This window comes from Rutilus rutilus (assembly GCF_951802725.1).
Source record: "Rutilus rutilus genome assembly, chromosome: 19".
NCBI lineage: Eukaryota > Metazoa > Chordata > Actinopteri > Cypriniformes > Leuciscidae > Rutilus > Rutilus rutilus.
This window is the reverse complement of record NC_140232.1, coordinates 22579938-22719304: the sequence shown is the minus strand read 5'-3', so window position 1 is coordinate 22719304 and position 139367 is coordinate 22579938. Positions and strand designations below refer to the sequence as shown.

Here is a 139367-nt window from a genome sequence, read left to right as displayed (position 1 = left end):
ACCCAGCACGCTACCACCACCCAGCACGCTGCCTCCACCCAGCACGCTGCCACCACCCATACTTCCACCGCCTGTCTTCTTGTTTAGGAAGTTGCCTGACCAGAAAAGCCTGACCAAGATCATAGAAAGGCTGGTTTCCCCCGTCAAAGCCACACCTTGTAAGTAAACATTTATTTGTATAACACTTTTTTGGTTTGTTTAGTATTTATCGCTTTGTAGGATTTTAGGATTTATTGTTCTGTAGTCATGTCTATCTGTTTGTCCTGTGTTTTGTTTTGTAGCTTTGACCCAGGCACGTATGCGGCCCTCAGCCACCCTCACCCGCCCGATCGTGTCCATTGAAACAGCCACAGGGACCTCAGCCACCCTCACCCGCCCAACTGTGTCCATTGAGGCAGCCACAGGGACCTCAGCCACCTTCACCCGCCCGACTGTGTCCATTGAGATAGATGACAGCACACTGCTGGCAGAGGCAACTAAGTTTGAGAAGGCACATCTGGCATGTACGTTTATAATTATTTAAAACATACAACAAAATATTCAAGTTTCCATTCCAGGGATAAAAAAGTAAAGGGAAGCAATGTGAATTTGCATTTATTTTTTATGTATTTATGTCTGTTTTTGTTTTTTTCCCCAGCACAACGAGTCTGTCTTCCAGCTGGATGGATACACACTCTGCCTGAAGTGGATCAGTGGTGGATTTCCAAGGCTCTGTTCAGGTGGACAGCACAGGGACATCCTGAGCTGATCTTTAGCAGGGTGACCAAACTTTGGTGGTATCCTCCACAGGTTCCACTGAAGACCAGTAATTGTCCTCCCTTGGAGAATTACTTTGGCCATCCCCTGCTGCTCTGGATGCCACGAAAACTGTGGCAAGTGAACCTGACCTGTCCACATCCAGACTGTCAGAAAGAACTTCTGACCTCAGCTGGCTTGCATCAAAAGATCAGGCAGGTGTTTGCCTTAGGTAAGATATACTTTGTGGCATCTGAGTGAGTACCTGGCCTGCCGAAGATGTAAGAGGAAGGTCATCAGCTGGAGCCATGATATCGTCTCCCAGCTCGACATTGGCCACAGGGTGCAGTTCCCTTGCATTCTTACATCAAAACTTGCATGTGACGTCGAGGTAGTAAGTTTGATGCGTCAGCGAGGGCTGGGAAACAGCAGCAGCCAGATCCAGCGCAAGCTGCAGGAGCGTCATGCTGAGGTGTGGTTGCAAAAGACAGTCCAGTATCTGACAGATTGCAAGGGGATTGCCAGTGCTGTTACGTCGAGCCTGATCCGGCCTGTGACATTTGAACCTGCTCCTTCAATGCCTTCTGTCCGTAAGCACCGGTGGCTGATGCAGGTGTATGCCCAGGATGTCCTGCAAAGGCTGGATGAGATCAAGGCCACAATAACATCACAATATGGTCGGATCTTAAAAATGGATTCTACCAAAAAAGTGGCCAGAAAACTAGCAGGACGCAGCTATGGCACTGCTACCTGGGCAACCAATGTTGGCAATGAGCATGGACAGGTGATCATGTCTGTGCTCACAGCCAGTGAAGGTTTTGGTCTCGGGCCAATGATTGAAGGCCTCATCAGGCAGAGTGGCTGGGGTGGCTCCTCCCGAGGTACTGTATGTCGACCGAGACTGCTGTGGCAACACTCTTCTGAGGATGTTTGAAGAGTGGGAGCAAATGACCATCCGGTTAGATATATGGCACTTCATGCGGAGGTTTGCTGTGGGTTGCACCACCAACTCACACCAGTTGTATGCCACATTTATGAGTCGCCTCAGCCTCTGTATTTTCATGTGGGACCAGGTCGACCTGACGGCCCTGAAGAAGGCGAAACGTGCAGAGCTAGAAGCTGACTGGAAACCTTCATCCGAGGCTGATGTGCTGCGCTGTATCAGCCGTAGCGAGCTAGCCCTCCATTGCAGGAGAACCACTCGTGGGACCAAGGAGACCCTGGTGCAGATTGAGAGCCATATTCAGGCATTTGATGGAGATGCTGGTCGTGACACCATGGGAGTCCCACTTATAAACTCAGCCTGGATGAGAGAGATCTTGAAGTCCCAGCGGAAGCATGTGGCCTGCATCCAGGATCCTCTAGCTGTACAGCTCTACATGCAGATGGGCACTTTAGTTAAGGGAGGGCACCATCTGCCAACCTACCGCTGTGCCAGAGGTTCCACTTCGCTTGAGTCATTTCACCTGCACCTTAACAGATTCATCCCAGGTAAATAAGTGACTTCACTGAATTATTAAAATAAGATTTTATTTAATTGTATATTAAAATAAGTATGAGAATTGCAAGAAAAGCTATTTGTCTATCCATATGACATTTTTGTGTGGTCTTATTTTTCTTTTTTGAATTTACAGGTACGCTGGCAAGTGACACCTTCTTCCAGGCGTATCTTTTGGATGGACTTGCAAGGTGGAATGAGGACCGGGCTGTGGCAGCAACAACTGATGAGCAGCAGCCACATTCCTACAATCATCTTCTGCGTCATGCTGTCAGTACTCTTGCAGAGGAGGTTATGGGCAAGAAAATCATCCCTTATGTTGGGCCAAGAAAGTACACTGGTAGATAACTATTTGTTGTTTTTGGTGACAATTTCATTCAAGTGAACACATACCATTTAACCACTGAGTTATAATATAATATCCTGGCATATTATCTAATTGTCATTGTTTTAATATTTTAAAGGTGAGCTTATTGGAGTGGAATACCTTTACCAGCAAACTGGTAAAGTTCTGCAGGACTACAAGTTGGCCATTGAAGAGTCAGAGACCACTGAGGTTGGTATAGAAGTGGATGAAGGTTATGCTGAACTTGAGGAGTTTCAGGACATCACTGTCCCCACCTTTGATACAGAACGGACACCTGCTGCCTCTTCACAAGCATCAGTGTCTGCAGCATCATCTCCAACCCCTCCTGTCACCAGCTCCATGTCATCACTGTCTGTGATCCCTCCATCACCAGTGACATCTCCTGTCACCAGCTCCATGTCATCACTGTCTGTGGTCCCTCCATCACCAGTGACATCTCCTGTCACCAGCTCCATGTCATCACTGTCTGTGGTCCCTCCATCACCAGTGACATCTCCTGTCACCAGCTCACCGCACAGTCATTCAAAGCCAGGACTCTTTCCTGGAGCACATAGCTGTGAGTTTACCAAAGTATTCATAGAGGTTTCGGTAATTTTTGTCACACTAACTCTATATGTATATATGTCATACTGAAAGGCAAAAATACAAATTTAAACTAAATGTTTACCTTTTTCATGTAGTCCCAGTGGACCGATTATCGGCAGAAACTGGTCTTCCGACATCTGAAGAGAACACTTCACATGATGTAAGGGCCCAGTTTCGTTTTTAATGTACATTAACGTGTGTAAACAAAATATGGGTTATGATGGCTTTCATGTGAATATTTGTATTCATTGCTGCTATCAAAAGTTCCTAAAATATCTTTCATTTTAGGATTCTGTTGGACCTGATAATATTGAGGGGTATGGAGCCGTGCAGGACTTGGCAGAGTTTTTGGTTAGCCTCAGAAACCACCGCCTGGCCTTGACTGGAGAAGAGTGCGTCAAGATAATCACCCTATGGCAGGCATTGGGGGAGTATGACAAGAGGAAGACCATTTACTCACCACGTCACCAAACCTCCCTAAAACAGGGACGATTCAGGGCCACTAAGAAGATTGTGGCACCAGGTGTGGAGAGCACCAAAAGGTATGTTAAATTTAGCAAACACAGGTTCTTGACTGTCTTAAAAGTTTTGTATAAAATAAACAAGACAACATAACTATGCACAGATATTAAAAATTAACATCTAGACAACACAAAGCAAAACAGACAGAATAGAAAAGGGAAAAAAAGCAATACAAATAACAGAGTATGGATCACTAATTGAAATTAATAATATGTATTCTGCTGTAATTTGCAGGTGTTTCGTTGGGGCTCATAGTCCTGCACAGTGGCCTGACTGCAACCGAGTGGTGGAGGCCATCTTCACAAGGCTCTGTGCCCTCTACCCAAACGTGGTGCGGTGTGATGGAGTGATGGAGTGAGGGTGTCCCGCTTCACAATGGTGGTACGTGCTTACAAGTACAACCCGAGAGTGCATCCTCACCAATGCTAAGGTGATTAGCGAGACCACCATCCAGCTCCCAGAAGTTAAAGGTATAGCGGAGGATTTTCCCGAATTTTAGAAAAGAACCGCCCTCTCCACTTTTTGAAAAAATGCACATGCGCAACACTCTACCTGCTCCCGAAAGGGAACGCCTATTAAACGTGTGCACGGGAGAGAGCATGCACGAGCTAATCATAGCTTACATTAACTTTTACTAGCAGTGATTTTAAATGGATTTCTCCAAATAGCATGCCAAACTTTACCTGTCAAGTAGAAACTTCGTGACTGAGGCATCAATGGGAAGCCCAACCTGTGTTTTGACCGCACGCCATCGTGTGAATCGTGTGCATGAGCACGTAGGACGGCCTTACGTAAACATATCACCAGAATGATTGACACTTAGGAGGACCAATAGTCTTGATGATCCACCCGGAAAAAGAAAATCCTCCGCTATACCTTTAATGCTGCAACAATCACACAATGGTGAGTAAATTAGCATTGTTATAGCTAAACCTAAATTTAAAGCAGCTGAGGGCCACACAGAGGGTTCAAGTAATTGACGCGGTTGACTTAATGTAGCTATGGCTGCTTTGACGGGTCTAGAAACAAATCAACAAGAGTCCAACATCTGCTTTCTTCTCCATTATGAAAGATAAGATTTATTGCTCACGACATGGTCTTCAAAAGACTGCAAGAATCCATAATCAGTACAACGTTCCATCTCCATAAACAGCTTTCCAACACACATACAAACGAACAGCTACAGTACCAGCGGCGTTTTACAAAAGCAATGACACACGAGACGAGGGTGTGATCAATTGCTCTGTGATCTCAGCTGTGTCATGCTGTTGCATCATAGTCATGATCAAATAGTAGTTGATGACACCATCTTTTGTATTATTGCTTAAATGTTTATTAATATTGTTTGCTTTATGTTTTCCCAGGTTCAGCAGGCGTTGCAAGTCACAGGAACAGGATATTTTGAAGCAGGGTATCCAAGCCCCTGAAGCACCCATGGCAGGACCTGAGAACCTTCCTGCGGCTATGCAGAAAGGACCGACTCTCTATTCCGGCAATTTGGCTGCGCCTCACCTTTGTATCCTGCCACCAAACACTGCTGGGGAGGCAAAACTCAAGGGGAGGTCGCAACCTCAGGCCATTTTACAGGCTCCACCATCACATCAAGGACTTCCTGTCATTGCACCAGCACCACCTGTCTCTCTCCCTTTCATTGTACCACCTGTGCAGCTTCCTACAGTGCCTGGTACCTCACAGGTGATGTTCTTCAACCTCCCATTACCTTCAGCTATGCCATCATCAGCTCAGACACAGACATCCAGTCAAGCGGTTCCTTACTCCACTCAGCAATACAGAAAGAGAAGACAGGAGAGGGAGCAGACTGGAACTGTCACAAGAAAGTATGTGAGGAAGACAGACGTCATTCTTTGCAGAAAGTGCAACAAAGAGAGAAAGCCACCATCACATCTTCAGTACTTTGGCAACTGGTACTGCGAAGAGTCTGAGACTCAATCATATGGTGAATGGAGGGCTGTGCTGATGGAACGAGGTTATAGGGGAAAAAAGCCAGGAAATGAAACCCGCCAGCTTCTTAAAATTGCTCTTTCAGCACGTTATTTTTATTTATTTATTTGATTAATGTTTGATTATGCAATTCTCCAACAATGACAGCTGTCTCTAAAAACTGTGTGTGATGCCTTTTGGTTCTTTTTTAAACATGGTTTTTAGTTTACCTTGTTATTTATGTGTGCGTTTTCTGAGATGAAAGTTCAATATTACTGATGTTCACTGGGTTGGGTGATTAACAGCTCAGGGATTGATGGTTCTCCAGTTCTCACAACAGAAGGCATATCACTGTGCGGAGGTGTGTGTGTGTGTGTGTGTGTGTGTGTGTGTTTGTGTTTTGCGCGCACGCATGTGTGAGTATGATGGGGATAATGGGTGTTGTGTTTGTACCTTTATTTTTGTTTTGTTCATTTTATTTATCTTACACTTTATTTGATTACATTTGTTTACAGTTTTTAGAATACGAGAGAAAGACAGGTATATTGTATCAGGTAATTTAATTATTTTGGAGTTAAGTGAAATCTACTTGGCCTATAGGGAAAGAAACTATCCAGAGATTGGTGGTCCATTGTTTTAATGGTCCAGTTAGTAGCTGGCACAGGGCAACAGGTGGTTGCCTGGATGAGAAGAGTTTATTTTAGTTATTTTGTTACGTTAACTTATGCCTTATGACTTATTAAGTTATTTATGTACCTGATTATCATTACTATCACTATTACTATTATTATTAATAATAGTATATATTTTAAATAATAATAATAGATGAGAAGCATTTATTTTAGTTTTGTTTATGTTTAGTTGTGTCTTAAGTTATGTTATAGTTGTTTATGTTATTTATGATTATTATTACTACTTTTATTATTATTAATGCTACCACTATTAATAATTGTTGTGATTATATTAAAAATATATGATATGGATTTGGACGTTTCTGTGTTTTTTCTTCTTACTCTTATCATTATTATTATTGTTTACCTAAATTGCTACTATCATTATTACTATTATTATTAATAATAATATATATTTTAAATAATAATAATAGATGAGAAGCATTTATTTTAATTATGTTTAGTTATGCCTTAAGTTATTTATGTACCTGATTATTATTACTACTATTATTATTATTAATACTACCACTATTAATAATTGTTGTGATTATATAAAAAATATATAATAGGGGTTTGGACGTTTCTGTGTTTTTTCTTCTTCCTCTTATTATTATTATTATTGTTTACCTAAATAGCTACCATCATTATTACTATTATTATTAATAATAATATATATTTTAAATAATAATAATAGATGAGAAGCATTTATTTTAGTTTATTTATGTTTAGTTATGCCGTAAGTTATTTATGTACCTGATTATTATTACTACTATTACTATTATTAATACTAGCCTACCACTATTAATAATTGTTGTGATTAACAAATCTTGAAATTGTTTGGACGTTTATTGTTTACCTAAATTGCTACAACAACTACACTAAAATGATAAACATATTTTAATTTCTACACATGACAGAATTATCTGGACTTAAATGTGTAGATAAATAACATTAACCCTCATATTAAAAGTTTGGACGAGCGGGAATCGATCCGGCGATCTCCGGGTCCATTTCACGCATCTTGTGATAGCTTAGATAGGATGGATAACGCGTCTGACTACAGATCAGAAGATTCTAGGTTCGACTCCTGGCTGGCTCGCATCTTTTCTTCCTTCGATTAGTTTGTAGGTATGACGTCAAGCATTTTCTCACATTACTTTAATATTTGATTGTGGCAGCAAATAAGGGTTTACATAAGTGTGCATTAATCAGCAATCAATCATTTTTATCACATGCACATTGTAGCATTACTTGTTTACAGAAGTGAGCATTAATCACCATTCAATCCAATCCATATAACAAAAGCTAACAAAGCAAGTATTGTTTTCTGTTGGTAGCATATTTCACAATATTTAACTGCTGTGAACAGTTAGTGTGAACAGCGCCTCTTCCTCTTGTCTTCAACAGCTACTGGACTCTGTGCTCAGTCACCCTGATAAAAGTGAGAATGTCATTAAATTAAAATGTATTCAATTTAATTAGCTAAAATTAATATACATATGCTCTGAACATAATATTACAACCTCACCCTTGCACTCAGGGACATTTTGACATTGTCTTTCGTCTGTTCGATTTTCCACAGCCGTACAATTCATCTTTGGCTCCCCTGAGAATATATTGAGGTCTTGGATACTATGAGAGATAAAGAAAACCAAATAATATGTACACTGATTGTGAAACAATGCACAACCTATAGCATTTATGTAATGGAATTGCACCCTTATATGATTTATTATAGACAAAATCTTCTTTCATTTAGTAGCATGAGATGTTTCCCCCTACCGGTATGCAGAGATGTCAGGAACACAGTTTCTTTCTCTTGTTTGTGCAGAGCCTGGTCCACAGTTAGGTTTGCAATAACTCCACTTGCTCCACTCTGACAAGACACCTTTCACTGAACATAGTAAGAGTGAAGAGAGTGACACCCTGAGAGTGTTATTTGTTTGAAAAACTGACCTTCCACCTGTGATGTTTTGGAAAATCCTATTTTTGTCTGAAACTAGAAGAAACCATAATCTAATATCATCATTCACATTGTAATGAATGTCCATTTTGTTTAACATTAAGTTTGTAAATTTGTAAAATGTTAGACATATTGATACTAAACAATAAAAATGTAGCTTTCAATTGAAAAAAAAACATGCACTGTGTCCGAATATGCCTACTTCCGTACATTGTATTCTAAAAAATGTACGCCAAAAGTGTAGTAAGTCCTAATTCATAGTATAAGTATTTGTAAAACAGTAGGTGAAAAGTACTCGGATGACCAACTACTTCTGCCAAGATTCTTGAGTGCGCATCCAATGGACAGTTTACAATACCATGAAGCAACAGCTGCAGAGGAATTGTTAAATGCCAGTGAAGTGTCGCAACTGACACCATTAGGTCACGTGACTGACAACATGGCAGAAGCACTTCATCCGACATTTTATTCATACTATACAGAACATACTTTTTTAACGGTTGTGAAGTAAGGATCAAACCAAATGTAGTACCTACAAGAGAGAATGCAATTTCAGACAGAGCTATAAATTTTCTTTGCACTCACTATTACAGCCTTTAATGTCATAGCAGCTGCCGTGTTGAACAATATCTCCTTCACAGAAGTTTCCACCGTGTTGTCTACCAATACAGTCCCTGTCTCTCCTTCGGTTTCCATCCCTGACTCTACAATTGATTTCTTTAGGGGAAGGTTTCCTACATGGTCCCCACTCACTCCATTCGGACCACATTCCATCAACTGACAGAAAGAGAGAGAAAAATGTATTAAGTTAAAGGGTTAGTTCACCCAAAAATAAAAATTCTGTCATCAATTGCTCACCCTTATGTCACTCCAAACCCATAAGACTTTGGCTCATCTTTAAACCACAAATGAAGATATTTTTAATGAAATCTGAGAAATTTCTGTACCTCCATTGAAAGTCTACTCTGACTCTTCAAAACATTCATAAAGAGAATATAAAATAAATCCATTTGAATCGAAAGGTTTATCTTCTGAAGAGACATGATCACTTTATTTGATGAGTAGATTTCAGTTAGGCTTTGTTTTATTCACATGTAAACATTGATCAGTGAATATAAACTATATATATATATATATAATGTATACATACACTGTATATATAATGTATACATATGGATTTATTTTACGATTTTACAATCTCTTTATGAACATTTTAAAGTGTCTGAGTTTTGGGTGAATAAACTTTGAATAGAGGGACAAAAATCTCATCTTAATTTGTGTTTCAAAGATAAACGATAGTCTTATGGGTTTGGAACGACATGAAAGTGAGTAATAAATGATAGAATTTAGATTTTTGGGTGAACTATCCCTTTAAGAAATGAATTTGAATACCTGTATTATCACACATGCTTTTTTGTTCGTTTAGATCAATATTTCATTGTGTCACACCACTTACTTGGACAAGGGACAAGAATGGTGCAGAGATCTTGTTTTTGCTCTTCACCTTGACACGGTCTGCCACCACGTATGGGTTTAGGAGAATCACACAACCGTCTTTTTAACAGCTGTCCCACTCCGCACGTCACAGAGCAGGGTGAGGAAGCTGACCAAGGGCCCCAGTTTCCATCAACTGTGGAGTAGAGATATAAATCTCTGGTTTCTACAATTCTCATCATTTTGGCAGTTTTTTAGAAGAAAACAAAGTATATTACTTGGGCAGAAAGGTAGCCCGCTGCAAGGGCGGGTGTCTGTGTCAGCGCCCTCGCAGTCTCTGCCAAGTGGAACCGTGGATGGAGTGGGGTTGGTGCAAGTCCTTTTACGACGTTCTTTCTGGATGTTATTTCCTTCAACAATACAAGTAGCTGGACAGGGACCCCAGGCTCCCCAATCGGACCACCCGCCATGAGCTAGACATTAAATGGCAACATGTTCTTAATTTTTTGTATCTTCAGTAAGTAGAAAAAAGAAAACTATACTTACTCGGACAGATTATTTCAGTGTCGCAAGAGATGATTTGTTCCTCTTCACCGCTACAAGAGCCCCCACATTGTGGCAACGGGTTAGAGCATGTTCTTTGCCTTTTTGTTACTCCCTTTTTACACGTGACTGAACATGGCTGCCATTTCCCCCACTCTGACCAGCCACCTTCCACTGGACAACACAAATTTAAGGAAACATGAGAAAGCTCATAGAAGCCTTTATGTCTAAATGCAACAATTACTTGATGTTCTTTTTACCTGGGCAGCAGTCTTTTTCCTCACATGGTTCAGTTTGAACAGTTCCTAGATTCTCAGGGTCTGAGCAAATACCATTTCCGTAACAAGAGCGTCGCCTTTGCCTTACTCCCTCTGCACAACTCACCGAGCACTCGCTCCAGGAAGACCACTGAGTCCATACTGCATGCGGCCTGGAGGTCAAAATACAAGACTCTTCTAAAGGATATGGGCATCTTTGATCTAACTTGTTTCAGTTCAGCTGATTCAGTAGCTTGAAGTGTTAGACTAAAGTCCCCATTACATTTTATGGAATATTGCAGTACCCGCCAGTGGTTAAAAAAAAAAAAAGATGCCAGCCACTTGACTTTTTTTCTCACAATTGCGAGTTTACATCTCAGAGTCAATTCTGAAAGTCAGAATTGCGTGATATAAAGTCGCAATTGCGAGATATAAACTTTTAAAACGGACTTTTTTTCTCAGAATTGCATGTTTATATCTCGCAATTCTGACTTTATAACACGCAATTGTGAGTTTATTTATCGCAATTCTGAATTTATAACATGCAAAAGTCTCCAAAATTGTTCCGTAAAAAGTGCATACCGATTTAAAAAGGTTTCCTCAAAAAAGAATATCAACATTGCATTATTTTAAGTCGCGATGAAACAGAAGTAGTGACAGTCAGATGTATTGTGACGTACATTTTGTGACAGATTATCAAAAAACACTTGGTATGCATCGGGGTGTTGATTGGATTTTAAGATGCAAGCTTGCAGTTCATTGTGAACGGACTGGGATTAAGTCAATTTAATAATACAGAACTTAATGATTGGGATATGTCAACAGAGAGAAGTCTGTCATATTCTCTGGAAGATCGAGTTACCACATTATGATTAACATCCAAACAAATAATAATAATAAATTAAAACATAAATGAAACAGACTTGGATGAACCGTTAACAATACGAACTACATGCATTTACAAAATTGATAGGGTGAATTTCCATTTAATTTCAACTTTTATATTTATTTTGGCTAATATGAAAATGTATGCAACGTCACTTTCTTTGTGGAAACAAATGAACTAGTACATATGAACAATGAACAAATGTGTTAGGAAATAGTTCTCCCATCTTAAAATCGTCATCTGGGGTTTTTCACTCCATTGAAGCTCAATGTGACATTTATCATAATAGGATTTTGAACATGAACATCATAAGCATCAGATCAATGAAACTTACATACAGGACCTACAGACTCCATCTGATTCTGTGTAGCCGTAGTTAGGGTTCAAGCAACAGGTGTCTTTTTCAACCTGACCCAACAGACCACCACATTTCCCAGTGGATACCGAAAATGCTGAATAACAATCTATCTGTGAAACTTCAGAAAGACACCAAATTAATGAATGACACTTAGGGTATAATAAAACTTATTACACATATTGTCTGATATCTGTTATGGCACAGATTTGTATTATATTCAAAGAATTAGCATGATTCAGTTGTTTCAGTGATTAAATTTTGATTTTGAAGTTATACCCAGCTAACAATTTTTGGTTCCCATAACGTTAGTTTTTGGTACCCAGAACATTCTCAGAATGTTAGTTTATGGTTCCCAGAACGTTATTTTTTATGGTAACCACCCAGCAACGTTCTGGGAACGTTATTTTATTGTTACATAAAAATAAAACCAAAAAAGAACGTTCCCCTAACGTAAGTATTTGGTTCCCAAAAAAATAACCAAAAAATAACATTAGGGGAACGTTCTGTGTTAACTGGGTACCAGCTGTATTCGGTACAAAAAGTATTTGAGGGGAAAAAATTTGTCAGCAAGCCATATTATTTCTTAATATTCGTTTACATATTATTACAAATTTATATATTGTCACAAAATTCTCCAAACCTGATTGCTGGACATAAATCCCGAGGAGCACAATCCCCCACAAGATCAGATTCATGGCTGAATCTGTGTGACAGAAATTCTTGATTCTGAATGTGGAAAGTCTTGTCAGTTGGATTCAGTAAAATACACTGGCTAATATGACCAGTCAAAGAAACTGCAAACAAATGTGGTTGTGGGTTTTTGATTATTAGCGTTGATCAAACAAATCATTAAAGGTTCAAATTTTAAGTTCATACATGATAAATTCACTATTTTAACCAATTAAAATTTTAACCACTTACCTCACACACTTCCCTGTCTTGTGGCAGTTAAGAGGCAGTAAAAGCGAGTGGTTTGTTTCGCCTTGCCTCAAAAGTGACTTTCAAAAACCTTAGAAACAGGAATTATTAATTGTGAAACTGCTTAACGGCTTCCCTTATTCAAGTATGATTTTGCAGATTCATCAGCATTTACCTGCTGTAAAAGAATTAAAGTTGTTTCAGTTCCACTTCCACCACCCTTTCAGCATTTCAGCACAGCTATTGTGTAAAGTCACGTAGCCTATAGGGTCAAAACGTGTCTATGTTTCTTCAAATGTATCATAACCCTCACAAGGCCCATTTATGATTATTATGTAAATAGCAAATGTAAAAGATAATTAAAAAAACCAATTCAGTCATTTGCCAAAACATTCTTTTTTTTAGCTTAGGCTAGGCTATATGGGCCTTAAATCAATTTTTTCCACTCTAATAAAATATATATAATATATATATATAGCCTACACTTTAATGACATCAAGGAATCTTAGCCTATTTTGGGAAAGGCAGAAGTGCTACTTTTTCCTCAGTTTTCCTCTCGAAGTGCAGAGGAAGAAAGCACATTGTTTTTTTTAATGTTTGAATGAACCAAGAACAACAAACCATCACAGCCACACACAAAAAGAGAAGGGAAAAGGCTGCTACACCAAATGAAAGCTGAAATGTTTTTCTGAGCAGCAATTGCGCAAGCCGTTTTCTGTCATTTTTCTATGCATTGTGCAATCGTTTGTTGCATTGTGCAATCGCACTGCATGATATGGCGTTAAATATTTAAGCTAATTTGATTATGATTTATGTAACCAGTAGCCAATAGCATATACTGGATATATATATACACTCACCTAAAGGATTATTAGGAACACCTGTTCAATTTCTCATTAATGCAATTATCTAATCAACCAATCACATGGCAGTTGCTTCAATGCATTTAGGGGTGTGGTCCTGGTCAAGACAATCTCCTGAACTCCAAACTGAATGTCAGAATGGGAAAGAAAGGTGATTTAAGCAATTTTGAGCGTGGCATGGTTGTTGGTGCCAGACGGGCCGGTCTGAGTATTTCACAATCTGCTCAGTTACTGGGATTTTCACGCACAACCATTTCTAGGGTTTACAAAGAATGGTGTGAAAAGGGAAAAACATCCAGTATGCGGCAGTCCTGTGGGAGAAAATGCATTGTTGATGCTAGAGGTCAGAGGAGAATGGGCCGACTGATTCAAGCTGATAGAAGAGCAACTTTGACTGAAATAACCACTCGTTACAACCGAGGTATGCAGCAAAGCATTTGTGAAGCCACAACACGCACAACCTTGAGGCGGATGGGCTACAACAGCAGAAGACCCCACCGGGTACCACTCATCTCCACTACAAATAGGAAAAAGAGGCTACAATTTGCACGAGCTCACCAAAATTGGACAGTTGAAGACTGGAAAAATGTTGCCTGGTCTGATGAGTCTCGATTTCTGTTGAGACATTCAGATGGTAGAGTCAGAGCATCTTTGGGATGTGGTGGAACGGGAGCTTCGTGCCCTGGATGTGCATCCCACAAATCTCCATCAACTGCAAGATGCTATCCTATCAATATGGGCCAACATTTCTAAAGAATGCTTTCAGCACCTTGTTGAATCAATGCCACGTAGAATTAAGGCAGTTCTGAAGGCGAAAAGGGGTCAAACACAGTATTAGTATGGTCACGGTGTTCCTAATAATCCTTTAGGTGAGTGTATACTGTATATATACAGACCCATCATTGAAAAGTTTATTTATTTCCATAATTCCATTCAAAACGTTAAACTTCCACAGATTATAGATTCAGGGCCCACAACTTAAACGATTTCAAGTGTTTAGTTGTTTATTTGTACATAATTTGGGCTTCCAGCTCATAAAACCCACGAAACAGGATTTAATTTTTTTTTAATATTACATGAAATCACACAGTAATTACACAGTGATACCATGGTCATTGAACCAGGTTTTGGTTCTTTTGGCAGTGTGGGCAGGTGCAAATCCTGCTGGAAAATGAAGGAAGCATGAAGTGCTCTGAAAATGTCCTGGTAGACGGCTGCGTTGACTCTGGATTTAATAAAGCACAGTGGACCAAAGTCCTCTTTTCTGATGAGAGCAAATTTTGCATCTCATTTGGAAACCAAGGTCCCAGAGTCTGGAGGAAGAATGGAGAGGCACACAATCCAAGATGCTTGAAGTCCAGTGTGAAGTTTCCACAGTCTGTGTTGGTCATCGGCTGGTGTTGGTCCACTGTGTTGTCCACTCAACGCAGCCGTCTACCAGGACATTTTCAGAGCACTTCATGCTTCCTTCAGCAGACAAGCTTTATGGAGACGCTGACTTCATTTTCCAGCAGGATTTGCACCTGCCCACACTGCCAAAATAACCAAAACCTGGTTTAATGACCATGGTATCACTGTGTAATTACTGTGTGATTTCATGTAATATTCAAATTTTTTGAAATCCTGTTTTCGTGGGTTTTATGAGCTGGAAGCCCAAATTATGTACAAATAAACAACTAAATACTTGAAATCGTTTAAGTTGTGGGCCCTGAATCTATAATCTATGGAAGTTTAACGTTTTGAATGGAATTATGGAAATAAATAAACTTTTCCATGATATTCTAATTTTTTGGAAAGGGTCTGTATATATATATATATATATATATATATATATATATATATATATATATATGTATGTATATGTATGTATGTAGGCTATGTATGTATAGAACGAACAGCATGGACATTCAGCTAACACTTTTTGATGCACGATCATATCTTTAAGTTCATCTGTTTGGTCAAGTCCATCTGTTAGACTCCTGTCTAATGGCCCCATCTACAGGAGCACTTTGAAACTCCCAAAAGTTCATTAAATTACGATTAACAATAGTATTAATACATTGAATTGAACTTATTTGTTAACTCATTACTCATAAATACTGGCTACATTTAATTAATCTTCATTAACATTTAACAACTTTTATTACAAGGGATTTTCCAGTAGCCTAGTTGAGAGCACCATTTCAACCCTCGCAGTCGCAGGAAATAACATTTATGATTCATAGAGCGTCATTAATATTCATCTATCTGCTACTGGCTGAATCTAGCCACCTTGTATTACGTAACATTCACGCCATACTTTTTCGTTGCTGTCAACCACACAAACGCCTGTTATACCTAGAATGGAAAACAGATTCAGAAACCAAAGTCCCCTGACTAAACCCCTTAGAATCGAGCTGTCATTGGACAAACACATATCACGTGATTAGGTCATACGTCAAAGGAAAATTTGTTGCACTCAAGCTGAAAAATCGTTTATAGAGGTGGATCTTTCTACGCGTATTTAGTTAAATATATATAATTTTAAATTACATTGTGAATATGGTTGTACTAAATGTCAGTGGTCAAAAGAGTTCGATTATATGATTTGCTCTCGATTGGTTAGTGACCTCATGGACTACTCTAGGCCGAGGAGCGACCCCTGCAGTCAAATTCTATACACGCATCTTTTCTAGTTCCTTTATTTCTGTCATCCCTGACAACCGAGTAATATCAAAGTGAATGGAGTTACTAGACCAGATTGAGAAAAAGTGTAGGAATAACAGCGCGATGCTCATAGCTTTATCCGTATTCTGATTTGATTTTATAAGAATGGATAACAAAAATATGAAACGAAAACGCCTGTTACTTTAATCTTAACCCTATTTAATCGTAATTGCTTGACCAGGAAAAATTTGAAAGCGTGAACAAGAAAATAAAAAACTAAACAAAAACATGTTAGCGTTAAGCTAGCTAGTGCTAACCTCAGACTAGCATGTGTGGAATAAGAGACACGGGGACACAGTGTTGACAAAACTGATGTAAACCGACGGACTATGGGCTCATTTGAGTCTCAAAACAACTTAACTTCACGTAAGAAGAGTATATTTATATTTGATCGACCGTTGGGAAACTTCAAACCTGGCCCGTAAACACCAAGGTAAACCAAAACAGCTAACTGTTAGTTAGCCAAAACTCGCTGTTTTTCTTAAATAAAGTCTCGTGTGTACTTTATCTGATTAACGTTACTAGCAAACTATATGTGTCCATATCAGAATAAATGTATGTTGTAGTCTGTTAGCTAGTTGATGTCACGGTTTTGAAGTCATGATTTTGTCAGCTAACGTTAGGCAGATTTGGTGTGTGTCAGGCTGTATCTGGCTAACGTTATATGTTTGGCTATTTTGTATTATGTCAACACACATTTATTAAGGTTAATCAGCAGTGGGTTTCATGTAATTCACTGTTTCTTGATTATTTTGAATTTCACCACGTGTATTATACATGTAACGTTAAGCTTTGCTGCCTCGGCCAAGCATTGTTCATATTAACTTAAATTAGATTTAAACCGCTAACTATTAACATACAGTAAGCCCAGGAATGCATTAGTCAGCACATGCTACATAGAAACGTTTTTTTTTTTAAATGTATTTTACTAAAACGTTTTTGGTTGCAAATAAAAAAAAAATAAAAAAAAAAGGTTTTGACTGGCAAATTAAAGCTAGCATGTTATCATAGGAAAATTAGCAATTGCTTGCAAGAGTAACGTTACGTCGTCTGGATCAAACTGACACCATCACTTTTAAGAGATCAAAAGAAGTTTTGAGGAAGCTTGTTGCATTGCGAAATGTTTATTGTACTACTTAGAATAAGTGAAAAATGTTTTTTTTTTTTTTTTTTTCTATTTGAAAGGCTTTTTGTAGAAGTGTGACCTTGTGTACACACAACACGGACTGCATACTTTCACTCTGAATACAAAGTTAAAGTTTTAACAAAATAGGTAAATATCTACTGTCTGGTCACGGTCAGCAGTTGTTTTATATATCCTGTCATAATGCATTTGGTTGTGCCTTGAGTTTTTTTTTTTTTTTTTACTGTCCTTTTATAAAGGCAAGACTCCATAGGTGAATAGAGTAAAACATTTTATTAATCACAGTACAACACAATTGTTTTGTATTGTACGTTTTCTTGAAATGTTGTCTATGCAATCATTTCCATACATTTTCAGAACATAAGTGTCTGACATAAATGCGTTTCATTTTGTTCGAATAATAATGTTTTTTACATAGGGGACTTTAACTCTTTTTATCACACATAAAATCAGAAATAAAGTCAGGAGTAAGGAAAAAAAAATGTTCACCATGTTTTTAGGAATAAAGTGATGTATAAATCAGGCCAGTGATAAAAAACCTTCAGAATATAGATGGGAATAAAGCTGATGGTTTGTGCATGTAAGACAGTGCCATTGAAGTGGAGGCTAATGGCTCAGTGAATTGAAATCAACAGATGCAAATTGATTAAGTGTAATAAAATAAACTCTTAAATGTGTATTTTAAATATTTTCTTTCCACTAGTCTAAAGAAGGCATGCAAAATGGTCTCAAAATTGAGCAGTGCATGGAAAAAACACAACAATTTGGTTTTGCTTGTAGTGTCTTCCCTTAAAAACAAAGCTGTTGAGAGAACCAGAGGCTGGTATGCGTGTCTGTCATAACCTCTGCACACTGACTCATTTAGTTTCTCTGTGTGGGTCACCACTTGTTTGCAACCTTGGTACAATGCAGATAAGCTGAAAACCAGAATGACGGGTTGCTGACAAGTCTGAACACTGGCTCAAAGCATTTCTGATCGCTTCATGTACTGTGCATCTTTAGAAGTTAACGTAAAGCCTACTCGTATGTGGTGGTGCCGTTTTTCACATGTTATAGTGTCGTTCAATAACAACTGAGATATCTTATTAAATTGCTTTGTCTTTGTTTGGGGCTAGTCACATCGATGTGGCCACTGAGTAATCCTCTTGTCAGAATCCACGGATTACAGTCTGTTTGGTAGAGGTTTCCATCCTCCGTATGACCCTCACATCTGTTATCATTGTCTTCCTTGCTGAGTGCTAGACATGGACGTGACGTCATTCATCTGAAGTCGAATAGCTTTGTCCCTCATGTCATTCCAAACCTGTATGACTTACTTTCTTCTGTGGGGAGTTTCTTTTGTCCATACAATGAAAGTCAATGGGGTTCAATGTTATTTGGACTCCAATTTATTTTGTGTTCCCCAGAAGGTTTGGAAGGAGATGAGGGTTAGCAAATTATGACAGGGCTTTCATTTTTAGGTGTACTGTGCCTTTAAGACATTTTATTACTTGGTAAAGTACACTGTCAACCAGAAGCAACACAGTATATCTTGACCTTTGTATTGACTGTTTTTTTTTTTATTCTGTTTGCTCATGCAAATAGGTCTTTCTCCATTGATACACCATTCTCGTTTGGTCTCTTGATTATGTAAGATTTGAACAACCAACATTTTCTGCGAACTCTTTTTATATTTGTCTTAATATCTTTCCACAGAAGCTTTCTTTGCAAGGTTATCTTATCTTTTTAAGTAAACAACCTAGCAGAGTCTCATAATGGATTTATCACTTCTCACTCTATGTAGACTAAATATACCACAGACCTGTAATTGCTGACTGCACAGTTTGTGACTGCTTCAAAAAGATAAAGGTCATGTAATCGGAAGTGGTGAATGAATGAGAGGCCAAGTAGTTAAGACAAAAGCTACTTTCTTATTTTCTACGTTTATGGATTAACTTTTCCTGAAAAGGTTTGAGCAACAATGATTTTTTTCCACCATAGGCATTTAAAAAAGCTCAATGCCATGAACCAAACCAACCAACACTGAGATAACAGATTAAAACTTAGATTTGAAGCACAAAAGAAAATTAGCCTAAAGGTTATTACAAGTCTTTTATGAGGGTATGAACTACTCATTCCAGGAAGCACTGCACATTGTGTAGTTATAATCATATAAGCTACAATTCAAAAGTTTTGGGGTCAGTAAGAAACATTTTCCAAAAAATTATTGAATGGGTCTTATGCTCACCATGTATTTTGATCAAAAACACATTGAATTGTGATTTTAAACATTTCCAATGTAATTTATTCCTGTGATGGCAGATCTGAATTTTCAACATTATTACTCCAGTCTTCAGTGTCACATGATCCTTCGGAAATCATTCTAATATTCTAATTGGGTGCTTAGAACATTAGAACATTTCTTATTATTATCAATGTTAATAGGCCTATTTTATATTTCTGTTTAATATTTTTGTGTAGACTGACCCCAAACTTTGGAACGGTAGTGTGTCACCATATGACATCAGCTGATTGGTGGATCTCATGTATGTTTGTTTGTTTTGTTTATTGTTAAAAATCAATATCTCGGCGGCGAAAATTAATGAGATTTGTACTTCCAGGACCCTACTTTTGCAGTTTATGCTTTGAAATATCAGACCCTGCAATCGGATTTTAAGAAATAAATTAGGTTTCCCCTCCAATGTGAACAAAGCCTTGCTGTGCTTGATATTGATGCTGTCATTCATTTTTGTCTTTAATTTTATTTTTGAGTCAGCAGAGAGGTGATGGGGGTTGGGTGGAGTCAGGAAATGACACTAGCAGTATTGGATCTCAGGTCAAACTCAGATCACCTGCACAATCTCTGGAGCATGTGCACTACACACTAGGTCACTTCTCCAACTGTGATGGTCTTATTCTGATACGGTGTTGTTGTATTGAGGCACTGTTGCAATAATTGACCTCCCTTTTCCTGTCTTTTGTCTTTGCAGAGGCAATGCCACTTGATGGATGGTTATGAGATTTAGCAGCCAGACGGGAGAACCATGGAACAGGTTGAGCAACCTACCTCAGAAATGAAACGTGACGGCCCAGTAGATGGAGTCACGAAGGGCCAGTCGTCTCCACGGACAGACTTGAAGTCTGTCCCGATTCTTGAAGAGACAATATGGAAGGCAGTCCAGGAGGGTCAGTCTGCATCCTCGGACTGCGGAGGGATGTCAGACCTACAGGAGCCGGGCTCAGCTTCGGGCGAGGAGGTCGAAGGCAGCGAGACGTCAGATGCCACAGGATTAGCGGTCTCGCCCAGCAGCAAGGGATCATGGGGGGCGAATCTACAGAATGGAGACGGAACGCCGCAGGAGAGTCCTCAACAGAATAGTGACACTTCTGTTACAGGTAAAAACCCATCTTGCTGCAAATAGCTTTTTTGTTTTCTTTCATCTGACCATAGAACACAGTCCTGTTTGAAATTCCAGAAGTGTCTGACAACTGAATATGCTCGAGTTTGTTTTTGGATGAGAGCGGAGGATTTTTCTGGAAACCCTCCAAAACAACTTCCTCTTCCAGGCAGATCTGTAATATCTTAAGTTGATTGGAACTTCTTAATTATTGCCCTGATGGTGGAAATGAGAATTTTCAATGCTTTAACTATTTTCTTACTGCCACTGTCTTTGTTTTGTGAAGCTGTGTATCAGAACTATGTTCTTTAATTTTACTACAATGAAAGGTTCGTTTTTTTGTGAATTATTTGAATGTAAAATCAAAAGGATAAACAATGCAGATTTATTTCCATAGCCATCTTTGCTCATATTTACCAAGGGTGCCGATAATTCTGACCACGACTGTATATTCATGTATTAATTGTATATTTTAATATATATTTTTTAATACTTTTACATTATACACAATATATTTTTATGACTTAGATTTTTAACTTGGTTTCATCCTTGATTAAACAAAGGAAAATTAATAGGAGATTCAAATCAATAGAAGTAGCCTACTTCAAAAATTGTAAATGCATTGTTTTATCTATAAAATGGCATAATATCGTGATGTGTAAAATATGGTATAGAATTTTCTTTCTTTCTTGCATTTCAATAGACAATTTGACAGATTTATGGCAGTTTATACAATAATGAATAGTTCATGTTTTATAGTTCTATTTTCTTCATAAAACACACACTTTTGTAGTGCTCTCATAAGAGATGCTTTAAGTAATTTCTCTCTGTTTCTCTCTCACTTTTATAGATCCATTACAGGCACCGTCTCTCTCGTTGTCAGACCAGTTGCGGCTGGGTCGAGATGACCCCAGTAGTTTGGGCCTGAACGTTGAGTGCCGAATATGTGGAGATAAAGCCTCAGGATTTCATTATGGAGTTCATGCTTGTGAAGGCTGCAAGGTAATTTTTCTGAAATTTTGCAACTACTGCAGTCAAGGTTTTTCACAAACCGTGGGTGCATTTATGGCCTAAAATAGACCATCATCTATTATAAACCAACATTAAAGGTACCGTAAGCGATACTACCTGACATATATTACTGAAATAGATATCCTGAGAAATAACACCTGTCTCTGTTGACAGCCCAAGGTTATATAAACAGCCAATACAATTTTTTTTTTTAACCATTCAGAAATCCAGTCTGTATGATGTGAACTCACTGACATGACTTAGAGGGAGGCAGGGTGTGTGTTTGAAGGGATGAGCCATCTAATTGAAGTCTAAAATCTCTTTAGACTTCACCTTAAGTCACTGGGCTTCCTAATGATCAATAGCATTTCCATGGTGAAATAATTCAGCAATCCAAGCACATGTGTGCCTTGCTGTTTTTCAGTGAGTCATCTTTTTTTTTAAAGGGGTTTTTCAGACGCACCATTCGTATGAAGCTGGAGTATGAGCGTTGCGAGCGTGCCTGTAAAGTCCTGAAAAAGAGCCGGAACAAATGCCAGTACTGTCGCTTCCAGAAGTGCCTGGCATTGGGCATGTCCCACGATGGTGAGATCCCCTTCATTTTACCTTCACTTAAAAAGTACAAACTGCTTATTAATAGTCATGCTCAGCTATGACTATTTTGGTGTACATAAATTGCTTTTTGAATATATGCTGAGCTTGTTTTTGTTTCTTTGTCTCAGCAATCAGGTACGGACGTATGCCAGAGGCGGAGAAGAAGAAGCTAGTGGCAGGGCTCCTCGCAGGGGAGAACCTGAAAAGCTCTAGTGGGGCTGACCTCAAAACACTGGCTAAGCACGTGAACACAGCCTACCTGAAAAACCTCAACATGACCAAGAAGAAAGCTAGAAGCATCCTCACGGGAAAGACGAGCTGCACAGCGGTATGCGCTCAGCTTTTAGTAAGATGCCACCAACATTCTCAGTTTATTTTAGCAATGATGCCCTGATATTACAATTCTGACAATAAGCCAATATGTTATTGTTGTTTTTGAAGTGTTATTGTTTTTTTGTATTTGACACAAAAAGCATTTTTAGTTCTTTTTAATTGTGTTCTCATTTCATCTCCAGCCTTTTGTGATCCATGATATGGACTCACTGTGGCAGGCAGAAAACGGGCTGGTCTGGAATCAGCTTAACGGAGCACCACCCAACAAAGAGATCGGGGTCCATGTCTTCTACCGCTGCCAGTGCACCACAGTGGAAACTGTGCGAGAGCTAACCGAGTTTGCCAAAAACATCCCTGGCTTTGTGGATCTCTTCCTAAATGATCAGGTGAGAACCATCCATGTTACCTCTTTAACTTATAATTGGTTAAATCTTTTGTTTAAAGAGGACCTATTATGCAATGCTCACTTTTATTTGAACATAATTATGTCTGAATTGTGCACACATCCAGCCTATTGTAAAAATCCATCCACTCCGTTTGTTATTTTCCCCATAAATCTGAAACAGTGTCTCAAAATGAGCCGTTCAGGACTGTGCTCCATTTAACAGCAGCATTTGAGTAAGAAATGTATTCTTATTAAAGCTTCTGAAGATTTTTAATCAAGTGGAGTGAGGGATTTTCAGGTTTTCTTTAGTTGTTTGATTCATATTAACAGCACATACAGCAGTAGGTACTGTATATTACCCTGCTGTCACTTTAATACACAAATCTAAACCCTGCAATTTACGTTCACAGACATAGCTGACTGTGTTTGTTTTTGACATAACCTTGTCTGTTTAAGTGCTATAAGAGTGAAAGAAAACGTTGTTTAATACTCACGCGACACGCTGTTTGACAGCCAGCTTTCTGTGCGTGTGCTTTGGGTGTGTGTGCTCAGAAAACCATATGTCAGAAGTTTAAACTGATATAGCTTTAAAACGCATACAAATAATATATTTCATGATGATGAAGAACTGCAGTCTTACATGAGCGTGACCGTGATAGAGATGATAATCAAAACCAAATGTGCGCGCGCTGTAAACGCACAGCACTGTTCTGGATAGGGGCCAGGGAGCAACAGCTTAGTTGCATTTAAAGATACATGCATGAAAACAGCGTGTTTTGCTTCAAAAATGGGCATTTACAACATGGTTTAGTAAATTATCTGTGCGGTATTTTGAGCTCACATTCTGGGGACACCTGAGACTTATAGTACAACTTGTAAAAAGGGGCATAATAGGTCCCCTTTAAGGTTTATTGGTTTTGAGTAGTGACTAGTGATGTTTGTGGCTCCTTAAAACAATCACTTTTTTCCCCTTGTTTGTAGTTAAATGTAATAGTTAGTTATTTTAAAAAAAATCCAGCTAAATGAATAAATATAAACATTATATAATATATTGGATATTTATTAGTTGCTGATAATATGTCATACATGAATTAAAAGGATAGTTTACCCAAAAATGAAAATTATACACCCTTAAGCCATCCTAGGTGTACTGTATATGACTATCTTCTTTCAGATGAACACAATTGGAGATATACTTAAGAAATATCCTGGCTCTTCTAAGCTTTATAATCCATATTTAAAACTTTTATTAGCTATAATAACTATTTGCAGCACAAACAGACAGTCTTTTGCAATGTGATGAGGACACTAAGCCTTGATGCACTTTCGATTTTAGTTTGTTTGACAGCAATGACGCAAAACACAACATTAAAGACATTTTATGTTATTATGAGAAGTTTAAATATATTTTCGGGCCGCCACAGTCTAGTTAATGAATGGGAAGCACTGAAATCTATTTGTGGAGGTCAATGTTGATATTGTGGCGAGCCGCCACAAAAAAAACAATTTATGGGAAACACTGACTTATAATAGGCTTACTATAGTGAATCAGGGTAAGACAAATACACAGAAGAAGGATTGTTGTATTGACTCATTATTTAAATTTTGGTCATTTTGGTTACATATTGTACCTTTTAAGTATTAATGCATACTCTTCCACTAAATTCGTCTCACACCTTTTCAGGTAACATTGTTAAAATATGGAGTCCATGAGTCCATATTTGCGATGCTCCCATCTCTCATGAACAAAGACGGGCTGCTGGTGGCCAATGGGAAGGGCTTCGTGACGAGAGAGTTCCTGCGTAGTCTACGCAAACCTTTCAGTGAGATCATGGAGCCCAAGTTTGAGTTTGCGGTGAAGTTCAATGCCCTGGAGCTGGATGACAGTGACCTGGCTCTGTTTGTGGCAGCCATCATACTGTGCGGAGGTAAGGCCATGCTGTTTGATTGATGTCCTTTTGTTGTTATTTATACAATTTCCATCCACATCTGAATTTGTTATGGGGTAATGTCAGTGAAATGAAAACATAACAAAGAGATCGAGAGCTTGTTTATCATAACAGGAACACTAGCTAAAGGAGAAAATGGTAGCTAAAAAGGGTCTTTCTTTGCTCTAGATCGTCCTGGGCTGATGAACGTGAAGCAGGTGGAACAGATTCAGGATGGTATCCTGCAAGCTCTGGACCAACATCTTCAGGTGCACCACCCTGACTCTTCTCATCTCTTCCCCAAACTGCTCCAGAAGATGGCCGACCTCAGACAGCTGGTCACAGAGAACGCCCAGCTGGTTCAGATGATCAAAAAGACTGAATCTGAAACCTCCCTTCACCCGCTTTTACAGGAGATCTATAAAGACATGTACTGAGCTCACAGACTCAAGGACCTGACTAGAGAATGCTCTTCAACCTCCCTCCTGAACGGAGAGAGTGCACACACCTTTATGGCGCTGCGGTGCCATTGGGTTTTTTTAAATGAATTTTTGTAAAGGACTTTTACAAATATTGACTTTGAATACTGACATTTTCTCTGATTTTGTGGAGTGTTTTTTTATTTAAACTCAAATCTGTTCTTATAGGCCTATACAGGACGCAGAACATTTAGTCACCGTTTACTACTACTACTAGTGTCGTGTTATTCTTCATGTGCTTGATGAGGGCTAACACCTTTAGAAGTCGTCTCTTCCATTATGGTTTTGGTTTGCAAGTACATTTAAGTGATATCTAGAATGTTTCTTTAAGGAGATCAGAGCCCAATCAAGTTTTTGAAATGCCACTCACTGTATGTGTTTAACTTTGTAGGGCTTTTATTTTTGTGATTGTTCTTGTCCACCTGGTTTGATTAGGCGCTTTTACTAAAGTAAAAGGTACTCCACACAACTGTACAGCAGTCAGGTATATTATTTTGGAATTATGTTACTTTGTTGAGGATGTTGTTTTCAGCGTCAGCTGCTACAAATATATATTGGTATTGAAACTGAAGACAAATCTATGTTTAATAATTCACTTTAATTCTTTGGGATAAACGTACAACAGTGTGATCATTTCGGTTGTATGGAAGGAAATGTTTTTTTCACTTTGTTCTTTATATGCATATATATATATAATTATTAAGTGCTGATTCCTTTGTTAAGCACTGGTACCTTGATGGTACTTATATTTTTGCATACTGTCCAGTAATGGTTGTATTTCATTAGGTCATATTTACTGAATTGAGACACGACTTCAATTATCTTTAATTTCTCCTTGATACACAGTTGTATTAAATTAGGTCTTCCATTAGTATGTTGATTGAAAATGTTTTATGATTATATATTGTGTGATTGAAAACAAACAAGCAGTCTGTGGTTACATTAAGACTAGAACATTATGGTCGAATTGGTTTATAGTACTCATAAACTTAAATTTATTCTCTAAATCAGTTGCATTAACTAGTTAATGATCATGTCATGATAGTTATATGTACATTGCAAATGAATGGTTTTATTGAGTCAGCTTGAGGAAAACTTGTGTTGTATACTTTATTGAAGTAAGTTGGACGCTTATGAGTCTAAAAGTACAGTGTACATGTTAAAAAAGCAGTTTTAATGTTAAATTACATTAATTGGCAGTAATATGATGTGCAACACATCTGCCGTTTCACATCCAGAAGTATATCAGAAATATCTGAAATTTTCTCTTATGACTGAAATTTACTTTCCTGATCTGTTTATTCAAGATGGAACTTGATGTCAGAGATTTATGGTCATGTAGAAACCTGTTACTGTGAAACTAGAGCACAATAATATGAAACATTTTTTTTTCCCCTCTTCTTATTCTTAAAATACCATTGCCACCCAGTTTCACACCAGACATCGGCCAATATCTTTCTACTTTTCTGGTCTGATCTGTCTCAGAAATGTCTTGCTTCATTAATAAGATCAGACATAATGCACAAGTGTTATGGTTTGTGGAATATTATTTTGGATCAAAGTAAAACAATTCCAGACATCACTAAGTTTCTTGTAATTTATGAAAAGCTCGCGTTTTGCAGTCATAATCAAATATTAATGTTAGTTTAATCTTTAATTTATCGTTTACCAGACTATTTAAAATGTTTAAATCATTATTAAACATTTTAATAAGAAACAATTGGTGTCAATGAATAATCCTTTAATTAGAGACCAAATGTCCCATTTTATTCACTACTATCTTATATTTCACGATTTACTTTCTTTAGGCCTAGGCCTACTGCAAGGCATCGTAGCGAATCGTTCTTTTCGGAATTTTTATTTATTAATCGATTCAACCACTCTGAATGATTCGGACTGAATCGGTCCTTGCGGTACTCGAGTGATATTGAACTGAGAACCGACATATCAGAGCTGATATATGTATTATATACATTTTTTTATTATAGGCCTACCCATAATAAAAGTTCATAGAAAAAAGTATCTCGTGCGTGATGTCGCTGAATTGACTTTCTGAACCCTTACTGTTTAAAATAATCATTTACTGGAATTGATTCGGACCATCACTAAGCATCACGTTTGAGATGCGTCCCTGTCCATCACACGTCCAAATGGGAAGGCCCCGCCCAACAATTATAAAAGTGTGTATGTCATTAGCTATTCATCAGACAAAGAGGGACAAACGCAAGATGGAAAGGGACGCACAATCATCCAAGGGCTCAGGAAACAACAGTGCAGTTTGTAGGTGGGTATGTTCATCAGCTGCAAGTATGTGCAGATCAGTGGTATGGTTTGCTACAGTACCACCAAGCAAACAATTAGGATAAAAATTATAAAATATTTCAAGAAAATGTTTAATGCTAATTGGTAATTTAAATATAAATGAATTCTGAGATCAAGTCTCATTTGTTTAGATGTCAGCTGGCGAAGTGTTTTTTTGTTTTTTTTTCTATAGAAAAGACACGGACGTCCCTGGTTGGCCAGCGCGCGTTCTGCGTGACGTGGGTCTCCTGCGCTTCACTCTCGCCAACTCTTCTATCCGTTTACTCGCTCCTACAACTGAATAAATCAAGTTTTTGGAGGCTTTAAAAATGGATCGGTATCGCATACCTTATAGACATTCGAGAAAAGACAGCTCAAATGTGGAAAGAGAAGTTTGCAGGTAGTTATGTGGTTTAGACTGGGTGAAAAGTTCGTTTTTAGCTCCGATCATCTGTTTGAAAGAGTGACTTTTCCTGCTTTAACGTTTCTCGGCGCTGATGTTTACATCCGGTTAAGGCAGCGAGCGATTTAACTTCTAGTAGAAAGAGTAGTTCTGTTACAACAAACTACTACAAATATACTTTTGTACTGACACGTAGAAGGAAAAATACCGTTGTAAGATTTGTTACTGAACGTGTAAAGACCAACAGTTTTGAGTTCACGTTTAGTGCCGTAGTCAATAACAACACGAACGATCGAGGGCTCAACGACTCCATTGTTAACCCTTTTGCTTTTTTAATTAAATGCTGCGAGAATTTGTGAAACATGTGCTGCAGCTGTAAACAAATGTTGTGTTTTGCAGGCAGTTCATCAATGGATCTTGTCGATATGGTCCGAGCTGTTACTATCTCCACGAGTTTCCTGCTGTACCGTCGTTCCAGGTTCATTGTAGGTACTTCCAAAAAGGTGGCTGCTGGTTTGGTGATCGATGCAGGTAAGCAGCCAGCTGGCCTTTTTCAACATCATATACTGTATATAAGAACAGCAGGATACAAGTTTCATCCTTCGAATTGCAGGTATCTCCATGTTCTGCAAGGGGGTGAGGGCTCTTCAGGGAGCGGCAGACGTGGTTCAGCTCCTGCCGTTTTCCCCTCTTCTCTGGCTCACCGCCGGGGATCTGAGTCCTTTCTTCCTCCTCAAGGAGCCTACAGCCTGAGTCGGAGGGGTTCTGAGCCCCTGGTCACAAGTATGAGCGTGCTGCAGCAGAATTTTGAACGCATGACCACAGGAATCGCTGAGGAGGAAGAGTTCGGGGCTGTGGAGGATGTACCTCCCCGGCAGGGTATTACTGTTTATTCAGGTTTTTCTTTGAAACTGCACATCACGTTTTCTTTGTATGGTTTTAATTATGTTGTCCTCTTCAGGTGCATCGAGACCGCTGCAACAAAGTGGCGCTGCACACTCTGGTTCTTCACATAATAACAGCTCAGCCGGCTCTGTGCCTGGTGCAGCACCTGCTGAAGTCCAAAAAGTATGTATTTTTTATATATATATATATATATATATATATATATATATATATATATATATATATAAATAATTAATTAATTATGCGCTAAAACATCAGTCACAAAGCATTATGCATTTTCATCAGCCTGGGTTTAATGAAGTGTAATTGGATTATAGGTGACCAGTTCAACTTTGCCAGAGAGACCAGATCAGGGCGGTGCTGCAGTTTCGATGGAGCAGCGACATTCAGGAGATGTGGCTTGTGGCATCTGCATGGACAAGATTTCTGAGAAGACCACCGCTCAGGAACGGCGTTATGGCATCCTACCCAACTGCAATCATGCTTTCTGCATCAGCTGCATCGTTACCTGGAGAAAAACGAAGGACTTCCAGGAGGATGTCATCAAGTTAGTTTAGTCTCACTCCCATTCTCCCTTTTTCTTGTATGAATGGGTAGATTAAATGAATGTTTAATTTTCTTTCTTTTTCTTTTTTAACAGGGGCTGCCCACAATGCAGAGTGAAATCCTCCTTTTACGTTCCCAGCAAGCACTGGGTCTGTGATGGGGAGGAAAAGGCATCGTTGATAGCCTCTTTCAAAGAAAGAAGCAGGTTAGAATGATTCACATTCATGCTGTCAAGTCTTCTGTAATGGTTTATTTGACCCTTTACATTGATTCTGGAATTCTGTTTATCTCTAGCAAATTAAAGTGCACTTTCTTCATGCGTCACGGATGCTGCCCCTTTAAAACGGAGTGTATCTACAGTCATGACGTGCCGCCTAATCACATACACCGTCGCAGGCGCTCAACACCCAGGGTAATTGTGTTGTTTTTGTAGTTTTTTTAAATGGAATAATGTTTGCTATGCTGTCTTCCCGTGCTATATTGAACATCAGTTAGTCATTTTCGTCTGTTTTTAGGACACAGCTGATATGTTTGAGGATTTGGGGATTGACGGCCTCCAAATTTGGAGCTACATTTTTGCCCTAACTCTATTGGATGAAGACGATGATGACTTTCTGGATTTTCTTGATGACTAAGGACCTTCTAAAGTCATGTATATGTTGGCTCAGCCTTGAGTGAGCTTTGCTTATCTTCTGCACTGAAATGTAATTGTCCCTTTTTAGGGTTGGTTTCACTTTAGCTACCCCTACATGTTTGGCTAATTGTTTAGCTGTGTAGACTTGGTATGTGTGTGTTTCTGTATGAGTGTGAAAGTCTTTTGCCTTTAGTTTAAGGAGGTTGGTGAAAAAGTTTGAATGCTCAGATCTCACATTGAGTCTGTATCTTCAGGTTTAGTTGGGGAAGGGACTGTGGCAAAAAAGTTGTGGAAAAAAGTTAAAATTGAACGCATGGTCACTTATTTCAGCTAGCTTTTTCACTTGTTGATCTAACTTCGTCATCTGTGCTGCTTCCAGATTTTCACACCCTCTTTGTTTGATACCTTTTGTATGAAATCAGATTTTAATATTTTGTGTACTTCCTAGTTTATATTATTACCAGTATTCTTCCAAACACTACGTGTGCAACCTGTCAGCAGGCTTTCGATGTACTGTTCTCTTCAGCAGTGTTAACAGGTTATACCAAGACTTGATGTCGTATTTTATGACTTTTAGTACATGTTTGTATTCATTCAAAGAAAAGTGAAAATAAAAAATTGTTCCACTGTTTGCCTCGCTTGATCCGCACTTTTCTTTTCTTTTTTTGTGTGCTACCAGTCATGTAGCAACAAATGCTTTGAAGAAGGTGGGAGGACACATTAGACTGGTTTTAACCTGTATTCTAACAATTCCATTTTAAACGGTTGAGATTGTGCACCATGACAGATGGTATCAGTTTTGCTTTCAGAATGTCGCTAGAGGGCTGATTTATTGTAATTCACCTCCAAACCTGCAGGTGTCGCCAGTGTACGATAAGCGCTTGTTTAGAGCCACAGAAAGAACTCATTCGAAACATTTTACACATTAGTGCTTTGCATGAGCTTTCAGCAGTGTTTTGATCCACCATTGTTTAAAACTAGTTTGTACCATATGTTTCTGCTGTATCTGGAACCGCTACGACTTCAGTTTAAAAAATTATAACGTTAGTTAGTACAGAGCCCGTCTAACTAACGTTAGCAGGCTTCGTCGGTGATGTGTGATTAAGTCCAGTGATGGATCTGAAAGCTCTAATGCAGCGTTTTGACGGACGGTCCCGGTTGTTGGTTCACGCTCTGCATTTAGGAGTAACCGGGGCGAATAATGCGCAGACAGTTTTCAATAAACAGCGCAGATGTGATCCAGATTTCACACTTACTCCGTTTTTAGAGACTTTGTGCCAGCAGGAAGCATGTGTGTGCGAGGACGCACTCGTTCTGTAAGTAGACTGTCAAAAACTGTCAGCTCGACTTGTTATACTTTCATAAAAAAGATCAGAAAACAACGTGGTTTTCCACTTTCTGTAAATAAATGTCTATCAAAATATGTTCATTTATGAAAAATGTGCACATACATATACATGCATTTGCACTTGTCAACAAAAGAGTTGGTTATAGAATAGTTGTTTTCGTTTGTTTCACAGGAAACCTTTGGTGTGCTTGTTTTCTGAAGGCTTTCAGCGAAATCTGCTGTGCTTTCTGCATCTGATTCACCCCGGACTTCCTAAAGACAGTGTTCTCCATCTGCTTCACTGTCTGACTCAGGATGATAGGGAAAATCAGTGGGCTTGTGCCTTAATCAAGCAGCTCCAAAGAGACATTGAGGGCACTCGGAAAGGGACCCTCCTCACCTCAAACTGTATGGAGACACTAGATAGTCTCTGCGCGAGATTCAGGAATGCTAATGCGAAGGGAAGATGGGCCTCTTGTTTTGAGGGACTTAAAACACAGGGTGAAGAGACCGACGTGTCTGTTTTATATCAGAAAAAAAGGAAAAGTGACAACATGGATCATGATGGAGATGCCCAGGAAGATCATCAAAGTAAAAGGGTAAAGGTGGATTTCTCTCCAAGTAAAGAAGAGAGGTTGACTGAAGAGGAGGAACATAAAATGAGAACAACACAGCAGAACCAGAGTGCTGCCTCTGTATCACAGGCTCATTCTGATCTGTTGGGGTCTTCGAAAAACCTGCCAGACAACATGAAGGTAAAGTGGAATTCAGTGCAGTTAAACTGATTTTTCATTTAAAGTACATTAAAATACACCATTAAAAGTTAGGTTATTATTAAAATCTCGGTACCTCTTTGCAATAAGGTCTCCTCATTTGTTAACATTAGTTAATCCATCAGCTAACATGAACTAACAATGAGCAAAATGTTGTTACAGCATTTTTTTTTACTTTTATTAGTGTTAGTTAAACTGTTACCGTAATCTGCTCATGCATAAACCTCTGGAAAGTTGTTGCTCTTCAGGATCAAATTAGGATAATTATGGATTCATGTTGTTGTGTCAGAATTAATGGATGAATTTCTAACATTTTGCATTCCATTTTTTAGGCTGCCATTCCTGTGATTAAAGAATTACTGGATCCAGAGTCTGTGGTAAGAAATGTTTGTTTTATGCAAATGTAACTGCAATAAATCATCCCATTTATATCATTTCTATTTTTTTTCTTCACAGTGGGATGAGAGCTCTCTGTCCGCTCTGAAAGTATTTCATGAATGCGACCCCAATGAGGTTTGTGGTGTTTTAGTTGAAAATGAAATGCTTTTTGGATTAGTTACTCCATAAATGCTTCCATCAGTATAAATGAGTTGTATCTGATCACAGGTGGAGGTATTGTGTTCACTGCTGTGTTTGTCTGAAGCATCTGAACAGAGTTTACCTCAGTTCTGTAGCTGCCTGTTGGAGCTTTCTCCAGACCTCAGTCACAGCACTGCTTCTGCTGTGATCACACACCTGCTGTTCGACAAGGTCAGTGCCTTCATTTGTCATAGGTAAAAGATCTTACAATGATTATCATTTTCATCATAGTACTGAGACTATGACAGGTGAGTAATATATACACTAGGGGTGTCCCTGACTATGGATTTTCATAGTCCAATCAGAATCATCAAGTTTTGCCTATAGTCGACTAATAGTCGAATCATGTGTATGGGGGCGGGGCTTTAACATTTCAAAGCCGTGATGTACAGAAAATCACACAAAGATATAGAAGAAAATGTATAAAAACATTTTGGATCAATAAAACTAAGAAATAACATAAATAACTCCAGAAAGGCCACACTGCAGACAGGATTTGCATTTCACATGCAAATCAAATTAAATCGGCTAAATTACCTGTAAGTACAGCACAACATCGATGCACCGAAAAAATAAACAATTAATTTACTAAATTAAATTAGAACAGAATATACCTTTCTAATAAATAAAAATACAAAACGAAATAAATCAGAATCAAGTCACAAGATGAGCAAATGTGTGCAAAATGCCTAAAGTGCAGGGGAACATATATTCAAAACACAAGCCACAAATAGTTAGATTAGATAACCCTGACAGATCAATAAATAAAATAAATAAATTATTAAAATAACGATAGTAGCCAGAATTTTCACGGGGTGACACTGTCATGGGTGTTATTCACGCACGTTAAAAAATATTTATTAAAAGCTTCTTTCTTTACATATTTTTATTAGGGATGTCCCGATACCACTTTTTCACTTCCGATACCGATACCGAAGCTTTGGCTATTTGCCGATACCGATATCAATCCGATATTTTTATTTTATTCTTGAACTAATACTAATAATAATAAAATATAATGGAAGCACTTTGCTCAATTAGCCACATAAAAACATCTCACTCAAATGGAGAAAAATACTTCTCCAGTGTATAGTCCACAACAACAGCTGATAATGAAAGACTGCCAGGCTTTATTCAAAAGACCTTGAGATATGTTTGGTAATTGTACCTGAATGATTTTGAAAATAATTTGCTATATTTCAGATCAATATATTTGTTTCCTTAAAATTTTAATTAACTTTAACTTTATTCTCATCTGAATTATAAATAATTTATTTCTGTATAAAATAATACTACTTTTAAAAACACATTTGATTTTCTTTTTTATTCAATATAGAATGTGTAACTTAAAAATAAACAGATTAGTGCTCTGTTTTAGGACAAGAAATGAAAACCAATGCAATGATGAATGTCCAAAAGATGAGATCATTTTTGCTTTTAAACAGCGTGTGTGTGTGTGAGACAGTTACAGTTTGACAAGAGTTTACAGTTTGACAAAAGCACAATGTTGTGTTTTACACAAATATAAGTAGGCTAAACACTTTTTGCAGTTTTAATGATGTCCTGTATGAAAATGACGGAGTATGTTTTTATGTTTCCACTGTTCGATCGCGCCCGTGCCTCTCTCTCTCCGACACACACACACACACACACACACACACACACACCAGCATTGCAATCTTGACATCGCAGCCTGTTCATTTTGCTGCGTTCACGCCAAACGCGAATAGAGCGGCAAATTTGCGTCTATCGCGTCTAGTTCGATGCTTGAACAGTTTGAATCCATTCGCGCGTCCAAAGCGAATAGGACGCGCCGCGCGCGTATAATGATAAAGTGAGCGTTTGAAGCAATATAGACGCGCGTTCAGAGCTAAGGCGAGCTACAGATTAGGTGTCCCTAAAGAACCCGCATATGCGCGTATCTAACAGTAACGTTAGTTCCGTATTACATTAATTAATGTGCACGCGAGATTTATTTATTTTTATACCGTGTATTCTCTGTGTAAATCCATGCACCGAATGTACGTTCAGTACGAATACTTACCATTCCACCCCTAATGGGTATCGGATCATAGGTATCGGATCATTTTTTTTCTCCCCTCCGATATCCGATCTAGCGTTTTGGGCCAGTATCGGCACGATACCGATGCCGTGGATCGGATCGGGACATCCCTAATTTTTATATACAGCATTATCATAATAGGCTGAATATTAACGTATTGACAGAAAACCGGTAGTTCTATGTGAAATCAGACATTGAGCGCCCTCATATAGCCAAAGTGGCATGATCCTCGTTTCATAACAGCTCTGCGAAGATTTCGACCGTGAGATCGGTAGTCGAATCAGGCTCCTCCAATCGAAGCATTGAATCTTCGACTAATCGGGGTCACCCCTAATATACACATAAAAATATATCACAATATTCTTGTGATATCAGAAAATATATAAACTATATATGTGTGTGTGTGTGTGTGTGTGTGTGTGTGCGTACCGTTTGGGATTGGTAAAAAAATGTTTTAATGAATAAATGAAAATGAATACTTTTAGTCAGCAAGGATGCAATAAATTGATCATAAGTGATTGACAATTGTTACAAATGATTTTGATAGATTAAAAAAATCGTACCCCCGAAACTTTGGTTGTTTTGTTTCCTTTTATGGTTCGTACAGAAATATAATAATAATGATATAATTTGTATGTGTTATGATTGAAATAAATATATATATTTTCATATTGATACTTTAATATTTGATAATTTCTAGAATAAAAGCTCAGTCGCACTTATATATATATATGTATTTCTCTTTCTCAGATTGTGTCCCTTGCAGAAGCTGCCTCTCGTTGTTTGGTAACAGTCGTAACGTCTCTTTGCACTCGTTACCCCAGACCGACCTGCCAGGCGCTGATAGAGCCAATTTTACGGAAGGGACAAACTGGTATGAGAGTATGTTTTTTTGTTTTGTTTTTACCTGCATATCAAAGTTAGTATGCATTTTGTTTGTATTTATCATTTTTATTCATATATTTAATTTTTGTATGTTCTCTTTAGGAAGCGCCCAGGCAGAGTTACTCTGTAGACTGGTAGTGGACTGCCTTGAGGCACATCACAGACTTCTTGTATTTCGGTCAGTCTGAATCTTACAGTTTAACTGTCAGAATGAAATTGCTGGAATATACCATGTTTGAGTAACTTAACAGGCTGACAGAGTTTTACTGTCAGAATGAAATTGCTGGAATATACCATGTTTGAGTAACTTAACAGGCTGACAGAGTTTTACTAACCATAGAAATTTGCATTCAAATCTTAGGACAATACTTGGAGTGTCCTGGGATGAGGGTGTGTTATCAGTCATCCATGCATTGCTGGATTCAAAGGTACTTCAAAAAATATCCTTTGAATCTTAAAGGATGGTTTAGTCCTATGTTAATGGTTTCTGTTGTAATGCTCACAGCTTGATCTGAGTGTAGAGGATTTCTCTCTCTTCGCCGACCAGCTTTGCAAACAGTCTCTACATTTTAGCAAATCTATGAAGTTTGCCAAGATGTTGCTGAGTGTCTTGACCAAATATCAGTCACATGTGAGTATAACTGTAATATATGGAAATAACTAAATTTTTGAAAAACACCTGACCATAGCCTTCAACCACAATATTTTAAGTATAATTTGATGGTCCTCGGCATCATTAATACTAAGAAACCTAATTATTCTCCATAGTATACACAAATTACTGAGGCATAGTAACTAATAAGCATCACAACACTAAATATCTACATGTTAAAATGTTTTTTAAAAAGCAAGTGTAAAACTGCTAATTACGAAGGTTTTTATTTTATTTTTTTATTTCAGGTGAATCCTTCATGCCACCACATACTTTCCAGCTGTCTGTCTTTCAATGAAACCTTCCTCAAGAAATCATTGCAGGCTGCATTAAAACGGATTCCTCTTTGAAACATATTATTCCCATTTTAAATGACACTTGAGTTTCTGTTGATCTGATTGTATTATTTTGTAAATATATTTTGTAAATGTAATAAAAACGTATACATACTGTATAGTTGTATAGGGATAAAAATATAAATTTGCAATGGATTAACAATGTCATTGATAACAATATTTAATTATCAAATTATTTATTAAACTTCATATTTTCAGTTAAATCTGAATTTGTATTATTTAAATGCTTTGTACTGGAGACATTCGAATGATTAAAGATAAATTATTGTGATATATATACAGTAAGTCAACATTTGAAGTGGATCAAAACCTTTCATCTAAGTTATACATGAATTTTGAACAATACCCATTCTTGTCTAACTTTGATTAACTTTTTTTATTCACTACTGTAAATATATACATATATGAAAATATAAAAATATATTTGTTTCCGTCATACTAATTTTAGTACATTTATTGTTGTTGTAAATGGCGAACAAACTCATTTGACACATTACAAAATAATAGTTTGTGAAATGTGAAGTTTTCTCTAATGGTTACGTTTTGTGGCCACAACAATCATGGCGGCTCCGGAAGTCCGTTCTTCACATCCTGGCGCATATATTCAGCGCAACTTCCCTTCAACCTTCCTTTTCCGAGCTCCGTGTGAAAGGAGAGACACCACGGCAAAATGAGGCACGTTAGAAATATTCATATTCATTTATATATATTACGTGTTTAATTCCCGATTCATTTATATTTCACTGTTTAATGGGTACATGAGCAAATATATCATCAAGCAATGTCAGTCATGCATTGTAATGTTTCTTGACAACCTCGAACAGCCTTTGAGAGCTGCCACGCTGTTTAGCGGGCCATCTGCAATGCAATCCGGTTTAATCTGAGGATTATTTAACTTCATCTGAAATTATAATAATATAGACCGCTGTTATTCATTGGTAACATCATTTATATTGAAATATTGAAGTGTTAAAACACTGTTTGGAGGCATGTTAATGATATATTCACCGGTCAATCATCTTACGTAGTCATCGCGACATTTATGTGCTCTAGACACTCGTGAGTAAACTAGTCATGCAATTAATCATATTTTTGTATTTTTTTAACAGCAAGGTCTCAAGAGACACTTTGTACGAGGCTGTTCGGGAGGTCCAGTCTGGTTCCCGTCGTAAGAGGAGAAAGTAAGACAATTTTGTTTTTCCCAGTAACTTGTATAAAAGGTTGTATTGCAGGTCATATTAGCATTATACCTTTAACTACTATCGATTATTTATTTGTTACGTGTGTTCCAATACTTCCATTGTGGAGGAATTGAGGTTGATGCTAGTGTCCTGTTACGGTTTAAGCACTAGTGAAGCTTGAACATGAATTTATAGCTCTTGGTATAGTTGCAGGTAACTAAGCATGTACTACTACCTAATGAGTAGCTGCTACTGACTTTATGGTAGTAGCAACAATTGGAATTCCCTCATGTTGGAATTATGAAGTTTATCTTAACTTTTTATCCAGTAGTCATGTCACTTGTCACTATTAGGATAATGATTTGTTTCAAAGCAACTAGTCATTAGTACTTTTGAAAGTTAACTTCTAGTGAACAGATGTTGGATTACACTCTAGTTTAGATTATAATTAAATAGTTAAATGGAATAGTTAACCAGTTGCCATAATGTGTAAAAAATAAGCCTCTGCTTAAATAACAGCTGCGTTTTAGTTAACACCACTTAATGTGACCGTTACTTGCATATGGGATATTTATAGTGACTTTTATATTTAAGGTTTCTTGAGACTGTGGAACTGCAGATCAGCTTGAAGAACTACGATCCCCAGAAGGACAAGCGTTTCTCAGGCACCGTCAGGTTCGGACCTTTACTGTATCACCCAGCCTTCTCACTGCTTGCCCTTTGATTTGCCTTAATAAATCTCTGGATGTCTTGACATGGATTAATTATCCACTTGATTAAATTGCATGAATGGGCAAGTTTAAGGCAGGCATTGGAGAACAGCCTCGGGTAGTCTGTCTGAACCACCCATTCTTGGGGTTGGTGAAGCAGGCGGACCCCTACCCTGGGTCTTAAAACATGAGGGGAGGCTATAGGTGACTGTTTTCATGCAGTCATACCTAAGCCGACCATTTTGTTAAATGCCTGTGCAATCAACATCTGATGCCAGCTCAGGTGGTATGGGTAAGACTCTTCTGATCTACATCACATGGGTCGAAAGTGGTCTGATATGCTTCTGTTTGTCAGTCAGTCTAATCCGTCGCTCCTCTTAGGTTGAAGACCACCCCCCGCCCCAAGTTCTCCGTGTGTGTCCTTGGTGACCAGCAGCATTGTGATGAAGCCAAAGCCGCCGAGTTCCCACACATGGACATCGAGGCTCTTAAAAAGCTCAACAAGAACAAGAAAATGGTCAAGAAACTGGGTGAGTTTCCTCTAGAGATTCGTGGTCAACAGAACATTAGCTATAAATTAGAAGACATGCATGTGTTCAAGTGCTATAGCTCATTCTGTATTGAGTCTACATATTGATCTTGTGGTTCTCCTTTTAGCCAAAAAATATGATGCCTTCCTGGCCTCTGAGTCTCTGATCAAGCAGATTCCTCGTATCCTGGGACCTGGCCTCAACAAGGCAGGAAAGTTTCCTTCTCTGCTCACCCATAACGAGAACCTGATCACCAAGGTGGATGAAGTAAAATCCACTATCAAATTCCAGATGAAGAAGGTATGTTTATATTCATGAAATCGCATCACTTTTTCACTCCAGCATGCACTAGCGTTCAAAAGTTTGGGCTGCCTTTTTTTATTCGCTTTTTACCACATTGATCAACTGATAGTTAAGACATTTGTTAAATATTTAGCTGTTCTTTGGAACTTTCTATTCTCCAAAGAATCCTGTGGGAAAAGTGCAGTTTCCACGAAGCAGCACAACCATTTTCAACATTGATAAGAAAAGTTTCTTGAGCACCAAATCAGCATATTAGAATGATTTCTGATGGATAATGTGACACTGAAGACTGGGGTAATGATGCTGAAAATGTAACTTTGCCATCGCAGGGAATACATTACCTTTTAAAATGTTCAAATATAATAGGGATGCACCGATGTGAAAATTTGTCCGATACCGATAATTATTTACATTTGAAAGCCGCTAACCGATGTATTGGCAGCTAAATCTAAACTAAAATTGATATCCACCTTATTCCTGACGACCTTACTGCATTTTGAATTATGGGTGGCACTTCCGGTTTGGGGAACTTCCATTCAAAAAGGCTGAAACGAATCATTTAAAATTATAAGGTTGCCCTACAAATAAAGCTGATATGTCAATTTTCCTTCATGATTTATTTTCAGACATCATGAGAGTAACGTTATACTTGGTATTTTAACGTGACGTTATAACAAGAATATCTATGGCAAGAGCTCTTTTCAGTCGCTGCTTTCTTTTCCTCATGATCTTCTTTTTTCCCTTTGCAATCTGCTGTAAAAGTATGAAAAAGGACAACATACACTGCACATTTGTGGTCTGTTCTCCGTAATTTAATTTCTGATATATTCCATTAATAATTCACTGGAATGCACAAAGAATCTCTCGTTATTCTTCTCAAATCCTCACGTCTCTTTCCGGGTTTTTCACAGGTAAATGCAATTTATTATCAGTCAAAATGACGGAATCACTTTGAAATGGTATCACGTAATGCTGAAGTTAATGAACATTTTTGATTAAGGCAACATAAGTTACATAATACAGATATACAGTGTATTACTACAGTGATATTTAACCAAAGATTCGTGCTTTTGGGGTCATTTGATCTGTTGAAAGTACCTTGTTGATGCTTTACACTTTAAAATTTCCTTATGTTCGATGGTTGAAGGGTGAGTAGATTAATGTCATCTCATTGTGACACTTTTTTTGAACGAATTGCGTTCATAGAGCAAGCGTTTCACTGATTGTTTACAGCTTAACGGAAGTTAGACCCTTAATTCGCGCAAAGCGTCATGGGGCATAGGAATAAGGTGGATGATTTGATAGCCTGCTGTATACATAAAAGGCTCACCATTAAAAGCCATGTCCCAAACACTTCAACATAAATCATTTAACATAAACAATACAGTAGCCTAGTTTGAACCAGTGTAAGATTCCGTAACTTTTTTTTAATTTTACACTCCTATGGCCATTATAATGTACTGATGCTTTTCTGACGTCATTTGTCGCGTACGTGCTTTGTCGTGGTAGCATACAATGGCAGAGGGAGGTGAGAAGCGAGTGCGAGAAAATTAAAAATGCTCCAAATACTTTAAAAGCCTACATCTGGGCATGTTTCGGCTTTGAACAACCTGGTAAGCATGACCTGCAGAAGACACGCGCTGTGTGCGCTCATGTCACGCACAAATAGAACATGCAGGAGGTAATACCACAAACTTGATAAACCACATTAGCCGTTTTCACCCCGAGCTGTTAACGCCTGGCAGAGTCTGCTAGAGTAAGCGAATGAGCTCCAACATCACCCTAATCCGCAGCCAAAAACAAATCATCCATCCGCCCCAATAATTTTCTGATTTAAGAATCCGCATCCGATGGTCAAGTTACAATTATTCTGTTACGCGTGATTATAAATGGATGATCGACACCTTCAACAGCGGATTTGGCGACGGTTGATGCGCGCATCTTTAATGGTAACATAATACACTGATTAAGGAGCGCTGCTTTTAAATTAACATTTCTTTAAAACAAAATTTGACAGATTTTCCTTTTCTTAATGGCATAAACAAGCTTTACTCCCTTGAAACTTAAACTGGAATGTCACTGTTTCTGTCACTGCGACTTCCCGAACAGGCGAGCACACGCACACATGCGCACATCACTTTTGACGTAAAATTAAAAATTGAGGATGCAGTGCATCGTGAGAATTTAACTGAATCGATGACATGATGATCATAATTGAACCATGAGACCAGTGTCGGTTCACACCCCTACAATAGTGTATACAATTATAAAGATATGACAGTCCTAATCATAGCTTTTACTGTTTTGCATTGCTGTTTCATCGCGCCTGCTGAAGCTTTAAATCAATGAAACGCATCCTATGTGAGATTAATCGGATATTTTCTGACAAACTTAATATTACAACTTATATCTGCACATAATGATGTGACGTGGACGCGCTATTTCCACAACAACGCGCTGAAACGGCAACTAAACCCAGGGAATTCACAACGTTTTATTACAAGTCTTCTCAATATAATGGCATGTATATGACAGTCCCAATTATAGATATAAATGTTCATTGCTGTTTGAGCTGTGCATGTCGGCCTAATTTTCTTATCGGATCGATAACATCAAAAATGATATCAATATGTGGTCGATATTTCGTGCATCCCTAAAATATAAATTATTTTAAATTGTGGTAATATTCATAGTATTGTTTTTGCATCTTCGATCAAATGAATGCAGCCTTGATGAGCATAAAATACTTTTTCTTTCTTTTTTTTGTTAATATATCTGGCCCCAAATTTCTGAACAATAGTGTACATTACAAGTAATGTGTTCCTTTTAACTGCAAGATATGTTGTACATGCTGATTTGAAAGATTTAAGAACTGAATGTATTTATCCAATTGGGAAAATTGTGCTTGAGACCATTTGAGAAGTTTCTAACGGTCATCTGTCATGTTCAGGTTCTGTGTCTGGCTGTGGGAGTTGGTCATGTCAGGATGACTGAGGAAGAGCTGGTCTACAACATTCACCTGGCTGTGAACTTCCTGGTGTCTCTGCTGAAGAAGAACTGGCAGAACGTCAGAGCTCTCTACATCAAGAGTACCATGGGAAAGCCACAGCGCCTCTATTAGAGACTTTGTTCCATAATTTTTCCATAAATAAATGTGGAGTTGGTCCAAATCTTGTCTGTTTCTGTCTTTCTTAACGTGTCATTCATTATCTTTAAAATAAATGCTAAATTTGCTCATTTAATCTGTTATATCTGCACACAGTGCTCTTTTGCTAAACATGCCATCAAAGTATTTTGTCCCAGTTAAAAGAATAGTTTAACAAAGGTTTTTAGCTTTTTTTTTAGACTGATTTAGTGTGAAAAGCTGCATGTAGTTCATAGGAAAAGCTTGATTATTAAAGGCTCCATGCATCCCAAGTATGTTTTTGCATTTGTGTTTTGTAGTGATGAATTTGTTAATGGCTTTGTCATGCTAGTGCATGTGGCAGCCATGACATGTCTGAAATAGCCTTATTAATCTCTTAATGAGATTATGTAGTGCCTGTTAGGAGTAAGAAGAGAAGTAGAGAGCAAGAAATCACAGTAAATGTCATGGTAAGCAAGCGTTTTGTCTTTATTTACCATACTTTGATTTGTGGTGGTTACCTTAAAACCGAGCAGTAAATCTGTTGTCCAAATCCAATTATTGTGGTCCATAGTAATTTGTAATGTTAAAGGGCTTTTGTTCGTAGAGGATGAGAATATGTAGGCAGAATTTCATAGATCTTTATTTGTAGAGATCTTGGTGTTTACAGTGTGTATTCTCCATGGTGCTGGAGAAATAAGAATACATGTTAGTTGAGCTTCTACATTCTGAATATTTTGCAATTTATTTTGTTTTAACATTAATGGTCAGGCCTGTGAAGACCAGCAAGTGCTGACCAACATCCAAACAGAGAACAATGAGAATGACTCTGAGGAAGGTAACGCTTCAACAAAACCATTTAGGCTACTCACAATACATCCTGTTAATTCTTAAATGGTATATCTTTTCTAAGTGACTTTTCTTCTGAAGGGTCTAAACATGAGGACCAAATTTCTTTAGAAGAGTTGTCAGTTATTGAGAGGCTGGGTTCTAACAGGTGATTAAAACTAGCTTTCAAGTCCCCCAAGCCATTTCTATGGATATCCAAACATTTGATTCTTACTTTGTGGACATAAATTCCTATAATGACTTATTTTTCTCCATCATAGTGTTGATATGACAGAGGAGGAACTGGAGGTCAGTTCATTTTTTATTAAAATGTTACAATTATGCCCCGGTTTCACAGACAGGGCTTAGATTAAGCCAGGATTAGGCCTTAGTTCAATTAGAGCATTTAAGTAACTTTTAATAAACATGCCTTAGAAAAAACTTGCATGATGTGCATCTTGAGACAAAACAATGGCAGTGACATATCTTAAGAAATGTCAGTGCAAGTTGCTTTCAGTTAAGACAGCTCAAACATGCATTTTAGTCCAGGACTAGGTTTAAGCCTTGTCTGAAACCTTGGGTATATGCATACACACACACACACATATATATATATATATACACTGTATACAATATTCTTACCTCAACCTGATGTGATGAGTATCAGTTTTCTTTAAAGTGTGGCATAACTTTTTTTCCATGTAGATTCTCCCTTATCTAAATAAATGCATTTTTATGGCTGACCATATACAAATGAATGCAGTTTTGAAATAATTTTTTTGCTCACCCTTAAATCGGGGATTCTTTTTTTGTCGGCCTAAAATACCGAAAATGTAAGTACCCCCTGCGTTTTTTTTAGTTAATATTTTAATAATTTAACAACCCATTCACATGTTCACGATTCTCTGATGTCACGAGACATGCAGGTAAACAAATAAAATGTCATGGTTTTTTTTTTTTATTATTAATAAAAAAAAAAAAAAAACATTAATCACCTGTTTGGGAAACCCTACTTAAATATAATTCTAAGTATATTGAATATACTGATAATTTCTGAATACATTTTTCCCCTAATTTTTTCTTTTTGCTGCGATCACAGGCTGCTTTCTCTCGGCTGTCTCTGGCCTTTCACTGTGACCAGTTCACGCTGTGTCAAAGGCTGGAGACAGAGGAACACGCTCGGGACAATGCTGAGGACAGTCTCAAACTGGAAGTGGAAAGAAGCATGGAAGTAATTGAGGTATGACTACAGTCTGATAATAGATTATTTTATTATTGATTTTTTTTTATATTATTGATTCAGCCATATGCTGATTCTTGGAGTGTATTTTTGTCACAGACACTCAAGGGAATGTGTTTAGATATCAAACGGGCCAGGCTCCTTCAGCGTCTTGAGCTGTGTCTTAACATTATCGGGGGCACCATCGGACGAATCTCCAACACAGCAGAGGCTCTTGGGGCAGTGCATCAGGTATCGGTCCATACTTGATTTTACTCTGGTAGCAAAGCCAGAGAACAATACAGTTGGTCCTACTAAGTTGGTAGTTCAATAAATGTCCTTTTAATATGTTAAATCCCATTCTGTCTCTGTGAGTAGGAGGCTAAAGTGAGCCATGCAATGGAACTGATGGTGGCTCATGTGGAGAACCTGAAGAGCCGCCACGAGAGGAACAGTGTTGTATTGGAGGAAATGAAGAAACAGATGGAGAAAAACAGCAGAGAGCAACATTTCTGTGAGCAAAGGGGTAGGAGAACACCCATTCGGTTTTCTCATGATGTTAAAGTTGTGATCCATCCACTAGGATTTAAAATAAATGTTTATGTGTGTTACTGCAGAGGAAATTGACTCTATTGAAAAGCTGGAAAAAGACCCACAGAAGGTACTGATTGCAAACTTGTTCAGTTTTATCCTGATGTCTTTTTTGTTGTTTGTTTTCTGAATGTATGTAGATATTTAAATAATTAGTAGTTCAGATGTGAATTAAATAATTTGTTAGAGAAATCTGATTGATAATACCCGTCTCTTTCTCTTCTGTCTCCCTCTCAGCCACAGTTACGGCGTAGAATCAGTACAAATGTCATCGTAAAGCAAACCCAGGTAGGTGCACAATGAGTTTCATTCACTCAATTACATTTTAACCACAATAAACATCTGATGTTATCTGATTTACTTCGTTTCTCTTTTATTTGAAGAAACAAAAAGTAAAGGAGTCACAAGCTATATTATCTTCAGTGACCAATAAGGTCAGTGACAGAGACAAAGAATCAAACACAAAGAAACCAGACCACACAGAAGACTGCCTTCTAATGGACAGAGGGTAATTTGAATGCAGTTTCAGTTTACAATTTCTCTTCTGTATAGGATGCTGCAGGGATATACACTCACCTAAAGGATTATTAGGAACACCTGTTCAATTTCTCATTAATGCAATTATCTAATCAACCAATCACATGGCAGTTGCTTCAATGCATTTAGGAGTGTGGTCCTGGTCAAGACAATCTCCTGAACTCCAAACTGAATGTCAGAATGGGAAAGAAAGGTGATTTAAGCAATTTTGAGCGTGGCATGGTTGTTGGTGCCAGACGGGCCGGTCTGAGTATTTCACAATCTGCTCAGTTACTGGGATTTTCACGCACAACCATTTCTAGGGTTTACAAAGAATGGTGTGAAAAGGGAAAAACATTCAGTATGCGGCAGTCCTGTGGGCGAAAATGCCTTGTTGATGCTAGAGGTCAGAGGAGAATAGGCCGACTGATTCAAGCTGATAGAAGAGCAACTTTGACTGAAATAACCACTCGTTACAACCGAGGTATGCAGCAAAGCATTTGTGAAGCCACAACACGCACAACCTTGAGGCGGATGGGCTACAACAGCAGAAGACCCCACCGGGTACCACTCTTCTCCACTACAAATAGGAAAAAGAGGCTACAATTTGCACGAGCTCACCAAAATTGGACAGTTGAAGACTGGAAAAATGTTGCCTGGTCTGATGAGTCTCGATTTCTGTTGAGACATTCAGATGGTAGAGTCAGAATTTGGCGTAAACAGAATGAGAACATGGATCCATCATGCCTTGTTACCACGGTGCAGGCTGGTGGTGGGGGTGTAATGGTGTGGGGGATGTTTTCTTGGCACACTTTAGGCCCCTTAGTGCCAATTGGGCATTGTTTAAATGCCACGGCCTACCTGAGCATTGTTTCTGACCATGTCCATCCCTTTATGACCACCATGTACCCATCCTCTGATGGCTACTTCCAGCAGGATAATGCACCATGTCACAAAGCTCGAATCATTTCAAAGTGGTTTCTTGAACATGACAATGAGTTCACTGTACTAAAATGGCCCCCACAGTCACCAGATCTCAACCCAATAGAGCATCTTTGGGATGTGGTGGAACGGGAGCTTCGTGCCCCGGATGTGCATCCCACAAATCTCCATCAACTGCAAGATGCTATCCTATCAATATGGGCCAACATTTCTAAAGAATGCTTTCAGCACCTTGTTGAATCAATGCCACGTAGAATTAAGGCAGTTCTGAAGGCGAAAGGGGGTCAAACACAGTATTAGTATGGTGTTCCTAATAATCCTTTAGGTGAGTGTATGCTGCAGGGATGTATTTTTGAGCCCAGAAATGAGTTAGCATTTTAGCAGTTCAGATTCAAACTCTATGGGTTTTTGGTTAATGCCTGAAATAAGGTCTGTGGATAACATAAGCTTTATTCTACAACATAAAATACATCAAAAACCCCACTCATGCTTTAAAAAAATAATAAAAAGCTTTTACTTGGCATTTGCTAACAAGTGGCTAAATGGGAGTACAGATGTTGTCAGGGACATTAAACGTCATTACGCCGAACAGGAAAACTCATCTACTCTCTATTCTGCTTTCACAGCCTTGTTGTGTTTAGAATCACTCTCTAACTCAAACTTCCAGGGAAAATGACCGAAAGAGTTGTCGGAAGCTTAATGGTGGTGATGTTGAAGTCATGTGACTGTGGTACAGTTTTTAGGCAATTGTATTTAGGCTTCAACATTTTTTTAAATTTAACAAAACGTGCAAAAATCTAACTTTTGTTGGTCACAGAGCTTATTTTGAGAAATAATCCAAAAGCCAATGGAAAGATCCTATTGGGTTTTTGTTAAGGGAAGCAAGGTCATGCTAACTTCTGGGTTGGCCTTCCAAAATCATCACTACAGCACACTATTGTGATGTACATCTGATTGAAACAGATTATTGAAAAAGAAAAAAAAAGTAGGGTGGAGACTTGGTTTGTCTTTAAAAAAACGAAACATGCATTAATGAACAGTTCTCAATAAGATTAATCACGTGCATTTATAAAGTAGATGGGGTGAATTTTTGCCATTTTTTGGAGGTAAATTTAGTTTACTTTTATGGTCTGATACCATATCTAAAGTCTCACATTTCTTAAGGCAAGTAGTACCTCGAGAAGACAGTCCCTCACAAACTGCCATGGTGAATAGTCCTGAGGAGACATCCTCTGCCCAAATTCTTCCCAGCCTGACTCTGAGACTTCAGCCGGACCCTGACTATGTAAAAAAGTAGGTTACTTAAAACATGGGCACATTGCTATTAATCCTGGAGAAGAACTTTCAAGAATAAATTCAATTTAATGTAGCATTAGAGACATAAGGAAACCACATGTATTTGGTGGTAAGAGACTGTTGATTTTATATCTGCTACAGTCAAAAGAGAAACACAAGTTCACTGCCACTGTTACCTCATCAAAGACTGAAGAGGAAGGCGGCGCTGGAGCACAGTCCTGCCTGGCTCAAGAGATCCGAGCACTACCACAGAGACTGTGATAGATGTGTCATCAGCTTGTGAGTTACCTTTTATTTATTGAATTATTAATGCATTTATTTTTCTGAACTCACTTGTATGGTTTCAGACAGCGCCCCCTGATGCAATGGATGTATCACTGCCGCTGGATAATCCTGGTCATCTACCTCACTGTCCTTTGCTCAATCATAATATTAGCCATATTAGTGTGGCTGCTGCAGACACCTGTCTTATGGATGTGAAAAATTATAATAAATATCCATAGAAATGAAAATGGAATGATCTGTTAAAAGTAATGTTGATAATTTTTGGTTGCTGTTTTGTAGTTGTTTTAGGGGAAACTGTTTCATGTATAGTTTGTAAACTGTCTCAGAATAAAAACCTTGCACTAGCACTTATGTCAATATATACCATACAACTGTTTTCTATTTTATTCAACGTAAAATATCTGAATATGTGACAAACACAAAAAAGCACAAGACATACTAGTGAGGATCTGTGAGATTGTTTATTAAAGTGTATTATAAATAATATAAAATATATTTCATAATTAGGATACAAACATGAAGGAAAATATCTGCATTTGGTATTATTAAGACTCACAGATGGATTATTATTACAATGCATATTACAGTAGCAGAGCAACATTTAAAAAAAATGTGTTAGCAAAGGGACAATATTAATTCACAAATAAAAAACAATGTGGAAAAATTATATATTACTCATAATGTGTTAAATTAAATAAAATCATGGGGAAACTAAGACATTACGTAATACTTTAGTTATGAAGAAATGTGTACCAGACACAAATATATACTAAATTATGTCATTTCCATGAGGCCATTCATCAGTCATTTGCAAAAGTGAGCAACACTCTCTTGACATCAATAAAATGACCATTATATTATACATTCATCATAAATATCTGGCATGATGCCTTACGAGGAAGTCTTAGACTTGAAATTGAATCACAAATGTAGACATATATGGAATTGAGGCGTATATTTCACTGGCTCAGCTCCAACTTGGTCAAAAAGTCTCGGTGAGAATTAACATAATTTTCACTATCAGGCTACATCAATGAGTCCATTGGCTCAATAAATAAAACTAAAGAAGGTGTACAATGAGTTCACTTATTCTCAGTGTCATTTCCTCCAGGTTTCTTCTACCTGCTTACACCTGACTCACAATCTCGGAGTCTTCCTCTTCAAACCACTGCAGCGGCGTTCCATCGGAAGCCCTTTGCAGAATCACTTTTTGAGAAACCTGGAAAGAAACACAAGAATGTTCATTATTTAACAGCCAAGAACCGATTTTATTCATGATGCTCAGCTTATGAAATTGGTATTGATAAACGCACATACTGTACACGTCTTTACCTGTTTTTGAGAGGGAATCTGGTGGTAAGGTGGCGGCTCTGGGCGTTTAATTCGAATCGATCCTTGTCGTTCAAGTGAGCGATGTTTGGACACGGCTAAATTGTTTTTCTGATGCCAGGTTTTGAGCTCTCCTGATACCATTTCTCGAGGAAGCACCCGGCTGGTATGATTGGGGAATTCTCTTAGCGACGTCGTGCGGACTACCTTTGTGTACGGCGGGGGAGGCTTGAGCATCCGTTTGGGTGAAGTAACCTCCACTTGTTGGGGTTTATTATTAGTATGCATGGTCCCAGACTGTGAATTCGGTCCGAGTTGCAGCCTCCCCATGTCCACCTGAAGAGGTGTCCTGTTGTTAATCTTGACTTGACTGGGGCCGGGCATGAGGTGAGGTGGGTTGCTGTTGTTGTTTTTGAGTGTGCTGTTGGTGTTGAGCTGGCCTGGTGCTTTATTTGGAGCAGTGCGATGGTAGCCGTATGGAGGCGGACAGGGTTTAGGTGCCTCGGTGGTTGTCTCTCGGCTGGAGGAACTGCTATATGAGGAAATGGAAAGCTCGGAGCTGCTGTCTTCAGAGCTGCACTGATATAAACGCTGAACCGAGTAGGCTAACGCAAATTCGGTCACTCGCCGACGCGGCAACTTGGTCCGGCCCCGTCCCAGGTCTGAGCTGGCCTTGGTCAATTCTGGTTTGCTTCTGGGAAGTCTATTTGATAGGAGATAATATCAGATCAGTAAGGTAAAACAAATTTGCTATGATGAACTCAGTGAAAATGTCCAAGATGGCAGAATAGAAATGTTGATTATGTGTGTGTGTGTATATATATACAGTGCTATGCATAAGTGAATACACCCATGCTAAAGTTGACTAAAAAGAGGAATAAAAAATCATATTTTGGAAATTGAACTTAATGCCTTAATTAAAAAAATTAGGAAAAATCCAACCTTTAAGGACACCAATTTTCTTTGTGAATGAATAATGTATCGTAAATAAATAAATGTTCTTCCTTAAAATACATGGTGCATAAGTGTGTACACCCCTATGTTAAATTCCCATAGAGGCAGGCAGATTTTTATTTTTAAGTATTTTTTTTTTTTAAATTTAGGATACTATGCATCCTGATAAAGTTCCCTTGGCCTTTGGAATTAAAATAGCCCCACATCATCACATAGCATTCACCATACCTAGAGATTGGCATGGGGTACTTTCCATAAGATCATCTCTCAATGCAAATCAAACTAGCTATTAGGCTAACTGAAATAAAACCATGCCAATCTCTAGGTATGGTGAATGCTATGTGATGATGTGGGGCTATTTTAATTCCAAAGGCCAAGGGAACTTTATCAGGATGCATAGTATCCTAAAAAAATTTTTTTTTAAATACTTAAAAATAAAAATCTGCCTGCCTCTATGGGAATTTAACATAGGGGTAACATAATTTTTTTAATTAAGGCATTAAGTTCAATTTCCAAAATATGATTTTTTATTCCTCTTTTTAGTCAACTTTAGCATGGGTGTATTCACTTATGCATAGCACTGTATATATATATATATTTACTTGTCAGTGCCTTCTTGTCTAAGTAGTTGTACAACTGATAATTATGAGTATTTAATGGTATTCATTATGTCATTATGATTAACAGTATTCAGACAATTCTCAAATTCCAAGTCTGACTTATTTATATATTACTTACCTAAAGGACTGAGAGAACTGTCTGCGCAGTGGCAGCTCTGGGGTGGAGGGGGCGCTGTTTGGCTGATTGTTCCGCATTGGTAGACTTTTAAAAACAAACTGGGGTGCTGGAGGAAGTTCTGCCATTCTCATGTCTGTTGGTGAGCCTGTTGGACTGCTGCTGACACAGAGGAAGCAATTCATGAGATCATTATGAAGATTACACACTGATAATAAATGTATCTAAAATAGACACATAGTTCTTTGTTAGAATGTTTTAACCTCAAACCAGCTCACTGGATGAACAGTGTAACAACAAAAGTTCTCTGATTAGTAAAATCAAAGCTGATTTGTTCAGTAATGGTTGTGTAAAAGATATTTGACGTCATTTGTTTTTATTAAGAAGTTAATACTTATATTCAGCAAGGATGTATTAAACTGATCAAAAGTGACAGTAAAAACTATTTTCTATTTCAAATAAATGCTCATATTAAACTAAAAAGCTTTTTCTGTATTTTTGATCAATGATCAAAAAAATAAATAAATGCAGCCTTGGTGAGCATACGAGACTCCTTCCAAACACATTTTACCAACCCCAAATTTTTGAATGATGAAAGTATACGTTAACCAAATGCTCTATCAAGTCCCTATAAAACTGCTCTGACAACACAAAGTAAACGCTTGCATTATATACACTCCAACTAAAACATCTATCATTTGGCTCAAAACTAGAATATCCCATAATACCTTGAGCGGCTGCTGCAGGCAGAGTGAGACGGTTTTTGTTTTTGGTAGGGCTGGTCCAAGCTGGATTCCTTCCAAGGAGAGTTCTGGATGGGTGAGGCATCATAGTCCAGACTGGAGCTGGAGCTCGATTGCTTTGGGCCATTATTGTTTAAGAGAGTCAATCGTTGGAAGCCGCTGTCTGTGGAAGACCCCAATACGGTCGGAGAAAAGGGAACAGAGTCAGAATCTGTTGATAAAGAACAGTTTTTCCACATTAGCAAACTCACACAGTAAAGTAATCAAATGATCACATAAAGTGGGGTGTGAAAGTTTGAGTTTAAGTTTAAGTTAACCAGAAAATAAAGGGTCGCTCACTTACCATCATCCAAGGCAACAGCGTCAGACAGCGAGCTGTCATCAGACATACAAAGATCTGAAATGGACCAACAAATAAGAGTATTATTTAAATGATTTGATTTGAATGAACAAATAACAATCACTTGAGAAACAATGGCTTCTGATTGGCTGACCTCTCTGTCTGGATGAATAGCAGGTCTGCGGAGAGACACAGCCGTGGTTGATGCGGTGTTTCAGTATCGCATTCTGCAGCTCTTTCAGCTTGTTCTCTTCACGTTTACACTGCTGCAGTCGGCTTTTCCTCACCGGTTTGCTGATGTGCTCCTCGAGGGAGAGCTTTCGGGCCGCCTCATAAATCTGCCGCTGCAGGGCGAGATCAGCCTCGAGCGCGTGCAGCTCAGACTCCTGGAGACAAACATTTTAGGGGGTGACCGCACGATTACAAGCTGAAAATGCTGAAATAAACGCACCTCGTAAAAATATTTTCCATATAAGTGGAACGGACTCAGTTTAATAATAAAACCACTTAAAACTAGCCAGGTAGGTTCAAATAACAGCCAGTTGCAGCATAGCTATTAAAATAATCTCTGTGTAGGAACTGCGGCCTGTACCTCGCCATCTTGTGAAATAAAACCCTCATCCAGTTTAAAAGCGGCTCCGATGCGTCGCCGAACTTTCGGAGGCTTCTCGTCAGGCAGGAGAGGGTAATCGGAGGGCAGCTTTCCAGTCAGCTCCTGTTAAAGCAAAGCATTTTAACCATGGGAGGACTCAAAGAAAAGCAATGACAAAGAAAACGAACTTTATGTTTGTTAATCAATACAAAACAAAAAAATCTTTGAGCAAGCAGATGCTCGTCTTTATATTGTCGAGGTGTCCACAAAGGGTGATGATTAGGCCCTTAAATCTTCTCCCTGCTTGGCCAGTAGTGAATGACAGACATGTGGGCTAACATGCAAAGAAGCATCTGTTTCTTGGCCATTGGCTTTAGTGCTTCTATTGAAGGGCTGTATTCAGAACAAGAGAAAGCCCGGCTTAATCAGAGCAATCTGATTTACGCTTACGGGCCAGCTGACTTTCCTACTGAAACTTTCCTATACTATAATAATATTTGATGTCTTAAAAAGTGGTGAAGACTGTGGTGCTTCATCTGCTTTAAATATCAAAACCTAAAATTATTGTAACGCCATATATAATATTCAATTGATTTTATGAGCAGCAGTGAGCAGAGCAGCTCTTCGATCACACAATAAAAGAGTCAGTGTGCGCCGCTGCTCACATACTTACACCGTATATTGTATATAAATCCTGATAAGTGTCATAAGATCAGACCTGTCGGCTCGGTGCGTTTTACATGTATTAATAAAATTATGACGAAAGATGGATTGGACAAAATGTACTTTGGCAAAAAGTGTTTTTTACGCTTAATTAAATTTTCATGTAATTCACAGTAGTGTTCAAAAGTTTGAGCTTAGTAAGATTTTAATTGTTTTAAAGAATTAGCAAGGATGTTTACAAAAAGAACAGCATTTATTGGAAATAGAAATATTTTGTAACATTATGAGCATTCCATTTAATGCTGAAAACAGTTAAGAAATGTTTGTTGTGTATGTATCAGCATATTATAATGATTTCTAAAGGATCATGTGACACTGAAGACTGGAGTAATGATGCTGAAAATTCAGCTTAGTCATCACAGGAATAAATTACATTTTAAAATATATTAAAATAGAAAATTATTTTTTATTGTTATAATATTTCACAATATTACAGATTTTAATGTATTTTTAATCAAATAAATTCAGCCTTGGTGAATTCTTTCAAAAATATGAATTTCTTACTAAGCCCAAACATTTGAACGGTTGTGTAACTGTTTTGCCTGATTAGAAGTTATTATGCTTCATTAGTTAATTAGGCCAGTGTTAAACTTCTCTGAACCAAGGAGCCCTTTTATGATTATTATTTATTTATTGGCACACTCTGGTTAACTTTTCTTTTCACGGCTTAAAACTCTTTATTGAAGAAAAACTAGTTGCTTATTAGCATGCATATTACTAGGACATTTACTGTTTATTAGTACTTATAAAGCACATATTATGCCTTTTCTGCAAGACCATATTCTACATCCTTAATCCTACCCAGGCCCGGATTGGCTAATCGGGAGCACCGGGAGAATTCCCGGTGGGCCAGTCTGTTTTATTGGCCAGGAGGGCCGGTGTCCAGTCATAGCGCAGCCCCACTATTTTTTTTTATTATTATTTTCTCGCAGCCCAACAAAAAAAATGAAGTCACTTTGTTAGAGATGTGCTAACAAAAAATAAGAGATACAAAACGAGGATAATAGCCTATAGGCGCAAAGGCGGCGCTGAAAAGGCCAGAATAATAAAACATCTCTAGAAACTGAAGCGGCCAAATAGCCTACGAGTCAGGGCCGTACCGACCATTGAGGTCTCCGAGGTCCGCTGCAATGGTGCTGCAATGATTCGCATATCGCGACGATAACCGACCTCATCATCTGAGCTGCTTCAGCACTCAAACACCGCTCGTCGGCAATGTCAAAATGTTTGAGATGACCGATCAAAGCAAGCGGGATTTATGTTCACAGAAGCGCGAGCCGCGGCCGCGCGCGAATCCCAACGCGACGCTTCACGAGATGGTGCAAGTGGTTAAACTAAACAGCTGTTTTACAATAGAAATTTTAAACGACCGACATAAATAATCACTTTGCAAAGACTGTATCAATCTAAGCTCAGCTTCAGGAAGGGGAGATTTACAGGTAAAGATAAAGAGACTGAGAGAAGAAGAACGAGAGATGGAGATGAGAGAGGAGAGCAGGTAGAGCAATAGCCCATTACATACTGTGCCAATAATGAGAATAACTTTATTACAATGGATTCCTATTTAACACAGATGTTCTTTGCCAATGACAGTGGAAAAATAATATGCCCCCGAACCCCCTTGCAAGATCACTTTTGGGACCTCTGTATTTATAAAACCCTGTTTACTGATATTGCACTGAATAGAAAATTATATTTTTGAAAAATACAATGAATTACAAGGCTGTACAGAACAGTGCACTATTGCAGACTTAGGCTCAATCACAGTTCACCCCTTGCCCTTGCCCTTGCCCCTACCCCTTGTCCCTTAACCCCTCCGTTTTGCGCGTTCCCGTGAAGGGGTAGGGTTGTCTGGATTCTCTTTTGGTTGGAGGGGCAGCACTAGGGGTAGGGGGAAGGGCCAGATAGCCCTTGAAAGATTGGGCCTTATATACTGAGGGTTAAATTACATTATTTTAGTCAGTCGGGAACTAAAGTGGGCCGGTCTAAGGCATGAAACTCCAGGGCTGAAAATGAGTCCCAATCCGGCCCTGATCCTACCCAATACCTAAACTCAACAACTACCTTACTAACTATTAATAAGCAGTAATTAGGAGTTTATTGGGGCAAAATACATAGTTAATGGTTAGTTAATAGTGAGAATAGAGGGTAACCTAATCTAAAGTGTGACCGAAATTTCTATAGAGAAAATTAATGGGAAAACATAATGTTGCCTGCCAGGTTTTCAAGCAGATTTTTGGTCAATATTCAAGAATTTTCCACAGACCCTCTTACTTGTGATGGTTTGTGTAACCTTGAATTAGACTACTAAAAATAATTCCCAAATAAAGCCCCCATGTGGAGTATATTTACATTTTCTATGCTTAAACTAAAAAATATGGTTCATGATGGTAAGATGGCAGCACTGACGGCTTGTTTTCAGTGTCACTCACAGCCTCTCTAATGCAGAGTTTCTTGAGCTCGAGGACACACAACTCCAGTCTGTCCTCAAGGGCCTGTTGCTTCAGCCTCATGGCACGCGTGTGAGTGCTCAGGTCCTTCACCGGAGACGTGGGGCTGTCCGGGCCTGGACAACACAAGAGATTTCATTACACAAGAGCACACACACACACACATATAGGGCACATTTTGCATCCTCAAAATGAAAATGATCATTTCTTTGAGACATGGCCTAGCAGTTGGCCTGCTGAACTGTAGTGCTCATGTGGGAAACAAGTCACATCATCTGACTTTCCTCCACCATTTCCTGTGTTCTTTAGATTATCTATTGTTAAGATGAGCTGTAGGGATCATGTGGGAAACAAGAGTTTGAGTCGCATTATCTGACTTTCTTCCCTCTGTTCTTTAAATTACAAATCAAATAAACTGGAAAGCCTCACCAATATTCTGAAATAGGGCTGGATAAGGCGGATATAACCTTAATTGTTATACTAATAAAAATTTATTTTTGTGACTACACCACCTAATTTAGCTATATGCTTTCTGCTCCCTTCTAAATATTATTTATCATTAACACAGAAATGGAAGCACTCACCAGAGTTTAAAATGATCCCGCTATCAGAGTCACTGATCTCCTCCTTACAATCCATGTTTGTTTTTGTTGAAAAAAATAATAATATCCCAGTTCAGTCTGCAGATGTGACCTGTTGATGGGAAAGAGAAAAGATTCAAATCTGTTGTTTGATTTCAAGCGTTCTCCATTTACTCTACTGCTCTCCAGTCTAGCAACCACTAGGTAAATTTGCCTTCCAAATAGTGGCTTGTGGCTTGATTAAGTAAAAACAAACCTCCTGAGGAGAACCCTGCACAGGCACCTTAGCGTCTCCTTAACATTTGACAAAGCAACTGGTCATTCGCCTTATCCAGCCCTATTTCAGTCTGCACACACACGCACACACCCCTCCCCAAATCTTTGAATGTCTCAAAACACAATAGCCGCCTGCCCGGAGTTGAACACACACATGTGGGGGTCTTATTCTTCCCATACAGCACCATAGCAACCTGGATCACTATGACCAAGCAGGCGTGTGTGAATTGTGATGGAGTGTGTTTGGGGGGGGGGACTAGAAGTCAACAGATGGCAAAAGGGACTCTCCCCCTTCCAAAGGCTGCACCTGTTCTCTCCAAGAACCCCCTCTTTTTTCTTTCAGCGCACACTCGCCACAGCTTTGAAGTGGAACAATGTGTCCATGCTGATTCAGCTTCAGGCGGGAGATGCTGATAACTCAGATAACCGTGTCAGGGTTTCTCTTATTACCATGAAGAAAACTTACAGGCAAAGTTTTTCTAAAGGGTTGTTAGGAATAACATTTAGGGTTCTCAGACTGTGACGTCTCAGATTTCGCAGCCTCAGTAGGGAGAGAGTAAGATGAGGAGATGCATAAGTGATATTTACATAAAGCCTTGCTGCTGTTATTGTAGAGGAACATGTTAATGCACTGGGAAGAGTTTGAATGACAGATCAGATCCTCTTACAAATGTAAAACAAGTAATCAAAGATTCAGGAAACTTGTGTCTATTTTAATTGATCTTTATAAAGGGGAGGTTCATCCCAAAATGAGAGTGTTTTTTCGGGGGGGACAAAAAATACATTTTTCACATTTTTGTGTTTCACAGTAGAAGGAAATTCATACATGAGGGTGAGTAAATTATGACAGAATGATCACAAAGGATCCTTTCATATCCAGTGACAATATTTGAGGAAGACATTAGCGGATCTTATGACAGTATCTCCAACACTGCTTTATTAAGTTAAAGTAACCGTAATCAGACCTCATTTAGTAAGATGTGTGTAGAATGATCCTAAATGTAGAAGTTGTTTTTGAAATGTTCCTACGAACAATTTAGAATATGCATATAAAATGCTTTTAATTAATGACTTAATCTCAGTGATATAATTATCACAAAGCAGTTTAAATGTTTCCCATTTGTGCATTAAACAACAAATGCATACTGTGATTTCCTATTTATCTTTAGAATTCCATAATCAATGTTGGATTATTTTAATTAATGGTATATGAGTGCAAAACGTTTGGACGGATGCTTTTTATTTGGTGTACTCAAGAACATTTTCACATCAGTTTTTGTCTTTTAAATCTGTATTTGTTCCTCACTTTTGACGTAGGATGAAATCTGATTGTAGGCTATGTGTGTTTTATAAATGAGGCCCAAGGTTCCTTGTATCTAATGAGTGATGGTGTCATCCACAAAAAAAAAAATCTAGGACAGACATTGTATTTATATAAATGCTATTTTGGGGGAAATCTAGTTGCCCACCCACATCACACAAGGGACAACATCCTTGCTAATGAGTCAGTGTGGATCTTTATCATCCCTCTTCCTGAGCTCTGAGGAAGAAAATATGACAGGATGTGATAGTGGCACTACCAAAGGCTCTATCCTCATTCAGTTCTGTAACTCATGTGGATGGATGCAGCTCATCACAATAGAAACTAGCCTGCTCCATCAGACACCCCGACAACTAAAATACCAGCAAAGCTCTGTGTCAACAAGCCCGAGCAGCCAGTTGGCTGAGGACAGTCTCTGCTGATACAACAAGACTTAGTCGGGAAGAGAGGGCAAAAGAAACGCTGATGAAACTGCAGTGGGGATTAGGTCACTGTGACAAACTGTGCTTTATGAAAAGCAACTCCTAATTTTGCCATCATTTACTCACCCTCATGTGATGAAAAAATACTTTCTTCCATGGATCACAAAAAAAGAGATATTGAAAACTGTACTGGTTGCTCTTTTCAATACAATTTCAATTAAATCATGCAGGTATAACGTCTTAAATTTTGGTCTTTTACTCAAACAAAGCTATTGTATGAGTTCAGAAGACTTGCAATATAGCACATGGGTTGAAGTTTGACACATTTATGGTGCTTTTGAGTTATTGTTTACAATGAGTGGAGACTGAAGCTTTCCAGCTTCAACAAAGATTTAGGGTTAGGGTAGATGGTTCACTTGAATTACTATGAATGGGAGAAACTGCAATGGCGGAATAAGTCCCATCTTCAAAAGAAAAAGAGCCATAGAAGCTCCCATAGAAACTGTCATTGGGTCTCAAGGTGGAATTACTGTAGTTATGAGATTCCGACTAGTAAAAAGCATTGACATCCTCATAGAACTCAATTACAACTTGTAAACTCAAAATTTTCTGAGAGCTCCAACTCAAAATGGCAGTGGCTTCAGCAGTAAAATGTAATTATCTCGTAATAATTCTGTTTAATAATTGCATTAACTATTGTTAAGGTCGTAATAATGCAAGAATAATCTAAAAAATAAATTAAAGACAATACAGTTCAATGTCAAATTTAAATTGCTGTCTGAAGGCGTTGCAAATATGCCCTCTGAGTGATCTGACTTCCCTTGAAAAGGATTTTGTAACTGCGTAAAAAAATTAAAAAATAATCAGCACAATCTTCAGAACTTCTCCTTTTGTGTTCCACAGAAGAAAGGAACTCATACAGGTTTGGAATGAGTAAATGATGACAAATTATTTCATCATTTATGATAAATGACTTGATGACCTATTCCTTCAAACCCACAGACTGCACTCAAAGGAGCTCCACCCTGAAAGCACATTAGGCACATGATTACGAAGCACATTAAGCTCAGAAGAGCAGACAGGACGTAGACTTCTCGACAGCGATCTCGGCAGCAGAAGGATAACACAACAGATCCACCCATCCTCTCACGCAGTCAAGCGTAAAGATGAGACATCAGCGAATAAAGCCATATTCAGTAGTCTGCAATTCTCATGTGGTGTCTATTCCATCTCCACCAGATTCCCAACACCCTTTCCCATGAGCCTGTGGGGCTGTGATCTATTGGAATGCCTACCCAGCCAATTTCATTACCACTGCGGCCAGGTCTGGAATTCCCAGAGAGGGCCAGAGCTTGGAAAGTCTGACAGGAGACTTGAACACGACCCAGAGTGTATGCGGAGCCTGTTATTATAGAGATGCTGAATCGTGTGGACGCAGATGTTATAGGAGCGACAGAATTTAGTGATTTTTTTCCACAGTTGGTGCAAAGCCAAAAACCAGTTGAATGTTAATTTGCCATGCAAAACATGGCGGAGAGTGAGAGAGAGTGTGAGTGAGTGAAGAGACCTGAAAACAGTCTTTGTGATTCCACTTCTCTCCTTTCATCATGCCACTCAATGAATATTAAATGATTAATCAAAAAGCATGACAAAAAGCTTCTCACAGACGAGAAAAACACCTTCAGCTAATAAATTAAAGAAAGAAAAGTTTAAACAGTGTAAAAACAGACTCATTCTCCTTTATGAATAAAAAAAATTGTAAAAAATGAAATAAAAAATCCACTTTGCAATCTGTATTCCAGTACAAAGTCAATTAAGATTTACCATGGACCTCTAAAAAAAATTATACAAATAGCAATGTGACTGTAGGTAAAATGTTCCTTCTAATTAACTTTAACAGGCCACAAAATGGATGAACCAATATTAGTTTATCTAGAGATCAATGTTAAACAACACTTGCAAGCACTAAGAAGAAACAAAATAGGTTTTACAAATACAGCATTCAAAAGAAAGCATGGCTTTAGTCAGAATGCGTGGAGCTTGAAGACAAATGATACATCACTTGTTTACGTTGTAATAAGCATTCCATCTAATCATTCATAACGCAATCATGTCATCACAATCAACTCGAGGCCCATAAATATCACGCAGAATAGATTGAACTGACATTCAGTTATAATTGGCATGCTTTGAAGGGTTGGATGGCCTTACTAAGCAGAAACAAATCTGCACTAGTCCATGCAATTAAATCATCAGCCTTTATGTTTATTGAAAATGTACTTTCAGGTGACAAAAAAAGAAAGAGAAAAAAAGAAAACGAGTGCAATAAAAGCTTATCAAAATAATTTGCGCATGCCTTTAAATGAACGATTTCCCGGAGAGCAAAGAGCTTTAACACATTATAATTTTAATAGCCTACATATGGTAGCCTACATATTATGTGCACAAATAATATTATACAATTACAATGTCATATAAATACAAATATTTAGCATCTTAATCATACCTTCCTTTGCTGTATCCAGCCCAATACACACCCTCCCATTCACTCCATTCCCGCAGATGCGCGTGTGCCGGTGGACTCCACAGTGCGGCTGGATGTAGGCTCTAACTCAAGCTAGCCAAAAGCCACTGGACTGTACCAAACCGTATCTTCGCAGGGGGGGTGGCGGGGTAAGCCATGTAGCTGAACCATTCTCCAGTTCGTATTTATAAAGTAACATACGTGTTCAAATTAATAGACCCCTGCCTAAAATTCTATCGAGGAATATTTTCAAATTGTGCTTGTAAACAAGTTTAGAAGTAAAAACAGGGCGATACCATTGCAAATAGCCTACTCCGCCAATGTTTGTCTAGAATGCTTCGTTAGCGCGCGCGCGTGTGTGTGTGATCTTTTTGAAGGCAGCACACGCTTCTTCTGCTATAGGCGTGTCGCCAGCGGGAGAAAAACGAGACAATAGAGTTAAACAAGAGGACAGCTGGTGAATAGTCCTCTGGACTATATGAATAGTGTCTGAAATGGCACGCTGCCACAACTTTATTGTTTTCCTGCGTGGCAGCATGCATGATACTGCTCAAAGTAATTTGCTGAAAGAGTATTTGTCGTAAATGTCATCAGCCTTTAAAGATATACATTTTGAGGACACAACATGGATTGAGTTTCTTCATTTCTTTGTCGCGCTTTACGTGCCATTTGCCTCCTGTTGTTGCTTTCCTGATAAATGCAGGTTACGGCAGATGGTCAGGCTTTCTTTCCTCGAGCCTCTCAGTGAATTTAAAGATCAGCTAATTAAACGGGGACATTTCCATTTGAAAGGAAAAGTCCGTGGAGATTTCTCTCCCGGCTGGCAATGTGCAGAAGTGCTACCTGTAAATGCAAAGGCAGTAAGACACAAAATCGATTTGGGAATTCTAGTGGAAACAAAAAAATAAGTTCAGTCAATAATTATAATAATTTAAAAATGCTATGATGTTCTGGATTTGAGATATGGTTGGTTGTAACTGTTCCCTTTTCAATATTAAAGTTTATTCTTTTTTTAAAGTCAGTGGTACTTTTTTCCAGTTTGGTCACTTGTCAAACCTTGTATGCCTAATATGCCTAGTGTTATAACTCACAAGTAGGCCTATTCAGATATATGCTTTTCTTTTTTTTTAAAAGAAAAGAAGAAAAAAAAAAAAAAGGGGGGGGGGGGGGGGGGTCAAAGGACACCAGGTTATATTCTACATGACATCAATAGCTTTAATTTGACTCAAATTTACAGTAAATTGAGCTAAACTCTTAAATACAGTGCTTCATTACTAGATTACATTATAGCTGTACACCATTTCATAACATCAAAACCTCTTATTATATGAAAACATTAGTAAAAATTACATAGCGCATTTTCCCCACATATCCTTCAGTTTTGTTCAGTCAACTGTATGCGGCGCAGATTCCCCTTCACTCGTACAAATTCTGGAACATTTTTCTCATCCTCTATGCGTCTTTGTTCCTCCATTTCATACTGTAGAGACATTTAAAAGAGCAGTGAACTTTACAAAATGCTCAAATATTATATGAAACTTCTGTAATGGGAGTAAAACATGAGAGTACAACGGTCCATTCAAAAACACATTGCCACATGATTCAGTTCATCAAAGACAAATCAAATAATGTCATGCATCTGGCAAAACTATTGACCATTCCAGTGATGAAAAAAAAAAAAAAGGTCAGTACCTCCTGCAGTTTCTGCTGTCTCTTACGGAGCTCCTGTTCCAGGTCAGAAGGGCGTCGGAGGGCAAGTTCCTCCTCTCTGTGCAGGTCAAGTCTCCTCTGCTGTAACACACGCTGCAATTCTGGTTTCTCCTCCAACAACAGCCCTCTGAGAACAAAAAAAAAAAAAAAAAAAAAAAAAAAATTTAAAAACTTTAGGTCACTTTAGTTTAGCAAACCTTGTTCAGAGGAGTATATTTTAGGAAAAATACAGTTTACTGTAAGCTTAATGGGATTTAGATCTTGATTATATCTTTCAACTTTGTTTACTGTTCTTGGCAAATAAAGTACTCCAACGTAATCAAATACTTCACAATGTAAACCTCATGTTGACGTTTCTCTTCTTCACCTCTTATGGCCGAGCAGAAGCTCTTTATGGAGATTCTGGCGACTAGGACACTCGCCGGGTGAGCCATTCAGTTTCCTGAGGTGAATGAACTCATCTCCGCTGTCTGTGCTCTGCTGGGACGCAGGAGGATGACACGCATAGATCTCTAAAAGACAGAGAGGGGAAACTAAATGAAAGTTAAAAATGATTTTTAATACTTTAGCTTATATGAGAAGCAAACTGTAAGATGTATTAACCTGCCTACACGTTTGACACTGTTTATATGATGCAATGAAAATTCAAATCACAGCATAGTCAGTGCCTGTACCTTTTTTGTGATGTCTGAATCCTGACCGCTGAAGAGAAAAAAAAATAATAATAAAATGTGAATGCACTAATAAATAGTACACATGCAAAAAAATAAATACAGCCAAACGAATGGGTCGTTTCCTAATACATTTAGAATGCAATTTAAAATGGAGAAACTGAATGGCAACATGTCCATCCATCCACCTGCTGAGGAAAGCACAGAATCAAATCCACTCAATGGACTGAGATGACACATGCTCTGCCTCCTAATGTGCACTGGCTTGATAGATAGAGAGATATAGATATATGAAAACCTACAAATGGAAGTGTTAACAGTCATTGTTTAAATCAATAATATATTTAGGAAATGAATGATGACTTTTCAATACTAAACTACAGGAACATTTTAGAAACCTATTGAACTCCACCACTGAATGAGACATTAAGCTGGGCATCCAATTTATTGGCATCAGCCCACAGCAGGGTGTTTAGAATAAATAACCAGGATAAACCAGCTTACTCTGGTCCTACAGTGCCACACTCAGTGGCCATCTGTGTGTGTCAGCCACACACAAACATACCCATGTCCCACCTCCACTCTCCCGAACCAACATGAAAGACTACTGTCTGAAATACACAACTCATGCAAATCATGATCACCATATTATGTAATAGTTTGTGATAGGCTCATATAAAAACTAATTTACTGGGATTAATGCCATTAAATTGGAGCAAGATTTACTTTTCATGTGAAAAGTAACTGCGTTACGAATAACGTTACAGCACAATTAACTTCAGAAGCCTTTTGACTCATGATTGCATCAGGCAGAAAGCAAAGTCAAAGCAACTTCATAAAACTGCTGAATCCAAAAGTGTATATCAGTTTCCCTTTAAGATTCCCATTGATTCATGGAACAATTACCTGAATTAAAAAGTACTTCAAGTGTTGTTCCACTTGAAATAAACTATAGGAAAGTAACTGGACACCAAATACATTTAATTCCCACTCCTGCAACATATACAGATGCAAAAATACAGATACACTAAATTGCTATCTTTGTAGGAAAGACTGAGGGTTCACCAACTAAACTTAAATGATGTTACTACATTTCTAAGGAACGCTCACCTCAACACACACAGCTGATTGTTTTTTGGTTGTGTTCAAGAAGTCCAGCATTGTGCGGCTGGTGTCGAGACTGTGGCTTTCGCTCACTGTGTTGCTCTGTTTATGTTCAGTGATGCTTGTTGCAGACATTGCGTTCAAGCTCATTACGCCATTCCAGATTAACCTTTACCTAGGCCTATACGAGGCACGCAGGATGCCAGATTAACTAATTACCGTAGACAGACATCAGTGCTGTTTTTAACTCTCTTCGTTCCTTGGAAACATCGACTCTTGATCTCTTCATTAAGACTAAATGAAATTAACAGGTGTTTGTTTTTAAACCAACAATAACCAACAGGTTAATCTCGTCTAAATTGTGTAGGTTTAGTCTCAGTTTATTCCTGCACATTTAATTTACAAAATACACTTAATTAATAAATAATAATAAATCAAATCAAATCAAAATATATAACGCTGGAGGCTCCTCATATTTATAAAACGTTACCGACCACGAGAGGGCACTGTGAGTTTTGGTGTTGTTGAAAAATTTCCCATGATTCCAAAGTGCTACTTATATTGACGTCAACCAGGATGTGAGGTCATTGAGTGAATGTGTTTGCATGTGTGTGGAGTGAGCGTGAGAGAGTGGTTGTTTGTGTGCATGAATATTTGTGTTTTGTGAAAGTGTGTGAGAATGAGACCTTTTTTTTTTTTTTTACAAAAAAAAATCTACACCATGATCTTATTTGATCTTATTCGAGTTTTTGCCCTGCTCGGATACAGAGATGATAGTAACCGACTCGGGAGCTTCTGTAGCGATGATCGTGAGGCTTTTTCACTGAGGGCATCCACAGTTGAAACTGTGGTAAGAAATGATGATTCGATCAGATATACTAGAGCAAGCAGGGTGCTGGATTTAGTTCCAATACGCCCTGTTTGTTCACTGAGTATAATGGCGATTCTGATCTCACAATAACAGTCAGTGAGCCTCACGGAGCTGCACCCCAAACGTATTGTATCCATTTGAAGAAGAGACCACACCAGCATGTCTAAGTTTCTTTTATTTTTCGAGCCTTGGTACATGTATGTGGCGGTTCATTAGCTACTTAACCAACTGGAAACACAGGTGGTCATCTTTACTTGTTTAGGTTGTTTTTGTATTGCGCTACGTAGAATAAAAGCCGCCATCATGCTTCCGTGAGTAACCTCGGTTTGTAGAAGCGGTGTGATGAGACTCTAGAGAAAAAAAAAAATCTTGAATAAATGTTTTTTACACGTTATAATCAATTTCTTATGGGTTCAGTATTAATTCTCACCTATGGACCCTTTAATACTGTATATAGAAGCCTTCTGGATGTCGACCCACACTTTTATTCCTTTGTTGTCGGTCTCACAAACGGAGTCTTCTGATTCTCTGTATTTCAGTGTCCTGTGTAAGAAAAGCATTACAATGGCTGAGAGATTCAGACTTGCTAAGCCTTCAAATGAAATAAATGATTTTTCGTGAAATAAATAAATTCGTTTTGTTTTAAAGTAAAAAAAAAAAAGTGTACATACAGGAAACACACACGTGTATGTATATATACAGTAGTAAACATTTGAAGTGGATAAAAAAAAAAGTTGTCCTACGACCAGAACGGGTATTGTTCGAAATTCATGTATAACTGATTAAATGGTTTGATCCACTTAAAATGTTGATTACTGTATGTGTATGTATATGTGTGTAAATATATATGTGTATATACACATATGTATATATGTCGACCCACTCATCATTATTTATATATGTATGTATGTGTGTGTATATATATATATATAGAGAGAGAGAGAGAGAGAGAGAGAAGCCTTACGCATTATCCAATGCAAGAGTTTCCTTCTGCATCATTGTTTGACTTTTGTTTTGAAATAATCCTAGATGATGGTCGTAGGTCGATTTTAGATGAATGTCCAGACTGTCGTTTGGTACCTTGTAACAAAAGTTTTTGCATTTCAAAAACACAGTTGCTTTGAACCAGGACATATTTGCGTTCATTTACTTTAGTTACATACATACATACGTACGTTAATTTAAGTAATAATTCGTCAATTCAAATCCCCCCTCGAGGTTAAATAAACTTACTGTAGCATCATCATAATGAAAGACATTTCGATGAGAACTGGCCTGTGTTGTCGTGTTGTGGAGTCTCCTCCAGGGTTCATCATTTTGTGCGAGATGGGTTGGCTTGTCATATGGCAATTTCTAATTAACGAGATAATAAGTGAGAAGTTGAGAAATGTAAATAAAAGTGTTACTGTTGTAAGTTAGGCCTAACGTTTCAAACGCAGGCAACGTTAACCGAACTAACGTTAACTTATCTTTAACGTTAAACTGATACGGGGCCAGTTTTAAAGTTTGAAGTTAATATTTGTAATTACCTGAATTGCCTTATTCCCTGTGTATGTATAGTCGTTTTCATATCGCGGGAATGGAAACGGATCTCGTTCTTGTGGCATATTCCCACAGTATCCAGATGAGTTTTATGGAATGTAACAGCTCGATGGGTTTAATTTTCTGGGAACTTTGTTGTCCCTCCCACCGTTGCCTAGAAACCAACTGAGCTTTGTTTCTGTTGCACCACCACACACAGCGCGAGGCGTAAATAAATCATAATGCTTACATAATTACAGACAAGCACATTTGGGTGTAAAGTTTTATACTACGTAGTAGGGTGAAATCAGGTTGATTGGGACACTTTTCCAAGTCACCTCAATGGCAAAAAGTGTCCCGATGTGTTTCCCAATTGAAGATCAAAAGAGTCATCTTATTACTTATGCCATTGTCTCTTTGCGCGTTATAAACACAGGGACTAATAAGATTGTGTTCTTTTGTCGTTGAGTCTTAACGAATATCCATCTATTTAGATAGCCTACGGACACGTTTGCTGTTGGGACACCATCCCAGAGAGACTGACCAATAGGAGAGCTGAGCGCGTTACACGCTTAGTATATGCAAACAGTGTCGGGATAAAAGCGCAGCAATATTAACATCACGTCTGTTTTGTCACACGCCTTGCCTGAAGGGAACATATCTTTTGGAAACAGCTATGTTTTTAAGACACGTGCTTTTCGCTGTTCGAACGCAAAGCGTTTCTGTCATATTTTTGCTCCCCTTACTACTTTTAACGGTGACAGCGGAATTACCCAGCTGCAAAGAGGTAAGAGACTAGGCTACTTATTGTGCATTAACAGATTGTCTTGCAACGTAACAATAGTCTTTTAAAAAATAACGCAAAATTATGAGTTTTTTCCTGTATATTTATTATGAATTTGCTGTTTATTTCTGACAGCTGCTAGAACTACATCTACATCATTACTTATTGACTGGCAGACTGTACTGGATGAACTCACATTGACAGAATAACACATTTGTGAGCTAATGCTGTTGCTGATGGAATATTGATCATTATAAACACCAAACATTATCATACAGGACTGGAGGACTAGGCCAGTACTTTCTATATAAATAAACTGTTAGGTCCATAAATAGAAATACACTCAACATAGTTTCTTCCCAGATCAGAAATTGAAAGGCACCTGTTTTGCTCACGTGCCAAGACTCATCTTGTACACACATCATCACGCAGTGAAGCTTGTGTTTCGCATTATGTCACTTTACAAATAAGAAACCATGAAAACATGCAGGAACAAATGGGAAAAAAACTGGCATAGCATTAATCAGTTAAAAAAGCAAATAAGGGACATGAGCTGTATGTTTTCTTAGTTCATAAAAAAAACCTCACATGCATCCGTATCAACTTTCAGGATGCTTGTTTCCTTTCTGATCAGCATATATGTTGAATTTTAAAGACACTTTTGTTGTTGTTGCAGTCCACCTTTATGTTTCCGCTCTCTGTCCTCGGTTTTCTCAAGAAAATAATCATGTTTGAATAAGAGTGAGCATATGGAAATGGGTCGTGTCACACATTTACCTTATCATGTCCAGATAAGCTCGCCCGTTGCCTTAGAGAGCTGTGTGAAAAGGACATCTGCTGTTAGGGTCAGTTGACAAATGGCAGTATTGCTGTTGGTATACAGTACCTGCATTGATATACCTGTCTTTTTCTTTTTGTATTGGCAGTGAAACAAAAGTGTGTGCTATAGACACACAGAACATGGCCAGATGCAGATTTAACTACAACATGACAGAAATCAGGACTTTCAATCTCTTGATTATCTTGTTAATTATAAGTATATATATATGAAGAGTTCAGATGCAAAAGCCTCTAAGTGCCATCTGAAATTTTCTTCTAGAATGATCATTTTTATCAAGCTTGTATATTTAAGTTCAGTAATTTCACTTAAATTACCATAAATAGGTCATTTTCATTGCCATTTAAGTGAAATTACTGAATTTAAATATACGAGCTTGATAAAAATGATCATTCTAGAAGAAAATTTAAGATGGCACTTAGAGGCTTTTGCATCTGAACTCTTCATATTTTAGTATTCAGTCATGAAACTCTTCCGAGCAGCAGATTGGTTAACTTAAAGCCAATCGGTTTGGTCAATCACTCTGTTTACCTAACTAATTTATTTCAGTCCCAAACTGGATCAACTCATTGCAGCACACAACAGGGGTTTTCTTAGCCCTCCACCTTCTCCAGCACCACCTGCCTAGATCTGCTAGGTGGTTTTCCTCGCAGCAGCTTGATTCTATTCACTGTATTCATGTGCATTTTTCATCTGTACCCTCACTCATGCAGCAGAAGCAGCATAGCAGATCTAGTCCGCCAAGCCTACAGCCGGGGACACACTTAACGACTGTGTAATTTGGTACTTACAACTGATTATGACCAAACGCGCAGAGTCGCGTTCAGTCAGTGTTCACACACAGTCTGCGTTTAAAATTTGCTCCAGTCATTGGAAACAGTCTGTAAGTGTGTTCAGTTCTGTCTTAGAATGTTTCAGCTTCAGCTAGTCGTTAAGTGTGTCCCCGGCATAAGCCTATGCACATTCCATGCTTATCAATAAATGCTGTTTATATATATATATATATATATATATATATATATATATATACAGTGCAATGCATAAGTGAATACACCCATGCTAAAGTTGACTAAAAAGAGGAATAAAAAATCATATTTTGGAAATTGAACTTAATGCCTTAATTAAAAAAATTAGGAAAAATCCAACCTTTAAGGACACCAATTTTCTTTGTGAATGAATAATGTATCATAAATAAATGTTCTTCCTTAAAATACATGGTGCATAAGTGAGTACACACCTATGTTAAATTTCTTTTTTTTTTAGGATACAATGCATCCTGATAAAGTTCCCTTGGCCTTTGGAATTAAAATAGCCCCACATCATCACATAGCCTTCACCATACCTAGAGATTGGCATGGAGTACTTTCCATAAGATCATCTCTCAATGCAAATCAAACTAGCTTTTAGGCTAACTGAAATAAAACCATGCCAATCTCTAGGTATGGTGAAGGCTATGTGATGATGTGGGGCTATTTTAATTCCAAAGGCCAAGGGAACTTTATCAGGATGCATAGTATCCTAAAATAAAATAAAATAAAAATACTTAAAAATAAAAATCTGCCTGCCTCTATGGGAATTTAACATAGGGGTGTACTCACTTATGCACCATGTATTTTAAGGAAGAACATTTATTTATTTACGATACATTATTCATTCACAAAGAAAATTGGTGTCCTTAAAGGTTGGATTTTTCCTAATTTTTTAAATTAAGGCATTAAATTCAATTTCCAAAATATGATTTTTTATTCCTCTTTTTAGTCAACTTTAGCATGGGTGTATTCACTTATGCATAGCACTGTATATATATATGTGTGTGTGAGAGAGTGTGTGTTTGTGCTTGAGCAGAAATAACATTATTGTCAAATTTTATTATTATGATTGCAAATATAATTGAAAATGGGCCTTGCCAATGACCTTGTGAAAAATAAATAAAACACAGACAGCAAATGTTTTATGTGGGAGTAAGAGATTAATCAGGTAATCTGACTCCTACAAGACACCATAGAAACAAATGCCACTCCGTTCTGTTGCCTTGGTTTTTTGGTTTCATCATTTATATGGATGTGGAGATTATGATGTGGACTGCTTGTTCAGAACAACTTTTCTTTCTTTCTCCTCACTAAACATAACGTAGCTGAACTAACACAAAGCACATAGGAACCGCTACCACTTGTCACGTTAAGGTTTTGTTAACAATTAATCTGGTTTCATTCCACATGGGTTATTCTGATTTGCTCTGTGAAGTGTCTGCTGTTACCTCAGGTGCCATTTAGTCAGGTTCAATTAGGTTCGTGATTCTTTCCAGCTGCCTGTTCTTTGGGGGAGTTAGCTGTCAACATATACAAACCATTTGTTTCATTTAAACCACACCTTTAAGCATTTAAGTATCTCTTAGTAGATTTTTATGTTAAGTAAAATTAGAATAAATATAAACAAAATGTTTAGAGGTGTTAAAAGTTTATTTACTCAAGATTTTATTTCATCTGCTTCGCCCTCTTCGCACAATGGTGAGTAAATAATAGGCAACCTGTTTAAAGACAGGTTTGTTTAGACAAGGATACGAAGACATCCTTGAAGCTGATCACGGGTGGATCCGCCTACAGTGCAAATATTGATCCGACACAGTATTTTAAAAGGAGATAATGCAGAGGCATATTAATCGCAAGATGTTAGTAACTACAACATCAGAGGGTTGGTTTCCATATTTGTATTATGTCTGTGAAGCACAGTGAAAAGTTTAGCATCTCAGCTAATAATTGTACTGAAAATGACCTAAAAGTACTAGAGACAGACTTTGGAGAATGCTATAATACTGTAATAATGTTGCAGCGTTTGTCTTGTGGCTAGGTTGACTGTTTTGCACATTGTAATGGACTGTGTCTTTTTTTTTTTTGCTGAATCATTGGTACATTTTTTACTAATTCGAACTGAAATCAACATTCCATGTCCACATTTAATTTAAATATTTGTAGAGTAACGGCTTTCTCAAACACTGCATCGGCCTCTTTATCGTTTTATTAGTTTCTTTTTCCTGATAGTAACTGGATGACTGCACAATATAATTTTCTTACATAAATACTTCAGTCATTACTGACTAAGGTTGATGTGGTTGACATCTCTAAAGTTGTCCAAGTGTGCCAACAAATGTATTAACCTTGCAAAATATTGTCACTTTTTTCTATTGTCCTATTTTCAAAACTGAATGACACAGAAAGACATTTTAATTCAGTTGTTATTGTATGTTTCATTATTTTGCAGTCTGATTACCATTTTGAGTACACAGACTGTGACGTTTTGGGCTCTCGATGGAGAGTGGCGATACCCAACAAGCCAGAGACATGCACTGGCCTACCTGATCCAGTCAAAGGCACCCAATGCAGTGAGTCCCTACAATACACGCGTTTTGTTTTCATATTTTACCGGGACTTTCCATAGACATGATTTTTATACTGTACAAACTGTATATTCTATCCCCTTACACTAACCCATACCCCTAAACCTACCCATCACAGAAAACTTTCTGCATTTTTACATTTTCAAAAAAACATCACATAGTATGATTTATAAACTGTTTTCCTCATGGGGACCAAAAATGTCCATAAAAGGACAAGGAATTTGGATATTGCCATCTTTGTGGGGACGTTTTGTACCCATAATGTATAGGGTTTATCAGGCTACACACACACACTAACTACTAGATACAAATCATTAATGATACTGTCTATAACATGCTATGTTACAAGTTGTAGAGTTTTCGAATCTAGAAAGCCATTAAGATACTTTGTGTTGTGGTTTTTTCTATGTTGTCAGCGTTCACCTGTAATGAAGGCGAATTTCTGGACATGAGGACTCAAGAGTGTCAGAAATGCGTCGCAGGGACCTATTCTCTTGGGACGGGTGTTGCCTTCGATGAGTGGGACAGTTTTCCCACTGGCTTTATCAGCCATGGCATCAATATTAACTTTGGAGACACTTACACAAATTGCTCCAAGTGAGTGACTCATATGTATGTAAAATGAGAACTACTGCATTCATAAAATGCAAAAGGTGCTAGTGCTCAAAATTCAAGATCAAGTGGATGGTTGAACCATTCAACATTCACTTAACTGTAATTGCATGCACATAATGTTTAATAGAAAATGTAAAAGTGCTTGACGAGTCAGGACCTTGAGTTATTTGAATTTAAATTAAATTGAAGAACAGACATTTGTAGAAATTTGCTTTTATGGGAACCCATTGCATGTGTCTCTTGCATTTGTATAGCTCAACATGGATCCCGAAAGGTGACTATGTTGCCTCTAACACAGATGAATGCACTTCAACTCTTTCCTATGCTGTGAGTTTGAAGAAGCCTGGATCTGTGTCCTTCCAGTACTTCTATCCAGACAGCAACATATTTTTTGAGTTTTATGTAAGTAGACAAAGAATACACAGCTTTAAAGACATTATGGTCAGTTAAATTGCATATTTATATGTAATATTTAATTAACATAGTAGACAATATAAAGGTAATAAACTGAGTTTTATAATAACCAAATGTGTTTCTGGTGGTATATACCCTAATAATGTTGTCATGCATGATATGGGATATGACAACATAAGTGTGTTAACAGGTTCAGAATGACCAGTGTCAGTCTACAGACTCTCAACGTCGCTGGATGAAGATATCCGAAAGTGATTGGGATTATCATTATGTAAGTATGTGTGTATCTTTTAAGAGAATATGTGGAAGTGTCAGGCCTCATAACCTTTTCTTTTTGCTGTCTATCCAGGTAGAGCTGAGTAGCGGTAACAATGTCTTGTACTGGAAAACAACGGGTTTCACTTTGGCTGCCAACACCGCCAAACCGGTTCTGCTGAAGAACATTAGCATCTTAGGTATTTATCCATCACAATTATTTGTGTACTACTTCAAATAAAGATGGCATGTTGGGAATACTTTTTAAATGCATGAAAAAAACAATTATAAAATAACAATTGACCTTTTTTCTTCTCAGGGGTCTCGTATACATCGGAGTGTTTTCACTGTAAGCCTGGTACCTATAGTGATAAACCAGGGGCTTCCCGCTGCATCCCATGCGCTGCTAATTCATACTCTAATAAGGGAGCCACTGCGTGTCAACCCTGTGAGGCAGACAAATATTCAGGTGCGTCTCAGCATTTTTAAAGCAAAATGACCATGAATGTTAATTCAGGTCGGCCATCAGGGTCAGCAGCTGCTGTTGTTTGTGCTCCATGTCATTCCATCTTCATCTCTGCTCATAGTTTTGTTTTCCATTTGTACTTAGATGTGTATAGCCTATGTGAGGATGTTTTGTGTTAGTGGAATATTTACAGAATATGATCCTGAGGCTTGTCAGCCTGTATTTTATAATTGATAAAATGTTAGCTATTAAAAGGGCTTAATTGTTAAATATTTTGTTGTTAAATGGGCTATATGTAATCATCTTAATGGATTTTTGTATTGCAAATGAGTGAACAGCTTGTAACAAAACTGAAAAGAAGGAAAAAACACGACATTCCCACATTTCCTGACTTCCTAGCCTGTAGACTGGTTTTCACAGGAAAAATCCAAAGGATGTCATGGTTACGCGTGCTCCCGCTACTCTTCCATTCTCAACTATTATAAAAGTGTTATTTTAATTACCTCATCTGTCGGCATGATGCCGGTGAACTGCAGAATGACCAGATGCTTTCTAAACTGCCGCTTTCTCACCCCGTCATTTTTTTGAGGGTTTATTTTGTTATTGAGAGGAAAACGCGCAGCACAGATTTGCATATTCACCTAAACGTCGCTCTCAGCAGCGTGGATGGCGTCTGGATGTTCGCTGCAACGGTATTTCCAACATTTTACTTCTAAGCAAAGAACGAAAAATTATTTCGCAGTCAGTCTCTTCTCTTGTAGGCCTACGCGATGTTTGCACGAGTGCGAGGCTGTGAGCACGAGCAATAAGTTCCTGCCTGCAGTTCACAAACGGCCACCGATGTCGCTAACAAGGGTTTCTAAATTCTAAATATAGCCCCCTTAAACCTATGCTTTAAAGTTTAAACTATCAAATAGCCTTCTGTATAGCTTATAGCTATTTTTTTACAAAGCATTTAATCAAATGTTTTTTTTAATGCCTGGTGTGGTGGTCACCCAAAAAATGCCTTGTGAAGAGTTTTGACCGTTACATCTGCATAGATGTGATGAAGCATTCAAATGTAACCACATGCAAGTAAATGTTAAGTAAATTAAGCAAATGGATTTGCCTACTGTGTTTTATCACTTTATCTAAACGAGTGTGTGTGCGTGTGTTTTTCCTAATGCCACTGGCGTTTTCCTCTCCTGTGTGTGTGTAACTCTAGGGATTAGTTCTGGAACCTGTCTGCAGCGACCGCCCTGCAAAGCGACTGATTACTTCTATACTCACACACCATGTGACTCCAGTGGTCAGGTATCATGCTTTTTTATTTTATTTTATTTTAAGGTTGTGTTCACACTTGTAGTTCAGTTCTCTTGTTTTTTTTGTTTTGTTTTTTGGTCCAGACCAGAAAATGATACTTTTAACCGAACTTAATACAAAAAAACAGCTTTTATGGCATATATACCCAACATCCAAAACAATGCTGTGTGCTAGGCTAAATACGCTTGTTGTATGTGTGTACTGTACATGGTATTTTTACCAGCTGAGAACTCACAAAAAGCTTATGAAATGTGTAAAAGAGTCAAAACAGTGCCAGGAATTCGAAGATCTGCTGCAAGGAGACGGCAGTCCCGACATCTGTACTGAAATGTAATGGCCAACATAGCTATGATGAGAAAAAACAGATAAGCTTTAGCATTCTGTCTTTTTAGGGTCGCATCTTGTGACATCATGCCCTGTTTTTGATTTGTTTAGATGTATTTGGTCTGTGTTGCATTCACATTTCATTCAAACCGCATCAGAGTACCCTTGCGCAGCAGAGTTCAGATGGCAGTGTTCACACTAACAGAACAATCACACTAAATTTTGTTTTAATCTAATCAAAACTAGCATGCGTGAACACACCCTTAATGTCCATTTATACATTAAATCATCTCCATCTGACAACTGACTGTTTGTGTGTGTGTGTGTGTGTGTGTGTGTGTGTGTGTGTGTGTGTGTGTGTGTGTGTGTGTGTTTAGACGCAGCTGATGTATAAATGGATTGAGCCCAAGATCTGCAGTGAGAGTGTGGAGGAGGCAGTGCAGCTCCCGGCCTCAGGGGAGATGGTGGCCTGTACTCCATGCAATCCAGGATTCTTCTCCAGCAACACCTCTACCTGTGAACCCTGCCCACATGGCTTCTATTCAAATGGGACAGGTAGAGAGACACAGCCAACAGGACAGAGAAAAACAAGCATTAAACTAACCTGTGACAGCATATGCATCAGTGTTATATCTCTAGATGACAACACTACATTTGTATGCTTATGTGTATTATTTTAGTGCATCAATAACAGAATTCAGTATTAGAAATCACCAACTGTGTTACATGTGTTCAGAATGTTCTGAGTGTCCCGCTGGAACGGAACCAGTCGTGGGTTTTGAGTATAAATGGTGGAACAAGATGCCCGGCAACATGAGGAGTTCAGTCTTCAGCTCAGAATACAGTAGCACTGAGAGGAGCACAGGTACATTTTGAGTGAGCCACTGACTGGGAGATATAGTTTTTTTTGGGGGACATTTTTTGTTTTGTTTTGCCATAGTTGTTGATGTAAAGGGTTTTTGTTGTATCAGGCTGGGAGGTTGCGGGTGAGTACATCTACACCACACCAAGCGATCAGGACTCTGATTACATGCTGCTGACGCTCACAGTTCCTGGATACAGGTGAGCACACACTGCTCTCATATGTTAACAAACAGTAACTGCATCTTATTAATGATCTCAATATGTTAAATGAAGCATCAGCATTACTAATACCAGAGACATAAAACCTGGGTTAATAATTTAATGTCATTTTGGTCTTTCCTTTTTTCAGCCAGCCTCATTCCCTGACTGAAGACAAAGAGAGAGTCGCGCTTTCCAGAATAACATTTGTGTTTGAAACGAAGTGTACAGCTGATTGTAAACTGTATTTCATGGCTGTGAGTTTGACCATGTTTTGTATTCTAATATATGTGAAATTTACAATTAGAGCTTGAACAACCTTTTATTTTTGTTTTTAACTTTTATATCTAATATCTGTTAGCTTACTTTTCCAGTATACAGATGAGTTTTGTCTTTTATTGTTTAAAATAAAAATGATATAGATAAGTTAGGGGTCAGTAGGATTTTTTAAAATGGTTTTGAAAGAAGTCTCTTATGATAAAAAATAAAAATACAGTAAAAACAGTAATATTGTGAAATACTACTACAATGTATAAACCTTTTTTATTTAAAAATGTCATTTGTTCCTATAATGAATTTTCAGCAGAAACAACATGCTAATTTGGTACTTAAGAATATATTTTTTAATTATTATCAATAAAAATGCTTAATATTTTTGTGGAAACTGAATAGAAGTTCAAAGAACAGCATTTCTTTGAAACAGAAATCTTTTGTAACATTATAAATGTCTTTACTTTCCATTTTTATCAGTTTAATGCATCCTTTGCTGAATAAAACTATTAATTTATTTAAAAATAAACGTATAATATAATCATTATAATATTTTTGCCTTATCTTTCAGAGTTTTAATGTCTAAAATTTGTCTACATCTCTCCTCAGGGGCAGAATGAATGGAATAATATGAATGTGGAGAGTTGGTCAGGCACTACAGGAAAGCAGTCCTACTCTTATCTTATTAAAAGCAACAACACTGTTAGCTTCACCTGGGGTTTTCAGCGCACTGCGGCCTTCAACATGGTGAGATTAAACCGGAATCTTTCACTTTCTGTTTTGTTTTTACCGTTAAGTAACAGAATTTTTAGACTCTAAAAAGCCTTTAATAATCTATGACTGTGTGTCTGTGTTACAGAAAAATGAATACAGCTCTGACCTGGCTAAGATCTACTCAGTTCACCTCACTAACGTGATTGGGGGTGTGGCTTCAGAATGTCGACAGTGTGCTCTGGCTGACTCTGCCTCTGCCTGCGTTCCCTGCCCTCCAGGACACTACATGCTGAACGGCACTGGAGTGTGTAAAAGCTGTCCCTCAAATACCATCATCAGGCCCGAGCAGCCAGTCGGAAAGAAAGCCTGCATACCTTGTGGACCCAATACTTACAGTAATGAAGTAAGCACTCCAAAATGATTAACACTACTTATGATACACACACACACACACACACACACACACACACACACACACACACACACACACACACACACACATATATAGGCCTATACAACAGTTCTTTCTGGTTCTCGAATCTGATTGGCTGAAAGCCATTTCCAGCCGTGCGATATTCCCCCAGTATCGACACAATAACCATTTCACCGTTTGTATCTTGGTTTACGGCGGCTGTCATGGCGGTCAAGCAAATCCACCATATTTTTTACAAATACTACTGTTGTTGTATCACGGAATATAGTTTTAGAGTTTTTTAGGTGAGAATGTAGTTATTTAGACCTCAAATATGTGACTCATATATAAACATAATGCCTATTTTACAATTTGTAACCACTATCCAAAAGGACAAAAAGGGAAGTAAATTGATATAGCTTATTAAAAAATAGCCCTTTGTGACCTCATTGTCGCATGCATAAAGTTATCAAAGAATTGAGCTTAATAGCCTACAGTGCATCAAAGTGGATTAATATTTTGATAAGTAATTTGTCCATTATTGTATTGTGGATACTGGGAATATAGCCTATGTTTTCAATGCACCTTGACCTATAACAATCCGCTGTTGAAACTATTTTGTATAAAATTAATTTACTATGTAGCCTATTTATTTGACTGACCATTCATGGTAGCGCCACCTAAATAATAATTATTTATAACAATATGATATGAATGATTGCCTATTCTACATCGATCAATGCCTTCAATACCAGCGCTATCTCACCACCAATTCGTCTAAATGTCTAAACCCCGGTGATGGTTAGGTTTAGGGGCGGGGCCAAGGGTAGGTCATTTATACAAATTGGGCAACTCGTAAAATATGTACGATTTAGCAAAAAATGGTACAAATTCGTACGAGTGAGGTCGTATGAATTCGTACGAATTAGCCACCTCGTAAAATTCGTACGAATTGCCGTGAGATCGGGTTGTCAGTACCCTTTATTTATTGCAATATATTTATTAATTTCCCCAAAAATTTATTGTAAACTGTGCAGTTTATTAACCACAGATCCTAGACTTAAATTCTCAGTATTTTATTTAATTTTTACAGTTTTTATTAACTCATTAGCTTTTTGAATCAATAATGGTTTACTGACGCCTGTTAACTGACAACAGTCCCGCCTACTGGCCAGAACAGGTACTGTTCATCATCTGGCTATAAATGAATGCCTGATACATAAAATGGGGGGGGGGGGAGTTAAAACTGCAGTGAGCTGAAGGAACAGGGGCCACTCACACAGAATGGAAAATACCACATGGTCTTAAACGTTTTAAAACTACTTTTGTTTAGATAAATAAATTGTTGTTACAAAATAGTTTTGTATAAATGAATTAAATATTTAGTAGGTAAACAGTTTAAAAATAAGTTTAATACCTTTAAAAATATGTCCTATGGCTTTTTTTGTGAATTTTTGGTATTGAAATTGGTATCAAGAATTGTGCATTTCTATGTAGGGTTGCAGGCCTTGTATACTGTATATCCATTAATATATAATTTCTGATTTAGATACGGTAATATTTTGCTGCTTATATAAAAGTCCTAGTCATATTGAATAATTTCTGTCATACAATGAAAATCTCTATCACTCATGCAATTCTTCAAAATTATTATAAAAATAATATATCATAATTAATTTCTTATTTTTTAATAATAATTCAATTTAATTATTATATTTTATGATTATATATGCATATTTTTATTAACTTTCCTTATGATGATATTTGCAGCTTGTGCACTTTCCAAATATTTTATATATCCATCCAGTTCTTGTTACATACGTTTGTTTTCTTTGTCCACAGGGCCGTTCTGCGTGCATGAGTGACTGTACATTAGCACTGCATCCTAAAGGAGAGACCTTGCATTATGATTTATCTCCGCTGGCAAACGCCACAGGCTTCCAGAGCAGCCCACGCTTCACCAGTAAAGGGCTGCAATATATCCACCATTTCAGTGTGGCACTGTGTGGAACAGAAGTAAGAGAATAAATTAGACCAGATGAAGTTTTAAACTGTGAAGTCTGAGTAGTAAAAGCTCAGAATCACACAATAAAGTGTGTCTGTCTCTTATCTAGAACAGGGTTCTTGCATCCTGTGTGGATAATGTCACTGAAAGCAAGAGGGATGTAAAAGGCTACATCTGTCAGTCCACTGTAGTGCCTTCTGAGATCAGGGGTCAGAGCGTTGTGTCCTCTCAGCCCTTCAGTATTGGAGACACTTTAATTGGTGAGTGCTACCGCTGCTTTTAAATCGCTATCAAATGAACCCATCCCAGCTGGACATAGGGATTCATCAGATGCTAAATGTTTTATACACAGGAGTGAGCACTGACCACAAATTTGATGACATCTCGTCATTGGACGGCGACTTTCCTGTTGAATCAGAGCTGCCGGATGTCATATTCTACTACAGGTGAGTACTTGCTTTCAGTGATATATTCTAAATGCTTTTATTGTGTTTACAAACTCTGAACTCAACTCAGTATCTCAGTGATTTTCTTCAGATTGACCTGTAATGTTATGTTCTTCTCATTAATGGTGTCAACAGATCTAGAGAAACTACGCAAGCATGTAAAAATGGAAGATCAACCTCCATTAGGCTTCGATGTGATCCCACTGTAACACTGAAAGACCATGTTTCCCTACCAAGGTACAAAACGAAAATGTTTACTTTTGGGTAGGGCTGCACGTTTGATCAATATAAAACAGAAATCGTGATTATGGTTTAGTGTGATTATCAAATCACAAAGGCTGTAATTTAATTACATAAATATATATGCTGCGTGTTTCAGAGTGAAGTGTGCGACTGTGTTCTTGTACACATGAGCAGCTCATAATCCAGTGGTTTTAGTGCCTCAGAGCGACTTGAACTCATCTCTGCATGTCTTTTGAGTTTGCCTCGCTTATTACGTACATTTGGGAATGCAATATGAGGCAACCATCTTCTAAAACTTGTAATGAGAAGAATTTTTTAAACCGGCTGTTGTCAACAAAAGAGAAGCTTTAAGCTCCCTGTGGTATTCTGCTAAAATAAAAGCTTGATGGTGTCACATCTAGTTAATTTTTGTTCAAGGGACTTTTATTTTGAATTTCATTTCACTCAATGGTTCCTGAGTTCTTAGTTTCTGTGTTTAGTACATGTTTTCTTGGTTGTCATGGTTTCTAATATGATTTTCATTTCTTTCTGTAGTTACCGATTATGTTCTAGTTTAGTTCTTCACTATCCTGTGTATAAATACTCCTTAGATTCTTTTACAAAGCTCTCACTTTTTAGTTTACATGGTGGACTATTCTTGTTCTCTTCATCGTCTTCTTGTTTAATTATAATAAAGACTGCTGCACATAGATCCTCACCTCTACTCTAAACATTACTGATGGTTAAAAGTTTGAAGATTTAGAAATTAAGACAGCCAAAAATATAAAAATATTGTATTTTTACAGTTCTACTGTAAATAAAAATTACTGGAAATATTATAATAATATTTCTTAATTATTATAATAATATTTGTATTTAGTCATAATAATCATCATCATCATCATCTATAATGAAAACTTGGACTAAATTGTGCAGCCTTGCAAACAAGCAAAGTTTGCAAATTTTTTTATTAGAATTTTCCCCTATATTTGGGACTGTTCCAAAGAAAAAATTAAGACCAATAAAGACATTGATTTGAAAGTGTGAATATTGTATGAGTTTGGACTGAAACTTTAACAAGCTTTGTGTATGTAATCCAACTCGGAAACAACAGAGGATGGAGGAATATCACTCTTTATTGCTTGCTTTCTGTCTTTTGTGTAGTAAGTGCTCAGAGGGCACCTGTGACGGCTGCTCCTTCCATTTCCTGTGGCGTTCCCAGCATGCCTGTCCTCTCTGCTCTGAGAGAAACTATAAGGAGATAGTGAGTGCTTGTATCCAAGGAATTCAGGTACATGTCAACTTACATCATGATACAGTAACTGAATTAAAAATAAATAATTCCCCCACTCTGAAATGGACCATTTATTGTAGAACAGGGGTTCCCAATTCCAGTCATCACGCCAGTCATATGTCTCTCTTATCTGACATGCTCAGGGGTGGGTTCCATTCAACCGTATGTGCGCTGCGAAGTGGACTTAAAAGGGTATTTCGCCATCTTAAGATCCTAATCAGAAGCAGGTGTCATGGGTGTAAATTGCGTGAGATGCGACAGTTACAAGTCAACTATCATGATGACAGGTTAAATAAGATAAAACGAAATATTAGTTTAGGGTTAGTTTAGGGTTAGTTCACCCAAAAATGAAAATTCTGTCAGTAATTACTCACCCTCAAGTCTTACTAGTGAACTAACCCTTTAATATAACCATATTACATTAATTTCCTATTAAACATCGCAACATTTATCCATCAGTTTTGGGCTCTGGGCCTTAAATTCGATTAAGTAAAATTTTAAATTAATGAATATTTATATGGATGTATTATACACATGCATATTAAAGTATGGTAATTTATATTAATTTAGAGGATTTTTAAGGTTTGATGCCATAATAAAAATAATATAATGTGCATGACATAAGTTTCGTCTGTGTTTGATGACGTTGCAGGGTGTTCTGAATGAATGCATTTTGTTAAGTGAAGTGAACTTCAACAGATATCCCATGCTTAGGGAGTAGGGAGCAGTGAACACTGCGTAGGGTAAGTTGGCTTGCACGATTTATGTTTCTTTCCCCAGAAATTCCCGTAAGGGAACATAGTGAGCATTGATGCTCCCTGGTTCTCACAGTGCATTGTGGGATTTTTTTAGGGAGCCAACTTTCAGGTTACTGGAAGGATTTTGCGATGGAGACAGCACTTAAAATGGTGACTGCCTGATCAGTGCCCTGACTACTGAACTAGGGAGCAGATTGAGATGCACACATACAAACTGCAGAGCGGAGAGGCACAGGGACTGGAATTGGGAACCCCTGTTGTAGTACAATCCTATATATTTTGACTTAATGTTGCTAAAATGTGTTTGTGTTTGTCAGAGGACTACCTATGTGTGGCAGCAACCTCTGAGGTGCACAGGCGGGGTGTCGCTGCCGTCTCAGCAGATTAGTGCCTGTGTGACACTGGACTTCTGGCTGAAATTTGGCGTCTCCATTGGAACTGCGGCTGCCGTATTGCTCATTACACTTATCTGCTACTTCTGGAAAAGGACACGCAAGTGAGAGTCCATTACTGAACAATGAACATGATATGTAGTTTATTATCTTTCAGAAAACTGATGCATTTCATAAAGTCTTGCAGATATGCATATAAACATGGTGTGAAACATCTATTTAGGGATGCACAGAAATCTTGCCTAAAAATTATAACAAAAACTGTTACTTTAGCATCCAGTAACAGAAAGTGGAAAATTAAGCAGCGTACATGTGAAATTAACTACGTTTAATTGAATCTAATGAAAATTTAAATGAAGATGGATGATGTATTGATGGAAAAGAGTCTACAAAGTATTGACTCTAAGTCACCATGAAATCATGTATCGCAGTATTTATTATAAAGGATTTATCTGTGCACAATGCACATCATTATTATTTTTTTTAATTCATGTTCCCTCATAATCTTTAACCAAAATAACAAAATTCCCTTCCCTCTTGCAACATCATCTCTTGGTTTCACAGACAAAAATGCATGTTGAGCTGTTTTAACTGAAAGCAACTTGCACTGATATGTCACTGCCATTGTTTTGTCTCAAGATGCACACCAGTAATGTTTTTTCTAAGGCAAGATTATAAAAGGCCAAATCCTGGCTTAATCGAAGCCCTGTCTGTGAAACCAGGCCTATGTCTTCTATGATGACATGTTTACTTACCACAATAATCTAACCATCCAATCAAGTCATGGCCTTCATTTTTTTCTTGTTTGAGAAGCCATTTCACTTGCATATACAGTTGTAATCAAAATTATTCAACCCCCACTGCAGGTTTATTGGCAAAATTTACAGACGTTCAGCTGTTTTCAATGAACAAATCAAGAAAAAGTCATTGAAATAGCTCAACACAACAAATGTTTCAAGTGGTTTCCACAGATCAACTGAAAATGCAACATTTAATGACTTCTGCAGTCTCAAAATGATTCAACCCCCGAATAGAATCCCTCACAACAGCACACATCTGCAAAGCAGGTGATGTCTCAAGCACACCTGATGGAACTAATCAAGGGCTTCATTAGTTCACCAGGTGAGCTTGTTCTAGAACACATGAAATATCTGAACTGGCTAGGTTTGTTGAGTGTCACATTTGACTGCATGTTAGAAATATGGCCAAGTCAAAAGAATGGTCCAAAAAGTTAAGAGAAGATATCATCTCCCTTCACAAACAAGGAACAGGATACAAAAAATATTCCTAGAGACACCGCTGGAAGCATAGTTCGCTAGTTCAAAGTTAAAGGAACAGTGGTTACACTACCTGGATGGGGCAGAAAAAGGAAGCTTTCAATGACTGCAACCAGATTTCTGACAAGGCAGATTCAGAAAAACCTGATGCGTTTAGAACGTGCCTTACTGTGCAAGCTGAAACCTCAAGCTTGCACAGTAAGGCACGTTCTAAACACATGCGGTTTCCCTGCCATAACTCCAAGACATACGAGAAATGTCGGCTCCAATTTGCTCAAAATCATATAAATAAGCCACATAAGTTTTGAGATTCCGTTCTTTGGAGCGACGTAATAAAACTGGAACTTTCTGGCCCTATGGATCAGCGGTGGCCATCACAGTCACCTGACTTGAATCCCATAGAAAATCTCCGGTGGGATTTGAAGATGGTTGCATCACGTAGACCCAAGAATATAACTGAACCGGAGGCCATTGCTCTTGAGGAATGGGCTAAGATTCCTCAGAAACGCTGCCAGAAGCTGGTATCTGGTTATACATCTCGTTTGCAGCCGGTCATAACTGCAAAAGGGTGTTCTACTAAGTACTAAAGATGCTTGCCATGAAGGGGTGGAATAATTTTGAAACTGAGGAAGTCATTAAGGTGAGGACACCACTTGAAACTTTTGTTGTGTTGAGCTATTTCAATTTCTTTTGTTTGATTTGTTCATTGCAAACAGCTGAACGCCTGTAAATGTTGCCAATAAACCTGATTTGCAGTGGGGGATGAATAATTTCGATTACAACTGTACATAACAATCGGGAAGAAAAGAATATTGCAACTTCCGTTTTATGTCGACTTTAAAATAAAATAAAGCCTAGCTTTTATTCTAGTAATGCCAACTTATTAAGGAAGATATATATTATAATATAATAACATTTGTGTAGTTATTCCAAGCAAAAGCAATATATATATATTGAAACCCAGTGTTTTGATCAAGAATTCATGATCTATCCACATGAATAGATAAGCTGTATCAGAGTATTCATGCCCTCTCTTTAGGCTGCAGTATAAGTACTCTAAGCTAATGATGACTGCAGGAGATAAGGAGTGTGAACTTCCAGCTGCAGATAGCTGTGCCATCATGGAGGGAGAAGATGCAGAGGATGACCTCATCTATCTCTCAAAAAAATCTTTCTTCACCAAAATCAAGTCATATTCCAGAGAGGTGAGGAGGTCACAAGACAGACTTCATTTTTCTATGTACCACAACCTCTATAGATCTTCTTGATGACACTCAAGAATGTCATGTTCTAATGTTACATTGATATTTAATAGTGTTAACAGACAGATATAGACATTTTCTTGATAAAATTATGTTCTTTTACAGAGAACGTCAGATGGCTTTGATTCTGTTCCTCTTAAATCATCAGCTGCCCAGGAGATGGAGATGAACTAGAACTTCTCAGACGCAGGGAAAGCCAGCAGGAAATGTTTGGCCTGTCATGTGACATCCTTGACACTATAGTGGACATTATAACATCAAGGGATCAGTCTGAGGGAAGCAAATGACTCAAAAACAAGTCTGCCTTATTCAAGAGCACCCTTATCAACCTGTTTGTTTCTCCTAGATTCAGCAAATCCAGTCTACATGCCGACTGAAGACAAAACTGGCATGAGAAGGTTTTTTTTTAATGTGAGCTTGGTTGTTTTTGTTATTTGCCTATAGGCCTACACAAATTTTAAACTAAACACAAATGTTTGTGAAAGATAATGGTGGAAAATCCACATTACATTTGTTACATGCCATTACATGTACGTGCCATTTTGGGTTACACTTTAAGTGTTACAGTGTAATTATAGCCTACATTTAACTATGTTGCCTATAGGGTTAGGAATAAGGATTGGTTTAGGGTTAGTTGCATGTATTACTATAGTAACTACATGTAACATGTAACAAGGACACTGTAAAATAAAGTGTTACCCCATCCTATTTTATATCAGATATGATCTTTTTCTTTTCTTTTAGGTCAGTGATATGTTGTTTTCATGAATTTGAGAGCTAAACCTGCCGTACAAGTGCTTGCAATTGAATTTTTCTATTTGTAAATCACTCGAATGTTTTGGCATAACAGTTACTAGAATTTATGTTGTGTGAAAAAAAAAGTGTTCTTATTTTTAACATCGTTGTTTGTATTTTAGGAAATGTCATAAGTCTGTGATGTTTTTTTATTGTATTATTATTAAAAAGAATAGCCCACTTGATATTGAAAAGCTGCTGTGTCTATTGTTTATTAAATCTTAAGATTAACTACACCAAAACTACAAAAACAACTATATCAGTAAGGACAAAAATAAAAATGCGTGTGCCTAGGTTTTAAAACCCATTAAAACGAATTTATTCAACGCAGTGAATCCGATGACCGTTTCTATAGTAACGGTAAACAGAACGAATATGAGCCAGTGCAGGTCCAAATTCATTTGATAGTCGTCTGAGGAGCCGAAAGATGCCGAAAAAGAAAGCAATTAAGGGCAAAGGAAAAGGGTGAGAATGAACGATGTCGTTTCAGGTGATTTATACAGTTAGCTTTTTCTTACATTTTCTTTACTCTTTCTTTACAGAAAAGGTAAGAAAGAAGGCAAGCAGGAGTCTAAAGCCGACAGGGAGTCAGAAATCGAAAAGTTCAAATCAAATGCAACTTTATGGGAGGCGAAGTTTGATATCACAGAATTTTCGCGTGTCGAATATCGCGAAGCTACTCGCGCGCTCGCCAAAGCCAACGAGGAGCTCGAGAACCAGCAGTACAGAGCCAAAAAAGACACGGATGATATTATTGCTTTCCTGAAAAGGACAGATCGTGAAAAAATAGCAACGGTTTGTCTGCATTTATGTTACATAATCCATCATATGGCTGAGAAAAAAGAGCATACGTTTATCCATCTGTGCTGTTCATTTCCCACTATTTTCCATATAAGATTGCTGCATTAGAAGAGCAACTGAAAAGAGAAAAAGCAAAAACTTCACAAGAGAAAGACTTTTTGGTAAGAGTTTATTATTTTCCACTCAAATTAGCGGTTGACCTGTCAAGCTGCCTGTAACAATTCTTGAATTTCAGATAGCACACGTACATCTGCAGTTTACTAACATCTGATAGATGTCGTTAAGATGTCAGTTTTACATACATTCTAAATCATAAACATCTTAAAGACATCTTCTAAACATATTTGACATCTGACAGGAAACGTCCTATAGACGTATTGCAGATGAGCAAACACTCTAAAAAATACGTCTTCCAGATGTAAACACGCACATCAAATAGACGTCTATGTGATGTATGTGTCAGTTCTTACCCTTTTTTTCTGAAATTCAAGCCTCATTCGCTTCAATTGACTGGCTGTTGCAGGTGGCTGAATACATGCAGAAGATTGATGCGTTAGAAGAGAGGTTTAAGCAGAGGTCAAGCGACTTCCAGAGGATGCAGGGCGAGCTCAAAACCATTAAGCATTTTCGCAAAATAAAGGCCAATCTGGAAGAAGACCTGATCAGTGTACTGCACAACACAAATTGCCATTTCATATTGAAAGCAATGCATAAAAACTCCAGACATATAGCATGTCGTGTTTCGTGTGCTTCTAGATGAGAGAAAAAATTTATATAGCTGACCGTGCACACCAAGAGAGTCTGGCGAGAACAGAGCACAAGTTCTACACAGCAAAGGTAAGAAAAAGCATCCATCCATAAACAAGACAGTAGAGATAATGCATAGAAATGTATTGCATAAATTGTTGCAAAGTGCATTTATTTAACATCAGATTTTAAATCCTTTTGTTATAGAGTTTTAGATGCTTGTGCCACTAAAATGCACGCTAGAACGCTCAGCAATGTCTTCTTTTATACAGATTCACCTTGAGAAGGAAGCAGAGCAGAAGATCACTGAGCTTGCAGAGCGAGCGCATCATGAAGCTATTGTGTGAGCAGCCGTTCTTTTAATTGCATGAATGGATCAGTTACTCATTATCTTAATTCTGTTTAAAGACTGCATATAAAAAAAAAGACCAGCATATATGTGTATGATTTGTGTTTACTGGTCAGTTTTGGCTCCCAACAGGCAGCTCGGAACAGCATCACATACTGTGGTGAAGGAGAACGTACGATTGAACGAGGCACTGAATTATCATGTGAAAGAGGCGAAGGAACTGAAAAGGATAAATGTAGCCTTGACAGAGAAGAATGCTTCCCTTGCTCTCTTGAAGGTGATAATGCTTGCAGAAAATCAGGATGTAAAAATGTTAACTAGGGTAAACTGTTCACTAATAGATATCACCATACTTTCCCAGTTGATTAATCATAGTGTATTAGGACAATTGTTTTGTATTAGCCTACACGTTTCTGAAATGTTTAAATATGTGAATGATCTTTTCTAGAATAGAATCTTAACATTAGACCAGACCACATTAAAACTTTTGGTTCATTCTGTTGACATATCAGAGTTAAAGGGTTTTACAGAAGGGATCTATTTTTATCACTTCATAAATCACAAAATACTGGCAACAGCCAGAAAGAAAACATTGGCCACTACATCAATTAGGAATAAAATGTATATTAATCAGGTGAATTATAAATGAACAAACCCTTTACAAACCTATCCACCTTTTCCCTAATGAGCCTTCTGCATTTTAGATTACTAGTGCAAAATGCCCGTGCAAAATCAGTTTTTGTGTGTGTTTTTAGTAATTGTTGGTTTGGTGCCCGTGAAAGAGACTGTGAACGCATTAAATTCAGGGAGCAGGCTAGGTTACTACAAATGATGGCTGTGAATAAACTATAATATTCAGAAGTAAACAGTGTAGCTGACTTGAGTGTTTATGAATACCACAACCTTCTAAGTGCTAGTGCAAAATGCCCGTGCAAAATCAGTTTGTGTTTTTAGTAATTGTTGGTTTGGTGTGTTTGAGTGCTCATTGTTTCAATTACACACATATTTGTGCATGGTAGAAAGCACACAGTGAACTCCGAGAAAACGCTATGCTTGAGGAAACAGTTTGTGAATAGGCTACTACAAATGATGCCCGTGAAAGAGACTGTGAACACATTGAATAGGATATGTTTAGTTGGTGAATAGCATAGGCTACTATTACACAGCAGCGATAACTTTAAGCGCACCAGAATGAAATATAATATTCAGAAGTAAACAGCATAGCTGACTTACAGATTCAGTTAACATCCACAAATGAAGCGCGTCGATTCAGGGAGCAGTGCAAAGTGCCCATGCAAAATCAGTTTTTGTGAGCTGATCGCCGTCAAAAAAGTTCAGGAGATATTTCTTAGTGATGGCTGATTTCAACAGTTTCAATATGATAGCATTTTGAAAAAAAAGTGTCATGAATTTATTGCATTTTTGGGGAAAAATAATCCGTTTTTATAATAGATCTTTGAAAATCCAAATATTATAGTTTGGTTCATTCTGTAATTTATAGATAGATTATAACCTACAGATGCTATGTGAAAGTTTTAAACAGAAAATAGTGATTTTCATCTTGCCACTTTCTTGGTAAAGAAAACACATTTTTACTCAAATTAATCAAAATGGATTTATCACGTTCTGGAACCAAACTATAATATTCAGAATGAACCAAACTATAATATTCAGAAGTAAACAGTGTAGCTGACAGAGTGTTTATGTCAGAATGTTTATTTTTAAGCCACAACCTTCTTGGGGCTTCTTTGACCCATTCAACCCTCTAATGTCAATGAATTATATATTTAACAATATCTTTTGCATTTCTCATCCAAACAACGTCAAACTTGGCACTGCACTCATGCCCGTAGCAAGACACCTGTCGAGTTTGAAATCCATCGGTCTAACGGTTCGAGAGATATGCGAATAACACACAGGCGGACAGACGGACAGACAGACAGACGGACATACAGACAGACAGACGTTTCTGTAATTTATAGAGAGATAGAGAGATGGAAGGCTCTTCCGGATGCAGGAAGTTCCACTCAAAAAGACTGAAACAAATCATTTAAAGGTATAGCGGAGGATTTTCTTTTTCCGGGTGGATCATCAAGACTATTGGTCCTCCTAAGTGTCAATCATTCTGGTGATATGTTTACGTAAGGCCGTCGTACGTGCTCGTGCACACGATTCACATGATGGCGTGCGCTCAAAACACAGGTTGGGCTTCCCACTGATGCCTCAGTCGCTAAGTTTCTACTTGACAGGTAAAGTTTGGCATGCTATTTGGAGAAATCCATTTAAAATCACTGCTAGTAAAAGTTAATGTATAAGCTATGATTAGCTCGTGCATGCTCTCTCGTGCACACGTTTAATAGGCGTTCCCTCTCGGGAGCATGTGCATTTTTTCAAAAAGTGGAGAGGGCGGTTCTTTTCTAAAATTCGGGAAAATCCTCCGCTATACCTTTAAAATAATAAGGTGCGCTATAGTCCTTATCCGTCAGTTTGACTGAATGAGCTGTAAAATTTCCTTCACGTTCTATTATATACGTACGTGTTATATAAAAACGTAACACTTAGTATTTTAATATGACATGATATCACAAGAATACATATAGGAAGAGCTCTTTTCAGTCCAGTCACATGTTGAAAAGGACAACATATACTGCACATTTGTGGTCTACTCGCCTGATTTAATTTACGGTATGTATCCCATGAATAATTCACTGCAAAGCACTAAGAATCTCTTGTTTTCTCCCCAAATCCTCACGTCTCTTTCCGGGTTTGTTTTCACACGGATGCTTTAAAATGTGATTTTCTCCCCTTTTCACTTCTAATCCCTATTAGCAGTGTTTACTGGAATGTTTCTAAAGCAGGTAAATCTGTCAAAAATGATGGAAATCACTTTGAAATATTATCTCTCAATGTTCCAGTTAATGCACATTTTTGATTAAGGCAACGTACAATACAGACATATATTACAACAGTGATATTTAACCCGTCTGTATTGCTGCGGAAATAACCAATCTTTTGGGGTTATTCATTCATGGTATGTTGTTGTAATTTGTTAATGCTTTTACACTTTTAAATTTCCTTTTAATGTTCGTTGGTTGAAGGGTGAGTAGAATAATGTCATGTCATTGTACCCAGTTTTTGAAAATGCTTATTATTGCATTCATAGAGCGAACCTTTCGCATATTGTTTACAGTTTAATGGAAGTTACTCCCATAAATCGTCATGGGGCGTAGGAAAAAGGTGGATAGATAGGAGTAAGACTGGAAAGTTTGGTGTATGTAAGTGCTACTGAAGTGGAGATTTCTGGCTCTGCGCAGGAGAAAAAAAATCATTTTGAGAAAACGGCCTTTGAAATTAAAACCTACGGATGCAGATGAAGTGTCATAATAATACATAAAAAACCTTAATTGTATATTTGAGATGTTTTTGACAAAAAGTGTTCAGTTCACTTGCCTTAAAATTATGATGTAAATAAACAATGCTTAATTGAAAAAATTAGGTTATGTGACCTTGACAATTCCACATTACTTAATTTTCTTTTATGAAGTTTATTTACTTAATAATTTTAAGGCAACGGGTTTCCTCAATTTTTTTTAAGTTAAGTCAACTGATCACTTTTTACAGTGTCAGTATAGAAGCAAAATCTCCAAATTGACTAGTGCATGAAACAACAATGGTTTTCCATGTACTCACTTAATAATGTTGGGTTAAAAAATAACCCAAATAAATAAAAAATGACCCAACATTTTTTTTTTGTGGAAAATAACCCAACAGTGACCCAATATTTGTAACCCAGGTTAAAAAAACAACCCAATGTTGTTGTTTTTACTGTGATAGTGTCTTGCCTTGAGTATTTTATTAAAGCATAAGCTTAATAAAACCGAAGTACAGTTTAACTAAGCTGGCTTGCAGAGATGTGCTCATGTTTGCCATTGTTTTCAGCACATTGCATATGTCCAGTGATGACTCTACAACTGATTGATTCTGCAGGAGACGAATGAACTGATGAGAAAGGAAGGCAATTCTCAGTTAAAGTCCCAACAAAATGAGACCTCTGAGCTAAGGGCTAAATTGGTCACACTTGAGCAAGCTCTGGGCATCATGTCTGGGGAGTTTGAGCTGGAGAGAGAAGAGGTGGAATGGCGTGCCATGGTCAGCGCGCAGGCCAACGGCACAGACCTTGAGAGGTTGGAAATGCTTCTAGCTGTTCGAGAGAAGGAGCTGGGCCAAGTGAAACAGCTGGCGCAAAGCATCATGGAGCAGCGTAAAGAACTCGAGCTCTTCTTTCACAAAGCTCTTGACCATGTGAGGAAGGAAATAAGAACACAACAACAGCACTACAGGTTAGCTTAAGTTGTGAAAACGAAACGCTGCTCTGTGAAATATATTCTCAATAGGGGATTTTAAAGATTCATCTTCACATTTGGAAGTGATTCCCGTATTTGAAGATGATCTTGTATGTATAGACAGGAGGCTCTGAAGGCCTATCGCATGAGAATGAATGAGGCACGGGCTGGAAGGTTGGAGTACCCTCGTATACGGACCTTCTCTAATGCCCCACACAGCACCAATGATGTTCAGGCTGACCTGGAAGAGGCTGACAAATGGTGTGAGAGTTTTAGCACATAATTTCTAACCACTCTTCAGGTGCATCTCTAGTCAAGATGACAATGAAAATGCTTTGGTGTCATTTCAGGAGCAACTTGAAAAGCTCCAGAGTGGATATTTCTGATCTAACATGGGAACAGAAAGAGAGACTGCTCAGTCTGCTTTTTGCTCAATTGAATGGACGAAAAATAAGGTAAATAGATTTATAATTTTTACAAATTATAATTTGTTATAATAATTGTGAAATTGTACTTCAGAAATAATATATACTTTAAGGTTTTTGTGTATAGAATTGAAAACTTCAAATGAATGAAATCATTAAGTTAATGAAAAATCATTGTGGATTAGTTTTTTTAGTTTTTTTTTACGTTAATAGACATGGAATTCAATGTCTTCAATGTAATTTGGATATTACATTATGTTCTGTAGGCTAGAAAACATTTTCTTGAAATGACAGTACTAAATAAAAATATATTATTGTTCTTTTAGCTTTTTAGCACTGCCATGCTGTCACCCAGTGTAATTGCAACTTGATTTCAGATTTCAATTATCTCAGGCCTGGATTTCTTTGCATTTCACAAGTTCCTTTTGAGACAGTTCTGGGTCCCAAATGCTCATTTCACAATCATTTCAACAGTGTCCTGGGATATGTTGCGACAGGCAACACAGTGCTACGTGGCTTTCATGGTTGTCTCTACAATTAAAAATATTTGTCTTGTTTTTCTTTACCGTCTGACAGGAAACCAGCCCATCCTCCTGCTCTATCAACATCTTCCTCAGTGAAGATCCAGGTTAGCAGTGATGCAGGGTAAGGGTCCAGCACTGTAATGGATAAATGTTTTTTTTGTGTGTGAAGAATAATACTGCTATTTTGTCTTTTTAAATGTTCCTATTCAAAATTAAAGTCAAACAATGTTTTCTTTACAGGTTTACCGACGAGAAACATAGCCTGACCTTTATAACCCAGATGCCAACGGCAAATAAAACCTCTGAACCATGTGTCCTACCAGCCCTCAAGAGCACATGACTGTATAACTTTTCATACAGAATTAGATTCAAATATTTCCTTTAAAAAAATACAGGATAAATGTCAGCACTATAAAGTCTTCGAGTTCTGGTCTTCTCACTGTCCCAAGCTTCAGACTCTCTTCCATGGGTGACAGGCATTTCAGTGTATGAAATTCCCTGTGGTAAAATCTCCATAATATCACATCCATCTTAGATTTAATTTGTTATTGTTCTTTTAGGTTCAGTCTGCAGTGTTAATTTATGATCTTTGTTCTCTGCTCATTACTGCAGTCTGTAACTATATTGTTTGCTTTTCTTAATTGTTTATATCTATCACATTTCTATATTATTAGTTTTCTTATTGTTTTTTTCTTTGTCCTTGTAAAGTGACATTGAGTGAATGAAAGATATAAATAAAATGTAGAACGTTTTAATGTAAAATTAAAAGAATTACTCCATAAAAAATAATATGGTCTGTATTTATTGATATCTTACACCAGCTTCTGTAATGTACATCTGTTTGTTCTCTCTGATGTTATTGTAAGCAGTGTAAAGGTCAAACCACCTAAGAATTTTTAGTGTGGGAATCATATCGTATTCAGATATTTGCATTAAACATTTCCATGTCTCTTTTAGTTTGTGTTCTACATTGTAGTATGCTAGGTCTACAACCTCCTGTATACGTGTGAATGTGTTGCAGGGGGCGCGCTTGGGAACTCGGTTTGCTTTTTTACTGCGACTTTCATTTGTAGCAGCAGGGAGAGAGAGGCAGACGGGATAGTGCTCGAAACCACCGTGACCCCGGAACCGAGCAACTTCCGAACAGTCACATTCCAAGAGCATTTGGAGCCGCTGGAATGAACTAAACACACCGGGGCGGTTCGTTCCTGAGTATCCGCGTGCACGGTCGACTTTATCGGTTGGTTACTTTCCGTTTTTGATTGTTGCAGGAAAACTCAACCACCTCGAATCACAGACAGGCAAGCCAGGGAAAGCAGAAGTCTCAAGTCTCCTCGGGTGCTCGTTCTGCAGGCATGTCGCAGAAAGAAAGACCCACTTTCTATCGACAGGAGGTCAACAAGACGATATGGGAGGTCCCTTTGCGATATCAGAACTTGTCTCCCGTCGGCTCCGGTGCATACGGAACTGTTTGGTAAATATGTATCTGTTGTTTCTATGGCGGAACGATGTGTCCCATTCATTCTTACGGGCCCGTACAGCATTGCTCTGCGTTAGCAAACTTGCTAATAAGACCAAAGTCCGCGGTTTGTTATGCTAGAGGGATTGCTAGTCATAAAAAGCGGGTTTAAAGTTCTTGTAGTGTTGCAAATTGTACTAACTTGGGTGAATACGCTTTATAAACATTTAAAGTCTCGTATGTTGCAAATGCCACCTCGCGTGCACACACGCATGCCACTTCAGTTTCAAAGTGAAGCTTTGCGGTGGACGGGCAAACGTGATGCACATGGTACGTTAAATGGTTGCAAGTCGAAGAGATGAACTCGATAAACTGCAAAGTTGTTTATTTGGGAAACTGTGGTCTTTGTTTATGATATAGAACCACGTTTTTCTTTATTCGCCCTATTTAGTGGTGTAGGGTGGTCTTAATGAGGACATCTGGTGGGGTCTGTCCAGAATGAGGTCACCCCATGACTAGTCTGTGTCTTAACCAAGGGAGCTAAGTTACCGCTTTTGGGTACCTTGCAAGTTAGGTAACTCGATAGGTTTTGAAACGCAACCGATGAGTCAGAGCTGCGTGTATTTCACGACTGTTGTCGGTGATTCATGGCACTTAATTTTCTCGTTTGCTTGTAGTAACACCCAGGACGAGGTGAAGAAAACCTCATAGGGCTTGTCGTATGTTATTATCTTAATCTCGTGATTGATTCATCTAAATATTGCTAACGTTAGTTTGGTTTGTTTAGTTGCGATTAGGAAGTTCGTTGGTGGTTCTGTGCTGATGTTTCCTGACACAGCTTAATTTATGATTCACTTAAAGGTGCGCTTCGTAATTTGTATTAACACAGCATTATAGGCAAATAAATAAATCAACCACACTTTTGAGAAATATCATTAAAATTAAATTTACACGCAAATAAACCGATTTATGCAGTCTGAATGCTACGTAGAGCATGTTGACATCACATGACTAACATGTCATGCAATCGACTGAAAAACGAAAAGAAACAAAAACAAAATATGCATAAACAGCTTTGGCCTCATTATAAAGTCCAAAACGTATTGAGATGCATAAGAGTGAGCTAAACAAAAACCTACAGGGTGCACCTTTAAAGGGATAGTTCACCCAGAAATGAAAATTCTGTCATTATTTATTCACCCTCATGTTGGTCTAAACCTGTATGAATTTTTGTCTTGTGCTGAACATAAAAGTAGATATTTTGAAGAATGTGGGTAACCAAACAGTTTCTGGTCTCCATTGACTTCCATAGTGTTTCTGTTTTACTTTTGTTTTCTTTTCTTCTATACTATGGAAGTCAATGGGGACCAGCAGCCGTTTGGTTACCCACATTCTTCAAAATATCTTATTTTTTGTTCAACAGAAGAAAGAGGTTTAGAACAACTTGAGGCTGAGTAAATAATGGCATCATTTTCTTTTTTGGGTGAACTATCCCTTTAAGGCTAAACTTTATTTCTGCATCACTAGTGCCAACAAATGGAATTAAACAAAATTATTGTTTTCAAACAGGTTTCCCAAACACACTGCAATTAATTGATTGGGCTATTGGTAGAGACAAAGTTGTGGTGCCAGAGGCCTGTTGCATGAAGCTAGTTGAACAAACTCTTTTCAGAGTAGGTTTGCAGTTGACAAATCCATATAAATCCAACCTGGTTTAGATCAGGTTCAGCAGTCTCACAAAGCTTGGCATAAACATTCTCTGTCAACTCAGGTTTAATCCAGAGTTTACAATTAACTCTGAAGCGCGTGCACCTGAAAGTGTGTTACGTGCCAACTAATAACCAATCACACGGAACATGGAGAGCGTCAGTTTGATTCACCTCTCTCAATTCACTTCTCTGCTGAAGATTAAGAGATCATTATGACAAAAATATCATGAAATTAAATGCATTTACATGGCAGGAAAAAACACTGCTGCTGCAGCGAAAGTTTGAGAAGGCAGCGGAAAGAAAAAAGCTGACTATATCAATGCATGTCAATCAAACAAACAGCTTAATCTGTTTTAAAGCTTTGTATATTAATGCATGCATCATATTTATTTTAAGTTAAAAGCAAAGTTTAATATTGCCAATTAATATAATAATGATATGAATTATACCTGATTATAATTCATATAATATAAATATAATTAGGGCTGCAACAACTAATCGATAAAATCGATAATAATCGATTATGAAAATCGTTGTCAACGAATGTCATTGTCGATTAGTTGGTCTGCTCACGTCACGGGGAGCGTTACTGATGACGTCACTTTCATGACAACGCAGTCACGCGAAATGGCAGAGAGTAATCGGAGAGAAACATCAGCACGGCAAGCAAAAACTGTATTCTCATTATATGAAGATGTGAAAATGGTATAGTCTAGTTTAATTCAATGCTACTGTGTAAACAGCTTTGTTTACTAAATTCGGGACAGTCACACTAGATCTATTTTGTATCGAGCATCAGGTTGCGCAATCAGTTCGCAACATAAGTGATGGATTAAAATAGCGCTACCGCAGAAATAGGTTAAATTAAATGGTGTTTACAAAGTGAAGCACTAAATATAAAGGCAGTTAATAACAGCAGCAGTAAAATATTGTTTTTTAGTCACTGTAGTCAGTGGTTTTCAGCGAATGCTTGTGCAGTAATAACTTACATAATTTTTCCTGTACTTTTAATCAAGCCTGTTGTCAGCTGCGTACCTCCATTCCGCTCTCTTTTTATAGCATTTGTCTACTATGTAAGGGATAATCCCGCTTATTACATGGCTACCCACCAAATAAATCAATAATTTTACACAAAATATTGATTTAAAAAGGAGTTTCTTGATTTAAAAATGATTGTATTGCTTCCGCTAAAGAAAATAGTCCGTTCCGTCTCTACGGTTAGAATCCTGTGTCCATAGCAACGCTCTGTTTTTCTGGTGTGTTATACTTCGCAGCGGTCTGTTATCAAGAAATAACAGATCGCATTCTACATTGGAATTCAAAATCTGCTGCTTAATATCTTATTACAAACATGTTTGTGTCCTAATTTCATAATGTGAAGTTTATATGAGCAGCGCAACCCAATATTTTGTTTTGTTTATTTATATTTTGGATATTTAAAGAAGTTTTATTGTTTAAAAACTGGACAAACTTTTGTGTTTGGGGTTTAAAATGTAAAAATTTAAGATTATATTAGTAAAACTCAATGTGTGGCTTTTGCACTTTTTAAAGTACACTTTTACACATAAATACCCTGATTTAGGGTTTTATTTAGTTATAAACAAAAATCAAATTGAATAAAAAAAAAACCTATCCGATTAATCGAAAAAATAATCGTCCGATTAATCGATTATCAAAATAATCGTTAGTTGCAGCCCTAAATATAATAAATAATTAGCAGCAAAAGATGAGCTATTTTGTTTCTAAAATGTTTTCACTATAAACTGCTTTAATTTGGAGTGAGAGATACAGGTGGAATGGCTTTATTGCATCTTTACTCACAGCTGATTGGTCGAGTTTTGGTCTGCGATCTCTAACCCAGAATAAAACCTGCTCTGGAGCAGGTTAGCCATGTAGCGTAAGTTACCATAACAATGACACCCGCTAAAAACCAATCCACCTTCTCGAGCCCGAAAAACCAGAGTTTGCTCAAACTAATCTTGAACTTACTTGTGTAGAAAGTGAAACCGGCTTTGTGCAACAGGCCACAGGTGCTCAAACCGCACTATTTTTAGGAAAATCAACATAAAAATAGTTTACTTGTAGTTGTCTTTGCATATTAATGTGGAATTAGAGAGTTTTTTTTTTACTCTACAAAAAAAAATGCTCATCTTAAATTGTTGTGATCAGAAACATGCTGATTATGACAGAATGTTTTACTGAGGAAATGCAATCTTTTATCTAGTCATATTTGTGCACATCTAAAGAGTTCTTTTGTTTCTTCCTTAAACTCAAAACAAGTGTTACCTCACTCTTTAATGTTTGCAAATGATTTTCAGAAAGGTCTCTGTCTCTTAGACAGGTGTTTGAAGGCCAGGCTCATTTTCTAAATTACTCCTCCTCAGTGTCGACAGGTTGTTTATGCACCCAAGTGACTTAGAAATTGCGATGCTAAGCAACCGTGCTATCTAGATTATGTTTCATGGGCCCCCTTATTGTGTCTGTGTAATTGAATATCTGATGAACAGATTGCACTGGGTTTGAAGTGCCAGGCTCATCTCTCAGCCTGTGCAGTGTATTCGAAAAAGCGGAGCCAAGAGATTTTCTTTGATAAGATCAATCAGGTCTCTCAGTCAAGTTGTGCATATAAAATATCCTTTGTGTCTTGAAAGGTTGTATCATTACCTTCAATGTTAGGTCTTCTACATAGCACATGGTGGTCAGTGTATGTGGTTAAGCACTAAACTGTTTGTCCCTTTAAAGGGAATTTTATGATTGGATACAATAGGTACGTTTTACCGTTTAGTTCTGTCTGTAAACGTCTGTGGTTTCTTACATGAGGAAGTGAGAATCTGACCAGCTTTTGTTTTAGTCTAAAATGTGGCAAGTTAATTCAATGCTGACTCTTACTTTTAACCGTCTTTATCTTCGGTCCTGTTGTAGCATGTTGGCATTTCAGTTGTGCAACAAAGTGTGACGGCATGCTTGAATAATGTCCTTCTGTTTTTCTCAGCTCTGCATATGATGAAAAGTCAGGATTGAAGGTTGCCGTGAAGAAACTGTCAAGGCCATTTCAGTCCATCATCCATGCCAAGCGGACCTACAGGGAATTGCGGCTACTCAAGCATATGAAACATGAGAATGTGAGTTTGGATCCCTGGTATTATCAAACTGACGAGGCCAATACGCAGATTAACGGTTGGTAATCCTAATGGTTAAAGGCTTAGATTATCCAAACATTTAAAATTTTGTCATTATTTACTCGCCCTCATTTTGTTCCAAACCAGTTTTTCCAGTTTTTTTTTCTGCAGACATATATTTGTTTCATAAGGAGTAGAGCTGCATGATTAAACGTTAAAAGATCACGGTCTCGATTCAGATACCCAGACAATCTTATTCCTGAATGACAACGATTAGTCTAGATGTCTATTTGACTAGTACAATCACAGCGAGCATTCAGATCTTCCGCTGAGCCAGAGAGAGCAGTTTCACAAAGTCTTTTCAACCACACAGTATCATTATTTAAATTTTATCACAGAAGTACTGGGATAAAAGTGTATAGTTCGGATATAAACACTACTGTCTGTGGTTTGCGAACAAAATAGAGTAAATCACATTTTGAAACTAACTTGCTTCAAATAAAGATTGTATCAATTAAATCGTCACACCAGTAGGTGGCGACAAGTTAAAAAATGGACTTGTCACTGAATCATTCATTCAAGAGATTCATTCAAAAATGCTGATTCCTTCAGTAATGAAACAAGTGAAGTCACAATGAGTGAGTCTTTGAATATTTTTTTCAAATCTTTTTTAAGTAATTAATTCAAATTAATCAAATATTTTTAAATAGACTGCAGCAATTAACATTTTGTCAGACCCTCTAGTACGGTGGTTCTCAAACGTTTTCAGCGTGAGGCCCTCCTTGTGTAGGGTGCATCCCTTTGTTGCCCCCCAAAGAAAACGTACAATTTTAATTAAACTAAAAACTTATTAAATTATACAACATACTTCCAGTCATTTTTGTTTTGGAAAAGTGCAACAAAATTAGGGCTATAACTGTGGCTATTTTATACCACCGCAGTGGTAAAGGGCCAACCACTGAGGGTTAATTGACAGATCCACGCATTCGTTAAAGTGACAGCAGCCTAATATACCTGCTGCCGTCTGTCATTAATGTTAATCAAACAACAAAAGTTTTTCAGGTAGGTCTATTTTATTTGTGTCTTTGTTCTGTTTATTTGTTTCTTATTTTATCACTAACTGTTTACTTGTCTTTAGCAAGCTTGAGAGGTTAATTTTTACTTAGTTAAGCTAGTATTAGCTTTTTGTGATATTGAATTTGGTGACAAGAAATGATATAAGATTTTGGTCATATCGCCCACCCCTACTCTGGAACACCGTTTTTATTTTCTCACTGAAAAAAAATCTTTTTCTCAATCAAACAAGTATTGTTCTTATCTTATTTTAATTTGGGGTATTCTGTCTGACAGGGAATTCTAGAACTTCCTCTGTGGTAATTCTAGATTTTCCTGTCAGGTTATGCAATAAAATCTTAATGCAATACTGTACATGCAGTACTAAATGAATGAATGGGGCATTTATATAGGCTTTTCATATGTACTACTGTACACCCAAAGCGCTTTACAATCATATCAGGGATCTCTCCTCAAACCACCACCAGTGTGCAGCATCCACTTGGATGATGCGATGGCAGCCACGGTACAATGGCGCCAGTGCGCTCACCACACACCAGCTATAGGTGGAGAGGAGAGAGAGTGATAGAGCCAATTCAGTGGATGAGGATTATTAGGAGGCCATTATTGGCAAGGGCCAATGGGTAGAATGTGGCCAGGGCATCGGGGTTACACCCCTACTCTTTACGAGAAGTACCATGGGATTTTTAATGACCACAGAGGACATTAGTTTAATGTCTCATCTGAAGGCCGGTGCTCTTTTGACAGTATAGTGTCCCTGTCACTATACTGGGGCGTTAGGACCCACACAGACTACAGGGTGAGCACCCCCTGCTGGCCTCACTAACACCTCTTCAAGCAGCAACCTGGTTTTCCCAGGAGGTCTCCCATCCAGGTACTAACCAGGCTCAACCCTCCTTAGCTTGAGTGAGCAACCAGCCTTGGGCTACAGGGTGAAATGGCTGCTGGCATATCACTGGCATAAATGATCCTGATTTGTATTCTTTGCACTTTGTGCTTTTAGGTGATCGGCCTGCTGGATGTTTTCACACCTGCCACCTCCCTGGAGGAGTTTAATGATGTGTAAGTCAGACAATTTCTTCCTCTGAGATGTTATTCACTGGTTTGATTAAAATAATTGTTTTCTTCTTTAGTTTTGAATAAGACTGTACTTCATGTAAGTGTTAATTAAACTAGAGAAAATAGTCTTGTGAGCTAGCTCAGAGGATGAGGGCACCACAGGCCACACAAATGTTCAAGATGTATGTATATAAAATTAAATTGGCAGTAAAGAAGACATTTATAATGTTAAAAAAGATGTCTGTTTCAAATGAATGCTGTTCTTTTTAGAATCCTTTCTATTCAGAAACCTGAAAGAATCCGGAAAAAAAGTAGCATGGTTTTCTCAAAAATGTTAAGCGGCACAGCTGTTTTCAACTTTGATAATAATAAGTAGTGTTTCTTGAGCAGGAAATCAGCATTTTAGAAAGATTTCTGAGACTGAAGACTGGAGTAATGATGCTGAAAATTCAGCTTTGCCATCACGGGATAAAATTACATTTTCAAATATATTAAAACAGACAACTTTTCACAATACGACTTTTTCACTACGCATTTTTATCAAATAAATTCAGCCTTGGCGAGCATAAGAGACTTCTGTCACACATAAAGCAGACGGGTTTGCAAAATGAAGTGGCTACAGCATGTCAAAAATAGAGCAACGAGTCCACCACTGAAGGTGTAAAATGGCACACTCTATCAGATGCTTCCTGTACAACTGTTGACTATAATTAGAGCGATCAATTTTTTTTTCATATATATAATACGTTGACACGTTCTTTATTACGACTTTATTACAATCACTCCTGTGTGTTTAGTCCTAATATCTCATACACTAAACAGAATAATACATTATTTATCTTGTGCTCTTTGTTAGGTTATTATAAGCATGTTTTCAGGCTCTCATGGTTTTATGGAGCTTCGGGTTTCCACAGAGACAGAGCTTTTTGTGCTGCCTGGCTCCAGCTTAACAGCCGTAGGTTAGTAGGGAATGCTAAGGATACAGCCAGGTTGTAAAAGCAGATGCTGCTTTGACTTAACATCAATTCTGCTGCCAAAAATAGACCTGACGCACACTGATATATGAAGGGCATCCGCACTCCTTCCACTACCAAAACTAGCAGAAATGTTTGTGTGGCGACTTAACTCCAGAGCTCCAGGCTCTTCCAATAAATATATAAATTCTCATATGTTTTTGGTGTCTGAATCAGTTTGCTTTAGCTTTTCATTTTTCTGTGTGTGTCGAAGTGATTTACATTTGTTTATTATCTCGAATCTGTGTGTTTTCCCCCTAAATCTTTGTGGGGGTGGGATGTATTTGTTGATTTATCTCTAATGCTGAATATGTCTTTTGGGTGGAGAGTGTTTCTGGGATTAAGTATGGCTTATTTTAAGCTCTGCTGTGTGTTGTATCGCAGTGGCTCTGTTTGACCTGTAGCTCCACCCTCTTGCTAAGAGTCAGTGCTTATGTAGACTCTGCTGTGGGTTATCGCGAGGTGTTTGTTTGATAGGTTGAAGACTGTAATAAAATCTGATGTCAGTGTTCCTGAATATACTGTGAGAGGCCAGTCAGGTTCAGTGTTCAATACAATTCAGTTTAACATCTTTGATTTAACCATAACATCCTATATATATATATATATATATATATATATATAATATATTTTTTTTTTCAGTTCTACTTTTATGTGACCTCTTGAATGACAGTCCTTCTTTAGTAAAAATGTGTATTATTTATAATTTTATATATACCACTGTTCAAAAGTTTAGAGTTGGTAAGATTTTTTTTTTTTTTTTAAGCCAGACTGCATTTATTCAATTAAAAATAAAGGAATAAAAATAATATAGAAAACAGTTGTGCTGCTTAATAGTTTTGTGGAAACAATTTTTTTCTTTGATAGAATAAAAAAGTAGAATAATCTATTTGATGAATAGAAAGTTCAAAAGAAAAAGCATTTATTTAAATAGGAGGAATAAATACAGTGTAAAATATATTAAAATCTGCCTAGTGGTTGTTGCATTATTGACCTGTTGAAGATTCTATGAATGCCCAAAAATAAAGAAGTCAAGATTTATTAATTCACTATGATAAGGAAAAAAATATTGTGAAATATTACTGATATATGATTGTATCAGCACAACCTTAGTTTATATTTCTCTGTAGTTTCCTGTTTCCTCTCTCACCGCCCCAACAGTAAACCTTAAAATATGTGCATGCAGCTACCCCAGTATATTTACAGGACAACTGATGTTGACAGTAGTTGTTCAAATGTTTCCTACATTTCAAGTTGTGCAGTCACTCCTTGTACCAGGTTAAATACAGTTGGCAGGTGAATAACATTCTTCTTGTGTTCTGATTTGCAGGTACCTGGTGACTCATCTTATGGGTGCTGACCTAAATAATATTGTGAAGTGTCAGAAGCTGACCGATGATCATGTTCAGTTCCTTATTTACCAGATCCTGCGAGGGCTTAAGGTGAAACTGCACTTTTCCATCACGTAACGAATACAAACCGGAATCTCAGCTCTTAAAGCTGATGTAAATGAAATAAAAATAACAATGAACAGAAAAGTATTATGTCCAGAACAATGTTTGAAATAGTATCTAGACATTTATAGAGTAAACCTTACAGCTGGAATTTTATTATCTCACATATATCTTTTTTCTCTCTATTTTTCTTTTAATTTTACCAGTATATCCATTCGGCTGACATAATTCACAGGGTAAGTGCTCACTCGGGTATATGAGAAAAGGCCTGCAGGCTATTTTCATTCAAAAAATTAAGTGTATGTTGCCCCATGGAGCCAATTCTCCCTGGCATAACCATGTTACATGCTCAGGCCTGCTTTTGTGTAAAGACTAAAACTAGAAATTGCTATAAATTAGACGTAAAGAAATAGTCTGTGTTATTTTCAGCTTGATATATGTGTACAGCATCTTTTCCATGCTGTCGATTACCACAGAAAATAATTATGACTCGTTCCTACTTTAGTAATAAAGAATTAATTTTTTTTGTTGCAATTACAAGCCTGGCAGGAAATTGTGCAGTTACATCGGTAATATGAAGTTTATTTACTTAGAAAAGTAGCCCGAATTGAAATATTTTGACATCATTACAGCTCAAATAACTTTTGTTTTTAATTCAATTATAATTATTCAGTATTCTATTTTATGAAGTCATATTGGTTTAATAAAAATAGGCATTTTTTGTTTGTATGAACTGAGCGACAAGTTGAATTGAAATGTTAAAAGATGTCACATCTGTAAATTTAATTAATAAATAGCTGCAAATATTTATTTAAAATGGTTGTTAAATGGTATAAGGAGACAGTGAACTAATATCCAGTAATCGTTTACCAGGACTTGAAACCCAGTAATCTGGCAGTAAATGAAGACTGTGAACTTAAGGTTAGTCTGTCATATTTTTTTTCATTGTTGTTATACATTTGCTTGTAATACTTTGATTGTTATTAACAGGATGTATTTTCTTTTTGTATCTCAGATCCTTGACTTTGGTCTGGCTCGACACACAGATGATGAGATGACAGGATATGTTGCCACAAGGTGGTACCGCGCCCCAGAAATCATGCTCAACTGGATGCACTACAACATGACAGGTAACACAACTACACTCAGGCTTTTTAGAACCAGATGGTGTACTCTACCGTTCAAAAGGTGGAAATTATTTTTAATGTTTTTAAAAGAAGGCTCACCAAGGCTGTATTCCATGGGTGTCGGAACCATTGTATATACTTTTTAAGATCAATGATATTATACCCACTCATTTTTACCGTCTCTAATTCAGCGCATTTGTCTGTTCGCTTTTCAGAGCGTCGTCAGTCAAATCCATTCCACTTGAGGAATTAAATGAAATATTTTTTTTTATTATAATTAATAAATTAAACTCCATTTCCGCTGAATCGCTACATTATATTTCTCAACGAGCCGCAACTGACGAAAGTAACCGCCCGTTGTACCTTTCCAGTCAAATATTGCGTTGCAAACATCAATAGCAGCTTTAAGTTGTCATCGCTGGCAAATTACCATATTAGGGGGATAATCCACGGATAGCTGTGCATTTAATGCACGACGTGGAGGCAAAGAACCGCCCGACGTTAAGTGGAGTTTAGTTTACTTGTTTAATTAAAAGGCACCAGAATGAAATGGTATTTACTCCAGTAACATTTTTCTGGGGGAGGACCCACCCAGTTTTTTTTTTTCTTCCGACGCCAATGCTGTATTCATTTGATCAAAATACAGTAAAACTTTTAAAGGAGAACTCCGGTCAATTTTAACATTGAGCTAATTTTTTTGTACATTTGGAGTGCTGTCAGTACAGAGAACAACGACAAAAATCGGTGTTGCCTACACCGTGTTATCCTCTTTTTAAAATTTGCACCCTGTTGACTTTAATGGGGCAAGTTTTAAACCTGCTTTTAGGCTCTTAACATCCTTGATGTGTCATTACAAGTGCACAGGTCATGTGAGTGATTCCTTCGGAGTGAACGCGAGTGAATCTGACTGCAGTAGATGTGAAAGATATTAATAAAAATGATGTTTATTCAGCCAGCGCACATACCTGTATTTACATCCTGTTTTCGGTCGAAGTCCACAGTAGTCGATTGTCGAGTTCACGCGCATAGGTTTAGTACCTATGATCACGCGCGTGAACTCGACAATCGACTACTGTGGACTTCGACCAAAAACAGGATGTAAATACAGGTATGTGCGCTGGCTGAATAAACATCATTTTTATTAATATCTTTCACATCTACTGCAGTCAGATTCACTCGCGTTCACTCCGAAGGAATCACTCACATGACCTGTGCACTTGTAATGACACATCAAGGATGTTAAGAGCCTAAAAGCAGGTTTAAAACTTGCCCCATTGAAGTCAACAGGGTGCAAATTTTAAAAAGAGGATAACGCGGTGTAGGCAACACCGATTTTTGTCGTTGTTCTCTGTACTGACAGCACTCCAAATGTACAAAAAAATTAGCTCAATGTTAAAATTGACCGGAGTTCTCCTTTAAATTGTAATAATATTTCACAAAATATAGCAGTTTTCTGTTTTCATATAAGTGTAATTTATACCTGTGATGGCAAAGCTGGTTTACTCCAGCCTTCAGTGTCACATGATCCTTCTAATAAATCATTCTAATATGCTGATTTAGTGCTCAAGAAACATTACTTATTATTATCAATGTTGAAAATGGTAACTGTTTAAAGGTGACATATTATGCCCATTTTCACAAGATGTAATATGAATCTAAAATTTCAGCTCAAAATACCCCCCAGATCATTTATTATAGCTTGTCAAATTTGCCCCTCTTTGGGTGTGGGCAAAAAACGCTCCATTTTTGTGTGTCCCCGTTCAGAAGACGGCCGATCCTTTACACAAGCTTCGGATACTCTCCGGCAATAACAAAACGTGCAAATTTCACTCATCCAAAATTTCAGAGATAACCAGTAGCATAGTGCAGCCTTACGGAGAGACTCAGGAAGAGGTTGCAACTTTTAGACTGCACCTGGACGTTTCTGAATGGTTAGTGGATACATTTATGTAGTTGTTGTGGAGTTACACAAGTTTTAAAAATGTTTTGGTCAAATAGTGTTCTTTGCAGCCAACGACAGAACAGTTTGCATGCTTTGCTCAAACTTTTGCCATTGCGTTAGAACTGGTTACACTGTTGTCGTTTGCGAAAACCAAATGGTGGCGCTGTGGGTGGAAACATGCAGATTAAGGGGCGGTAATATTATAATAAGATCTCCTTCCTATGTCAGAAGTGGAGCAAAATCTGATTGAAAGGCTTATCAAAACAAAGTTACTGGGTTGTCACTTTTCACGTTTTCTGGGTTGGTAGATGCACCGGGGACCCGATTATAGCACTTAAACACGGAAAAAGTCACATGAAAAAGTTTTCATGATATGTCCCCTTTAATATTTTTGTGGAAACCGTGATACATTTCTCAAGAACAGCGCATTTATTTAAAAAATAAATATTTTGAATAAAAAGTAAATGTCTGCCACTTTTGATCAGTTAATGCATCCTTCATTCTTAAAAATAAAGGTTCTTTATTGCCAAATGCAAGTGCATTGGCATTAACATCCATAAAACTTTCCTTTGCACAAAAGGTTCTTTAGATTTTTTAAATGTTCTTCATACTAAGAAAAAAAGGTTATTCTATGGCAACAATTTTACACTTTTAAGAGTGTTGCTGAATAAAGTGTTAATTTCTTCAACAACAAAAAAAATTTGTTCTGACCCCAAACTTTTGAACAGTAATGTAGACTACTCCCAGAACAGGCTAACTGACCCATGCTAACAAACCAGTACTGAAATGTCTTTTGAAGATTGTGGCAGTTGATCTATGCTATTTTTCAGCCCTCTGTGACAAGAGAGCTAGGTCAGGACACAAGAGTGGGAACATGTGCTTGCTGCCTCTCCACTAATGTTGTTTCTTGATTTCTTTTCAGTGGACATTTGGTCAGTGGGCTGCATCATGGCTGAGCTGTTGACGGGCAGGACTCTGTTCCCTGGCACAGACCGTATCCTTTTCCTCTTGTTTACCCCTCACTGACCTGCAGAACGCTCTCTGTAAATTGCACCACGGCTCAAAGCCAGAAACGTCCCTGATTTAGTGTTATTTTTTTTAAGAGCGTATTTGTGAATGTGAATTTTTTGGATACATGTTTTTTTAACACCACATTACAATCTTATTTTCTCTCTCTCGTTCTCTATATTCCTGTCCTTGCAGTGTGTCTGCAGATCTGTCTGCCTCTCCTGTCTTACACTGACCTTTTGTCCCTTTCACTTAAGCTCTGTTTTCAAGCTGTGCCCCAAGACGCAACAGTGATTTGAAGGATATATGATCCATCATTATGAGAATGCAATAAACTCCCTGCAGGAAATGACATGCCTCTCTCTTTCTCGCTCTCATTTTACTCTCATTTTTTATTTCCAATGACAAATGTTGTTAACATTTCTGCACTTTCAGCATGTTTCCCCCCTGGCTTTGCATATTTGACACTCTGTATCTTGAACGGCTGCCACTCTTAATGCTTCTGGCTCCACACCCTATGGAACAGAAATACTTGCCAAATATTTCCCCCCTCTTACAGGCAGAGCACACCTGTGCGGCTACTTCTGTCATGCTTTTGCTGGGCTAGCTGAAAATATTCAACCTGTGCTATTTTTACTAGCTTGCTCGTCTTTCCACAGATGTGACCAAAGCTTCTTTGCTTTCCTGTTCTTTAAGTACACATGAAACCGAAATGAGCGTTTCCTGCTTTGTGGCGTGTTCCTTGTTGAGCCACACTAGTTTTCCTTCATCTTGTTTTACTAGACATCGATCAGTTGAAGCTTATTATGCTTCTGGTTGGAACTCCAGGACCTGAGCTGTTAATGAAAATATCATCGGAGTCTGTGAGTTTAATATATTTAGGGAGAGTGCACTTGCTAAAAACGCCTGTGTGTGTTGATTTTCAAAGTGGAAAATCCACATTAAGCTGGAAGCTGTGTTTTGAAACAGCTTTTTTTTATGTCCTGGCTGGACGTACACTAACGGTCAAAAGTTTTGGGTCGGTACAATTTTTACGTGTAAGTCTCTTATGCTCACCAAGGCTGCATTTGTTCGAACAAAATACAGTGAGATTGTGAAGTATTATTACAATTTAAAATAACTTTTCTATTGAAATATATTTTCAAATGTAATTTATTCCTTTGGAAAAGTTTCTTTTTTAGCAGCCATTATTCCAGTCTTCAGTGTCACTTGATCCTTCAGAAATCATTCTAATATGCTGATTTGGTGCACAAAAAAATATTTCTTATTTTCACGGTTGAAAACTGTTGTGCTGCTTAATATTTTTGATGAAATCGTAGTACATTTTGTATTTCAGGATTCTTTGTTAAAAATAACTTAGTTTTAAATATATTTTTTGTAGTACTATTAATATATTTACTGTCACTTGTGTTCAATTTAATGAATCCTTGCTGAACAAATGTGCTAATGTCTTTAAAAAACAAACAAAAAAGTTAAACAGTAGCTGGTCTTTAACTGGTGCAAGCAGGGGGACCATCTTGGACCAGCTACAAAACTAGTTACCAGATGGTCATACTATCTTAAATTGATCACGCTAGTTTTTGGAACACGTTGGCTGGTTGACCAGCTAATGATCTGCTTGGACCAGTCGAAGCTGGATTTTCTAACAAGGAATGTGTGTTGAGTGCGGCTGTTTTGACACTGCTAATAAAAAAGGGTATTTTTCCAGTGCTCTCCTACTAAACATTGACTTCACTTTTAGATGAAAGACTGATCTGAGGTTCTGTTTGGGACTGAATCTTGACATCTAAACTGAAATTAACAAGCCTGATTTTTGTCTTCCAGATCTTCTAATGGCAGCTGTATTTCTGAGCAGATTCTAATACACTTATCAAGCTCTCTTGCTATCTAATGCATGATGTTTCTTCTCTGCTGTAAATGAATGCAATTTGCATGCCAAACTTTTCCTCTCTCTCTCTTTTTATCCTGTCCTTTTCCCTAGAGTAGTGGAGAACCACAATATAATGTCCAGATCATTTTTGATAGATATGCATTACACTAAATTTGTGGACTGTGATCTCCTTGACCTGGCCTACAAAGATATAAACCAGCTTCAACAGATAATGCGACTTACAGGAACTCCACCTGCCTCTCTAATAAGCAGGATGCCTAGCCATGAGGTGAGCTCACTGTGGCCCAGCCCCCTGTTTGCAGAATACCCATCATGCCCTTTAATTAGCAGGCCTTATGATGTCTCACATTTAGTAGATTTAAAAAAAAAAGAAGTTTATTAGCATATAAAAAGCAATATCACACATGTAAGAGTGATGTTGTACGGCCCAGGTAATGTTAAACACAGTCATGTGTTATGTAATCACTCCACTCTGGGTTGTCTATTTTCTTTCTTCCCACTCACTGGGGAGAGAAACCCTGGTCCGAGTGTTCCTGAAGAAAATACTGTTACTCTGACTTCCAAAAATCTCTTCCACTTACGACGCTACATTCTATGTTCCTAAACATCAGAAACGCAGACAAGCTGAGGGATACAAACAACAAAACGTCCCAGTGCTGTTGGACTAAATATTCACTCGGCCAATCAAATTGTAATATTCATTAGAACATTTTCAGGTCAGGTCAAAATGTTATTTCGTATGGAGAATATAAGGAAAGGTAATAGTGAAGTAAAGCAACGGTTTACACCCAACAGAGTTCCTTCGTCTTCTCCACTTTCTCTTCGGGTGACTGCTTGCCGCTGAAGCATCATGCAGTTATTCCCTGATCTATGCGAGCTGAAATCACTGTCTGTCATCACCAGCACAGACCTCTCTGCATTCTGAAGCTGTTTGTTTGCTGCATTATTCAAATGGCACTGCATACTAACACCACAATGTTATGATTCACAGGGTTAGCAATCTATGTGCAAAACACAAGCAGTTGTCATGGGGACCGAGTCAAGAATTACTAATATTATTATAATAAACATGATTTTATTACCTCTGCTCACGGTTGACCTGTTTCTTTCCACAGGCTCGTACTTATATCAACTCACTTCCTCAGATGCCCAAGAGGAATTTTGCTGATGTGTTTATTGGGGCTAATCCACAAGGTAAGAGAGGCATGTTTAGACATTGAAATGATTTGTACGTACCCTACTGTTCAAAAGTTTGGGGCTGGTAAGATTAAAAAAATATATATATATATATATATATATATATATATATATATATATATATATATATATATATAGAAAGTTGAACAATAGAATAGCATTTATTTGAAATGGAAATCTTTTCTAAATGAAGGTGATATAAACCTGTCACACTGTAATCACCCAGCTTTTGTAACATTTGTGTTACATTTTAAAAGTCTTCACTGTCACTTTTGATCAGTTTAATGTATCCTTTCTGAATAAAAGTATTAATTTCTTTCAAAAACAAAAAAAAGAACTTTGTGACCTCAAACGTTTAAATGGTAGTGTATATGAAATTGCAGTTTATTTAGGATGTTTAGTATATATTATTGTAAAGTGCACATTGTTTAGGAAATAAAAAAGACAATCAAATAATTCCCTGTTCTTTTGTTGATCTTTGTTGATGGACAATTTGAACAAATTTATAGAAAATATGTTGGCAATATTTAATTTTGATCAACTATTTAATTGTTTGTGTTTTTAGCTGTGGACCTTCTGGAGAAGATGCTAGTTTTGGACACAGATAAGCGCATCACAGCAGCGGAGGCTCTGGCGCATACGTACTTTGCCCAGTACCATGACCCGGATGATGAACCTGAGGCAGAGCCTTTCGACCAGAGTTTTGAGAGCCAAGAGCTTGATATTGAAGAGTGGAAACGTAAGTCAAGTGAAGAGTTTTTGGTGTGTTTTTGTGGAAAAATGCTAGTTAGTACAAGTTAAAAGCGCTTTAAGCTATTTTCGCATTTTTGCTCACTTGCAACACTGCAATTAGACTGGCTTAAGACATTCAGGTGACCATGAACTAGCCTTATTTTAGTATTATTTATATACCATTATTATATTATTACACTATATTTATGTACTATTACTCTTTGAATTATTTTTTATTTTTTTGTCTTTTTGTTTTGTTCTGTGCTTTTGTCAATAATTTTGTTATTAGTTGTCATTTTAAAATATTAATTTCCAGTTTGTAATTTTAGTGCTTAAACTTTTTGTTTAAAGTTTTTTTTCATCCATCGTTTTAGTTTTAGTTATCGAAAATAACCCTGTTCTGAAAACGTAAAGGGGCCATGCTGGTTCTGTTTTGTTAAAGACATTATTTAGGATGAGCTAGATTTAATGTATGTTGCAGTCACGTCCTTAATTTTTTGTATTCTGTTCCTGCACAGGTCAAACATATGAGGTGGTGATCAGTTTTGAGCCTCCAGTCTTTGATGGAGATGAAATGGAATCTTGACATTTTTCTTCTGGATGTAAATCAAACCAACTGTACTACTTATACAGTAATGCTCTAATTTTGCAGTATTGTGATCAGGCAGTCAGTAGGATATTTGACTTTTCTTTTGCTTTAAAAAAAAAAAAAAAAAAAAAAAGTGTCTACTTGGCCAAACAGAAGGGATAGATGCCATAGAAAATCAGTGAATCTCTCCAAAAGAATAGTCTGATTATCATACACTTATTTTTTAACAGTTTGCTCTGGTCAGTTTTATGATGTTCATTGTTCATGTATAACATTCATGCAAGGCCATTTGTAAATGTAATATCTCCCTGAAATTTCTTAGTATTTAGTTGTGCTGTTATGTTATTTCTATGTACAATGCATCACATTTGCAGTATATTAAGTTTTTAAAATGTTCAAAAAACATTGTTCATTTAGTTTGTCTTAATATGTATTGTTTCCCAATCAAATTATGAGCATTGTATTTAATGATTACAGTACGAGTTTGAAAAAGACGAGATTTGTTGGAGCCTCTTTGGGTATAGCTTGGAAGAAAATGTAAATTGTGGCATTGGGTATTAGTAATATGTTCAGGCTATTTGTAAATATACCTTTCATAAAGCTTTTGGATTCTGTAGCTGTTTTATTTCTGTTCTGATATTTTTCACATACTTATGTGTATGTTTCCTTGGGAGTGAAAGTGTGTGTGTGTGTGTGTGTGTGTGTGTGTGTGTGTGTCCACCTGATGTTGCTACTGTGAATTGTATGCGATCTGAAAATATGATTTTGTCTCCAGTAGCTGTTTTTAAAATGCTGTTAACTGAATGTTCAAATATGAAAGTAGAGAGTAAGATATTTATATACTGTTGAGGTGGTATTTATGAACCTGATAGGCTGCAATTGTCTTCTTTATTACCTGACATAAAAAAAAAACATTGAATCAAACACACCATTGTTTACTTAAAATAAAGGCCGATATTTTTCAGAAACTTCTGATTCCTTGTTTTGATTTGTGGTTTTATGTTGAACAATAGAGTATGAAATAATTATTGACCATAATGCATTTTATGACCAAAGCACCTTTAAAATGGGTTTCCTGGATCTCTTACAGAAACGACCATCGAAACCATCTTTCAAATTAGTCATTTTTACTATGTCTACCATGTTACCTTTGTCCCATGGATTTACCTGTTTTGTGTTTGTGTTCGGTCATCTTTTGGTTAAAATACGCATGGTTTCGTTCAGTTTTTAAATGCGCAAACACACATTTAAAAAATAAATAAACATATGACAGCACGGACTGTGAACGCGCAGGAGTCAAGATGCGCGTGTCCGGGGACGCGCGCATGCGCAGGGCCACCCAAGCCGCCGACTGAAGGGGCCAACATGGAGAGAAAAGGTAATCCCTTCCTTCACTTTCTCTGAATAATATTTGCCTTATTTTGAGCTGTAACGTTTATGCATGAGGCAAGGTGACTAACTTACAATCTGACTCAAATTAGTAGTGCAATATTAAAGCATAAATGCGCATTTTGCCCGTTCTTTGGACGCATGGGTTGGTGTCTTTAGCGTTAGCATTTAGCCGCTCAGTCTGCAGCTGAAGTGAGCTGAATTTATTTTCATCACGCCTCAAAGGCATGTTTTATGGTTGGGTTGTATCGCCTTCACTTAAGCGATTTTACTTTTCTTTGGTTTTAGATAGACGTTACGGGTATGAGTAGGCGCGTGCGCATATCAGCTGGATGAGAGTTGAAAGCTGTTTTTTTTTTTTTTTTGCTGTCGTGGAAACTTCAGGAATTTATTTCCTTCAGCCTTCAGTTTTTGCATCTTTGTTCCTGCTGCTATTAAAACTGATAACACATTCACGTTATTAAAGATCCACGTCTTGCGACTATTTAAAGTTCAGTTCCTGTCACAATGTAAACACCCACCCAGCTGTGTATTGTTTATGTGCATTACATAAGATCAACATCAGCGGTCTTGTGTGTCTCCTGTATTATTGTCAGGCTATGTTTGGCTGTTATTGAGCTTTCTGAGTTTAAGTGATTTTTTTATAAATGGTTTCATTGTCATCTAATGTTTTCTCATGTCATCTCATTTGTCACACCAGTTCTGGCACTTCAGGCGAGGAAGAAAAGGGCCAAAGCCAAGAAGTCGACCAAGAAGTGAGTTTTTTGCTGTGTGTACACTGGTTCATGCACAAGGAAAGTTATATATTCCATTAAGATATTAGGAACCATAAAATAGACCACAATTCTGTCCATAGAGACTTTATAAAAATCTTTATTATGTCTTAAAAGTTGCATAGTGTGCTCTTAAAGTGAAGTGTGATTACATGTACTACTTGTAGTATAGAATGAGTCATCCTGAGTTTGCTGACTTTGCTCTGATTATTTAGTCTTAATTGTTGAACCGTGTTCAAATGACAATAACGCTTAACATTTTGGCAGAATTAAGTCATCTTTTTGGCATGCGCAGCAGTATCAAGTTGCATTTTCTTTCACTTAAGTTTTTGTGATGATGTTGACATTGGTGTTATTCTTGCATAGGTTAAACCAAACATGGATAGGTGCAGTCAGTGAAATGCTTCCTAACACTGGCAGACTTTTTACTAATATTGTATCAACATTATATGTAACAAAAGAGCTTATTCACTAGAAAACAAAACACTGGCTGTGTCCGCATGGTGCCTTTTGGATTTAGATTCAGATGACTGATCTTGGTTTAAAAATAAGATTGTTTTTATCGAGGCGGGTTTTTTTATATAATGTTTCTTGCAATACAGTGTTTTAAAGCAGCTTTACAATAGCAAACAGAAAACCCAACAACATCACAAAATTGTTTAATCAGGATTGAACAGTTTTAGTTATGATTACAATTTCTGTTTCACCAATAAAGCAGCTCTACAGAAGATTATATAGTTGCATTATTCAGGTGACTTCAGTTCAATAAATTAAGGTGTTTTTTAGGTAGTAAAATGTAGTTTTTATGCAGGTCCTTTTGATTGTAATGCATCAGAAATGTAAATCACATGCTGAAACGATTGTCTGAACATTTATACCATGTAAAATCAACATCAAAGAGTCTATAATGTAAGAGGACCGCCCTATATAGACTGTACTGTAATACGTGTCCATTGACCTAAATAAAACGTTCTATCATCCCTCAGGCCAGCACATCCTCCACGCGGGGCATCACAACAGCAGCAGCCTCCTACAGAGACCCAGATACAAGCTGAGCCCGATGAGGAAATCCTAGGCTCTGATGATGAAGAGCAAGAAGATCCCAATGACTATTGCAAAGGTGGGAGACACGGATTTATACGTCCCATTTTGACTTCAGAAGTTACTGCTTGATTATTATAGAAGAGACTTGCTGAAATTACAGCGCAGTCCCAGAAAGTAAAAATAGACAAGTGTCAGTTACTTGTTTCACACTTGATTTGTTGTTTTTTCCTGTTGTATCTGTTGGCCAAACTCTTTCTTCCTAGAAGTGCAACACATAACTACTGTAAACTGAAAAAGAAATGTACTGTAAATACAGGAATGTATGTATATCTGTGTTTATGCCTGTATGGCGGGATGTTTCTGTTATCTATATATCTATATCTATGATATCTATTTTTTTTGTTATTTTAGTTTTTTGTACTTAATACAAAACGGAAGTGATGTTATTATTATTTTATAATTTTTAGCTTTATTAATTATCTACTTATTTTAAAATGTCAATAGTCTGGTCAGGTTCTAGTTTCTATTTTTGGTCTAAGCATTCTGTAATTGGATTGCTCATAATCAATCCCTAACAAAATGACAATCAAAGCAGCTCTGAAGCGGCCTTCCCACTACTGGTTGCCTAGTAATATTTCTAAATGACATTCACAGATGTTATTCCATGTGGTAGACACCGAATCAGTTTTCTTGCAGCTAAAAACAAAAAATTTGAAGGGAAAAGACTAAATATAAATGGAATCAGTACATGAAATCCTTAATATAAGAGATGAACGAGAAATAGTAAGTTCTCCATTTTGCCGCCGACAATCTCCACTACGGGATGTAGTGACGGATCACATGCGCTAGAATGATTTCACTCCTATTGGTTGTCGCTCCTGAAAGTTGCTCTTCATTTGCATGAAGTTAAACATATCTCAATTTTGTTACATCGCTGGACATGCCTACATCCTGTCGCCAACGGTCACTAGCCGCGTTTCCATTACCCTTGAAATTGCGCAAATTGAAATTGCGAATTGAAAATACGGCCAATGGAAACATGTTGAAGTGGTTTTTCAGGCTGTTCGAAAAAGGAATATTTAGCAAAACTGCAATGGAATTAAATGCAATGGCTACTGTGTCGCCGGAAATCTCCAGCTCTCCGTTTAAACAAATGGGATCATGTCGTTTTGTCGCTGGCAGTGTGAATGCTGCTTAAAGGACAAAAAAGCTGAAGGATTACTTTTCTTCTTTGGTTAGGAGGCTATCACCATGTGAAAATAGGAGACCTATTCAATGGTAAATACCATGTGATCCGGAAGCTGGGATGGGGACATTTCTCCACTGTGTGGCTGGCCTGGGACATCCAGTAAGAGCTTTGTCATTTCGAAGGACATAAGACACATTCTAATGTGCTGAAATCACATATGCATGACACTATTTTTCTTTTTTCTTCCTCAGAGGGAAGCGGTTTGTTGCAATGAAGGTGGTAAAGAGTGCAGAGCATTACACTGAAACAGCTCTGGATGAAATAAAGCTACTCAGATCTGTAAGTATCCCGATAAACCACTGAAATGCTTTAAATAATCAAGAAAATAAAAAAAGAATAAAAAAAATATAGCCTGAATAATAATAATAATTATTATTATTATAATTTTTTTTGCTTTTATTTTAGGAAAGCATATTTCGATTTATTACTAAACCAAGAGCATCTATCTATCTATCTATCTATCTATCTATCTATCTATCTATCTATCTATCTATCTATCTATCTATCTATCTATCTATCTATCTATCTATCTATCTATCTATATTGTTTTTAGGTCAGAAATACAGACCCTGATGATCCAAACAGAGAGATGGTTGTGCAGCTACTGGATGACTTCAAGATCTCAGGGGTCAATGGGACTCGTATCCTTGAATATGAAGAATGCTGTGTGTGTAAGAGAGAGAGAAATGGGTCAAGAAGTCTTCAAGCAGGTGTCTCGTGCTATTTTAAGATACCCCAAATTCTTTTACAAGGGCACTTGTGAATGCTGACTTTGAAACAGTTAGCAATTATGCTAAGAGAAGCTGTTCTGAGATCCTTTTGTTTCAGGTAGAACTTCTACATTTATTCCTAACAACAAGGTTCTGTTACAAAAGCGTTAGACCTTTACTTGACTTTTCAGATGTCTGCATGGTGTTCGAAGTTCTAGGGCACCACTTGCTTAAATGGATTATCAAGTCCAACTATCAAGGCTTACCTCTGCCTTGTGTCAAGAGCATCATTCGACAGGTAACACAGCATACCATTACACAGTCAGATGAGTGTTCACATAATTACGGTTTGAATAATTAGCTGCTGTCCTGGATTTAGTGAATCAGTTACAGACAGGGTTTGAAATGAACTTTTTCACTCACCAGCCCATTCAGAACTTCTCCTAGCCAAAACAAAAATATCGGAAATAAGCCATAATTCCACTAGTCACTGCTTAGATTTAAATATATTTATTATTAAATCTGATTCTGATTCATTGTATTGCTTTCAGCTTTATGACAGTCAATCTGTCATATTAAGATGTTTTCAGATCAAATAAAATGGAAATAAAAACAAAATTGTTCTCTCTTTGTGGGACTCTTTACACATTGTTTTGCTAATGTTTGAGGCTCATTTTAGTGGAAGGGCTCTGATAGTGATGTCATGCAAAGTGATAGAACATAATTTATGAATTGGCATTACCCGCCACAGTGTATTTTTACCCGCATTTGGCTGGCTGACGGGTGTTAATTTCAAACTCTGGTTACAGATGAATTATTACTATTTATGCAGCTTTAGGGTTTTGGTTTTATTAAAAGTTAAGAATGATTTACTAATGAAAAGATTCCAATTTTGAATAAATGCTGTTCTTTTAAACTTGCTTTTCATCAAAGAATCCTGACATTTTTTTTAATCATATTTTCCACAAAAATATTAGGCAGCAAAACTGTTTTCAACATTGATAGTAATAATTAATGTTTCGTGAGCACTAAAACCAGCATATTAGAATGATTTCTGAAGTGATTTCATGATTTCTCATGTGACACTGAAGACTGGAGTGATGGCTTTTGAAAATTCAGCTTTGCCATCACATAAATAAATCATATTTTTTAATAAATATATATAATAAATATTGAACATAGAAAACAGTTCTAAATTGTAATTGTAAATTGTAAGTTTTAAATGGTAATAACATTTCACAGTGTTATTGTTTTTACTGTATTTAAAATATATATTTTTTTAAATGCAGCCTTGATGAGCATAAGAGACTTCTTTCAAAACCTTTAAAAAGTCTTACTGACCCCAAACTTTTAAATTGTAGTGTTTCTCAATAAAAATCAGAAGCAATCAGAATTATCTGTTGTAGAGAGCCGTGAATAACCAATAATTATAATAAAAATGTAATATTTGTATTTATTCAGTGCTAGATTCCTTCAGTTTTGGCATTAAAATTGTGTTGTGTTGCTCAAGTATGTTTGTTTGAAAGAGTCTCTGTATTTTTTAAATCTCTCAGGTTCTTAAAGGTCTGGATTACCTGCACACCAAGTGTCAAATCATCCACACAGACATAAAGCCAGAGAACATTCTCATGAGTGTGGATGAGGTATATATCAGGCGGTTGGCTGCAGAGGCCACTGAATGGCAGAAAGCAGGCGCTCCCCCTCCATCTGGGTCAGCAGGTACGGCACCTCTGGTCTCTGACACCCCCACACACACACACACACACAGTGAATCACAAGATTTCAAGGTTTCCACCGCAAGATTTTTGTTTAGGTAGATCACTTGTTCTCTTTAACATAACTTGTTGGTTTACTTTCTTTACCCTCCAGCATACTGCACTTAAAATAACAATTGGTTTGCTTTGTAAACTGTCATTGTGTTACAATGTTTTGTGTTGGTCTTTGTCTTCCAGTGAGCACTGCCCCAGCACCTAAACAGGTATGGTATCCTTCTTTTGCATTTTCACGCTATGCGAGATAGTCATTTTAAAATGTCACAAAGAGAACCAGTCCAATCAGTCTCACTCTTTCTGTAGTTCCCTGAAGTTGATTTGCAAAGTCAGTAAAGACATTAATAATGCTGCAAAAGATTTATATTTGTAATAAATGCTGTTCATAAAGTAATCCAACAAAAAATATGAAGCGCCATAACATTGGTGATAATAGTTTCTTTAGTACCAAGTCATCATTTTAAAATGATTTCTGAAGGAACATGTGACACTGGAGTAATGATGCTGAACATTCAGCTTTGCCATCACAGGATTTACTAAATACAGTGGAACAGTGGAAACATTCCAACGTCTAAACGTCTAAACATCATTTATAGTCATACAGATAAGAGAAAGACATCATTCGAAACTGTAAAGTAATAAATTACTTTATTTGTGTACACTCACAATAAAAACAAAACCTTGTGCTTTTGTAAAATAAAGAAAATAAACAGAATGCAGCTTTTGCTGTATCGTTTTCCTTTCAATTAACTTGTTTCTGGAGGTTATCACAAAAATGAACCGAAACTCGGCATGTACTACTTGTCTTACAGTTTTTTTTCTTTCATTTTGTAAATCTTTACAAATATTTCACATATTTATCCCTCATATATATGATTTTATTCTGTTTGTCTCTGTTCACAAGCGCTGCTGGTGCATGATGTGATGATGAATCCTCATGTTCTGTTGTGTATGCTGCTTTTTACGCTTGTAAAACTAAACCCCTGAAATGTTGTTATTTTTAATGGACTCTTATCCATTCTAATTTAATTCTAATTTCACATAATCTTGTCAGTAAGCAGTTTACGATTGGTTAACAAGCTTCTGCTGTCGGTTAGGGGAAAAAAAACATCCCTAGTTGACACTGACAGAGAACGTTTATATTGAGCGTTGTGAGCCCGCTGAACCTAAGCTATACCAGGTTGGGTTTGCATTGTTTTGTCAACTCTAAACCTACTCTGAAACTTCATGCAACAGGCCGCTGGAGTGTTTTAGTTAAGATGCTTTTGCTTTTTAGCATTAACATGATTACTCACCTTTTCCTCAGGCACCGAAAATGTCGAAAAACAAGAAAAAGAAGCTAAAGAAGAAGCAGAAGCGTCAAGCGGAGCTCCTGGAGAAGTGCATTATGGACTTAGAGGAGATGGAGATTGGGCCTGAAGGCAGAGAGGAGGATGGGGAGGAGGATGACCCAGAATCCCCCAAATCCCCCTCCTACGCCCCACTCCGACAGGCATCACTGCAGGATATTGCTACTGAGAACACAATAAGTTAGTTTCTATCTGAATGAACAATTTTGTTATTTATTGGAGTTAATAAATAGTTAAATCATTTTTGTGACTTTTGATTAAAAGTACAAATCAGCTGCCATTAGCGCATCTCAGTTATGTTTCTATTTCTCTGCATCTCATAATAGTGGAGACCAGAGAGAGACTAACATCAGATGCGTCACTTGAGCTCAACTGTAACGGCTGCATGCACTCCAGTCAAAGGCAACCTGAGGAGGATGATCAATGTGACGAGCAACATGGCCAACTTCTACAGGACGACCATAATGCGAACACAGCCCCAGAGGACACAGTTCAAAGCATGTATGAGTACTGTAATGGGGCAGAGTCCCCGGAACTGGACCAGGCCAGCTATAGTAACGGCACCTCAGGACGAGAGCTGCTGGAGGAGGCAGAGCTTCCATCCGGGGAGCAAGATCAGCAAAAGACTAGAACCAGAGCCAGGGAACAGAACAAGGATAAGCTAAAGAATGGTCAGTGTGTTTTCTAGTATTTTAGTGAGGATTTTCAGAGAAGATATTATTGTTTTCTTTCTACTTTAGATGTCCCTCCTTACATGCTGGCAACTTTTTGTATTAAAGGGATAGTTCAAACCAAATTTTTTAATTGCCATTATTTACACACCCTCATGTCATTCCCAACCCAAAATGCTATTGTCAGGTAAACACAAAGTGAGAATTGTTGTCACTATACAATGATTTCATGGCTGTTGTTTGATTGGCTCTTTCTTCTCTTCCAGATAAGTTGTCAGCTGGAAGCCTATTGGTCAATCCACTGGATCCACTCAACTCTGACCAGATCAAGGTCAAGATTGCTGACCTTGGCAACGCCTGCTGGGTGGTAAGGCTAAAATTTATGTAAAAACGCAGATATTGAAATACATGTACAATTTATGTACTATAATGTATAAATATAAATTCTCAAATTATGAAATGTACGCTACCATTTGGTGTCAGTACAGGGTTGGTTTTTAAAGAAATTATTACTTTTATTCAGTAAGGGTATGTTAAATTGATCAGAAAATGACAGTAAAAATATTTATGATTTCTATATTAAACAGCACAACTATTTTCAACACCGATAATAATATTTCTTGAACACCAAATCAGCATTTAAAAATGATTTCTGAAAGATCATGTGACACTGAAGATTGGAGTAATGGCTGCTAAAAAGTTAATAAATGAATTTAAATAAATTCCATTTTAAAATGTTAAAATGGAAAACATTTATTTTAAATTGTAATAATATTCACAATATTACTGTTTTTACTGTATTATCGAATAAATGCAGCCTTGGTGAGCATAAGAAACATATTACCAACCTTAACATTTTAGACGGTAGAGTACGTTTATTTGGGTCTTGGTCTCGAGACCATTTTTTGAAGGTCTTGTCTTTGTCTCGGCCGCATTTGTACTGGGTCTGGTCTTGGTCACAAACTAAGAGGACTCTGGATTTTATCTCAAGACTAGTCTAAACCACAAATGCAGGAATAACTCATTTCTAATTTGATTTATTTTATTACTGTTGTGGTGGGTCAGTAATCAACAAGGGATTGTGTCAAAATGTCACTAAAATTAATAGAAATGCCCACATAAATTAAGATATGATTGCAAAAAAAAAAACTTGTATAAGATCATTATTTTAATATTATAACATATGATATAATTAAGCAAGCAATATCACAAGAGCAAGAGAGCTATTTTCACAAATATGAGCATGATTGCAAGTCTGATATTGATTTTATTAAAAAGTTCAATAAACAAGAAGTTATTTTTAAAGCATTAATCTCAACATTTATGTAGTTGTATTTGTACCAATTCAGATGTAGCTTCTTTCCTACCTCTGCAGTGCAAAAAAGGATTTTGCTGTTAGAGATTTAATTTGATTGTTCACAGCTCTGTATAGTGTCTTATTCTTCTAATTGTATTTATTTATTAAATATAAGATATTTCTTAGGCAGTAAATGGATCTTTTAGATTATTTAAGCAGTGCTGGTCTGGTCTTGGTCTTGACTCAGTCTCGCCCTGTCTTGGTCTCGTCACACACTGGTCTTGGTCTTGACTACAACACTAGTGTGAACCTTTCTGTCCCTCAGCACAAGCACTTTACTGAAGACATTCAGACCCGACAGTACCGCTCCCTGGAGGTGCTGCTAGGATCCGGGTACAGCACACCCGCTGACGTATGGAGCACGGCCTGCATGGTGAGACACTGCACATGGTCTTTCATCAGTCATACATCCACAGATACTCTGGTGAGCAAAGGCAAACCATTTGACAACAATTCAGGCTTTGATGTTGGATAGTTTTTTTCTCTCTTTTCAGGCGTTTGAATTGGCCACTGGCGATTATTTGTTTGAGCCTCACTCTGGTGAAGATTACTCCAGAGATGAAGGTAATGCATTGCTTCTTTACATTCACGATTTTCTGTCTGAAATATTATCAAGAATTATGTTTACATATTATTACATTTATTGAGGAAAGTTGTACAGTAATACAAATGTATCTTGATTAAATACCTGTGCATGCTTACAATAAGACACTTGCCTAATGATTTCAGTTTTGATATGACTGGCAATATACTGTCTGAAAGTCATATCAATTTCTCGCTATGTAATGGAATTAAAATACCTAATTATTGATTTTGTTGTTTTCTCCTTTACTGAGATGTATTGACATTACAGTGCTTTAAGGGCTGTAATCCTGTGGTTATTTCCCTACTAACAGTCAGAGCCTGCTGTTAAAATACATGAAAATGGCTTCTTCTTTAAACTTCCTCTTTATATTGACTTCCTCCTCCTCCACCTTTCGCCCACTACTTCTGCCTCTGTTATTGACCCATGTTTCTTTGTTCCTCCTGATCTTCTATTCTTAGTTTGTACTCTTACTAAACTAAGACAGAAAGATGCATATTTTGCATGCTTTAGAAATGGATTGAGTGTGGGAATAATTTGTGGACTTTAAACCTAATCTATTACCATTATCAGTAAAGCTTAGTCAGTTGTTTTCAGTCAGTTCCTTCACATTTTTCATCTAATTGTGTTTGCACTGGGCTGTTTAAACACACCTTGTCAGTTATGTTAGTCATGATCAGAATTTGCATGTATTTAGCCACAATATGTTTCCTGCTTTAAGGATAATACATGTAAGTAACGAGATATAGTAAGCAGAGTAATACTCTACTTATTCTGATCAAGTGACATTTCAGGTTGATTGCAAAAGTGAGTCATTTAATAGCCTACAGCATTTGATAGTTAATTGTGTATTGTGGTTTACTTACTGTATTTGTATACCTGCAAGGTATTTGGCAGAATCTTAACTTCTTACTCTTGTGGTAGACCATGTTGCACTTGAATCTGCTGATGTAATTTTCCTAAATATCAAGTGTGCAGAATTAGATCATACTTTGAACAACTTTACTGTTCCTTCCTAAATCGCCTCTCTATTTCTGATAGGCTTAAAGAACATTGCCTGTTAAATCTGTGTGTCTCATGGTTTTTCCAGTAACCTTTCCATCCCTTGCTCATTCTTGTTCTGTTTATGTACAACTGGAGGAGAGACACTTAGCTGTACTTCTGTGGTAGAGCAATGTTTTCATAGCTTTTATAAATTTTAGTTTTATGATTTTCTTTTAGACGAGTAGTCTCGCATTGGATTTATATATTGTCCAATTACATATATATATATTTTTTTTTTTACATTTAGATTAACCTGATGAGCATTTATCAAGAATTTATCAATGAGCCATTATCTTGTAATAATAATAATTAAACCAATAATAATAATATTTAAATATAACCTTGAGCAAATATCAATTGATATCAATCCATACTCTAAAATGTTGTGATGCTTAAACTTTTACTTTTTAGCATTTTATATTTTATTTAGACAAAATAGTGTAGAATTTTTATATTAACCATTTATCTATATTTATTTAGCTTAACATGTAAATAATGATTGGCTTATCGGCATTGACCTGAATTTTAATATTTAAAGAAACACGCCGACTTTTTGGGACTTTAGCTTATTCGCTGTATCCCCCAGAGTTAGATAAGTCCATACCCTTTTCATCTCCGTGCGTGCCGTAACTCTCGCACCCACCACTAGCCTAGATGATCAGATGGTTGTGTCTCATGTGACCTTGTTATTTGTATACGCTGTGACTATACAAATCACAACATGTAAATAGGAAAATGTTGCCGTTATTTTGTCACTTATGGGGAGCAGTATGCTAGCTGGAGCCGTTTACCTCCAGTCTTTGTGCTAAGCTAGGCTAGCGGTGGGTGCTTCAGACAGAGTTACGGCACGCACGGAGATGAAAAGGGTACGTATGGACTTATCTAACTCTGGGGAATACGGTGAATAAGCTAAAGTCCCAAAAAAGTCGGCGTGCTCCTTTAAAATTCCCTTTGTGTCTGAAGGTTAGTGTTCATAATGCAAAAATATGTGATGCCAAAATGCCATCAGCATCAAGTATTCCAGAGAGCCATGTAACAAATATTTCTATTGTAGTTGGAGACACTGATGTTAGACACCCTGTTTAGCTTGTAATCTGTCATTCGACCCACTGTCATTTGCCTTGAGTTTGTCTTTTTTCTTTTTTTGGATCCTGTCCATGTTCTTTCTGCTTGTCCCCATTCCATGTTCATGTTCTCTTTCTGTCTCTGTCTTCCCTCTCTCTCTCTCTCTCTCTCTCTCTCTCTCTCTCTCTCTCTCTCTCTCTCTCTCTCTCTCTCTCTCTCTCTCTCTCAGACCACCTTGCTCTGATTATTGAGCTTTTGGGGCATATCCCCCGTCACTATGCTCTGAGCGGGAAATTTTCACAGGAATATTTCAGCCGGAAAGGTACGCCTGTCAGTCAGGTAGAGCCCTGCCCTGAGGGAGAGGTTTGAAGGGAAGACAGGAGATTCCAGCAGCTTCATTGACAGCACAGCCTTGTGTCACACCTAGTTTTCTGAAGGTTTGGCTAAAAGTCTTCCTCAGCACATGTTCCAGTAGTCCTCAAGGAGGGTCTTCTTAGAAGTGGGCCCTCAGCACAACAGACGAACTGTTGTAGCTTCAAAGCGACAGAAGTGTGGCATGACTTCGCTTGAAGCTCTACCAGAGGCAGCCGAAGTCACAAAACAGACAAGTCCAATTCTTCTTACAATCTTTAATCTGGAAGTTCTTCAGTGCGTGTGACCGCTATCTGTGCCGTCAGGACATGGCTGCGTCTCCTTGCCTTCCCTCTCATCTCCCTTCTCTCAGGATGGGTGAATGACTGTATTAACACTGTCTGATCAAGTTGTCCATTGTTTCGTCCTCCCCTCCACCTCACCACCCCCCCTCCCTGCTCGACACACTCTGTGTGTGATGGTAGACCACATTGCTTTGATCATTGAATTGCTGGGGGCCGTCCCACGCAAACTCGTATTGACCGGAAAATATTCCAAGGAGTTTTTCGGCAAGAAAGGTAACACGGTCATTATGAATAACTTTTATATCTAGTCATGATGCTTTCACTTCAGATTATTAACTTGCATTGCAAACTAAAATGTGTATGTAATGTACGCTACTGTTAAAGTTTTGGGGTCAGTAATAGGCTTTTTTTCTTTCTTTTTTTGGCTGCATTTTATTTGATTAAAATTCAGTAAAATCAGTAACACTATGAAATATTACAATTTAAAAGAAATTATTGTATTTATATATATATATATATTTTTTTAAATGTAATTTATTCTTGTGAATTTTCAGCATCCATTCCATGTTACATGATCCTCCAGAAATCATTCTAATATGCTGATTTGGTGCTCAAGACATTTTTTATTTTTTATTTGATCAATTCTGAAAACGTATATTTGATTCCATTTTTAGGAAACCATTATACATTTCCTGATTTTCCTGATTTTCGGATGAATAAAAAGATCTATTTAAATTTCTATTTAAAATGGTCCTTGCTGAATAAAAAATATGACTAAATCTTAGTGACCCCATACTTTTCAACAGTAGCGTATCTCTTTCTAAACAAAGCTTCATGAATTATTTATTTTGTGTATTTGGATTCAGATACATTTTACAGACAGCATGAAATCGAAGTTTGAATTTAATGCACATTCCTGTTCTTTTTTTTGTGCAGTTCATCATTGCACAATATTCCAGAAAAAGTCTTTGCAATGAAAACGTATTAACTTGCTCCGCCTCCTAACGTCACCTACTTTTAACATTCTTTCTTGTTGAATATATTTTTGCTTTGAAGTGCATCACATTATCAATTTAAAATGGTTTAATTTTGATTTGACGGGGCAACATGTTTATTAATGATAAACGTTACGAGACATTTTACATTATAAAGATGTAAAAATATATAGGGCTAAACTGCATGGAATGGGAAGCCCGGACTCTTAATTGTGTGCTTTCTGTAGGTGACCTGAAGCACATCACTAAACTGAAGCCGTGGGGTTTGCTGGAGGTTCTGATGGATAAATACGAGTGGCCTCGTGAGGAGGCCGAGACCTTCGCTGATTTCCTGCTTCCTATGCTGGAGCTCCTGCCAGAGAAAAGAGCCACTGCTGCCGACTGTCTGCGACACGCTTGGCTTGCCCTCTAGTGGCCTCTTCACCTCACTGCACATACTCCAGGCACTCTCCCTAAACTCAAGAGACTGCAACAGATCACTTTCCAGTTTATAGAACATATCGGCATACTTATTTTTCTTCGGTTAATCTGAGTGATTTCTTTTGCTGGGTTCGCCAGAGGAATAGTAAACCTGTCTGTTTTTGTTCTAGCCGTTTTTTTTCCTGCTCTTTCAGACTTAAGATATTTTGTGTGAGGGTCACACCTGCTGTGATCTTTCTACCTTCCCTTTTATCTTGGCAAAGGATGAAATGTAGACCTAATGAAATGCCTGTTTAGGTACCTGGGGAATTTTCAGTTTTAAGTTATAAAATATTGAGATAAGGGTCTGTTTTTTTGCCGTGCTTACCTGAGATGCAGTCCACTCCTCCAGAGTGCGGACAGCTCGGACTGCAGTGCGAGGCACAAGAGATCATTTTGTTACTTGTAGTGAAAAAAGAAAAAGAAAAAGTGGTTTCTGGAAAGGGAATTATTTGGTTTACCTTTTTGACTGTTGACTGTAGAGTATAAATTAAGATATTCTGTCCTGCGTCAAGACTCGCCACACTTCTGTGTTTCTCTCTCAACTATACAAGTGTCTTTTGTGTGTGTTTATTAGTTCAGTAGGTTTTGATCTCGTCTGTCTCAGATTAGATTTTTAAGAGCTGAAGTCTTCTCACTCACGGTCAATACATTTTGTGTACAAGAAGCTTCCACATAAAGTGAGTAACTGTCAAAGGGCCACCAAAAAATTATATTTGTGAAAAAAAAAAGAAGAAACAAGATGAAACATTTATTGTCTGAGTGTGTGTTGTACGTATGTGTTTGTGTGCGCGCATGTGCATGCGTGTGTGTCTGTATATATGTGTACCAAAGAGTTTGCCTTGATCTGTATATTACAGCCATGTACAGTTTTTAAAAAGAAAATCCTACTATTGCATCTAAGCTAAGATTATTTAGCTGGATAGAAGTGTTTTAATAAAGCATTTGAAAGATGGGTGTACCTGTTTGTCTGTCTTGCTGTTCTAAAAAAAAAAAAAATGAAATGCTATAAAATGCAGGTTACCTTTCACTGTAATTGTCACCAACCTTTTGGGTGGATATTTGTGCAAAACAATAAAAAAGAGGAAAAGGAAAAGAGTGCTGGAAAACAAATAAACGTGCCTGATTTGATTTCATTTTAGAACATTTAATACATCATATAAACCAGGAACTTTCAATCTGGGATGCTGGGGGTTAAAGAAAATTGTACTTTTCAGACAGTTTTACTGATGAACTTTTCATTCTGCTCTCTAAAGACTGAAAGAAAAAAAATCTTTATTGTGATCATATTTACAGCTATAGCTTAAATGCGTATTTATTAAAGGTACACTGTACATTTTGACGTTCTAGCATTTAAAAGGTTAGTTCACCCAAAAATGAAAATTCTGTCTGTAATTACTCACCCTCATGTTGTTCCAACCCCTTAAGACTTTCGTTCATCTTCGGAACACAAAGTAAGCCGTTTTTGATGAATTCTGTTTTTGATATGTTTTCATGCCAAGAGTTCAAAAGACATCTAGTGGAAAAGCTTTGTACTGCACCCAAACAAAATCTTTATTTTTGAGATATCACACTAAAATTAGGAACATAACTTGTTCAGATTCATGGTTTTAAAGGGGACATATCATGCCAAATGCACTTTTTTAGCCCTTAAATGCATTTTGTTGTATATTTGGAGTGTTTAGAAGTACAGAAAATATGAAATTATTCTCTTCAGGTGCTTCGTTGATATCTTTATATTCTGTTTTGGTCATATTTTTCAACCTGTTCCGATTTTTCTGTTATCTATGACGTTTTTTGAACTATTACGTCACAGTATTTGCAGCGGAACTGCCAAATAAGGACATTGACTTCCGGCCCAACACTTCGAGCAATCCGCCATTTCTATTTCTCGCTGCAATTTTGTAGTCCAAGCGAAAGGATGCAGAAGTTACGAGAGGGTAAGTTAAAATGTTCGGTTGTTGGATGTAGTAACCCACACGCTTCATTACACCGTCTAATGTAGATAAACTGCCGCGCTTGTGACAAGGGCGCATGTTTAACTGAAAGAACGAGCAGAGAGAGAGATCCGGTCGCGCACGCGCTCTCTCTCTCTCTCTTCAGAGCCAGGCGAAAGTGTAACGTTAAACAAGACATCACCGTCTCCAAACTAGACGCTGTCTTGCTCTCTCTCCCTCGCACATATTAATCGAAATAAATCGACACGGTGGTAAAAGGTCGGAAGACCAAAGTTTCATATGTAAATACAGTACACACCAGTGCGATAACTGTTACATCCATATGAAGACGTTGTTCTACAGGTTCGTCGTCTTCATTTTCATCTCGCTCCGGCTCCGACTCCGGCTCGAACATGTAAGGCTGGCTGGACAAGTCTTCCGTTGTTGACATTTTGTTAATAACGTGTGAATAAAAAGTTTCTGTGCCGCTAGATAATCGTATCTCTGCTATCAAACTACAAAAATGGCCGAACGGGGTGGAGTTGAACCTCTGCAACCTGGAGAGGGGGCGGGGTATGAAGTGTCTCTATAGGGTATATGTCGAACGTCGCATGACGAAACCGGAAACCTGGTCTCATCGCATCCGCTTGTCATAGAAAGTGTTAACAGCCGTATGAACTGATGCCGATATCTATGGAATTTTAAGGTAATCAGCTAACCTACCTATCTCACTTTGTTATTGGCTTTTTATTCTATTTAAATATCTAAACGTTAGTGTGAAGATTTTTTTTTTTTTTTACTTTTAAATATCGATCTTCACATGCGAGGGACATTGGTTATGATCATCTTTGCTCGCTCCTTTTAAGTTATCTTGAGTAAAACAGTAAAAAAATGTATGAAGCACATACAAAAGACCTGAACCGGAAGCGATGCGTTCTGTTTTCCGGTTTCGTAATGCGGCGTTCGACATATACCCTATTGTATTTAAAGAGACCGCACCAAAACGAGTTGCTCTCAGACGCACATCAGAAAAGGGGTAGAAAAGGGGCCTGTGGAGCTAGCCTGGGTGCCAGCCCGAACCCCGCCCACAACATTTTTTGGTTGGGAAGTTCGGTCTGGACTCGCTCCGTTGAGGAGCTATTATGCCCGAACAAAAATTGTTCGGACCAATCAAATTGTCAGGGCGGGCTTTATACGATGATGGACAGATGAGCAACGGTAACGTAATCATCCACGTCACCAAAGAGCGCTTGATTTGAATTAGTTTACAACAAAGACGACTGCTGCTGGAGAATTGAGATTTCACGAGTTCACATTTACAAATAAGTCAGATAGAATAAATGCGTATATAAGATTTCACACAAATAAGTCGATAGAATAAATGCGTATATGACGTGCTGTCCGAGGAGAGGGCTGTGGGCTCGGTAGCCATACTCCCCCGTATTCCTGGTTGTGAGAGAACAAGACAAGAGTGAGGATGACAGTTGACAGAGTGAATATGCTTCCTCATGCTGATAGATAGGGTAACGTTAGACATATATTGTTTGATGACAAGTTGATATTGGATTGATTATTTGTACGTGCTCCTCCCGAACTTTGTTTATGAAACATCATGTGTAGATTCCGCCATCGCGTCTGTTATAGAAGATATCCACAGCGCATTCATTTTAAAAGAGGAACAGAGAGCCGCGACATTTTGTTGGTTGAAAATATGAATGAAGAACATGCGTCATTTACTCCGTTGCTCTGATTGGTTGTAGGTCTATCCAATTGAGTGCAGAGTTATTTTTTTTCCTGGTTCGGTTGAGACACACCCCATAATCAAATCTCTATGGAGCAGTATCAGACTCACATTCTGACTAGAATCTGAGTATGACGACGTCAGGCTACTGTGGAGCTATAATAATGAAGAATTCAGACCCAAGCATTGCAGTTCCGCTTTATATAGACTACAAATGTATGATTTATATGTAAAAAGGAACAATTTAAAAGCATGATATGTCTCCTTTAATGTTCTTGCAGTTTTAAAGTAAAACATGTTATGTAAAATATATATTTTATATAAAATAAAAATAATTATATTTTGACATTTTCATAAACCTAAACTTCTATAAGTTCTATAAGTTTCACTTTCAACAATAATGTGTCTCCTTTAAAAACAGACCAAACTTAAGTCTGTGCCCCAAAGTATTCAAGATTTATAACAGTTTAAGTGGAAATGTCATTTTTGGGTCTATGACTGACAGTTAAGGGGTTAAAAAAAAATCAAAGCTGCTTTAGAACAATACTATAGTATTTATTATGAAAGGTGCTATGCATATACATACATTTGAATTTAATTGAAACTGATTTTTTTTTTTTTTCAGGTTAATAGGATTTTATATGATTTTGTTTTGCTTTAGTATGAATGTCCAGTTCCATGTCCACTGCAGATCTCTTGTTGGGTTTAGGTTTTTACCTACAAACAAATGGAAACATCATCATTACTAAAATTGTGCATTTTGTATTGAATTTCTACAGATTGCATCCTAACAGTCGAGAATAAATATTTTGTAAATAATTCTAATTAATCTCAAAAATCAATTCCTTATTGATTAATCATTCCTTCTTTTACCTCATCCGTTGTTTGCTCCCTCCACCTCGAAGTCGTCTGGCAGCAGTTTGTCTTGCCGGTTGCCCAGAGTGAAAGCAAGCAGTGCCAGTAACACTGAGTCCAGGATGCTGATAATGCCTAGAATATAAGCCCAGCGAATGGTGCAGTTTCCCAGTGTGTACTTGCCCGTCCGCTCGCCACACATTCGCCTTACCTCCGGAGCATCCCAACCGTCCGGATAAATCATACAACCCATCACCATCAGCACAGCTACAGCATCAAGTGCAAAGGTTAAAAATAAACAATAATAATCAAACTTCTCCCTACTTTTATAGAATTTTTTTTGGGGGTGATTAATTAAGGTAGGCGCAATATATAATTTTTCGCTATAAAATGGCGCTGTGAGGAAATTGGTTTGGCTTTATATAAACATATATGAAGACTTCAGATGCAAAAGCCTCTAAGTGCCGTCTGCAATTTTCTTCTAATGATCATTTTTTTATCAAGCTTGTATGTTTATGTTCAGTTATTTCACTTTAATGGCAATGGAAATTACCTATTAATTGTCATTAAAGTGAAATTACTGAACCTAAATATACGAGGTTCAAGCAGGTGAGTAAATGATGAGTGAACTATCCCTTTAAGACAGTACATGTCATTGAATGACTTTGCATCTATCTCTCACAGGGAATATGGCGTCTACCCTAAATAAATCTATTACCCTAAACATTATTTCATCTTTTGTTTTTATTTAATGCATTTTTTAAAGCAGTATTACTGTATTTATAGTCCAAGTGGAAAACGATTTGCCCACCTGAAGATGTTTGCATCCATGCGCATATCTTGTACACACTTGCGGAGTTGCAGAAGAAGAAAAGACCCAAGCACACGATGGTTCCTACGATAAGGAGCATTGAGGTGCCAACAAAAAACATAGCAGTCCTGAAAGCCCCAGAGGGGATCGAGGCAAAATCAAACACGCTTCCTTTACAGACCAATTCGGAGGTGATGGGGTTGCCAATACAGTAGTGAAAAAGCCCAAAGTATCCAGCCTGCGGGGTGTTAACACTGTCACCAATCCAATAGGGCTGAATGAAGACCACCACAGTAATGATGGAGAAGCATAAGGTGAAAACAGCCCACAGGACGCCGATGGCTCTGGCATTTCTCACATAATTGGTGTGGTAGATTTTGGCAGCCTCTTGGGCTGGAAGCATCTTCTCATTCGCCATTATTAGATCGATTTACGTTGATCTAGCGAGGTTAGAAACCTGGAGATATTTTTCAAGAAGACAACCAGACTAGATGAGAATCTATTTCAGGATCCAGTAGCACTGACAGCTTCTATCATACTGTAGCCTATTAGTCCAAAGGCTGCTGAGAACAGTGTCAGAAACAATATTGTTGCCAACAAAGGTGTCAGTTTTTAAATTATTAATGGTAAATTCAGTCGAGGAATAAGGTGACGACAATAACCTGTTCTCTTGCTGTAATCAGATATGTTTGTTTTGTTACTTAACAGTAAAAGAATAGCTATTGTGTTCTAGGCCCAACATGAACTCTTTATCTTTTGTAAAAAGCTGCACTCAACACACCTTGCCAAATCAACGCAACACAACTTTGCGTCTGCCAGATTGACAGCTTTATCATACTAAAACAAAGTTTTACTCAGAATTTTTTTTATGCCGAAATTATGTAGTCAGTTTGTTCAGTGTCTGTATGAGGAGTTCCTTGACACCAATTATAAGCATCACGTTGATTGCTGTTTTATTAATATCTCTGTGCTTGATGTCACTCCCGATCCTATAAGGGCCTTATTATCAATTATTTAACCATTAAAATACACTACATGGCCAAACGTTTGTGGACACCCCACATACTTAGGTTACTCTACACCGGAAAGCGTGGCGGACAGCAGGGAGAAAACCATTCTAAATGGTTAAGGTTTTTTTTTTTTTTTTTATACTCACCAAGTCTGCATGTAGGGGAGAGCGGGGTAAGTTGTCACACGGGTAAGTTGTCACACTGTCCATAACTCCAACACTAGAGGCTCTATCTCAAAAATCTAATAGCCACTTTATGTGACTTCTTCTTCTATAGTCAACTTCCTGTTCACATGTGGTCAAGATCACTGTAATCTGAGGTTAGCACAATTTTCTTATTTTTCTGCTTAAAAAGTAAAAAAATCTCACTTTACATTTTATGCAATACAACTTTGTTAGGTATGAATGTTTAAAATGATTATTTTGCACAAAATAGAGGAGACAGTAACGTGTCTTTTGGTACTAAAGTGATATGTTGAGTTAAACTTGAGATTTAGCCAACATTAGCTCACATGTCAATATGGGGCAAGTTGTCTCAATGACTTTGGGGCAAGTCGTCACATGTGCCCCAGCACCAATCCTGTCCTGCCTAGCACGCCCAGTTATGCTTCTGCTATCACCAGCTCACTCTTACCCAGCAATGTTATTGCTGACAGTGGGCTATCAACTCCAGTGGACATCCGGCCATATCCAAAAGATGGCCCCCGAAAACCAGCCAGCAAAGGAAGAAAACGACGCAAATCAGCAATACTTACTGACACGCCAGTGAAGCAGCAACTAGAAATAGAAAATAATAAATCTCAATCTAGCAAAAAGCGGTTTCAAAAGAAAGGGAAGCAGAAATCTGGACCTATGAAAAACAAGGCAGCTACATTTACATTTAGTCATTTAGCAGATGCTTTTGTCCAAAGCGACTTACAAATTAGGACTAAATTAAGTGAGTCATTGTGAAGAGGCAAAAAAAAACAACACAAGAAGTGCTCAAAATATGAAGTTCAGGCATTGTTCAGAGTAGCATATGCGTAAAATGTGTAAAATGCAACAATTGGGACCATGATGCTTGCACCTCAGGCCAGGCAATTTTATGTGTGTCAGAATTGTGACTCTGGAGATGAGTCCGATTAGTCAGATACAGGGCATCTGTTTTGTTCAGAGGTTAAGTTAAGCAGGTTATCTGCAGCATTCCATTCAGTTTTCAGGATCTATGTGCAAGCCATAGAACGTTTAAGTTTAAAGTTCAAAGTAAAGTGGTTTTGCCACTTAATTGAAATGTGCATTATTTGGATTGAAATAATTGTTTTTCCAGATTCTCCAGGCACAGATGTTTATATTTCCAGTTCTGTTTTGAGTTTAAAAAACAAAATCAATATTCACAATTAAGTAGTTGTGTTCTTATTTTTAGATAATCTAGTGTGACAACTTACCCGCCCTAGTGTGACAACTTACCCGCCGATGGGGCAAATTGTCACAAGTGCACACTCGCTATTCAACAGTCTACATCTCCGTAATGAGATAAGATATGAAGATGTTATGAATACAACATATGTGCCCAAGACTTCCTTCTTTCATTTGGTATGAGATTTATACCATTTTGATGTATGGTGCTCAGTAAATGTTAGACAGTGTGAAAAGTGTGACAACATACCCCGCTCTCCCCTACTAGATCAAATTTTTTTGTTGTAAATACAGTAATAGGTAACACTTTATTTTACAATGTCCTTACATGTACTTACCATAGTAATAACAGGAAATATATGCATAATTACATGCAATTAACCCTCAACCAAAACCTAATTCTACCCTAACCCTATAGTAAGTACATGTTGTTACTTAATATTACTCAGTACTTAAATATATAATAAAACTGCAACAATGACACCTTAAAATAAAGTGTAACCCAGTAATATTGTGAAATATTATTTCAATTTAAAAGAGCTGTTTTCTATTTGAATATATTTTAAAATGTAATTCATTCCTGTGATGTCAAAGCTGAATTTTCAGCATCATTACTCCAGTCTTCAGTGGATGATCCTTCAGAAATCACTCTAATATAATTTGGTGCTTAACAAACATTTCTTATTATTATCAATGTTGAAAACAGTTCGTCTTAATATTATTTTCAGGATTATTTGATGCATAGAAAGTAGAACACATATATCATTATAGATGTCTTTATTGTCACTTTGGATCAATTTAATGTGTCCTTGCTGAATAAATTTATTAATTTCTATCTTTTTTTTTTAATTACTCACCACAATTTTTTTAACAGAAGTGTATAATGCTTTTAAAAGACAGAAAACACTTCTGTTTTTTTGTTGCTAACTTTTTTTAAGTTTTAGTCTAAATTCTAAAAATAGAGAGAGAGAGAGAGAGAGAGAGAGAGAGAGAGAGAGATCATTGCTAATGAGGCTTTAGTAGTGATATAAACCAACAATAAATTAATTTCTATCAGGAATTTGTTGCTCAGAAGGGAATTTGTCAGACAAGACAGTCAACTACAAAGACTGCACTCTGATGTTTGCGTTCCTCTTGGGCGTGATATGAAGCCTTTGCTTTGTAGGTCAAAAATTACAAAAATATCAAAGGCGCTGTGAGCCTGATATGTAAACACAACCCTTGAGCATTGCACAATGCTGCAATAACAATGCAACATCTGTTTAGCAGCAATATATTTAATAGTGCACAAAAAGATCTTAAGATTTTCAGCTATAAAAGCTTTGAAAACCTTGTTATGCTGTAAGCTTTTGCCTGAATAATGCAACAAAACCTTTCATAATGCCCAAGCCACATTTTACAGCATCATTCCTTGACAAATTTCTTCTATTTCAGGCCTCTGTAAAGTATGAATTTCTGTTTGTTATTGCGCAGTGATGATATTTCTCAAATATAGTTTATGCATTTCATGTTTGTATCAAAAAGACCTCAGGCCTGCATGGCTAACACAAGCCACATTCCATTTCTGCCCCATGGGTGTCCACCAGAACACTTCTGGCGCCTCTCTGCTACTGTGAATGATTTTCACTCTCATTGGAGATATATTTTATGTTTAATTCAGTGTGTAACTTGCTTTTTGAAATGTCCAAGCAATTTCTGAGTGAAATTTGTTTCAAAGTAAATCCTACACCAAATTTCCTTCATCATAGCTTTTAGACTTTCACATTCTCATACACAATCGTACCTCAAATATGATATTGTTAAGTTGCTATGTACGACTACAACGGCTGTATGATGTAGTCTTTATATAACAAATTATTAGCAGCTTACTTTAAAACAACACAATTCCCATTTGTTGGCAGTTAACAAAATGTGAAAATCTCTTCATGTAATGTTAACCATACTCATAAATCCAATATCGGCATTCTACAAACTGAACCACTCAGTAGCAAAGCAATAGCATGTAGCAAATCCGGGTTTGTCCCGTCCCAAATCATGAATAAGCCACCACAAATGTTCCTGGTTCAGTAAGAAACACGTCTACCTACACAAGTAAGAAACATTATATCTGAGTTTTAAAAGAAACATCTGCCAATGCTGAACACACATGCCTATTGTAGGCTACTTTTTGTAGGTCTATCATTTACCAAAATAATTTACTATTATTTATGCAGTGAAGAGCTTCACCACCAGATGGCTGCCTCCTATCAGAACACATAGTATGCCCTGTAAATAAAATTACACAGCAGCAGTAAATATACCAGATGAGTTTTCCCCATGCACACCATCATCTAAACACACCAGCAGAGAATGCAATGAACGAGGATGTGAGTTCACAGCAGGCGAAATCAACTTCCAGTCTTCCACTAGTACACTTTCATTGTTCTGGAATCATAATGATGTTTTGTAGCATTTGATTTCGTGCTTCACAGGCCTGAACTAAATGTAAATCAGGCACAGTCTATATTATGGTGCTGTAAATGTTGCAGTGTGTTGCTGCATCGTATGCAACCTCTGAAAATCTCACGATTTTATGGTGGCGTACCTTAAAGTAACGCATTTTTACACGCAGGTTGTCTGCGGCAGGTGAATTTGCATTTTTATCAACATAGTCCATGGATTTATTGTATGTCGTTTATTGGTCAAACCCGACTTGTGAAGTTCTGGATGGAATACGTTACTCAGACACAGCAGTATTGTTAAGGTATATGTTATGAATAATTATGATCCCTGGACTTTACGTCGTTTTGCATATGCAACATGACTGATCTTGTTTACTTTTGTCGCTCCTTCAGCTTAATTTCTTTGTCTTAATACACAAAACACACACACACACACACACACACACACACACACACACACACACACACACACACACACAGAGAGAGAGAGAGAGAATATGGAATATGGAATAATTGATTAGTGTTTGTTTGTGAATGCTGGATAATGAATGAGGAAACGTCCAACATGTCTGCCATCTGGTGTGTTCTTCAAATTCACTTATTTTATACACAGTGTATGGTGTGTCGAATGTAAATAAAGAGTGTTACAAATTGTTTCCGAGACAAGCATTTAAAAATAGTCCAGATCTCATCTCTTTTAATTACATTTATGTTTAAGTCAATCTAAAAGTGCTAAACTAATAAGCATACATCTGAATTAAAGGCCTACCTACCTACCACACAGTAAATAGCTTTGGTACTCATTCCTTTGAGTTTCAGTGGGAATTGAAGTGCATAGAAGCAGTAGAACTCATTATTTTAATTACGTTTTTTATCCACAGTGAGAGA

At 37.5% G+C, this 139367-nt stretch overlaps 15 protein-coding genes across 29 annotated transcripts; 10 read left to right on the top strand and 5 right to left on the bottom strand.

Moving 5' to 3' along the window:
• Window positions 1–1052: 1052 nt before the first annotated feature.
• LOC311279053 (uncharacterized protein) lies at window positions 1053–5839 on the top strand (the record flags this gene model as incomplete). The annotated part of the gene is made up of 8 exons (XM_084390283.1): window positions 1053–2226; window positions 2370–2573; window positions 2698–3156; window positions 3281–3345; window positions 3474–3727; window positions 3942–4061; window positions 5072–5664; window positions 5817–5839. The coding sequence occupies exons 1-8, from the start codon at window positions 1662–1664 to the stop codon at window positions 5837–5839; spliced, it is 2283 nt and encodes a 760-aa protein (XP_084246409.1). The 5' UTR covers window positions 1053–1661.
• Window positions 5840–7462: 1623 nt separating this feature from the next.
• Window positions 7463–12922, bottom strand: LOC311278192 (properdin-like). Of its 6 annotated transcripts, XM_084388839.1 has the most exons (12): window positions 12854–12922; window positions 12682–12769; window positions 12401–12463; window positions 11737–11878; window positions 10520–10689; window positions 10263–10433; window positions 9995–10189; window positions 9739–9912; window positions 8868–9059; window positions 8102–8213; window positions 7843–7951; window positions 7463–7751 (listed from the first exon to the last, which is right to left on the bottom strand). In XM_084388839.1, exons 3-12 carry the CDS (start codon window positions 12453–12455, stop codon window positions 7743–7745), a joined length of 1329 nt encoding a protein of 442 aa, XP_084244965.1. In that variant the 5' UTR covers window positions 12456–12463; window positions 12682–12769; window positions 12854–12922; the 3' UTR covers window positions 7463–7742. The 6 variants fall into 6 exon arrangements, with proteins under 6 accessions (XP_084244965.1, XP_084244963.1, XP_084244966.1 ...); XM_084388837.1 differs by lacking the exon at window positions 12854–12922 and having other exon boundaries at window positions 12401–12554; window positions 12682–12780; XM_084388840.1 differs by lacking the exon at window positions 12854–12922 and having other exon boundaries at window positions 7848–7951; window positions 12401–12554.
• A 3298-nt stretch (window positions 12923–16220) lies between these two features.
• Window positions 16221–27080, top strand: ppardb (peroxisome proliferator-activated receptor delta b). Of its 5 annotated transcripts, none has more exons than XM_084389896.1 (9): window positions 16221–16680; window positions 17433–17520; window positions 20361–20766; window positions 21619–21770; window positions 22226–22364; window positions 22502–22719; window positions 22889–23092; window positions 24776–25019; window positions 25209–27080. In XM_084389896.1, the coding sequence occupies exons 3-9, from the start codon at window positions 20415–20417 to the stop codon at window positions 25454–25456; spliced, it is 1557 nt and encodes a 518-aa protein (XP_084246022.1). In that variant the 5' UTR covers window positions 16221–16680; window positions 17433–17520; window positions 20361–20414; the 3' UTR covers window positions 25457–27080. The 5 variants fall into 5 exon arrangements, with proteins under 5 accessions (XP_084246022.1, XP_084246021.1, XP_084246020.1 ...); XM_084389895.1 differs by lacking the exon at window positions 17433–17520 and adding an exon at window positions 20147–20258 and having other exon boundaries at window positions 16222–16680; XM_084389894.1 differs by lacking the exon at window positions 17433–17520 and adding an exon at window positions 20143–20258 and having other exon boundaries at window positions 16222–16680.
• Window positions 27081–27600: 520 nt separating this feature from the next.
• mkrn4 (makorin, ring finger protein, 4) lies at window positions 27601–30920 on the top strand. Of its 2 annotated transcripts, XM_084389573.1 has the most exons (9): window positions 27701–27782; window positions 27993–28199; window positions 28602–28733; window positions 28816–29081; window positions 29164–29270; window positions 29426–29655; window positions 29749–29859; window positions 29949–30066; window positions 30170–30920. In XM_084389573.1, the coding sequence occupies exons 2-9, from the start codon at window positions 28129–28131 to the stop codon at window positions 30287–30289; spliced, it is 1155 nt and encodes a 384-aa protein (XP_084245699.1). In that variant the 5' UTR covers window positions 27701–27782; window positions 27993–28128; the 3' UTR covers window positions 30290–30920. The 2 variants fall into 2 exon arrangements, with proteins under 2 accessions (XP_084245698.1, XP_084245699.1); XM_084389572.1 differs by lacking the exon at window positions 27993–28199 and having other exon boundaries at window positions 27601–27782.
• A 240-nt stretch (window positions 30921–31160) lies between these two features.
• On the top strand, window positions 31161–37122 carry fance (FA complementation group E). Its single transcript, XM_084390439.1, has 10 exons — window positions 31161–31604; window positions 31809–32370; window positions 32721–32765; window positions 32845–32901; window positions 32995–33138; window positions 35780–35903; window positions 36017–36092; window positions 36276–36342; window positions 36420–36545; window positions 36815–37122. The coding sequence occupies exons 1-10, from the start codon at window positions 31402–31404 to the stop codon at window positions 36914–36916; spliced, it is 1506 nt and encodes a 501-aa protein (XP_084246565.1). The 5' UTR covers window positions 31161–31401; the 3' UTR covers window positions 36917–37122.
• A 226-nt stretch (window positions 37123–37348) lies between these two features.
• On the top strand, window positions 37349–42816 carry rpl10a (ribosomal protein L10a). The gene is made up of 6 exons (XM_084389669.1): window positions 37349–37597; window positions 38032–38103; window positions 38698–38778; window positions 39195–39343; window positions 39471–39643; window positions 42597–42816. The coding sequence occupies exons 1-6, from the start codon at window positions 37593–37595 to the stop codon at window positions 42765–42767; spliced, it is 651 nt and encodes a 216-aa protein (XP_084245795.1). The 5' UTR covers window positions 37349–37592; the 3' UTR covers window positions 42768–42816.
• Window positions 42817–43188: 372 nt separating this feature from the next.
• LOC311278666 (uncharacterized protein) lies at window positions 43189–48815 on the top strand. Its single transcript, XM_084389667.1, has 13 exons — window positions 43189–43240; window positions 43542–43608; window positions 43701–43767; window positions 43880–43907; window positions 44698–44838; window positions 44938–45069; window positions 45196–45343; window positions 45435–45478; window positions 45646–45696; window positions 45792–45916; window positions 48031–48159; window positions 48304–48441; window positions 48510–48815. Exons 1-13 carry the CDS (start codon window positions 43238–43240, stop codon window positions 48640–48642), a joined length of 1206 nt encoding a protein of 401 aa, XP_084245793.1. The 5' UTR covers window positions 43189–43237; the 3' UTR covers window positions 48643–48815.
• Window positions 48816–48889: 74 nt separating this feature from the next.
• Window positions 48890–61509, bottom strand: inavaa (innate immunity activator a). Of its 2 annotated transcripts, none has more exons than XM_084389322.1 (10): window positions 61420–61509; window positions 56898–57006; window positions 56296–56429; window positions 53141–53263; window positions 52703–52934; window positions 52552–52605; window positions 52194–52419; window positions 51469–51624; window positions 49780–50479; window positions 48890–49666 (listed from the first exon to the last, which is right to left on the bottom strand). In XM_084389322.1, exons 2-10 carry the CDS (start codon window positions 56950–56952, stop codon window positions 49574–49576), a joined length of 1773 nt encoding a protein of 590 aa, XP_084245448.1. In that variant the 5' UTR covers window positions 56953–57006; window positions 61420–61509; the 3' UTR covers window positions 48890–49573. The 2 variants fall into 2 exon arrangements, with proteins under 2 accessions (XP_084245448.1, XP_084245449.1); XM_084389323.1 differs by having other exon boundaries at window positions 52194–52371.
• Window positions 61420–65218, bottom strand: LOC311278465 (protein FAM107B). Of its 2 annotated transcripts, none has more exons than XM_084389325.1 (5): window positions 64929–65218; window positions 63822–63849; window positions 63515–63659; window positions 63130–63274; window positions 61420–62917 (listed from the first exon to the last, which is right to left on the bottom strand). In XM_084389325.1, exons 1-5 carry the CDS (start codon window positions 65070–65072, stop codon window positions 62813–62815), a joined length of 567 nt encoding a protein of 188 aa, XP_084245451.1. In that variant the 5' UTR covers window positions 65073–65218; the 3' UTR covers window positions 61420–62812. The 2 variants fall into 2 exon arrangements, with proteins under 2 accessions (XP_084245451.1, XP_084245450.1); XM_084389324.1 differs by having other exon boundaries at window positions 62302–62917; window positions 63515–63680; window positions 64929–65133.
• Window positions 65219–65942: 724 nt separating this feature from the next.
• Window positions 65943–67530, bottom strand: cfap276 (cilia and flagella associated protein 276). Its single transcript, XM_084389188.1, has 5 exons — window positions 67323–67530; window positions 67027–67146; window positions 66758–66873; window positions 66224–66336; window positions 65943–66143 (listed from the first exon to the last, which is right to left on the bottom strand). The coding sequence occupies exons 1-5, from the start codon at window positions 67398–67400 to the stop codon at window positions 66073–66075; spliced, it is 498 nt and encodes a 165-aa protein (XP_084245314.1). The 5' UTR covers window positions 67401–67530; the 3' UTR covers window positions 65943–66072.
• Window positions 67531–67864: 334 nt separating this feature from the next.
• elapor1 (endosome-lysosome associated apoptosis and autophagy regulator 1) lies at window positions 67865–86805 on the top strand. The gene is made up of 22 exons (XM_084389187.1): window positions 67865–68101; window positions 72195–72315; window positions 72747–72927; window positions 73200–73347; window positions 73550–73630; window positions 73709–73814; window positions 73934–74083; window positions 75285–75373; window positions 76084–76261; window positions 76443–76571; window positions 76678–76768; window positions 76920–77025; window positions 77648–77785; window positions 77898–78155; window positions 80007–80180; window positions 80279–80429; window positions 80522–80615; window positions 80751–80852; window positions 82002–82128; window positions 83207–83385; window positions 85598–85763; window positions 85926–86805. Exons 1-22 carry the CDS (start codon window positions 67991–67993, stop codon window positions 85992–85994), a joined length of 2949 nt encoding a protein of 982 aa, XP_084245313.1. The 5' UTR covers window positions 67865–67990; the 3' UTR covers window positions 85995–86805.
• Window positions 86806–86999: 194 nt separating this feature from the next.
• Window positions 87000–94584, top strand: bbof1a (basal body orientation factor 1a). Its single transcript, XM_084389186.1, has 12 exons — window positions 87000–87080; window positions 87158–87410; window positions 87512–87577; window positions 87940–88083; window positions 88173–88253; window positions 88436–88506; window positions 88645–88789; window positions 92500–92852; window positions 92976–93116; window positions 93206–93310; window positions 93857–93925; window positions 94045–94584. The coding sequence occupies exons 1-12, from the start codon at window positions 87043–87045 to the stop codon at window positions 94142–94144; spliced, it is 1566 nt and encodes a 521-aa protein (XP_084245312.1). The 5' UTR covers window positions 87000–87042; the 3' UTR covers window positions 94145–94584.
• Window positions 94585–94802: 218 nt separating this feature from the next.
• On the top strand, window positions 94803–114149 carry mapk14a (mitogen-activated protein kinase 14a). Of its 2 annotated transcripts, none has more exons than XM_084389183.1 (12): window positions 94803–95278; window positions 99965–100094; window positions 102169–102227; window positions 104568–104679; window positions 104898–104927; window positions 105565–105612; window positions 105707–105821; window positions 108683–108754; window positions 109552–109631; window positions 111775–111853; window positions 112422–112595; window positions 113107–114142. In XM_084389183.1, exons 1-12 carry the CDS (start codon window positions 95160–95162, stop codon window positions 113172–113174), a joined length of 1086 nt encoding a protein of 361 aa, XP_084245309.1. In that variant the 5' UTR covers window positions 94803–95159; the 3' UTR covers window positions 113175–114142. The 2 variants fall into 2 exon arrangements, with proteins under 2 accessions (XP_084245309.1, XP_084245310.1); XM_084389184.1 differs by lacking the exon at window positions 109552–109631 and adding an exon at window positions 110848–110927 and having other exon boundaries at window positions 94809–95278; window positions 113107–114149.
• A 317-nt stretch (window positions 114150–114466) lies between these two features.
• Window positions 114467–129395, top strand: srpk1a (SRSF protein kinase 1a). 2 transcript variants are annotated; one of them, XM_084389027.1, is made up of 16 exons: window positions 114467–114555; window positions 115267–115321; window positions 116326–116459; window positions 117623–117731; window positions 117824–117911; window positions 118186–118273; window positions 118534–118640; window positions 119896–120061; window positions 120295–120320; window positions 121418–121640; window positions 121787–122131; window positions 122398–122498; window positions 123754–123861; window positions 123983–124052; window positions 127017–127109; window positions 128059–129395. In XM_084389027.1, exons 1-16 carry the CDS (start codon window positions 114543–114545, stop codon window positions 128241–128243), a joined length of 1911 nt encoding a protein of 636 aa, XP_084245153.1. In that variant the 5' UTR covers window positions 114467–114542; the 3' UTR covers window positions 128244–129395. The 2 variants fall into 2 exon arrangements, with proteins under 2 accessions (XP_084245153.1, XP_084245154.1); XM_084389028.1 differs by lacking the exon at window positions 127017–127109 and adding an exon at window positions 126410–126502.
• A 3241-nt stretch (window positions 129396–132636) lies between these two features.
• On the bottom strand, window positions 132637–134052 carry lhfpl5b (LHFPL tetraspan subfamily member 5b; the record flags this gene model as incomplete). The annotated part of the gene is made up of 3 exons (XM_084389699.1): window positions 132637–132685; window positions 132842–133090; window positions 133635–134052. The coding sequence occupies 2 exons, from the start codon at window positions 134050–134052 to the stop codon at window positions 132843–132845; spliced, it is 666 nt and encodes a 221-aa protein (XP_084245825.1). The 3' UTR covers window positions 132637–132685; window position 132842.
• Between the last annotated feature and the right edge of the window lie 5315 nt (window positions 134053–139367).

What these genes read in the sequence shown, in the direction of transcription:
- LOC311278192 (XM_084388839.1), bottom strand. Translation starts at nt 12,455, where the DNA reads ATGAATCTGATCTTGTGGGGGATTGTGCTCCTCGGGATTTATGTCCAG. An exon ending in GGAGTCTGTAGGTCCTGTAT is followed by an intron (nt 10,690 to 11,736) that starts GTAAGTTTCATT and finishes TTTGACCTCCAG; the next exon opens with GCCGCATGCAGTATGGACTC. An exon ending in CATTCTTGTCCCTTGTCCAA is followed by an intron (nt 9,060 to 9,738) that starts GTAAGTGGTGTG and finishes TCTTTCTGTCAG; the next exon opens with TTGATGGAATGTGGTCCGAA.
- ppardb (XM_084389896.1), top strand. Translation starts at nt 20,415, where the DNA reads ATGGAACAGGTTGAGCAACCTACCTCAGAAATGAAACGTGACGGCCCA. An exon ending in ATGCTTGTGAAGGCTGCAAG is followed by an intron (nt 21,771 to 22,225) that starts GTAATTTTTCTG and finishes TTTTTTTTAAAG; the next exon opens with GGGTTTTTCAGACGCACCAT. An exon ending in CGGTATGCGCTCAGCTTTTA is followed by an intron (nt 22,720 to 22,888) that starts GTAAGATGCCAC and finishes TTTCATCTCCAG; the next exon opens with CCTTTTGTGATCCATGATAT.
- mkrn4 (XM_084389572.1), top strand. Translation starts at nt 27,622, where the DNA reads ATGCGTCCCTGTCCATCACACGTCCAAATGGGAAGGCCCCGCCCAACA. An exon ending in TCTTTCAAAGAAAGAAGCAG is followed by an intron (nt 29,860 to 29,948) that starts GTTAGAATGATT and finishes GTTTATCTCTAG; the next exon opens with CAAATTAAAGTGCACTTTCT. An exon ending in GCAGGCGCTCAACACCCAGG is followed by an intron (nt 30,067 to 30,169) that starts GTAATTGTGTTG and finishes GTCTGTTTTTAG; the next exon opens with GACACAGCTGATATGTTTGA.
- fance (XM_084390439.1), top strand. Translation starts at nt 31,402, where the DNA reads ATGGATCTGAAAGCTCTAATGCAGCGTTTTGACGGACGGTCCCGGTTG. An exon ending in TTTACGGAAGGGACAAACTG is followed by an intron (nt 35,904 to 36,016) that starts GTATGAGAGTAT and finishes TGTTCTCTTTAG; the next exon opens with GAAGCGCCCAGGCAGAGTTA. An exon ending in TGACCAAATATCAGTCACAT is followed by an intron (nt 36,546 to 36,814) that starts GTGAGTATAACT and finishes TTTTTATTTCAG; the next exon opens with GTGAATCCTTCATGCCACCA.
- rpl10a (XM_084389669.1), top strand. An exon ending in TCCCGTCGTAAGAGGAGAAA is followed by an intron (nt 38,104 to 38,697) that starts GTAAGACAATTT and finishes TTTATATTTAAG; the next exon opens with GTTTCTTGAGACTGTGGAAC. An exon ending in TCAAATTCCAGATGAAGAAG is followed by an intron (nt 39,644 to 42,596) that starts GTATGTTTATAT and finishes TGTCATGTTCAG; the next exon opens with GTTCTGTGTCTGGCTGTGGG.
- LOC311278666 (XM_084389667.1), top strand. An exon ending in TCATCGTAAAGCAAACCCAG is followed by an intron (nt 45,697 to 45,791) that starts GTAGGTGCACAA and finishes TTTTATTTGAAG; the next exon opens with AAACAAAAAGTAAAGGAGTC. An exon ending in GACCCTGACTATGTAAAAAA is followed by an intron (nt 48,160 to 48,303) that starts GTAGGTTACTTA and finishes TATCTGCTACAG; the next exon opens with TCAAAAGAGAAACACAAGTT.
- inavaa (XM_084389322.1), bottom strand. Translation starts at nt 56,952, where the DNA reads ATGGATTGTAAGGAGGAGATCAGTGACTCTGATAGCGGGATCATTTTA. An exon ending in GCCTGCAGCAGCCGCTCAAG is followed by an intron (nt 51,625 to 52,193) that starts GTATTATGGGAT and finishes CTGTGTCAGCAG; the next exon opens with CAGTCCAACAGGCTCACCAA. An exon ending in AGATTCCCTCTCAAAAACAG is followed by an intron (nt 49,667 to 49,779) that starts GTAAAGACGTGT and finishes GTTTCTTTCCAG; the next exon opens with GTTTCTCAAAAAGTGATTCT.
- LOC311278465 (XM_084389324.1), bottom strand. Translation starts at nt 65,072, where the DNA reads ATGAGCTTGAACGCAATGTCTGCAACAAGCATCACTGAACATAAACAG. An exon ending in AATCAGCTGTGTGTGTTGAG is followed by an intron (nt 63,850 to 64,928) that starts GTGAGCGTTCCT and finishes TTTTCTCTTCAG; the next exon opens with CGGTCAGGATTCAGACATCA. An exon ending in CTTCTGCTCGGCCATAAGAG is followed by an intron (nt 63,275 to 63,514) that starts GTGAAGAAGAGA and finishes TTTTGTTCTCAG; the next exon opens with AGGGCTGTTGTTGGAGGAGA.
- cfap276 (XM_084389188.1), bottom strand. Translation starts at nt 67,400, where the DNA reads ATGCCACAAGAACGAGATCCGTTTCCATTCCCGCGATATGAAAACGAC. An exon ending in TTCATTATGATGATGCTACA is followed by an intron (nt 66,874 to 67,026) that starts GTAAGTTTATTT and finishes TTTTGTTACAAG; the next exon opens with GTACCAAACGACAGTCTGGA. An exon ending in CAGTATTAAAGGGTCCATAG is followed by an intron (nt 66,144 to 66,223) that starts GTGAGAATTAAT and finishes TTTTTTCTCTAG; the next exon opens with AGTCTCATCACACCGCTTCT.
- elapor1 (XM_084389187.1), top strand. Translation starts at nt 67,991, where the DNA reads ATGTTTTTAAGACACGTGCTTTTCGCTGTTCGAACGCAAAGCGTTTCT. An exon ending in GTGATTGGGATTATCATTAT is followed by an intron (nt 73,631 to 73,708) that starts GTAAGTATGTGT and finishes CTGTCTATCCAG; the next exon opens with GTAGAGCTGAGTAGCGGTAA. An exon ending in TGGCACTGTGTGGAACAGAA is followed by an intron (nt 80,181 to 80,278) that starts GTAAGAGAATAA and finishes TCTCTTATCTAG; the next exon opens with AACAGGGTTCTTGCATCCTG.
- bbof1a (XM_084389186.1), top strand. Translation starts at nt 87,043, where the DNA reads ATGCCGAAAAAGAAAGCAATTAAGGGCAAAGGAAAAGG. An exon ending in ATCGTGAAAAAATAGCAACG is followed by an intron (nt 87,411 to 87,511) that starts GTTTGTCTGCAT and finishes TTTCCATATAAG; the next exon opens with ATTGCTGCATTAGAAGAGCA. An exon ending in TGGAAGAAGACCTGATCAGT is followed by an intron (nt 88,084 to 88,172) that starts GTACTGCACAAC and finishes GTGTGCTTCTAG; the next exon opens with ATGAGAGAAAAAATTTATAT.
- mapk14a (XM_084389184.1), top strand. Translation starts at nt 95,160, where the DNA reads ATGTCGCAGAAAGAAAGACCCACTTTCTATCGACAGGAGGTCAACAAG. An exon ending in GCAGGATGCCTAGCCATGAG is followed by an intron (nt 110,928 to 111,774) that starts GTGAGCTCACTG and finishes TTCTTTCCACAG; the next exon opens with GCTCGTACTTATATCAACTC. An exon ending in TATTGGGGCTAATCCACAAG is followed by an intron (nt 111,854 to 112,421) that starts GTAAGAGAGGCA and finishes TTGTGTTTTTAG; the next exon opens with CTGTGGACCTTCTGGAGAAG.
- srpk1a (XM_084389027.1), top strand. An exon ending in TCAAGAGCATCATTCGACAG is followed by an intron (nt 118,641 to 119,895) that starts GTAACACAGCAT and finishes TAAATCTCTCAG; the next exon opens with GTTCTTAAAGGTCTGGATTA. An exon ending in CCCTCCATCTGGGTCAGCAG is followed by an intron (nt 120,062 to 120,294) that starts GTACGGCACCTC and finishes TTTGTCTTCCAG; the next exon opens with TGAGCACTGCCCCAGCACCT.